The sequence below is a fragment of the Osmerus mordax genome, chromosome 15 (assembly GCF_038355195.1).
Source record: "Osmerus mordax isolate fOsmMor3 chromosome 15, fOsmMor3.pri, whole genome shotgun sequence".
In the NCBI taxonomy this organism is placed as follows: Eukaryota; Metazoa; Chordata; class Actinopteri; order Osmeriformes; family Osmeridae; genus Osmerus; species Osmerus mordax.
Window position 1 is genome coordinate 9,148,804 of NC_090064.1, and position 121,896 is coordinate 9,270,699.

The window sequence follows — 121,896 nt, forward strand, 5'->3', positions numbered from 1 at the left end:
ACTGTCATGGAGGTGACTGTGTTCCACAGTTGTGACAAGTGCAGGGGGGGGCTATTTATATTGACTAAAGACTTCGACCTTGAGACAGTCTGCTTCTGCCACATCCATTCAAATTTTTCTTCCCTGCCTTTTCAACTGAGACCATGTAGAATAAGTTTGAATGGCTGAATTAGGCCTACTGTTGCTGAGTTGTTTGAAAGATTACGTAGTGGTGCCCATTCCCAAACAGACAGAATCAAGTCAACCTCATGTATTATCAAGACGGCACAACGTTTTGGTGTGACTTAATTTCCATAATTTCTATTTCAGGCAAAATCAACTTTTTTTAATGATTGCCAATTATTCTATGTAAGATCCTGTGTTAACACCTGTTCAGCAGGCATGCGATAAAAAATTAAAATCAGTCAGCTTGCAAAGGAAAATAAATCTAAACAAAATGTTTGATGTGAAGAAACATCACACTCTATCAAACCTTCACACCTGAGGTCGTGCCTAGGAACAGACGCTGCTGGGAAAACAATGTCTATGTCGGTCACATTGTCATGGATGGAGGAATTGGAGAAGAGGGGGAGGTTTGAGACAGGGAACGGGAAAAGGGACGGTGTGGGGAGACATATGTTTCCTCGGTTTACACCAGCCTCTGGCCTGGGGTGTGTGTGGGTTGGTGTGTGTCTGTGTGAGATATCCGTTGTCAGTAGGAGATGGCATCTGATGCCACAAGCATTTGTGTGTGTTGTATGTGTGTACTTATCCTTACATATGTCAAGAACTCTGCCATTGAGGCCCTGCTTCATACAGTAGGTCTATATGCAGTTTTCAACACGTTTAATATTTGCATTGAGACACCTATCGATTCAGTGTGTAACTTATCCATTCCCTGCCGACAGACAGTGCCTAGATGCCAACTGCTAAAAACCTGGTGGAGCTGAACACCTGTTCAGATGGCAACCATGGGTGACTCCATCCCCTGGGATTGCACGCAGGTGAGAGCATTGCTAATCATGCCAGCTTGGCAAAGCTGCTGAGGACCGATAGAACTCAACACAGCAAACACTGTTGCTGTTGTTCTTGTGATGATCAATGGTGTTGCGTTATTTTGTCTTGAATAAGTGTGGGTCTAAACAGTATATTGAATATGTGCGTTAGTAACGTGCACCTGTGGTACCAATCTTATAGAGATGTTACAGAGATCTTGGTTAGAGAGTAGAATGAATCGATATTAAAGCAATACTAGTGAATAGGTTATACTTTGGTTCTAACTTTTAGATTATTAGCCTGAACAGCCTCTTGTTTGCATTGTTGTATTTTGTGACTGTAACATCTGAAAGTTGTGAGGTGTGTTTTACAAGGTGAAGGTTCTAGTCTCTTGTTTGCAGCACACCAGTGCTTCTGACAGGACTTGGCCATCCAGGCCTGTTAGAAGGTTAGACATATTCTTTTGACAGCTTTCTCACAGATCAAAGTGGTTTTATTTCTGGAGGTTTATCTCTTTTGATAGCTTGCCTGGGGCTGGTGATTGAAGTGGAGAGCGTTGGGGAGTCTGTGTGTGTGTGTGGGGGGGGGGCATTGGAAAAAAGGAAAGGACGAGGGGACAGGGCAGCAGAGGAGGGTACAGGACAGGGCAGGGAAGGAAAGGAGGGTACAGTGCAAGGCAGAGCAGGACAGGACAGGACAAGGCAGGGCAGGGCAAGGTAGTCAAGTGGGATGAGACACTTCTTGCCAATCGTTTTTTAATAAAAAAAACCTTCTTTGAAGATTCCAGTGATTTAGCCAGTGAAGGAAGGGTTTACATTTTCAGGAATATATTGCCCTCTTCCTCTCATCGTTGTTCGTCCCGTTTTCATCAGCTTTGGTAATCTGCTCGGTTTAAACCAGTATTATTGGTCACAAAGACTTATTTGCGACATCGGGGACGCTTTAATTCCATGGGGAACAACAAAATGGGTAACAGATCCAGCATGAAAGTCACACCCTCGTTCTGGTGCGAGTGCTAGAGTAAACAGAGTCCCAAAACAGAGAGCTTGTTAGTCACGGCACTTAATTATTAAACAGTGCATGTAGGAGTCAAACAGGACACTGGGTTATTCTCCCACACAGTCTCTCAGACAGTGGACTTGCAGGAAACACAGGACTCCAGTTTGGTTTTCAGTTGAGAGGATAGGCACTCTACCCTTCCTTTCCATGTTTCATAAGACTGGATCAATGAGAGAAGGAGAATGAAAAGGTGGCATCAGAGGACAGGAAGTGGAGGAACTTATTCATCCGTCGAGGAGAGGCGTACTTGATTGCAAGATTAACTTTATATACATCCACACAGCACTCATTCGTCTATTTTGGCTCTTCGGCAGATGAAATTATACTGACCACTTTCTAAAAAGGCCAGTTTACCTCAGGTGTCAGACAGAAAGCACACTGTGCATGGGTCACTGTGGTGGTCACCATAGCAACAATGGCCATAAAAGTCCTTGTAGGGATGGCAATCCAGAACATTCTTTGTGGTCTTTAAGAATGATCTAAATCAAAAATCTCCAAACTTGTTGAAATACTGTTTTGGATGGTTTATCTCAGCCAATTTACAATTTTCTCTCTAAACGAGTGGTTCCCATCCTCCGTTATTCACACATTGAGAGATATGTGTTGCAGAGGGGGAGGATGAAGTCGTCTGCGATTCATTTGTTGATCAGACAAATAACATTTGTAAGACAAATATTGTTGTTAATTATATAACTAAGTGATAACGTCAAAATCCTTTTTGACAAGCAGTATCTCTTCCATTCAGGGCTTTTGTAGTACATGATTCACACAGTAAAGACTAAGTGGATGGGCTGTAATGGTTGTCATCACAAGGATCCATCCTAATATGAGTGATCAAAGGGGGCATGTAGTAATTGGATATGAATTCCTTCATTAATTGATGAGCAACCAGCAAATTGTGCCTTGTCCTCTGCCTGTGTCCTTTAGATCAAACAGATTTGACAAATAACTTTTACAGAACCAGACAGAATTGTCTGCAAAGCTCCCTATCAGAATGATGCTTGAGAACGTACAGTGCATGAAATACCTTAAAGGTCTAATTTTGCTACATAAACGAATAAACGAATAAATACTACAAAAACGCTTTGAGGTTTTTGAAATTGAGGTTCAAAAATGTTCTTTTTTTTCTTCCTAGTTTTTATTAGGCTCTCCCACCCACTCCGAAACTACCAGATGACCTCTGCATGATGGTAGAGATGTGTGTGCCATACTTTCATGTGTCTGAGCGCCTTCATGCTTGTGCCAATATGCGTGTGTTTGACAAGCTGTCAAGAACACTGGAAAAATAAACTTGCATGTTTACATTCTAAATACAAGACAGTACTGTATGATGTGTAAGAATTAACAAACAAAAAAAGAATATATAATATTTAATCTTGAGAAACAAGGGATTATTTGAAATTAGGGATTTATTTATAATTAATTTTGTAATTGTTCACGCAGAGTAAATATATTTGAATAGGCATTCAGTCTCTCCTCATTCTGACACACAATATAGTTTATTTTTCTAGTATTGCACAAGTCACTGGTGACACTGTGTGGTAGAAAGTTATATTGCATGCACATAGACCATGATATGTTCAACATTATCATCTTATTGAACTAAGACACCTTGTAGACCCACTAAATCCAGTATATTAGCTTGATAAAAACCTAAATATTCTTAAAATTCCTATAATTCAAATAAACAAGTCATGGGGCATCATAATAGGTCAAATTGAATTAACTACTGAGTTAATGTTCTAAATTAACTTTTGAGCAGGATAAATCGGGGAAACACTTCCTGATAAACTGTCGAAGCAAGCACTGGGGCCCACATTACAGGGTCATAAAGATTGTGGAGCTGATCCACATGCCATTTTGTCAGATTTGACACTGTGTGAAACCACTCGAGGACAACATATTCACACACTGAAATACACAACTATTGTGACACAATCAACAAGGTAAGATCCAATAATGCAACAGTCAGGAGCTTGTTTTCTCCATATTAATGAGGATCAAACGTGTTTAATGTGGATGTTTTCTGACATATTATGGTGATGTGTTGGTGGCTCTTACTGAAACACTGGTGACTTTTACCCTTAGTGAGCTATCATGGCAGACCACAACCCAGCACGAGTCATGTTCATGCTTACTGCATTCATCATCTTCTTAGTTGTGATGACACTCAACATTATGGCTGAATTTGGGGGGAAATCTGGTGACATATGAACCAGTTCAAATCGTTCTATATGTAAATATATACAATATATGTACACCCTTGTGTAAAAGTCTGTACCATACACATGTATGGTACATGTATGTATTCATGTCTGTGTAAATTGGTTTGTGTGTGTGTGTGTCTGTGTGTGTGTGTGCTCGCAGGTGTTTTCAGACAAACCACAGAGGATGTTGCTATAAAGTATGCCACAGACATGACTCCTGCACCATGGTGTATGTTTCTGTGGGATTTAATCTATATCTGGTTGTCGTGCATGTTCATGTACTTTGTTACAGGATTCTGTCGAAGGTAGGTTCACTTTTATATTTATTGGGTGTGCTCAAGCCTTCGGCGAGAGCACAACCTTTGTTCTCTCTCATATATATTTATTTATTGGGTGTGCTCAAGCCTTTGGCGAGCACATACACTTGGACGTTTAATTCAACTATGAGGCTGCTATATAGCCGATCACATTCCCTCTTGCAGGGGACATGAGAAGACAACTGTTTCATTCTACACTTCACTCTTAGTATTTTGAGTTGTAAATGAGCAGCAACAACTGTATGCTTTTAAATCTATGTAATCTTTATAAATAATAAGTATGCATTTTTACATAAAATATACAGAAATATCAGCTGTAAAAATGTCATTAAAAAACTGACCCCTTTGCAACCGACGCAAGCAATTTCCCCAGAAATTGAACCCTAGGTTATATTTTTTGAATTATGTCAAAATGCCAGCCCAAACAGGAATTCCACCACATGTATGGACTCCAGTATGTATCATACAGCATAGTCACTAACCTATGTTTTTTTCTGACAATATTTTACTTTAATGACACCACAAAAACACTACTTAATATTTTCCCATGTAGAAGATGTACAGGACATTGCTGCAATGTTACTGACTTTTGTGAGTGTGACTCAAGGGTCCTTGAGTTGAAAGTCTGCTATTCTATAGTAGACTGTCTCTTAAAAGTTGTCATTCTTCCCAGGAATGCCTATGACTTTCTGTACACCACCCCTTCAGTTCTGCCCTATGGATTTAACATCGCCTTGATCATGAACCTCTGCTTAATTATTGCATAGCTCTTCTTGTTTGATAGAGAGTAAGTGATCACAAATACAGTACATGCACTGCAATAACACATCTCAATTTAGGACAGAGTGCAATTACTAATACTATTACTAATGTGATAATTGGTTTGGAGTTCGTTGTATCGATTGCATGTTTTGCAGAAAAAGAATGTCTAGTTTGTACAGGCAGCTCATGAACATCTTTTTCCTCTCTGTGTTGTAGGATGTTCTGGCCAGCTCTGGTAGTCTCATAATACTGGCCATCGTTAGCCAGCTATTTTCTGAGACCTTTCACGTACTAGGATTAGGACTTAAAACATCTGATGGTGAGTATTATCATTTACACTCTAGTGTAACTTTTTTATATCTTTAGTTGATCATTCTTAATCTTGACTTGTAGGAAATTAAGTAGACAGGGATAATGTGTAATTTGAACCCCAAAATATGGTCTTAGCTTTTCGATTGTTTTTGGTGTTATTAGTTGTGTTCATCTGATTAGATGCATCTTTTCATGGATACATATTCTGAGGATGCATCATTCAAGCAGAAAAGCTATTTTCATAATTATCTTTCCTTTGAAATGTCTTTTACTGCAGACGTCTACATCTAAATAACATTTCAAAGTCAACATTTCATCATGAACTCTGGCACCAAAGGCGTTTCTCATAGTCGTTGATAAGAGAGCTACTCACAGAACCCTATTTGAAGTTCACTTCAAGCTTTATAAGAGCTTTGGAGATGGAACTGTCTGCACTCAAGTTTGTACAGATTGTGTGTGCTTTGTCTCTCATTTGTCAATCCTGTGTACTCTCACAGCAAACTACCAGGTCTTCACATTTTCTTTTATGCCTGCAATACAATGTGGGGAAAATAATATAAATTTCTCAAATGTATAATATATATTCCTTGAGACTTTGATTATAATTGTACAGGCATAGGCACTGTCTTTTGACAGCTATCAAAATGGATTTCCTTGACAGGTTTGTACGGGAACACATCAGCCATAGTTTCTGAGCTGTTCCCTCTGGACGTGGCCATGGACAGGTGGGCACAGTACACCTGGATCCTGGTCCAGGCCTGGAATGCTGCCTGGCTCCTGCACTCTGCCTTCACAGTGCTCAGAAGGTATCCCATCCAAAACGACCTACAGAATAGTGGGAGTGATGTTGGACAGCATTGCAATCCTAGACTTCTTTTGGTAGAAGTGTTTTAAAATCTCATACCTTAATAATAGGGATCTTAAGTTCACCTAGCATGCTAATGAACTGATCTGTATTAAGGTCAGTTGTCATGTGAATGAGCTTGAGGCATAGGAACAAAGTAATATAGCTTCTATTGTGGTTGTCAAATCTCTGTTATGGTCAAATGTGTCTGTGAGGAACACTTTCAGCCCCTTGTGCTACAACCTTGAGATCCATCCCCCAGCATTCTTCTTCATGTGGGTTGTGATCAACGCTGCAAGGATTGGTGGGATGTTTCTATGGGCCAAGCAGTAAGTGGCGTTCATATTTGGTCCACTTTACAATAATACAATAGGGCAGTAGGCACAGACTACAGAGTAAAACAATTCAGCTCGTAGTCATCGAAGAAAAATGTGTGTTTTCTTTCACACATCCAGGGATCTTCTGGGAACTCTGTTTTTCAAGTTGATGGTGCCGTTCCAGAGCTTCTTCATGCTGTATATGTCCTACTGCAACCTGTACCGTCACAGAGCATGGCTGGCCATCAACAACCCTAAGGAGGTCTGGTGTATACGCTATTTGGTGAGCTCACATCCTGTCCCTCTCTCCTGAGGATCTCACAGCAATGGTTCCAAACCTGAGATTATATTCGAATTAATGCAAATGTTGACATTGGTTAATCACGTTTGCTATGTAAAAGTTAAAATAAATTACATGTATCCAAGGTTGAAAATCCAAAACAGGAATCCAAAATTGGGATTCATGAAATCTGAGAAGGATGACCTAAGGGGAAGTCTGCACATGTAGAGAATGTAAAATTACATGGAATGTGTTGCCCTCACAACATTGACAAATCGTTGTCAAAACCCCCCCCCCCCCCCCCCCCGCATATTTCCACTTTTGTCCACGTAACACTCCTCAAAGTCCTGCAATTACATGATGAATCATGTCCTTTGATAAGATATCTCAATCAACTCCATATGGTAGCAATATGAAATACCATATCATTTCTATGGTATCTTCTAACCACACTAGCTAACCTTTGCACTTTACCTGTCACAGACATGTCTGAAAGTTCATTTTATACCACAGTAAAAAGCTGATACATATATGGCATTTGCTCCTGCAACCACGCATGCATATACCTGCATGAGCACCTGTGCCTTTTCACAAAGGTCCACTTACAACAATTAATCTACTCAAATCTACTCATTATCCTAGCAAAATTACTGTACACCTCTAAACACCTTTAAAAATATTTTGCCACCTTGCATCCATAAACTCTGTGCTGTTTTGTCCCGGGTGATGGGGGACAGACCCAGAACGGGCTGGCGATGTTTGCCTGGTGGACCCTGCTGGAGACCCTGGTGTGTTTGGGGGTGGTCTTGAAGCACAAGGCTGGCCTGCAGGATCCCATGGCCAGTTCTGTGGTCCTGTCATTGCTCCTACTGGGGATGCTGCTCTGGTAGGTTTTGTAACAGGAAAGCTGTTACCATCGTGCTGGCAGAAAGAGAAATATAAGTTGTTAGAAAATGCTTGATTCAGACTGTATTTGAAATTGTGACCATGAGGTCCACATTGTTGTTGCGAAAATCTACAAATGTTTATTGTTTGAAGCTATTGATGAGAACAACACATTTTTTAATGTTCTTTTGTTTGGAATAACAATAATTATTTAACAAATGTTTTTTTTCTCTTGCCTGAGAGGCAAAATGTCTTTTGCCTCTCAGGTTTGCTATTCAAAAAGTGCTCTCCAAGTATATCCGCTACACCTTCACCGTCTACCCAGTGCTGGTTTTGGGCTTGGGGGCCATGTTCACCAGGGGCTACCATGTCCACAACATAGCCCCCAATACTGTCTACTGTGGTAAGATATACGATCTAAAACAATGTTACAGTGGGACTACACAGTATATTGTAGATTTAATTTGCTATCTATTTTGTTTCTACTGTATAACTATTTTGTAGTGACAGTACTGTACTGACACATTTGCAGTGCAATACAAGTGCAACACTATATTATAAATGAAAGTAATGTGCGCAGCTTCCAGTAATCTATTTCAAGACAGGTGAAATGTGGACTGATCCTCTTGTGAGCTGCGGTTGTAACTGTTCCTGTCTCAGGTGTCCTCATGCTCATAGCGACCGTCCTGAACAGTGTGCTCCTGATTGCTGCTTGCTTCTACACTGATGAGGCCTCCGATTCCTCTGACACACATCCCCACCCCCCACCTGACGGGTGTAAGACTGTGTGCCAGCAAGTTGGCGCGAACAGCAAGAAATTTGCCATTGCCAATCCAGTTTACTGCCAGAACTAAGGAAAAAGTTACCTTGGATTAAATGATGTGCAATGTGAAACCTTGTACCAAGTTGTAATGTGTGATGCACCTCACAGAAACTACCAACAGGGGGCAGTATATCAATGAAACAATTTTGCTGAATGGAAAAAGCATTTACTGTGTGTAGACATGGACCCCTCCATTTGACAGGTGCTTAACATTCAGAACCATGCAGCTGTATCTACTCTGATTCCATATAGTTAGGACTCTCTGAGCTCCTCCATCCCATCATGCTGAGGACCAGCATGTTGTATTACTGAAACGTTTGTCTGCATTTAAGTCAGCTTCCAAGAGAAGAGCTTAACCTTTGTTGAGGACACACATGAATGACAGTCTGACAGAGTGTAAACATCATGCTTTGAGATGGAAGCTGTTTGCTACACTCCACACATACGGTACTTCTGTTTGTCGATGCGAAAAACGATTTGTTCTGACAGCTGCTGGCAGTGTTAGCTTTATGAGCTGCGTGAGCTCATGCTAATTTACGCAATCAAAGTCATGCAATGGTTGCACTTGAATCCTTACATATATGTATTCATAAGAAATACTCTTATTACGCTGTTAATATGATGTTGATGTAGAAAAGAGGGGTGGTAGTTTATTCCACCTGATTATATTTTACAGATATCCCTCCAGCTATATTGGAATACATAAAAGTCCTATGTGCTTTATGCTTTTATCATTCCAGCATGTGTGAAGATTGCTTAGATTTTGGATGGTTGATCATGCCTAACATTGTTTATGTAAGTAGTAATAGTATGATGCCACAGAAATACAGGCATCAGTCCAACTATCTATAGAACACAGCTGTTTGTGCCATACTGTGTAGAGTGTTAACTGTACCATTACAAGTTTCACCTTGAAGATTTAAGTCAACCATGCAGAAAATGAATTATTTTATGATAGGACGTATGATAGGCCTTGGATGTACTAGGTTCCTCATCAATTGGATGTCAACTTTAGCATCAATCTATAAATACGTTGACACGGTTATGAAGTCAGACATAAAATGTGGTTGTCTACTTGATAGATGTCAGTTGAGAGAATTTTTTTTGTAGACACAAGCATTTGAGGGACACACATTTGGAGAATGATTAAAAGCATGCTTACACCAGGCTTTTAATCTGTATGCCTCAAACTTGTGTCTTTTACCAAATAGATCTGAGTTTGTGTAGCCACCACATTCTCACATAATTTCATGATAGATGTTATGAACCACTTAGTAATGACATGTGTCTAGCATAGGTGCCCCCTGTTTGAGCAGCACGCCTAGTGGCAAAGTTGTTGTGGTCAAGTGCCTTACTGAAGGGTACTACAGTAGGCAATAACTGTTGTGAACAACCTTTTATCCTGTTTCGGTTATGTAAGTAGTCCAGCTAGTGCTGACTCAAATCGACCTTTTGGCAACTGGTCTAATTTCCAAACCATTGGGTTAGTAAGTGGTTATTCAACAAATAATTTGAGATACAATGCTCTGAATATGCTGTTCAGTAAATATAATAATAATAAAAAAGAATAAGAATACAACTATTGAGTATATTTGAAGTACTAGTGTCCAGACAAGATCCATCTCTCTGAAGTATTTTCAAATGAGCCTGCATTGGAAACATGGACTATTCTATGATTAAAATACTAAGATTTTCCATCCAATGTAAACATGATTTAATGAGTTGACAGAATTCTGATTGCACAATGAACTTGTTGTTACAGTGTGATTATTTGAGAAACGCAACAGTCTAGATGCAAATCAAGATTGCTGTCCTAGGGCCCAAAAAATCATTCAATTTGAATCTTTGCCAAAATTCCGGGCCTTTTCATTAATCCAGGTTAACAAGACTTGTTAACCTGTTTAAGTATTGTACAATAAATTAAACTGTCTAAGGACTAAAATTAGGTTACCATGCATGACATTTTTAAGCGTTTTTCTACAATATGTCAGCACTGCAACCTCCTGGTCATTGAACTGTCACAGTGCTACAGCAAAATTATTAAAAGTTTGTCTTAGTCCAAGGACTTAAGGAGCTGAGTTTATATTAAGTACCATGCCTTTTTATTGAAAAAAGTATTCCTAAAAACTGCAATTTAGTGTGAGGTAGCAGAGTTAGCCAATTAGTGAGCTATGTCTTTTATATGAAAGGAGGAATACTCCAAAAACCATTGACATAAAGTTTTTACATTTACATTTATTCATTTAGCAGACGCTTTTATCCAAAGCGACTTACAAGAAAGAGCTTTACAAAAAGTACATAGGTCAATGATCATAAACAACAAGATAGCCCCAAAAACATTGCGGGTAGCCAAAACATGAAGCATACATTGTGAAAAGCAAACAAGTGCCAATGGGTAGAACCAGAAGAGCATGTAGTTAAACAAATTACAATTAAACAACATGATCCTCAAAATCATGATCCTTTGGTTTGCAAGGAAAAGATGAACTCCTGTAGTTAGATCACCAAGCTGAGCAGCGTGGGTTCCCAGTCCACATTAGCATAACCACATCATCTAGAAGTACATAATGTACTGTATATTGCCAGGCAGACAGTATATCAATAGTGCCTGGCTCCAACCCTATATATCCTCCAGACACACAATAGATAGGATAGTTGGTATAAAGAAATAAACAACACAGAAGCTGAAATATAACGTAGATATTGCTTCAAATGCGTTTGAGTCCCCAACAATAGCAGTGTTCTTAAAATAATTTGTTATACTAGAAACAAGCCCAACTAGATTTGAAATCCCAAAACATAACTATCACACTCAGTTGTTGCAGTGTGTGAAGCATTTGATCTACTACATTCTCAAAGAGTATGACTGATGTTAAAGACTTCATTTTTTCTTGCTTAATTGGAAGTGGTGCCTTGTAGTGCTTGTCAGAAGACAGGAATGTTTACTCGTTGGTTCATGTCAGTCAGTATGAATTAACATTTAAAAACATGTTAAATTATAGATATTTTGATATATAAGTCGCAACTGACTATAAGTCGCAGGAAAATACGGTAAATGGAACAATAATTTTGTCAGCATCTCTCTGACAGCTCAAACAAAAGCTGTGATAGCCTACACTGTATTTTCCAGCTTACTTGAAGTTGGCTTTTCATTTTTCTTCCTCCAAGTAAGTCGGAGACCAGAAAAGTGTGTAAGAAATGTCACTGTGACCTTCCACTTATAAATTCCACACAGTAGGTAGGATACTGCAGCTCTAAATGGAGAGAACACATTAGTCCTGTCCTAGCTACTTTACACTGGCTCCCTGTTACCTTCAGAATTGACTTTAAGGTCCTTTTCCTCACATACAAAGCTCTACACGGACAAGGACCTAGCTACATTGCTAACTCCTTTATAAACTACACACCAGCTAGAACACTGCGATCATCAAATGCAGGCCTATTAGAGGTCACCAGAAGCAGTCATAAGAACATTGGTGATTCGGCCTTTGTCAATTACGCCCCAAAACTATGGAACAAATTACCCATAAATATTAGGGAAGCAAACACTCTAGACATTTTTAAAAGACAGCTTAAAACCTACCTTTTTACCGAAGCACTTAAGTAATTTTATCTCAAAAGGGTTTTCCTACTTTTAAAGTTGTTTTCTCTCTTGAACAGAGATCTTATTGGGATTTTTATTTTTGTTTGAATTGTTTATCACTTGTATTATTGTTTTTATTGATATTATGTAAAGCACCTTGAGCTACAATTCTTGTATGAAATGTGCTATATAAATAAAGTCTTACTTACTTACTTACTTACTAAATGTCATCCAAATGTGAATAACATTGGAATTGATGTGGTGCATTATGTAATGCACAGTGCCATATACTTTATAAATGTATGTGTAATTGTTTTTCATATTCTGCTGAGGCAAAATATCTCTATTAGCAAAGTAATCAGGTATTGAGGTATCTCCTTAATAGTACAGCCCATACAGCTATACAGTTTGTGGAATATTTTGATAATATTGCATGCTGAGATTTCCTGACTGAACTTCCAGGTTTACAGATTAAAAAACACATAGAAGTTCTTCCTGCAAGAGGATTTAATCTAGGGCTATTTCAGCAAACATTATACAGTATTTTTACATTTTATTCATTTAGCAAATGCTTGCAATAACAGGAACTCAAAAAGTAATGTATTGCTAAGTGCAGTCTTCAGTGCTCTTAACCCAGGGGGAAAGTAATCAGTCCAGGTGGGTTTTGAAGAGGTGTAGTTAAATGGTGACATCATTCCATCACCATGGAGCATGGAAGGAGTAGCCTTCAACAAACCTTTCACCCTCGTATCACACACTGTAATGCTGACACGTAAAATATATCAAAGTGCAGGAAAACCTGCTGGAAAAGGGCCAGAGTACAGTATGGGGCAATAAATATGTTAATGTAGCATTAAATATGGCCTACAATAGTAAAGATTATCAGCAACAGTCACATACTGTATATGGTACAGTGATACATGACAAAAGAAACAAAACATTAGTACCTTAAAATATATGACAATAGCATTTTTTAAACCATTACTCTGATGATAACACACTACTTAAGTCTCAACAGTATCCTAGACTCCATTAGGCAGCACATTCAGAGCTGTTGAATTTACCATGATGAATCTATTCTGTTTTAGGTCCCATTACCATTAATGGCTAGACAGAAAAGGTTCAGTTGGGGACAAGAAAACAGCACATGGCTTTTATGAAAAAGGGACCACAAAAGTCTGGCCCATCCTCTTTCATCACCCTTACCCAAAGCACAGAACCCTCACATTTAAATATCTGAAGGAGAGAGCGAGAGAGGCAGTCGCATGCATGATTTCTTCTCTGATGCATAATAACAGGCCAGCCGTCTCTGACTGTCCTGGATGTATGGAGGCCACCTCATCAGGAGGGGTCTGTCGAGGGGTCAGCCTCCAGAGCCTGGCACATTGTTCCCCCACAGTGCTCTTTGATTGCAGCACATTAGAGAAGATCAGGCCCTTCACACACACTCACACACACTCACCCCCGACGTCCAAGAGGCAGCCCCGATTGGAGCCTGAGATGATGGTGACACATTGCACGGAAAATGCCAGAAAAGGAATTTCTGGCTAGAGTGCTTCCCAGCGACATTCTATTTGTTTTGTGTTGAACTGAGAGATGGGGTTTGAAGGAGGGTTATCGGGAAGTAGTCCTAGTCAAGTCAAACACTCCAAATGTTTCTGAAGAGGTTAAAGATGCCTCTCCATCCTCAATATATACAATAGACAGATTGTCACTGAAAACAACATTACAATGGTATAGATAGTCTTTGTCAGTTGTCTGTGATGTATCAAATTCATGCTGAAGTGGTCACACAGTGCTCTTAAGATTATGAATGTGATTTGAGACTGAGATGGGAAGTGTAACCTACTTTACCTGGGCAGGTCTCTCGCTAAGCAGGGCCAGATTGATATCTCCCATCCATATTTTCTGGCACATGACCTTCCTAGGGTACTCATATACATTTTTCATTTGTTGAAGGCATTACATCAGGAAATTCACCCAAAGGCTGAGTCGGGGGATCTTTACAGCCAGAACAGACTAAATTAACCAATTTCCTCAAGTTCTAAAGTCCTTCAAAAATTAATTAAAAAATTGAATTAAAAGTTCTCTGTGAGGAAGAATTCAATTTTAAAATGGGTTTCTCCGTTTTCTATTTAAGTAAACCTTTTTAATTATTTAACATACCAAATAAGAGCAGGCATACATTTTCAGAGATCCATCAGTGGCCATATTTAGCCATGGGTTACTGCAATACATTCCATGAGTCATCACTGTGGAATGAGTTACATTACACAAGCTTTTCAATTAGCTCTTTGATATACAGTATAGGATACTGCATTTTAATGAAATGCTATACATAACACTCAAGGAGGTTCAATTCCAACCTGGCACATTCTGAAAAAGTGCAATTGGAAGTGAGATTGTGCCCTGTTAAATTAGGTTATGCAACAAGCACTCAAAGCTTTAAAGGCCTTCTGACCGTTTAATGATATCTAATTCATAAACATGAAAAACTCACCAGGGACACTTAGGGTTCTAGACAAGCGTAATATGCCTTAGAATATTAATTGTAATTCGATTTGGACTGAATGTGAAAGCCACTTGGAGTTTCATTTGCTGGAGTTACTAGGCAGATGCCAACGTGGGGACTCATCCACTAAAGAAAAGTGGGAGACCCAAGATATGAAGTGGTACGTAGCTACTGCAAATACAGTCATTATTTGTTAGGCAAACAAGTCAGACAGGTCAGACAAAATCATGGCTATGACAAAACAAACACATCATTGAGATAAGTTAGAAGCCATAAGTTAGACTGAGACATGTTTTATTTTAAGCACACAATCTAAGACATTTTGTGTTTTCATGACACAAAATGTTTGATTAACAGAATCAAACTAGTCATCAAAATCTTGATCACACAATTTCTTTGGAAACAGAACCTCCACATGATTGTGTATGCTCTAGCAGAAATGGATTAGAAGCCAAATGAGACATGGGGAAACATCCTAATACAATTCTCCTAATTGATATGCATCATGTTGGGCCCACTAAGTTGGGCCCAAAATTAGCAATTTTCTCAGAATATAAAGACATTTGCTTGTATGTTTTGTACTTGCAGGAAACTCATGGAGATATTCGCCCTGTCGAGGTCCCTGCTTTCCTCTCATTACAGAGCCATTATCTTGATCTCAGAGCCAGTGCAATAACGGAGGTCTCTCTTCCTACATTGTTTACATACAGGACAAATAGCACCTGACACCAGGGGGGTATTCCAGGAAGCGGATTCAACAAACTGTGAACATAACCTTGAACTCTGAGTTGATTTACCCTAAAATGGGAGACTGACTTTTCGGTTCTAGAAAAGCTGATTTGAATGAGTTAAATCAACTCGGAGTACGTCCACTCTGAGTTAAGCGCGGGCATGAGAACTATTAAAAGCGAACATAAATGGAACGCCGATACTAAAATCCACCATGGCACCCAGCGACACAAAACGTTGTCCTACTTCATCACACTTCAGACAGAAGTGTTAATACGTGTTTATGTTGAATCTGACCTCATATTCCACAAAAAAGCAACACGGCTGTAGCAGCATAGGAAAGACAATTGGCGTGGGAGACAATTGCTGGCCGAGTCAATGCATACATTTGAATGCAGTAGCCAGTCCATACATTGAACATTTAACCACACTGTCCGTTAATATTACAGGTGAAATAGTGGTGGACTTAATAAAATAGCATGTTAAATGTTATATTAAATATAAAAACATACTACGAACAGGTAAGGCATTTTTTGGCTAGGCCTATAAGCTTGTGATTGTAGCCTATACGTCACCTTGGTTTTAATCATATTTGACATGATACAAAGGAAATATCAGTTGGTGCCTATCTTGTAGTAGCAGTAACCCCCAACAGAATGCTTTTCATCAAAGGATGATGATGATGATGATTAGGATGATGAAGAGATGACTACTGCCACAGAGATGGATGCAGAGAGGCCTATGTATGGTAGATACTGATAGTTCTCTCCCCATGTAGCCTACTTTTATTTACAGGTTTGTGTGGAATTTTCAGTGACACTGAAATGACGAGAATAATGAATAGAAAAAGATTTGCACATTCTGATCCTGTTAAACAGAGCATGAATGCTGTACACAGTGAGATGTTCATTTAATGGCAGGTGAATTCTGCATAAGGAATTCTGTATCCTTCAAACCATAGGGGAATTAGTTTCGGTTGTTTGGACAATATTATCCCCTACAATCTTTAAATTGATTTGCTGGGAAATTTGCTGGGATTTCCCAGTTACAGGAGGGTACATGGTCACAGGTGAATAATGTTTATTGTAGGAACAATAGCATATATATAAATACTCATTGTTGGATTTCTATTTGTAGGCAATGAAGAAGACCAAATTAAAAGTCAATGATTTGTCTTTATTTCAGTGCCAAAAAGCATTTGGTCGGTTCTGAGTGCACGTCCACGGTGTGTAACATTAGCGATGTAAGGGCTGAGAATGTTGCTAAAATAGTGTAGTGTCACAGGAAACGGTAACGTTAACTTAAGTGTTCATCAGGGAATTAAAGCACATCAAATCACAGTCTTAAAATCCTCTCCCGGCATATAACTAAACAAATTCAATTTTGTTCGAGATTGGTCGGCTGAACCAGGAAAGGACACCCCATGTCTGCCAACTGTATCAGGCTCAGAAAGTGGGAGGGGATAGGTAGAAATGCAGTTTGTCATGGAAAACTTGCTAGTGAGTAGGTTAGGTTCACAGAGTAAGTTACCATGGACACTGACCAAAATATTTCAGTCACATAACATCCATGCTGAACCTAGAGTCAAAGTTCTTTGGACTACACATTGTCATAGCAGGGAAGAAAACGCTCTGGAGTTTAGGTGTCCCACATTACCCTCTGTCCAAGATTACTCTTTCGCTAGGAGCAGGGGAAGCTGAAAAAGTGATGACCAGAGAGAGACAAAAGGAGCATAACAAAAATGAATTATGTAACAAGCCTCTGACCGCAAGTTTGACCTTGGAAAAATGGAGATTCAATGGAAGTGCCACATATCACTATAGCAGGGTCTGATGCAGTGGAATGTAAATGTGGTCGCACTTCTACATTCAAAGAAAAACTCATCGGAAGCTAGTTGGATTCTTCATAATTGTGCACCCTGTTGGAAATGGGCCATTAAATATTTATTTAGTTAGAAGTGCTCTTGTGAATTATAATGAAGCCACAAGGTGTGCAAACATACATAGTTGTGGACATGCTGTGGCAAAGACATGCTCAGTTAACTAAATAAGGTAGTGCCAGCTTCCTGCAAGGATAACCTTTGAAATGGTGCAGTTTCATGAACCCGCATGGTTTCTTGACATGGAAAAGGGTTTTACCTTGAACCTTTTAATGAATCCTTTTTGGCCACCAGGTCAACGCTTATTTTCCAGCACTGATTTGGACTATCCAAGGGCAGTCATAAGGCTTGACAGGAACTTTTGCCAGGAAATTGTGACTGTGGTGCTCGAATGCTGGAGGAAAAGGAGAGTAAACATGATTCTATCTACTGGGCTCCATGTACTGAACCATGGCGTGTCTATAGGAGGTCTGTATTCTGTCAAATGGTTTTTCTGTTGGAGATGGGTTTCTGCAGTGCAGACACCTTTTGTACTCTCTTGAAAAAAAAAAAAATTAAATAGCCTGCCTGGAATAAACATGAAGCACCACACTCTTGTCACCTATTTGGAGACTCACATCGACCATCGCTGATTTGATTTGTTCTCTAGATGTTCCTATTTGTCTGAAGGTTCCATTTTGTTGTGACTTGTAAACACTATCAGATTGTTCAGACACAATCTAGTGATTTACTGTGTCTGAACCTATTGTGCAAGATTGCACAGGCAATTTCGATTAAACTCCATTTTATATGTATTCCAGTCGTTCATTCCAAGCAGTCACCAACAGAGAACTGATTCTCTCCTGAGGTCCTTTTAGATCTGTGGCACATGTCAGACAGTGGTTACAACCTACAGAGGTCAGATCTCTTGAGTCATTGCAGAGGACATGACGCTTTACCAGAAGCTCACATGAGTTCAAGGAGGGATTCAGTGTGGTTATGGTTGAATGCCATGCTTAGTGTCTGCAGAGAATGTGGAGGGAAATCCAAGTAATGGTCAGATGGCACACTATATATAAATAGACATTCTGACCTTGGGTGGGTAGACAGTACATTATGGGTTCATTATTTGAGGTTTTTCTGTCTTGCTCTTGATGGGTTAATCCTTGCAACCCATGGAACAGAATGGCAATGCTATATACTACATTTACATTTAGTCATTTATCCAGAGCGACTTACAGTAAGTACAGGGACATTCCCCCGAGGTAAGTAGGGTGAAGTGCCTTGCCCAAGGACACAACGTCAGTCGGACGGCCGGGAATTGAACCAGCGACCTTCTGATTACTAGCCTGATTCTCTAACCACTCAGCCACCTGACTCCCTATATACTAGACAGCACAGAGCTCAAAATGGCTTTTCAATTTTACATTGCATAAATGTTTCTGTTTTTCTTCCTAATATTTCCTAATATTCTCTGTTATTTTGGCATTTCATCATGGACATTTCTTTGTGGGGGAACCTGCAACAATGAACACATTTGCAGGAAATTGCGTGACATAATGCATAAAACGTTGACTCACCAATGGGACATATATCATATGGTACATGATTAATATAGACAATGATTTACATAACACTAATGGAAAAACCTTAAGTGCTTTGCATTAATACCTCCACAGCTACACGCAATTATCTTGCATGATTATTCATCGAGTATGGCCCATCCCAGAGCAGCGTTGAGTATGATGCAGGGCTTCAGTTGCACAGTACAAATCAGAATGTGGAAGCTGTCCATGGTGCTGAAACAGTAGTTTCGCTGTCCATGGTTCCAAACCTAAGCTGTCGCGGCAGTACATCCAACATGACCTCAAATGTAATCCCCCCTCAAAAAATCTAACCATACAAAATAACATTCTGTATTCAAAAATAAGTTCCGGAAAGCATTAGCTTTTAATGAAACTGCATCGTAGCCATGAGTTGATTTTAGAGAAGGTGCTGGTAATGAATTGTGTGAATTTAATTAAGCAATGCACCGAGGGAGAATGAACCATTTTCAGGACTAAGGCAAGAATTCCCGCTGGGGATCCCTCATTGCGTTCAGTCAAAATAAACTTGATTACCAAAACTTGATTTAAATACCAGTCACGTGCATGGATACGAAATTGAGTAAGCGCAAAAATGAAACTGTATTCCAGATGGGAGTGGCATAGGTTGGTGTATTGGCAAACTTTCATTAACGAATAGGTCACTTTCATACATGAACCTATTTCTGTTATGCCAGATACCAGCCCACAAGGCAGGTTTAATGTAGTGCTTAGTTATTGACATAACTGTACAGAAATGTTTTACGGTAGTCAAAATGTTTGTCCTTCTCATGTTCAAAAAGTTCCTGCTGAATGTTTTTATGGATAACATCTCGACCATACATATGTTTCATGCAGAAAAGCAAGCGTAGGGAAATTGTATTTCCCCCTTCTGTCTGCCTTGGTTCATTCCGACACCGCTGTGTCTCTGTCGCGAGGTGCTGGTATAACAAACACACCGAGTTTCACAAGCGGGGTATAGCGAGTAAAAGCAACGGACTGGAAAGCAAGGACGGAGAGGTCCAGTATTTTTCTACGAAGGACTTACTTCCTTTAAAATGTGAAGAGGGGTAAGTTACTGTTTGGAAACATTTATGAGACGAGATTTAAGTTCTGGCACAAACTATAAATGACAACTTGATTCAAATGTACGACGACTTTGTCTCCAACATCACTGGCAAAGCCTGGTTCGGTAGCCTACAGTAGTTTGTTCTGACAAGGGTGATAATGTCTTAAACGGGTCACGGGGGTTGATTTAAGCGTGACTCAAGTGTGAAAGAGTACCTTATGGGTAGAAATGGATCTCCTTAACAGTGGTTACAAAGATTATTTATATATTAACTCTATGATAGTATGCTCTATGCTATTGTTTGCTACATAGTAAGACTTGAATTAGTTATTAAAAAGAAATGCCCTACATGCAATCCATAACTAGCTGTGACTAAAGAACAACTAGTTGATTACTGTCAGCTGTAAGCATGTAATCAAATCAAGCTTATGAGATAAAACAGATGTTCCCAATCTGACAGGTTTCTTCCGGGAGTTTTGACTGACCAAAAAACAAATTGCTCCTCTTAATGAAAACGGCGTCACACACACACATATTCAGAGAGTTAACATACTTGTTTTTAAACTTGTATGTCCGTTATTTCATTGCACTTTGTGTCATAATACTTCTATGTGTGTCCTTCAAAATCCTTAGTTTTTCATCTAATTTGAGCTTCTAACTGATTTAGTCATAATTCCATGCACGTTCAAGGTTATCTATTCTTGGCATCGACATGACTGTAATTTACCACTGATGGCTTCACACCAAATGGATTGCCCTCTTCAGTTAGTATAATCCTCATTCAGCTGTAACAGGACAGTATTTCCTTAGTTTGATTTTGTACATTGTACTGATTCTTATGACAACTGGTCTTTGAAGTCCTGTGTAAATTTTCACACTATACATTAGAGGGTTCTCATCTATGGTCCAATTCAAAGGGAGCGTAAAAGCCTGAGGAAATGACTCATGTATGTTAATAAAGGAAATAGCACTAGGTGTATCTTGTAACTCTGAGAAAAACAAAGGGGGACACAAAGTCCTGTCCATTTCCATGAATAGACATCATGTGACAGCTGTCTGTCGCTACAAGGCACCTGTTAGATGTGTGTGTTTGTGTGTGAAAGATGAGAGAGGGAGAGATAAAGAAAGAAAAGGAAAGAGAGAGACAGAGAGATAGGATTGTCACTTGTGATTAGCGGGCGGCTCTTGGATCCCAGTCTTTGGTGAACACCGAATGTTTGATTGCCTGTTTTATTCTGTATGCGTTTGTGCAATTTCATGGCTCTCAGGACTTGATAATAGAAGAGGGGTGAGGGGAAGTTGTCAGTAGGCCAGCGAGAGCGGTCTGGCTCTGTGATTAGAAGACATGCCCGCAGCGCTACATTGGCTGACGGAAGTAGCCCTAAGGTTACTGACAAGGCCCAGCTGGTATAATCAGATCACATCATAGGTAATGACATCACATGCATACAAATATTGTATTACACCCTTATCAGTGTCAGAATAGTCACAGTATTCTACAGAAGTGTCCTACTATTCTACTGTATGTAGGTGCCGTCGATCTGTTCATGTTTTCCCACGCTACTAGTGGCAGTGTTTATTTTCTATCCAAATGATTTATCACATGCCTGTTTGGAGTGACATGCTGTAGTGAGAATTTGTAGTGTTGTGTGCACTCTGCAGTCACCTCACAAAGCAATGGTTTTATGAAATGTCAAAAACTTGGCTGGTTCCCAAAGTCCTCCTAGATTGTTATGCCCTGTGCCAAAGAGGGAATTATAATTATTTATTTGTTGTATATCAAGTCACTAGGGACATGGTGTATGGTAAAATGACCATCCCACTTAATTTATCTGCTTCTGATCTTCCACAGTCTATTTTTACATTATTAATTAAAGGTGGATCTATTTTACATTTAGTCATTTAGCAGACGCTCTTATCCAGAGCGACTTACAGTAAGTACAGGGACATTCCCCCGAGGCAAGTAGGGTGAAGTGCCTTGCCCAAGGACACAACGTCAGTTGGCATGACCGGGAATCGAACTGGCAACCTTCAGATTACTAGCCCGATTCCCTCACCGCTCAGCCACCTGACTCCATTTTATACAAAGCACATTTCTGATGCAACAAAGGCTTCTCTAAATTTTGCTTGCAACTAACAATGTTGTTAGCGAGAGTACAGACATAAGAATAGTATCATATTGATTCATTTTTCTAATACAACGCTCACTCAATTAGGGTTTCATATGGCAATGAAATCATAGCCTGCCATTGCTTTTTTTGTGATATTATGGACCAGATGTGTCAAAGTCACTCAGGCCTCCTGCTTAGCAACCGGTTGCCGTGGTCTTGCATGTTCATTAAGCACTAACTATACTTTCGGTTTTAAAGAACATTGTACATCTCAGTAGAACATGTTGTTGCTGATTTTGATGAAAGTGGAGTCTTTCCCGAAAGCATTGTTAAAAATACTAACACTCTTCTGCCACAGGTTTCTTGAGAATGGTTGTATGGATGAATCAACAAAGATCTACATCTAAAATAGAAAGCGACTACAAAACCAATACCTATAAAACCAATACCTATCAAACAATTTTTCTTTAAGTGTAACACGCCAGTCAATGAGAAGTAGATATGATAAAAGTCTGCTCATGGAAGTCAGTAGTGGTCTAATGTTCATGGGGTGCATGTGCGTCATAAAAGATAAACATCTTAATAATCCTTGAAAGTATATTGAGACTCGCAGGGAAGCAGATGCGAGGTAATTACACCAGATCTGTCTGGACATGATTTGTGTATTGTCACTCATTTTCTTTCCCCCCAAAATTGAATTGAATACAACAATGTTTGTACAGTTTGCTCCACACTAACCAGCCAACATATTTACTTTCATGTCCAAATAGGCTTGGACGATTTTTCATTGTTTGCATGAACTGATATAGAAAAGTTAAATTGGCACAGTCAGCAGTAATTTCTGTCTTTGACTTTGAATTGAGTTTCATTCAAGCTTTTCTCATTGTCTGCTCATTCTCTGCTCTGCTCTTCCTTGGAGTCTTATTAACAGTGAGTGAAATCACTCATAAAAGTTGTAGGTCGGTTACGTGACTGTTGAAAGGAGACACTGAACGGCTTCTGCTCAGTGATCTACTCCACAATCCATGTCCTGTTTTCTTGTGGGGCCTGTTTTGTCTAAACAAATAACTCTTATGCTTAGTTTCTTCTTTCTCTCTCATTCTGTCATATCCTTTTCCCCTCTGCCTATCCTTTCTCCCTCCTCTACCCCTCTTTCACTCTCTCCTTCACCCCCTGCCTTCCGCAGCAGAATGTGCCTGTCGGAAGTGTCCCTTGTGGCAGTGCTACCGGACTGCACTCCGCAAGCACCAGAGCCGTGAGTGACCAGGAGGTGCCGACCATGACACACCCCAACGCCAGCGGCGTGAGCTCCAACATCAGCGACACCTTGGACGGCCTGGGCTCTGGCAACTTCTACCGTCCCTTCTCCGTGTTCAGCGTGTTGACGCTCACGCTGCTCGCCATGCTGGTGGTGGCCACGTTCGTGTGGAACCTCCTGGTGCTGTTGACCATCTTGAGGGTACGAACCTTCCACCGCGTGCCCCACAACCTGGTGGCGTCCATGGCAATCTCTGATGTGATGGTGGCGGCGTTGGTGATGCCCCTCAGCCTGGTCCACGAGCTGAACGGGCGTCTGTGGAAACTGGGCAGGGTCCTCTGCCAGGTGTGGATCTCCTTCGACGTCCTCTGCTGCACGGCAAGCATCTGGAACGTCACCGCCATCGCCCTGGACCGCTATTGGTCGATCACCAGGCACCTGGAATACACTCTGAAAACCAGGAAGAGGATCTCCAACGTGATGATCGCCCTCACCTGGCTTCTGTCCTCGGTCATCTCCCTGTCGCCGCTCTTTGGCTGGGGGGAGACTTACTCTGAGGACGCGTTGGAATGCCAGGTGAGCCAGGATCCCTCCTATACCATCTTCTCCACCTTCGGAGCTTTCTACCTGCCGCTGTGTGTGGTGCTGTTTGTCTACTGGAAGATCTACAAGGCTGCCAAGTTTCGCATCGGCTCGCGCAAGAACAACACCATCACGCCCATGGCTGAGGTGATTGAGATTCACATTGTATCTCGGTAGATCTTGCCTGTGTGGATTCTTGGTTTTTGTTGATCATTTTTTGAAAACATGTAGGCCGATATCAGTACTGAAAACACAACAGTAAGTTAACTGTCGGCTGTGTACTTCTCCCATTATCTATCTGTAAACGTTGATGTTGTTTGTCCGGTAGGATGTCAGGAACTCATTAGATCACCCATCGTTGTTTTAGATTGTATTGCCTTATCGCACAGACCAAGTGACAGAAAACATATTGCGGACTAAGCTACAGATCTTAGTTATGTTTATGCCGTTCAGACTCCCAATTCATTGTGTTGTGTGAATGGTGCTTTACTCTCTCTCTCTCTTACCTGCCATATTCTATATGGAATAACTCATTATTATTGACCTTCTGAAACCTACATAAGCAGAAGCCCACAGACACGAGCACATAAACAGACAGAGAAACCATTTTATAGCTTTAGGGAGGGAAGAAAAAAAGTAATGAAGACAGACATAAGTAAAACCACCCCCACCGCCGGAACCAACACGGCCACCTTGTTAATGCCTGCTGGCAAGCGCAGGTCTATAAATACCATCGTCTTTAACGATGCCTGGGACCGCAGCACCTTGTTCACTGTGGAGCTTCCTTCTAATCATCTGACGCCCTGCCTCCGACCACCCTTGATAAGACCAAGCAAACACTTCCAATCAGGCCATTTCATCCTGTGCACAGACTGTGCAGGAACTTCCTGCCTGCCTTGCACCCTCTCTTGTTGACATTCTTCGTGGCTGTAATATCCTGTAGCATTCTGATGCAACATCCTCGGTGAGGAGGGTGGGTTTGGATGCAGCCAGCTTGAAAAAGATGAAGGAAAGAATGTCTAAATACAAAATGCTGAGAAGCTACTGTGGGCATTTTGTTTATGCACTTGTTGAACTACAGAGAATACTGTAGTTACGGATTGGAGGTTTCGAATTAGGCTTGGATGTTTATTTGTAGAATCCCTTTGGATTGCATTTAGAAGCGAATGAATAACTAAATAAAGGAATGAATAAAAGGAGTAATAAATATGCTACTGTATACCAATGAAGTTACATCACCACAGCTCATCAAATACCCTGTCAGGTTATTTATATAAATAACTTATCGAAGAGGGATAAACAAAAAAAAAGCCTGCATGCTTTCAGTCCAGTTAAAAGCCCAGACAGCAGGGTTGTGACTTGAAGAGTCTACAAATCCCCGGACAAAACGATTCATCAGACCATGAATAGAGGCAGTATGGTGAAACACTCTGAACTTCTGCCCTGCAGAAACATTATAGGTGCCGTGCTGATGCCAGGGGAGTCTTGCCTCCTCAGGATTTCATATTTGGGTGACATGGAAATGCTTTCAAGACAGGTTAAGACATTCTGACGTCTTTGAATGTCTGACATTTCAACTAAAAAGACTCAGGACTCAGACAAATCCCCAGTTCTTGTCCTTTGGGTGTACCTTCAACAGTATAAAACACGTTCTCTCCTGCCAAAAATGTATGGTTTGGTTCTCTCCATACTCTTTCTTTGAGGATCATCCTTCTTGACTTGTCCACCCCGTTCTGCAAGATCAACTGATCTGCGATGATTTGACTGAGCATTCCCTCAACTCCCACTCCTAACCAGCGCCGTCTCACGCACACATACTGGCCACACAGTTTGTTGTGTTCACATGGTGTGCACGCAAACACACATGAATGTACTCACTGAATTTTAAGACGAGCAGCTCAGCAAATCGGTTACGTTTTTGTTTTCCCGTGGCAGGGGAGTGTGGTTCAGAAGACATATTGCAGGTCTGAAAGAGCTACCACGGTCGCTTGAAGGAGACATGACTTAGAAACCGATGTGTGGGTGGGTGACTGAGGAGCTTCACGAGAGGCAGAAGGTTTTACATTTGAAGGCATTTATTTATGTATTTGTTCATTTTGTGCTACAGTTTTGCCCTCTGTGAGGGCGGTCAAAAATGCGGTCGATGCCAAGAGTGCTCGCTATGGTGTTTATTTTTCGCTTGCCAGATTTCCATCGTGCAGATGCTTTTAATTGATTGATCGGTTGGTTCTTTTATACCAATGTACATCCCTTGTAATGTTCCTTGACTGACAGATAGGCGGAATGATTTCCTGACAGGCTGATGGTGTGATTGACAGGTGAAGGAGGCCTCCCGGCAGCCCCAGATGGTGTTCACCGTCCGCCACGCTACCGTGACATTCCAGACGGACGGCGACACATGGCGCGAGCAGAAGGAGAAGAAGGCGGCTCTCATGGTGGGCATCCTCATCGGGGTCTTCGTCCTCTGCTGGATCCCCTTCTTCATCACGGAGCTCATCGTGCCCCTCTGCTCCTGCAACATCCCGCCCATTTGGAAGAGCATCTTCCTCTGGCTGGGCTACTCCAACTCTTTCTTCAACCCGCTTATCTACACGGCCTTCAACAAGAACTACAACAACGCTCTGAGGAACCTGTTCTCTCGCCAGCGATGAGCCCCCCCCCCCCCCTCACGGACACCTGGAGATGGGCTTAAGATGTAATGTCGCAGGCCTCCACTAACGCCACACGCGTTCGATATTTGTTGCTTTTTAGCTTTACATCTCCAAAACACGAGCGCATTCTGGGGGATCTGAGCGTCAAAGGAAATCGGCAAGTAGCATGTGCAAAGACGTACCTGGACGTACTAGGTGCTACGTTTCTGAAGTGTTTGAAAACTTCGGACTCACAGACAAAGATGTGAGCACCAAGCAGGAACAATACGTTTTTCAAAAAGGACCGAAGGACATCTGACAACAGCCTTTCTCACTGGATGCTTGTATGGAGACTAAACGAAATGCTCATTCTATCTCTCACAACAACACTTTAATCTTGTGATTTAATGGATGCAACAGAAATAGCAGTGAGTGGGAGGTGCTGGGTAACTCTTCTTTGATCCAATAATTAGGACCACATGGGGATTAAACTGTCATTTGTGGGCTGCATTCTCCCTTAGAAATATACATTATCTGTCTCACTGACCAGGGATAGTATGATTTGTGACTCAAAAAGTAATTTAAAAAGTAGTGGTGAAACGTGTTTGGAAACAGAAATCCCATATCATTGTGATTACTTTGAAAAGGATTCAAAATAACTGATAAAGCACGATTGCTGTATTTCACCATCAGAAAATTAATATCATGTAGTGGAATTACCTGAAATAAAGACATAAGCTTGAGTTATACAGTGGATGGTCTAATTTAATTCTTGTCTGAGTGAGACTGAGAGCAGAAATCAAGGAAAGTTCCAACTCATAAAATGTGGTTAATCCGGCGTGTAATAACGTGTGAGTATAAAGAAATTGCAATCAAAAAGGATGCATATGGTTGTCCTCTGTTCTGCTATTATCATGTGGCTACTAGGTAAATAATTTCAACCAGCTAGAGTATGAGGATGATGATGGTGATGATACGCATGACAATGGCAATGAAGGGAGAACCCATGAGCTCTCTTGTGGACTCATTTAAATAGCCTCTAATCTCTTTTCCCCTTCTCACGTTGCCTGGGGCCAGCTGATTAGTCACTTATCACACCAAGATAGCTTCACATGGCACAGGAAATGCAAAACAGCCACTACCCTTCCAGAAAACGAATCCCCTGAAGATGCCTTTCCCTCTTGAAGGTAATGGTTGTGTGTGTGTGTGTGTGTGTGTGTGTGTGTGTGTGTGTGTGTGTGTGTGTGTGTGTGTGTGTGTGTGTGTGTGTGTGTGTGTGTGTGTGTGTGTGTGTGTGTGTGTGTGTTTGTGTGTGTGTGTGTGTGTGTGCACGTGTGTGCACGTGTGTGTGTGTGTGTGCACGTGTTTACATAGATGTGTGAGTGCAAAACATGTCTGCTGTGTGTGTGTACTGACAGGTGTGTGTTCGTCTGAGTCCATTATATGAGTGCATGCATGGCTTTGGACTTGGGTGTGTATGCATGTGTTGGAGCACATTGGTGGGTGTGTAAATGTTAGTGTATGTGTAAAGTCAGCATGTGTGTGTGGGGGGGGGTGTGCGTGAGCAAGTCAGCGTGTGTGTGTTAACAAGTCGGTGTGTGTGTGTGTGTATGTGTGAGCAAGTCAGTCAACTACAGAAAAGTCGGGGCAGGACGCAGTGCAACCCTTGGCTGCCCTTCTCTCAGGCAGACACTCACATCTCCACATCAAAGATGCACTGTGAGTTCTCACCCCAGTGAGGAACGGAAGAAGGGAAGGGAAACTCCGGGGTCGGGTTGTCCAGTCAGGTGCACAAGATTGTTGGATCTGAGCCAATGCCCCACTCTGTACAGTCATCCTTGACTGGTTTTTCATTTTTATATTTCAAAGCAATGAAGACGAAAGAGAGAGAGAAAAACTAGAGAGAAGGAGAGCAGTATGAACAACAACAACACAGAGTAAAGGGAAGCTATTTGTTCTCAATCTGCAAGGAAAATGTGCCTCTTCACTTCACTCTGAGGAAACACACTGTTCTGCTTTTGTGAGATGCTACGACGCTCCCACCACAAATGGACTGTGTCTTCGTGCATGGGTGAAATAGTGTGTGCGTGTGTTTTGTTTGACCCTACATGTTCTTTTATGTATGTGTTAAACTCTCATGAACTATAATTGTCTTCGAGACCAGCAATTTACATGAATACTGAATGTTTGTAGAGCATCTTAGATGCTTCTTGTGCTGAACCTTCCAATGACATTTCAAGAAAGCCTTCATGGTGTCTCTAGCCACTTGGGCATTACGGTTCCCCCACACGTGTGAACTGAGAAAAACAACAAAGAGATATGCATGCAAAGCTCGTAGGAGAAATATTCCCCTGGTACGGGAGAAATAGAGTGCTTCTCTCTTGTCTTCAGATCATTTTCATTTACATTTTATACCTCAGTAATTTGTGGTAAATCGACATGAGAAAATCACAGTGCAGGGACCTTTACAAAGCTGAAAAACACATTTTATGCACAGACCAGTGAGTATTTTTTTATTTTGGCTCCGGAGAGCATAGGCGCATGGCCAGGATTGGCAGGTGTTTGGTTACTTCAAGATATGTAAAAAATGATGTAATCAGACTGGTCATTACTTCAACTGCCCAATTAAGAAACTGGAGGACGGAGAGTTCTTCTGACACCTGCTTGCACTTTAGTTTCCTTCTGAGGACTTTCATCTACCGCGGTCACACACTGTGTGTGTGTGTGTGTGTGTGTGTGTGTGTGTGTGTGTGTGTGTGTGTGTGTGTGTGTGTGTGTGTGTGTGTGTGTGTGTGTGTGTGTGTGTGTGTGTGTGTGTGTGTGTGTGTGTGTGTGTGTGTGTGTGTGTGTGTGTGTGTGTGTGTGTGTGTGTGTGCATGCATGCGCGTGAGTGAGCACTACCATTATAAAGCATTCATCAGATGCTTTGATCCTAAGTGATGTACAGGGGAGAATTTGATTGTGGTTAAATGCTTGAATGACCACAGTATGTCTGGCAAAGCGCCTCTTCCTTTTTTACATTTAAACTATCCTTGTTTCCACCTTCAACAGGTCAGCCATCTTTCACGTGCAGCTTACCAGTTACACTTTGTATGCCTTTAGGACATATCTGCTTTGTCCATTAAATCACAGATGTTACTATTGGCAAGGTCAACTGGGTACCTCTTTTCATCATAGATTTAGGAAGAGATTTATTTAGTTGAAGACGGAATGTGCTATTGCAAGAAATGATTAAGCTTTGATTTTCCACTACCAATGGTTGAAATAGGTGACATTGAATGTGAGCACCTTGGATAGAGGCAGATTTATCTACTAGTCTTTGCTCACCACCTTTACACCTCCAACTCTCTTCAAACCTGTTTTACATTCTAGTCACACAAACAATGAAAAATAGATTCACCATCTGACATATGATTTATTGAGCATAATTTGCATATTCTGTCATGAATAAATTCATATCAGGTACATTTTAAAAATGTTGCATAAAGTATTTGTGTAGGTTATACAATATTTTTGTGTATTCATTTGTTTTTTTGTCCCAGCCACATAGGAGCAACGTAAAGTGTGGGGGGGAAGGAAGGTATCTCTGTCTGGACTGGTATGCTCTTGTGTACAAGTAGAATATTTAGCAGTATGCAAGCCAATTTGCTTTCTGACTATTCTGACCAACAATCCACATCACTGGAAGAGACATCAACAGCAGAGGCAACTGTACGTGGAGGGCAGGTACTTAACAGTATGCACCGGTTCAAGCCACTAAAATGTCCCAAACAGGTCACATTTCTTCCATACCCACTAACTGGGAGAAGTGTTTGACTGTGCTGCACTCCCAAAAATGCTACTTTGTGGGCATGAGTATTTTGGCTGCCCAAAATTCAGCAGTTACCTAAATGGTTGGCTTTTGCATAGAGGTCAGTACTGCCAAACTTGGTATTTTCCTGTCTGCTTAAAGGGCTTCCACTGCTCACCACCTTGAGATTCTTCACCACATTTCTATTTGAGCCTACTGTACATTGACATTTAATTGGGAAAACTTGCAAATCCCTTGCAGCGAGAACCCACAGTTAGCAGAGTTCAGCCGTAAGGCTTCTGACATTTCAATCAACTTCCGTCAACACGAGAGCTTTTTATTGAGTGAACCACTTTAAACTCTGATGATGTGTGCAGACCATGCCATCTTATCATGAAATAAATGATAGGCCCGTTGAAGTGTGAATGCTTTTTAGTTTGAATTCCCCTGAAGATCCGAAAGCATTAGAATATGAATAAGATGTACTGAATGTGATTAAACCCCTGAGCTGATTGCCGTGACTTTTGATTTGTACGATGCTAAGACGAGGTGCTTACGCAGATAATACAGACCAAGGATGTCCTGATGGGTTAGGGTTAGCAGAACTGGATGAATCTACTGAACCATCTCAACAACCAAACAGTCCAATCTAAAGAACATGACCTCTTGTGTCATGTTGAATGTATGAGTTTGGCACATTTTGAATGTTCTAGAAATGTGCCTACTGGAAACCTGTAATGTATGTATGTTGTACTGTATTTCCTTGTGTTGCATGTGCATAACTTGGATCCAGTGGCAAGCAGGGACTGAACTGTATTGTTTTCACCAATCCAGTCATGTCAGATCCATTTACTCTGTGAGGCATCGATTTAACGGTATTGAACTGCTGAGCCAAAAGACAGGTGAAGAAAACATAACTACTAGCAAACAGCACAACATCCTGAGTACCAAACCTGTAACCACAGGCACCATAACCCGCTGCTTAACACCTGTGCAAAGTTGGTGGCCAAATCCATGACTTGCAATGGGAGCTTTTGGAAGGCAATGGTTGCAAATTGCAAGTTGACGAAATTCAATTCGTCAATAAGTAGCCTAACTAGTAAATGGGCCATCTGGCATATGTGTAGAACGTGCGATTTTACCTGTCCCTCTACTTGGAGTTCAGAAATATAAGGTCCAGATCAGCGAGCGGTATATGATATGTGTAGCAGGTGGCTGCGTTCAACAAGGTCAAAACTGCATTTGGCGCCAATTATTGCTGCCCACCGCCTCCTGCTATAGTACAGGCAACGTTCTTGTTCTTTCCATTTCCTTTCCATAGTAGGCCTATATTCTTGCATTTTTCTGCACATCGGCCTATTTAAAACAGTGAAGGAATACGTAGTCCATGAAATGGGAAAGCGACCGTTAACAACGTTTGCACGTTTTATCTCAAGCTATTCTGTAAATTAGTTTCAAAAAATGGTTCTATTGAATTCAGATTGAGGACTCACGCGGCGAACTGTGCCTGCAGAGTATCTGTCAAGCAGAGAGCATCGATGACACTTTGACAGCTTTCAATTTCATGCATTTCATCTATACTCAGACAGCTATCCAGCAGCGCATTCACACTGGGCGATGCAACCTGAAAACACCTCATGAATCTGTAGAATGCAGCATTGTAAGAGCCCAGAGAATGTGTTAGTGTCTCTAGCCTACATTTAATTTGATTAAAGTTGATCATTGCCCTGAAAGGCCTTCAACAATTTAAATCAATAAGAAGTATGTGGGAGAACATTTGTTTAAATATGCATATTGTACAATATTGGATGTCGATCAAATAAAATGTCATATTAATTTGAGACAGAAGCATGAACTTAAATCAGCTTTAACTTTTGCTCAGGCCCACTTTCCGGCTCTCAGTGTGTGCATGGGGACTTTCCGCTTCATACATTCCTCCTGGCACTGTTGACTGTGATGAAAATAATAATCTGTCAAAACTCAGAAAAGCTGCATCTTTTCTTCATGGTTCTCATCCGTCGTAACAAGATGAGTGAGCTAAATGATTCCGCTAATCTCCGTAAAGCACCGGGGATTGGAACGGCACTTGCACCGTTGCTGGCAGCTCCTTTGTTGTTTATCCGAAGCTACCAATCCTTGAAAAGCTAGCTTCACTGGCTGCAGGTTTTACTGGCTGCAGGTACTTGTTATGGTCTGTACACATGCACGCGCAGGAACACACGCGCGCACACAGAATATATATTTGGAAACGCAGACAATCTCTCGCCCACCATAATCCTTCGTGACTCCCCGTCTCACAACTGCTGTTTGCTGTTGGTGGATGATTTTATTTTGTGCTCAGTTTCAGTTAGAATAACAGTGGTTGAACACCACCATCTTTATGACAGACCTCCTTTCTCTGGTCTATATTCTGTGTGCTGCATAACCAAGCCTAACCGATACAGACCCAGGGCCTGGAACTTACATGAGGCTCTTAAAGCTGGTCTGGGATGCTCAATTGAATTCCCATAATCTGAATTACGTTGTTTCCCTAACATCTTCCAGCGATGGACACTCTCTCCCTACATCTCTGTGTCTTTGTGAGTGTGTTCGTATATTGTCCTCTTTTTCTCAGTTTTTCAGCTGTGTTGGTGTGAGTGCTTGTGCCTACTGTGTGTACTCTGTATGCATGGACGTGTGTTCGAGGGTCTGTGTGTTGTGAATGGTTTGGCAGTTTTCCGTGTCTATCTGCTGTTGATCTGAGACTTTTTAAGGTGGTTGGCCAAATTAGATTTCACACTGAGCTCTGGGAAATGCAAACAAATGCAGACCAGATGATGGCTAGCCTGACTGACAAATGTAGCCAGGATATTGTTGTGTCCAATTTGGGGGGTCAGATGGCTGAGCGTTGTTGTGTCCACAAATGCACCCCCGCCTAGAAAAGCACCCCCTCGCGTGTAGTATAAGTAACCAGAATAAGTTTCATGCATGTGGCACTTTTCTAGTCAAAGTTATCAGGGGGTGCATCGCATTTACATCAAATGGAAAATGAGACCTGCCCTGAAATGCACCTCCATGTAATTTATGTTCTGTATATCCTACCATCAAATGTTTGTTACTGTACATTGAGGGGAGTAGTATGAGTACTCAGAGTAAGTTTCATGCATGTGGCACTTTCCTAGTCAGAGTTAGCAGGGGGTGCATTTCTTGGCAAGACACAATACAGCCCTGCCCTGAAATGCAGGAGATATGACAAGAGGAAGAAACCTTAGCCACAATATCTGGACTTGTCTATATATAACAATGTGTTAGTGTGTTAGTGATGTTTGTAATATTTCAAAATGCCAAAAGCTTCTGGGGGGGGGGGACCCCCAATGTTGACTCCTTGGCTACAGCCTTGGTGTGTGTGTGTGTGTGTGTGTGTGTGTGTGTGTGTGTGTGTGTGTGTGTGTGTGTGTGTGTGTGTGTGTGTGTGTGTGTGTGTGTGTGTGTGTGTGTGTGGAGTGGTAGAGGGGTATGTGTGTCGGTATGTGCCTGCCGCAAGTTGTTTACTTCAAACTTGTTGGCTTGCACAACACATGTTGTGTTCCCCACCTAAACACCCCCAGCTGTTCAGGTGGGGAACAACACAAGGGGAATTGATGTCACTGACTCCATTTCCTGCTGGCAGAACAGTCTATCAAACTTGATTCCCCAGAGGCAGATGGCTTGTTGTAATGACATGCTGGATGTACGGCAGGGTTTTAAACAGCCGGCACCCCAATTAGATGTAAATATGGTTTAGGGAGAGTACGTTAACAGAAGTGTACTGCCATTTCTATCATTTGTGGAACTCATTAAATCTCAAATTATTTTCCAGCCAAATTCTTACATCACAACACAAAATTATTTACTCAGCCAATGCCATTAAATGCCAACTATCACCTGAAAAGATGTAAATTATTTCCTCTCATTACTGAGACTATTATCCTCAGAAAACAAACACATACATATTTGCAACAAAAGTAAATCAAAGACAGCATAACGGTGTAAAGGAACACATGATTGAAAGATGCAAGAAGAACAGCACTTCAAACAGCCATGCCACTCTTACTGTCTCCAAAGCACACTCGTGGAACCGATAATGTGGGAAAATTGACACTGGAAGAAAAAGAAACATTTAGGATGGAAAGCCATGCATAGTCTGCTGTTTGCCAAACAGGCCAATTGTGTGATTATTGGATGGGACTAACAACTGTGGGCTCCAACATTGTTGATGGTTACATGGCTTGTGGGGTCAGAAATGATGCGGCTACATTCAGACACAACACATACTCTGTTCCATTCTGTCCTTCTACCTTTGTCTTTTTCTTTCACAAGCTTTCTGACACATCTTTCACATACGCACACAAACTCGTACATACCTACAAAATATCAAAGGCAAATGTTAGGATAGCAGACGAGACCAAGAGCATGTGTGTGATATTTGATCTCACACAGTGAGCAGTTGTGCTCACTTTGATAAACTACATCAGAACTCATTGAGAAATAGGAGGCATTCGTGATCACTCACCTTTTGTGAGATTTAAATACTATTACTTACAGTACCATGTCATCAGAAAAACTAGAAAGATTATAGAATCTAAGTGGTGTGTGGAAAAATGTAGGAAAACTGATAATTATACAGGAAAAGAGAATAAAATGGCAGCATAAATGTACCCAGTGTAACCACAGCAACCACCATGCCGGAAGGAGAGAGGTGTGTGGTGAGGAGTGACAGTTGATAAAGGTAAATCTAAAAGTACACATAGAAGAAGAAAGAAGAAATTAATTGCAGGACAATTTGAGACCAAGCTGTGAACTAGAGTGCCAGACTATCGTTCAACAATCATAAACAAAACAAAGCACAGCGGAATAGGGTTAGGTTAGATTCATTTCTGAATGTGACGACTACAGTTGGGGATTACATGAAAGAGCTCTCAGCATGTTTGTCTGATGAGGGTACTAGCCAAATGTCTCACCTTTCAGACCTGACAAACTATATTCTGCTGTGTTCTTGTAAACCCAGTTACACCCAGGAGACAGACTCTAGCCAAAGGTCAGTGCTGATTAAGTATCATTATATACATTTAAGCATCAGTTTTCGTGCAACTGTACACAACTTTGAAGCAACTAAGCAGCTATGAAGGTGTGTTGATTCAGGCTCACAATAACATGACATTTGTTGACTTGGTCGACTGTGGTTTACTAATGTTAAATATGTATTTTACTTTTTCGTTAAAATAATCATGATGGTCCTACTTTTGTCTATCTTGTAAATACCCTACAACAATAACTAACAGACAGATGCTTGTTTAAAATTCAAGATAAAAGTCTATTGTGTTGGCTCTGAGATGCATGGTGGATCCATCTGGTTCTCAGTGTGACTAACATAGTTTATGACTCTGGAGTGACACACAAACCGACACACACTCCTTTCCTTTCACACACGCACATACATACACACTGGCAGACTGGTGTCTGTTCAAACAGGCAGAGAAGCATCTTGTAAGAAATGCTTTTTTTGGCTCCTGTTACCATGGTAGGCCAAAGCCTTCCACCAAACGTGTTCATGCTAATCGTAACAGCTGAATTATTATTTATTTTGTGTGTGTACAGGAGGAATACCATAGTTAATAATAGTAGTAACTCAAAACAATGTGTCAACACCATTCAAACTGGATCCTTAGAGAATAATAAGATATGTTTCGTGATGTCATGGTCACAATGCAGTTCTGCGCTGGTGTGTGTTTCCTGGTTGACGTCATTTGCTCGTGTACAGAGTGTCCCAGCCAGCAATGGTTCAAAACAACAGAAGAAAGAAAAGCACTAAAGGATTTGAATGGGTCACAAAGACAGCACAGAGGCAAATGGCTCAAAGCCTACGAGTGTGAGATAATCCTAGTGTCACATGACTGCCCCCTGAGGAGAGATCAAAAGTATCAAATCCCTGCACCTGTTGATGATGTTTCATGCGCTGCCTGGTTGCCTGGCTCGATTTCTGGCTGGCTGGATAGACAGACAGAGAAATGGACGCATGGACACACTGATGGACGAGACAATGGAAAAATAGCAGTCTAACTGGTTAACAGGTAAAGGCACATTGACTCAGACTTTCAATCCTCACAAATTAAAAGGGGTGGAGATTGATGTGGCCATGAAGTTACTGTTATGGAGAGTGACAGGCTACCTGACTAAATTGGGTCTACAGCCTCCAGGAGTTGTAATAAAGGATCAAAGAACATAACATATGCACTTGCTTGGGGAGCTAAAGGCTGCTCATGTGTGGATTGGCTGTGTATCATACATTTATGATTTGCGGACACATTTTCAAGTTTCTACTTGCTACTACAGTAGTTCCCTTTTAGGATACTCTGAAGGCATGCTGATGTCATAATTTATATAAGAGTCTGACACATTCACAGCATGATCATCTTGACTAGCATAAACATTTGATGGAATATGGTATGTAGCTACATGATGTGGATAGATGATGTCCTGGTAAACTTTTTTTTTAAATCACATCTAGGGAATGCAAAGTAGTGCTTATTAGACATTTAGACAGAGCATATAATTCCTATAAATTAAACTAATTTGATCATTTTGTTGATTACTGTTCTTTTGCTTGTAAAATCTAGATTTTCTGATGACCACTAATTCATTAATAAGAACAATCATCTTAATTTAGCAATAATCTATGAAGAAACTTAATTTATTACAATCTACACTTTCTCCTTCAAGGACAATTGCTCATCCTTTGCGTCTTTGCAATCATTTTATGACAATGTGCACAATCAAGGTTACTTTACTGTGTCATTCTGAATTTCAAAGATATGTGAAGATGATGTATAGGCTTTATTCTTTTGTAGTCTTTTTCCACCTAACTGCATGTGTCACCAGGCCTTTCTGTCCCTTACATTCTTTTAAATTGTGTTTTTCCACATCAATCCCAACATCTGAGAAATAAATGTATTTATAGATGAACACTAATTAAAATTGACTTCCAAACCGCCTCTGTTACAGAACTCTGCTCGTCTATTCAAGAAAGATCTTTACATTTACATTACATTTACATTTACATTTATGCATTTAGCAGACACTTTTATCCAAAGCGACTTCCAAGAGAGTTTTACAAAAGTGCATAGGTCACTGATCATAACAACGAGATAGCCCCAAACATTGCGGGTAGCCAAACATGATGCATACATTGTGAAAACAAAATAAATAACCAAATCTTTAGATTCTAGTTGTGAAATGATATGCATGGATTTTTCCTCAAAGTCTTTTGTTCATGTGAGGAACATCTAACATGTTGACAATTCAATTGAAAAAGATTTCACATAACAGGTTTATAACCTCAGGAGAAGATTCTTCTCGGCTCTGTTGGTTCACACTGGGCGGTCAATGACTCCTCTCATGGACAGACGGGTAAATCTGTCAAACAATATGCCATTAAACCAACAGCTCAAAAGAAAAAGTACTGAATTTAAAAAAATTATTATTACACCAGTATATTTGGTAAATAATTTAGATGTACTCCTGCAGCATTTGATAGACGTAAATTATGTTTTTTTTTTTTATGCCTATAATCTTCTAGCCTTTTCTCTCTTGACAGAGCTCAATATGATAAAGGTCACAAGACTGGGATTATTTCAACGTGTTTATCTGACTAAAATTACATTTACGGAGTTCTTCTAATCACACCCATTTTTAAGTGAAAATGTGAAAAAAATTAGAAAACAATGTTTACTTTGCTAAAAATCTAGGTTACTTGAAGCCAGGTGACGTCAAAGAGAATGATTCACCAGACAGCCAGGCAAAGAGAGGGTTATTGATATGGATATTCCCTGAAATTATCCTCTTTGTATAACAGCGTCGTGATTTCATTAGATAGCAATTACGAAACAAGAGAACTTCTGAAATAATTGCCCTCAATTATTACCTAGGCTGGATCCATTACCATCTCTGTTGTTTCATCACTCACAAGGGGCCTGTAAACCACCAAATAGATCTGGGAGGAACAATCGGAAGGATAATGATACCTAGTAGCACACTGTTTATATTGTGGTATGATTGCCATTGTAAACGCGCCCCCCAAAAGATACTGTATCCATTTGCAGACAATAACAAGTAGCAGCACAGTTGATAGGTTTGTGTGTAACTACTGTATACAGCCCACAGAAGGCATAGAAGATGAACCCACACTGTCAACAAAGTTGGTAATAGGACCCAAATTGAGGTAATTGGGGTTAATCGGAGGATGTATCTGTCTTTACAGAATTGTTGTCTCTGTCATCCTGCCATATCCTATAGTGACTGTATGTATCACACTGAGATGGAACTATAAGATGGAACCCTCACAGACAAACAACAGGCACAAGGCATAACAAAGGAAAGTCAAAAGTGATTACTCTCTAGAACAATTGAGCCAACCTCCTGAAATGTCATTAATAATTTTTCAAGGAGATTAGAAATGCACAGTCATTTTTATTTTATTTTACTGATTAAGTTCAGAAAGTCAAGAATAAAGCTCCCTTTCAGTAGCACACCAGCTTAATTTGTTCTATAGACTGGATGTGTTTTAACACTGTTATCAAATGTTTGAGATTTCTTTCATGAGTGGCAGCTGAAGGCCAAGTGTCTTTGTTCTGGTACCATGGCAACACGTCTGTGTCTGTTGAGAGATAATCTACCTAGAGTAGACCTGTCCTAACTTGCTGGATTCACAAATCATATTAGAAAACACAAGACTGGTTCAAAATGTACTGCCTCTGAAATATCAATGTTATTATATATATACAGTGCAGTTTATGCATGAACTCATAAATATTACATTCAAACTGAAAAGCCTGTGCATGTTGAGTCTGTCTACATATTATCGCTTTTTCTGAAATGACACTGCCCTCTGCTGTTCATCCCTCGAACTGTAGGCCAATTACACGTCTCTTTTGTTCAATTGCTCATATTACTATTACAACGTAGTTTTCTTAAGACAATAATGTCTGGTTCAAAGTAACGGTTGACAAATGGATTCCCCCACTGAACTCCCCCTTCCATAGCACATAGAGTTGAGCATTTCAGCAGTTAAAATGCAGTCCCCATCTAACCGAAGAATGTATATCTTGCACGATACAGTGTCTATAATTTCCCCAAGCAATTACTTTAAACAAGTGCTATGACTTGATATTTACATGTAAAAAATGCTTTAAAATCAGATTTGTCAATAGGCCTACATAAATATGCCTGCGTCTTATCATGTTCACATAAACTTTGATGTTGTCGTAAACAGGTCAATATTTTGATTCGATCGATAAAAAATTATAACACTTTCAAATTATAGCAAATGGTTTGAGAATTAAATAAGCCTACTTATCCCTATTACTACCATGTCGTAAGAGGCCATAGTAGACTTAATGTCAAAAACGAGTGCAGTTATCAATCTCTACCACTGGGGACAGACTTGCCCTTGTTTTGAGTGACGAAAAAATTAATACAGTCCAGCAGCACGTTATAAAAATGTGAACAATAACGACACAGTAAAACTTAGATCCTAAGTTTTGTGACGTCAGAAATAACATGCTGTAAACTATCTGATCCATCAGGGTGTACGTTCATCCTACACTTCGTAGATTAGGACTTGTTTTCGTATTTTATCTTCCTCCCAGGGCCATGCACACACCTATCGTTCCCGCTAATCACTCTCATGATAAACCGCAGATACGTCTATTTGTTGTTAATTAATAACCGTCTCCTCGTGAGAGCAAAAAAAGAAAAAAACATCAAACAACATCACCTTTTGACACCTTTGAAAAGGGCAGCAAGATAACGTTTGTTTATTTTATTCCTGGTCTGCACCTGTTTTCTTCATGGTGAATACATTTTCTCACCCTTCACTAAATTTCACAGAAAAGTTTGAAACCTATAGGACTATTGACTTAGATTATTACAAATATATTACAATGAGTCTTTCATTTCAAAATTATTAATCTATTTAGTCAAACAAATATATCCCACACCCAAGGCGATTGCATCCCATTAATAAACCACTGAAATCCTCCCAACCATTATCAGGAAAAGGTTTGTTGAACTCTTCCCCACTGTTAACACAGTCAAATCGAAACTTCCATGAGACCACTTGAAAGCAGGTCAAGTTATGTTTCTCTGTGAAACACTTGTAAAATAACTGCCAAATGCCAAACACTTGCCTCATAACTGTGAGGAGTTATGAGTTAACATGTTAAAGATTAACATAGATATAAAGGTGGACGTGGGCTGCCTCACATTGCCTCATGAGTGGTGTGATGTTTGTGGTGCCACAGGTAGGAAGTTCTAATCTGTGCTACTGGTAACAGACAGTTGCCAGACTTCTTGCTAGTGGTTGTTTTTAGAGTTGGGGTGAGAAGGTTTGAACACTGACTTATTTACAAGCACACAATGTGCACACATATAGTGGACATGGTGACTGTGACGGTCAGACCTTAACAGTCACTTGGGCTCACAAGTATCTAATTGTCTAAGCCAGTACTTCCTCAGGACTTTCATCATGTTTTTCCAAATATACAACTTTCGTTACATTTAAACTTAGCTCTTAGGAAACGTTAAGTATTTGGTGTGTTGTAGAGGTATATTTATACATCAATAGATCCTGAGGTACTGACAAAACCAACTTGACTATGGGAGTAGGAGTGCAGTTCAAGCAGATCATGGAAAACAAGCTTTGTTGATAAGAGTAGCAGTTATCAGTCTGGATAGCCTAAATGTCTATAAATAACAGTGTTCTAACACTCAGCACAGGGAGTCCTGTCTGCAATAACTCGATGAATAGACAAAGCTCAAAGGCGAGTGAATGGAGAGAAGCGACTGCGAATCTTTTTTCTTTTGACCTTTTTCTGAGTCCCAACAGTGAAACAGATAGGGAGTTGCCATTCAGTCCTTTACAATTGTGTCTGATTCTTGGCTAGAATGGTTCCGTACATAGCCCCGAATGCAAAGTGTGGAACTGCATCAGTCTGCTATGGGGCTCGGAGGTGTTCTGTTTTGCTCTTTTGGAGAGATCCCTCTGCTGAACGGTTGTGGAGAACAAAAGGGTGGAGGATTGAGTCCCTGTGCCACACCCTCAGGCTGTGGAGCTGCAGCCTCGTTGGCGAGCCTTTGTTCATCTGGGTGATACCCCTCTGCACCCCCCAGAATCCTCATGGCTCTTTCATCTCACAGGGCTCAATCATAGAGGACCAATGATTAAGTCAAAGAGAGACAGCAAGGGTGTGTAGAGGTGGTGTGAGGGGTGGAGTGGAGGAGGGATAGGGGAGACGGGTAGCGACAAGGGAGCTTTGAAATGATTGGGGATCTGTGATTGGTGAACCAGTGGTGGGGGATGAATGGAAGTATAATGAGAAAGGCAGGTACTTAATATTAGCAATATGTCTTCATAAGACAACGCACAGTATTGCTATATTTCTAATTCATAGTATTACAGTTTTGCAGATGATAAAAAAGTAACTTACGGTATCTACAGAAAATGTGTCCAACCACATGATACTTCTTATTCTATAATTTTTTTAAATCTTGTGAATAGATTTTATTTATAACACAACCCTGCTCCACAGAAATGCAATGCAATGAAATGCAAAATACAATCTTGGTTGGGTTGGAAAAAAAACAGCCAATGAAGTTGAAACCTTTTTAAAGTCTTCATCTCTTGTCTGTGAAGATGAATTAGGATGTCTCCCTTCGTAATTTTGAACAGGGTAGAGGGGAGAAAATTGTCAAACATTACAGTTTGATAGATCAATTTAACATCTGCTCTTCCAGGCTCTCTCTTTTCATATGGTGGGTTCTCACCACAGTCTAACAGCATAATCTATGGTGTGCTTGATCTGGTATTCATTTGAAGTGTTGTAACATCCTACTTTATCTCGTGATGAGGCAGAAGCCTCCTCGACACATGCAGAGCGTGTTGCTCGGAGCTATTTGCTGATATGCTGAATCATTTTCATGGTTATTAAAAGGGCAGTAGCTAGCGTAGGGGTCATGATTTCAGCTTGTTTTAATATATTTGTTAATGTCAATTCCTTGCACTCAATTTCTGCTCGCTAGTGGTGTGATATTGCTATATTTTCTAGTTCCAACCTGGTTAAAGTTTGTTTGGCTCATTTGATCATGATGTTGTATTCTGTCAGCCCAGGTCCTCCACTTCACATGCTTACACATGCATAAACTGCTAAAAGCTCTTATCCTCTAACACCAGGATTTCCTGGTGTTCATTTGGGAGTAAACAAAAATGCACTGCTTGCCTGTGACGGGAGTTTAAACGTACTCAGCTTGTCCACAGGGAGAGAAAATGACATTGTTGGGCAAACAGCAGGTTGAGCTTTATGACTTTGTATTTGTCACCTTCTTTTTCTGGCCTCAGAGCTTCGTCCCGTTGGAAAACAAGATAAGGTTGTCTGTTTATCTGCTTAAACCACATTGCCTGAGGAAAATGAGGATGAGGTAAGATGTTGTTTTCTTCATGTCAAAAGTGCAAGACAATGTGTCTGACAGTCTGTTGAAAACATTTACAACGTGTGTAAAGGGGCTATGGGTCTGTGCACAGTCTCTCAAACATAGCTTTAGTGCCGCTGAGGAGATAAGAGATGGGAGAAGGAGAAATATTAACATTTCCATTTGTGAAAGAGAACACAACTCTTATCCTGTAAGACGTGCAGTATTTGTTCCCAACATAACCCCCAAGCATTTAGTGAAGAGAGATAAGGGACACATACAAACTTTTCAAACCCTCAAAATACTTTCATGCTTGATTTATTTGGTACACAAATTGTAAAGGGGCTCCCCTGAAATGAAACTCTGACATATTTATTTGACCATGCACTTATTAACACAGTCAGAAAGTGATTATGTTTCTTTCAAAAGCAAAGCAAATCTAAAGTTGACCCAGTTATTTTGCCAAGCCTTTATATAAATACACAAACAGATGCCTTAAAACCCCACAGAAATGTCTAAACAGTCACAAATGAGTCACTTTATCTGACCTTGCCACATGTCTTGTGAGAAATACTCGGGTAAAAAAGTAATTGCTTATAATAAACCATTAATCTCAAATGTATTTATTTTTATATTTGGGATTCAATCTATTTTGTGGAAATAATAGGGATCTAATCATGCTGTTTAGTTTGTTCAAAATGTTCAGCAAAACAAAACCCAAAAAATTCTAAGAGGAACTTTTTATAGTTTTTTTATATCTAAAAATGTAGAAGGCAACCAGAATGTAATTGCCTCAACACCGCCTCAGTGCAAATGAGCATCCTGACTAAGTTCTTTCTACTCTGTGTACCCACAGCAAAACAAAACACAACAACATGCGTTTTTACCCTGAGACATTTGCTGCGAAAACAATTACTTAAAAAACGATTTTTATTTAACTTAATTGAAACAAAATCTTATGTGATTTACGTGCCTTCTAATGTGCCTTACTCGCTCTAGGTCAAGTTGCAGCACTTAATTTTGGTTGCCAATTTGGCACATTTGGTTCACCCATGGTATTACTTTCAAGTGCCTGGAGCGGATGTTGAATAAACCTGCCTATATTTTTGAACTCACATTTAGATTGCTGTTAATCCCTTGGCTAAACAACTAAATATAATCCAATCAATTCTTCTTTGCTTTGCATAGAAACTTTGCATAAATTTGCCTGTGTGATGACAGTTTGATTCAATTGAAATAGCATAGGGCAATTTTAATTTGTATGTGTGATGAGTATGCATGTGAATAATACTGCAAGTGTGTATGACTACATGTTGCCATTCACACAATAGCAAGGGTTGCAGCTGATGGTTAGGCCAAGAAAGTTGATAGAAAATGAGTGGAGAGCAAGCGAATTCATCAGAAACAGTATGATGACAATAGAGAATCACCATCTTTTAGATAAGTAGGTTCAAAAGGGGCACCAAATACATTCAACACTTGCAACATGATGTTTAAAGGCAGGGTATGTTAGTCTCACCAAACTTGATTTTAAAAGTATCCAACCCAAAATACCCCACCCCCTCCCTTCTAAACCACTCCCCCAAAACACATGAGACGAATCTGTGAGCTCATGTTTTTTTGTTGCTCCGGCTGAAACATATGGTCACCCTCCCATTCAGACAGATTTCCATCTGGCCTGAATAGTGCTTGGTTGATTACAACAGTTGATCTAACATAGGGCAGGTTTGATATGATGACAGAGGCCTACAGAGGAGTGCGGTTGAGGCATTTTTGGTAATAACAAGGATTATGTTTTGGTCTGATTGGTTGGATCTATTCAATTCTTTCCAGTTGTTTCCAGAGGAATTTTGGTCTGCATCCTTTGATAACACCCCTTAAAAGGAACTTAGAGGTTCCAGACACTTTTGTGAATTGGTCTGGTGATGCCAAGCTAATACAATGTTAACATGTTAGTCCATGTAGGGTCCAGTTTAAAACTAGTTACAATGTAGATCATCCAGGGGATAGGTTTCTTCATTCCAAACTAGACATAATCTGTGTCTGGGAAACCAGTCATGTTTGTGTTTGTCTCCTACAGGGAAGTGTCTGTCCTGAATGGACATTGGATCATAGTGGTGCGTTGGAAAATTGTTGCAAAACATACTTTCTGTTGTTCCGTGTAATATCAGTCCTTGAAATACTAGGGCATTCGGGCAATGACCCCTTCTGCTGTTGACATTATCCCAGGAGACTTAAGCAAAGGGGTAGTGGACTGGTGGACTAACACACCCTTGTTACACTCCCTCCATAGTATGACCTACAGGATATCTGTGCTACTGAACTTATTTCACCTTACGTACTTCGGAAGTGACTGTATTTACGATTTATACATGTATGTGGTGTATCTGAAACTGAGTACTGACAATATGCACAAATAAAGCCTACAGTGTCCTGTCTTTGACACAAATAAGTCTTTTATTATTTCTAACAAGGCAATACTGGCTACTTCTGAATAGCTTTTTCCAGTTATTCATATCAGTTATTCATATGACTGGTTTGTAAGTTTATTTAACTTGAGTCATTTCTGCTGTGCTCCACCCTCTCATGCATAGGCTATCGTGCGAGACAGCATGACTGCATAAGCACAGGCGGCAGGCTCGTGTATCTGTCCCGAGCACAGGGGAGTGGGGTGGCGTCGCGTCATATCGCCCGCCTCGTTCTTATTGGCTGACTCAGCTCACCCGACACAGCTGTGATTGTTTTCTGCAGAGGAAGCTTGTGTCTGGAATTAGGTCTGCGGCCAGGAATGAAATAGCAGGTTTTTTTGCTTACCACTCAAACGATGATGTGACCAAACAACGTGAGATTTATAGGGCAAAGAAGAGCTCACACCATAATCATTTCCGAAGGTGCGAATAAGGAGGGTCGACCATCGCTGAATCAGACAGTGAAGACGTCTGAAGACCAAGGTAACAAACGGTTCTATTATTTTTGTCATCTAGCCTACTCCAATATCATCAAGTTGAAATGTTTGTGGTAAATATGCCTGATAAAACTGTCTTTACTTTAATATAGCCTATTATTGCGGCTTTGTCTGTATGTTGTGTGTTTAGGAATATCGTATGTATTTCTAACGTTGTTGCCATACAGCTCACAACTCGACGTGAGTGCCGCCGTGGCAGGATATGGTGATCTACAATGCAGTTTAACCGATATCATGTTTTTCAGTTCAAAAGTGCCAAATGCCAAGACTCGAAGACCACTGTTGGAGCTGCTCCTGTGCATCAAGGCTAGAATCTACCAATAATTTATCAGGAGCAAACTGGGTCGCATCAAAGGCCGAAGAAATGATGTCCATAATAACGTCAGTACTCAGCAATGCCTACGGGTCTCTACATAACGTCAGAACAACAAACTTGATTCGGCGGGGTCTCGTCCTTTTCACCGTTGGAGTATTTCTTGCATTGGTGTTGAACTTGCTGCAAGTACAAAGAAATGTCACGTTGTTTCCTGAAGAGGTGATGACAACTTTGTTCTCATCTGCCTGGTGGATCCCCCCTTGCTGTGGCACAGCGGCTGGTAAGTAGCTTGACACATCACATCAGATGTCACCATAAGCATTTATAGTTATTTTGTATGCATGAGAATGAATGAGTTAGACGTTGATCATAAGTTGTCTACTTATTTGGCAATGGAATGTCGGGGGAGGGGGATGGGCGCGACCAGCAGCTTGCCAGATATGGTGGTCTTTGTGGCCATTCACAGTTTCATACTGATTAGCTAAACAAAAGTCAGCTAGGGAAATCGTCTATGTTTGTTGTTATCGGTTATGTAAGTGTTCTCGCAAGCCATATTGATGTGTGTTTTTGTTTGGGAACGTACAGTAGTGTTTCAATAGTCAACCAATAGGCTTCCATAGAAACAGCCGGACATGGTGGGCTGTGCTGCTCTTTGAATGGCTGTTCTCATAACGGGTGAGCTTTACAGGCCAATCCGGCTGCAGATTGCGTCTATTGCCTCAGAGCGGCTATGCAGTGCACACAGACCTGCAGCCCAGAGGACACAACTTTGTCTTTTAAAAAAGGGTTAAGAATAATAATTAAAAGTACGTTGTAAGATAATTATTCAACATTACATAAGTGTTGCTCCTTATCAAAGGTGTTGAATTAATTTGGGTTGTCTAAATGTTTTTTACTTGCGATGTTTTGGTTTAGCTGCAGACTTTTGTAAACAAGATATTTATTTGTTTTTCTGTGGAGGAAATTCCTTGGGAGTCTTGTTTGCTACTTTAATTTAGGATTTATGTAGTGTAAGGCAAAATACAATAGGGTTAGAATTAGTTCTGTTCTATAATGTGATATGGTGTCCCCTCGGGGGCTCAACGCTGCACCTCCCAGGCCTGTGACGCAGTCTGCAGACACACTTCCCCCACAACTTGTGATTGGCTGCTGCCTGAAACATGCCACTGCTTAGAAAGAGAAACAAGGAAGTCATGTGCGGTAGAAATTAAATAAATAACTGTTGTCCAACCCCTCCCCCACATTGTCGTGCTCTCATCCACCAAGGTTGAACCTGCAAAATAGCAAACTATTTAACCCTTGTGTTATCTTTGGGTCATTCTGACCCATCAGTCATTGTGACCCACCGTTGTATTGCGACAACTTCACTGCATACAAAAACAAAGTGAAGCATTTTCTTTTAACCGGTGGCCTGTCTCAGACCCCCCACATTGCGAAGGTTAAAAGAAAATTATTTTTATTTGTTTTTGTATTGGGTAAAATTGGGTAAACACAACGATGGTTCGTTATGAACCTTTGGGTCATGTGACCCGAAGGCAACACAATCGTTAAGAAATGAACGTCTGAGAATAGTTAAAAGATATTTGTATTTTTTTATTTTATGTCATTGAATGTGAATGCCCAGCATGTGCAAATAATTAGTTATGGTATCAAAGTAATGAAACAACAATATTGTGCATTCATTTAAAACATGTTTTTAAAGCCATGTTCATTTCCTTTCACAGCTGTTGTTGGCCTGTTGTATCCCTGCATAGACAGCCATCTTGGAGAGCCTCACAAGTTCAAAAGGGAGTGGGCCAGCGTCATGAGGTGCATCGCAGTGTTTGTCGGCATCAACCACGCCAGTGCTGTATCCTTACCTTCCACGAATTGGAAATGTTGAAAGCGTGCATACCATATACTCATTGTTTGGTCACAACAAAGTAGCAGCAGGTATCCTGATATGTAGCATATCCTTTTTAGGATGCCCAAACCTAGTGGCCATGTGAACTCTACAAATACAGTTGGGTTGATATTTTACGTGTCAGTAATGTTCCCCAAATCAGGTCTGTGATTATGAGCTCTTAGACAAACAAATGATCAACCCACGGCAATACCAGACTTATCTATGTCCCTTAACTGACGGTCATCACAGAAACTTGACTTTGCCAATAACGTGCAGCTGTCTCTCACCCTTGCGGCCCTGTCCCTGGGCCTGTGGTGGACGTTTGACCGCTCGAGGAGCGGCTTTGGCCTGGGCATCACCACTGCCTTCCTGGCCACTGTCATCACCCAGCTGCTGGTCTACAATGGTGTTTATCAGTAAGTCAGCAGAAGAAGACTTTGTTTTATTTTGTTCTCGTCTTCCTCGATTGAAGCATATTCCACTGGTGTGGTCAATGTTACACGCGTATGCCCTGTATGTTCACAAGGATTTACCGATGCCCACTATAAAATGAACAGAGAAACATGGGAGGGGGACAGCAAAGGGAGAAGGTGGGAGTAAACTGACAGAATGCCCACTACTTCATGCTAGAGTACACTGCTGTGTGCTAAATCATCTGCTAGCTGCACTATAGCAAGTGGGACATCTGTTTGGTTAGTTTATAGATACTGAGGTAATCATTGTGAAGCAACCAGTAAAGAAGCGAGTCAGTCTGAGATGAGGATACGCACCCTTGACGATGAGGTAGGTATCCCGTTGTGAATAAGCCTCCCTCAGCCCCACCACCTCCTCTCACCTTGATTGCATCAAGGAGAGCTGACAGCTGAGACATGAAAATGAACGCAATTATTTCCCCCTGATCCCGAGTCCCATGTGTCTTGAGGACCCAATTATCAGCCCCCGTACCTGCCTGAGTGGCACGTCTTCAGTAACATCCTGCCGAGAGGCAGCGCTCTGTTGCTCCAGAGAGGGCCTCACAAAGAACTGTTCAAAAGGCTGCTGCTGCTCATGTTGACTGAAGGAGTGTAGGAAGGCAGAAGGATTTAGGAATTAAGAGACACACACACACATGAGCGCACAAGCAAAGATCAGTCTTTTAAAATGCCTACGTTCCCATGCTTTCTGTAAGGGGTTGTCTTTGCGTATATCTAATTTGAAAGGATGTTTGACTATTGGAACAGGCAATCTAACTCAACCTGCTGGTGGATCTCTTCTCTTGCAGGTACACATCCCCAGATTTCCTGTATGTACGGTCCTGGCTCCCATGCATATTCTTCTCTGGGGGAGTGACTATTGGTAACATTGGACGGCAGCTAGCAATGGTAAGACCTGAAACCACGACTTCAGGGACAAGTCCATCTTGTGCCAGTAGTGCAAATTCAGAGTTCATGTACATCAAATTGTCCTACAGGGAGAAAATAAGGGTGTGCTAAACATTTTGGTTGAAATCAAAATGACTTTTTGCAAGGAAGCCAAGGCTAATAGTCCAAAACACATTCTCCGCTTTTTTCTCTTCTCCATGTTCGTTTCTCTACTTGAAGCCGCCTTGTGTTCATATAAACTCCATTCAGAACATGCCTCAATCTCTTTTAAAGTTCCTGTCTGAATCGCACCAGTTCTTCCTTTGGACTCCAGGAGAGCGTGAAAGCAGATTAGGCGTGTTGTTTTCCCATACTGGCGAGCCAGTCACTTGAGCTGACCAGAGGGTCGCCTGTTGTTGTTGTTGTTATTGTTTGTGAAGAAGTTGGGAATGCTGGCACAAGTCCTTGTTTGCTCTCCCTGAATAAATATTTTCTCCCTCCCCAGCTCATTCTTTCTGTATGGGGGATTAAGACGTGGTTACATTTTACCAATGTGTCGTTGTCCTTTTAGTTCAGCATCAGCGATTTCCTGGATAGTTCTTGGCCTAGTGGCTTTTAAGTTAAACATTTAAAGAAGATCTTTGTCGTCTTTCAGCCTTTCCTCATCGGTCTGATGATGAAGAGTTGGTACTGTGGTTGACTACAAAGGCATGGACAGAAAAGGAACTGAAAGATCCCACTTCCTCTTATGAATGCACACCCATGAGGGGGGGGATTATTTTTTTTAAACCTTATTAATATTATTATGAGTTCATGGCAGCAGAAAGGACAGAGAGGACTATGATGAAGTGACCTCCTATATTGTCCGACAGGACTATTTCGAGAGCTGTCTCCAAAGTCTGTCCATAACTGTAGGCCGATCCCTTGCTCTGTCTCTCATTTCAGTGTGAATTGTTAGTGCAATGTATAGCATTAAGGATGTCATTCACTAACGTCACGATCATCCCCTTTTCTTGGCCAGGGCGGTGGTGAGAAGCCCCACATGGACTGAGGAAGTGGAGCTAAACAGTGGAACGCCAAGAACATGCAGATGGTCAGGAGGAAGAGAGATTTCTGAGGAGAAGACAAGAAACAGCAGCCCACGTCATACTGTTGGCTACTTCGCAACAAACAAACACTGTCCAGAAAACCTCCAAGTGACTCTGATGTGCCATTACTTCTGGACCCCCTTGTGGCCAAAAGATGTTCTCCTGCCACTCCTCTACAAAGCATTAGCTATTACACCCTTACATTATGATAGCAGGCCGGTATTGTCCTGCCCTCCCCAGTCATTTGAACTTTTGAAGTGAAACGTTGAATGGTTTCAGTTTTACAGTGTGAGAGTGAGCCATGTAGCTTTTCTTTTTTTGCATGGTGATAGAGAGAGAGAGAGAGAGAGAGAGTGTGTGTGTGTGTGTGTGTGTGTGGATGTGTGTCGGTCTTAACTGATAAAAGTAAGAAAAATAGTGGTGCTACAATGTTGGCTTTTTTGTTGTTTTTGCCTGGATTTTAAAGCAATCATAAAAAGGGAAATGTTAGAGTGGTGAGCAAAAATATCAAGGAAGTGTTTGTATATATTGTGTATGGAGACTGTAGGGCTGAATTGGAGTTTTGTATGTTCCCATTTGTAACGAACCAAAATAAGTATTTATTTATTGAAATGAGAAATAGAATGAGCCAACACCTGTGACCCAAAACCAAATGCACATGCCATCACTGATGACAGAACCATGTTTTGAATGTATCAGAATGATATTACGCCCTGAAGATATTGGTCCTACTGCTGTGTTCCAGCAAAATCTGGTCCTAATGGATCCTAGTCCCACAGCAGTGAAATCTATCATTTAAAAAATGCATACAGTTGATTAGGTGTAAAAGTGTACTTAATTATTTACTTGGATTAATATCCCCCCCTCCACACACATGCACACCCTCAAGTGATTGTTAGAAGTCTCAAGCAAAATCATACTTTTGAATGGGATGTTTAAAAGTATAATGATTGGGAACATGCGTCCTTCGAGAGAGACAGGATGGGATATTTTTACTTCAGCCTCAAAGATTTGCAATCTGTGATTGCCTTTGTATTATAGAAATGAGTGCGTTTGTCACTATACCATTTTAGTTTTACTACCTGTACATATTTAATTATATATTGCTCACAAGTATAATTGCTTTCTCTATATAATCAGACAGGTGTTACCGTAGATATCCAGTTTGGGGTTCTGTAGAGGAATAAAGTGCAATCCGATCTATACAAGAGCTGACTATTTTTCTTATTTATTATTTCTGGCTATGTTTAGAGATAGTTTCATGGAACCATAATGCAGTGTGTGTATTTGAAATGAGCAATAACATCAATGTTTTTGTATACCAAGTCAACAGATGACTTGCCTTTCAAGACTGTACACCAATGACTACTCTCGCTAGAGGGAGAATACAAAAAACCCACATTGTGTCAAACTGTTTGTAAAATATTATGTATCTTAGATACATGACCAAGTGATTAAAATGGATATTTAAAGAACTTAGTTGTTCAAATGATCTTTCAGATCGGGTAACACCTGAGTCTTGGGATTTGGAGGATTTCAGACATGCTAGAAAACAAGAGAACATATTATCAAAGCTGGTGAAGCACCTATTGTCTCATTGTGTCAAGAAGTGTGTGTATATTTCAACTGTGTATTATTTTTACGACCTTAAAGTGAAAATAAAAAACTGAAAACACGTGAGGATGTGTCTCACCTTAAAGCCCACTTATGGGCCCCTGCATGATTTGTAGAAAACTTAACAGAAACATTTGACATGTATTAACCCCAGGCCCTCATGTCTTCTCAAGGACAGGATTACCGGTATTCAGAAAACAGTAACACATTTTAATCAACCATCCAATCTCTTGTGTCTAATTTTAAGTGTTGTGCAATGATCTTGGGGGAAACATTCTGTTCTAAGAACAGATAAAAGAAAGACTAGTTTACAAAGTGTAAAATGTATTGTACAAATGATAAGATTTGAGTTGAAATGTGTCATACCGTAGATAATAGGACTTCCTAACCATGGTTGTATAAGCACAGTGGTTCACAGGACTAAAATTAAACTGTTACGACTTACGAGACAAATATGTAATGCTATGTGCCCATATTGCTATTTAAGAACCTGCCTGGTCATTTCTATTTGATAACTAGCCAGATCGCTAGTTAGTCATGATCTGGCAGATTTGGGGTTCGGAATTTAGACACCCTTCTCTCATTATATTGCAATTATAAGAGAATAAACAGGCCTTTAATTACTCATAGCAGCACTGTTGGACCCAAGATAGCTGGCCTGTATGTTGTTGTTGTGTCTGGCAGGAGAGGGAGATGAATAGAGAGGGACTCTCCTTTGTCTTGAGGCCTTCGGTCAGCCTCTAGTCCCATTATACTGTCCTTCACTCCCACTGTCTACCCCCCCCCCCCCCCCCCTTTCAACAACCATCCCTACCCCCTTCCTTCCCCTGAACCTGCATCCCTGCTGGTCACTCAGACACTATCATACCCCCCATACCCCACACACATACACACACACACAGCCACTACACCTCCGCCAGTGCCACCCTGCTTGTCCTTATTCTGCCTCCTGACACACCTTTCTGGAGAGCAGTCTATTTTTACCTAGTGGGGGACTGACAGTTAACCTTTTGCACTGGGAGAATTTCTGGGAGAGCAGCCAATTTTATCTGGTTCATTTCGGCTGCGGCCTTGTGTCTCGCTGAGAGCATCTCCCTCTCTCTCGCCTCTGTTTCTCTCTCTTTCCCCCAACAGGGCAGCCATCCAGCGCCACACGCTGCTCCCCTCCCCTCACTCTATCTACACATCTCCTCCCCTGCTCAGGCAGAATAATTGGCCAGGCCTCAACTGCCTTTCATTTCCACCCAGAGCTGACTAAAGGACTCCATTAGACTACCCCTACTCTGCCAAAGAAATCTCTCCCTTACACACACACATATATACAGATGCGTCTGCTCTACATGTTGCTTGAATCCATGCTCCATTATTGCAGTGTACAGTCCCCAAACACTAACCTTTCTCAGGCTCGATGACAGTGTGGAAGTGTATGGCACCTCCTTTTGCCTCAGGTGAACGGGTATGTGTGGTTGTGTGTATGTGTGAGCATGTGGGTGAGTTTGGTAGTTTGTGAATGTGTGCCTGTGTGTGTGTGTTCCCTACCACCAACCAGCCAACCCCACTGGCCTGGCTGTTTCTGTAGTCTCTCACCTGGGGCAAACTCAGCAGGGATGGGTCCTGATGGTGAGGCCTGTCTGTCTGCACCCCTGCAGGGGCCTCTGTAGAACACAGCCTGGCCGAGGGACTGCTGTCAGCCCGCCATGCACATTTAGAAACCCTCGCGGGCTCTGTCACACATACTGACAAGCGCCTCTGCTTTGATATGTTCCCTATCTCTCTCTCTCTCTCTCTCTCTCTCTCTCTCTCTTAGTGTCTACAGCTGATAGTATCGGTCCCACTAGATGTGTTTAGATAGGATTGGGTCTAAATGACATGTTTTGATGTTTTATATGAAAATCCATGTTGATGGGTGGATGTTCTACAAGCTGATGAAGATACATTTCACTTTTGTTTCTGAGAGAGAAAGAGAGAGAGAGAGAGAGAGAGAGAGAGAGAGAGAGAGAGAGAGAGAGAGCTAGTGCAAAAAAGGGAGAGGAAAAGAGAGGAAAGGGAGAAAACAAAATAAATATCATAGGAAGATTTTATATACACATTTCCCAGTGATACATTTCAAAGCTGAACAAGGTGAGCACCTGTCATGGAGACAAAGCGTCCTTATTCAGCGGCGATGGCTTTTGTAACCACCAGATGACAGTATTTATCCTCTTAGAAGGTCTGGACATCATTGGCTTGACAGCTGTGGACCCCTAGTGGTGAGAATGATAATGGCAGCTCCACTGTGTGTGGACACAGAAGGGGAAAACCGCGAGGACCTCAAGTTAAAGTTGGTGGACCAGCAGGCAGACAATACAAACATAAAAGGTTTTCTGGGAAAATTCTGGGACATACTTCATCATTCGTACACATCATTCAATACTTTTTCTTTGTTTTTCACTCTATTGCTTAGCCTACATAAAAAAAATGGTGTCAGGATTTCCAAAATTTGTATTTTTTTTCTCACTACAAATGGAAGTCGAACAGCCTTAAATATCCCTGGCTCTTCGTGATGCCTTTGATAAAGGAGGCTGAAGGTCCGTTCAGGTCCACCGAGTCTTCATTACACTGAGTCCACTCCTGTCTTCTTTCTCACCCCCCCCCCCCCCCCCCTCTCTCTCTCTCTCTCTCTCTCTCTCGGGGACAGCCTGGAATAATGAATTACAGTAAATGCCACGGAGGACTGAAAGTGAGTGGGCCACAAGCAAGGCCCCAGCGCAGTTCAAATTACCCACTCAGTTCCCATTCAAATGGTAGTCTTTAATTGAGGCTGCTCCGCTTTCTCTCTGTATTCATGTCATAGTGATACCAGATCCATTCAGATGTTCTCTGTATTTATGCAATCGTTTATTCCTAGGATTCCTGTTGAAATGACTCCTGGATTTTGGTGTTCAATATTTTTATTAAAGAAATAGTAGGTTGACAAAAAAAGAGCAGTAACATTCGCATTGTTTTATAGTAGGCCTAGCTTCAGTCGTCTTTATTCTACTGACTTAACAAATATCCCCGTTATTGAAGAGTAAACATGTAGCCTACTGTCATACATGGAGATTACGGGGCTTTAACGGCTCGGCTGGTGTTTGTACCTTTGTGTGTCATTTGAGTCGTTCTCTTTTTCTTTTCTCTCAGTGACAATCGTGTGTTGACACGTTAAATCTCAGGTAATGGCGTATTATGCATGCTACCAAAACAAATCCGTTCCCGTGCAAATTAAACACGGCGACTCATACAGACCGGATTACAGTATAGTAGACCTGATATATTGCACCCTAATAAAGTACAGGCGTGTCTCCCCATGGATAGGAAGAATTCATAAAAGTGCGGTATTTTGTTTTGTCAAGTTCTGAATCATCAGACAATGGGAATTCGATGAATCGAGGTTCATGGTGCCAGAGAAAAGGCAAAAAGTGCTTGTGCGCACAGCATCTGGTGGTACACAGCATCTGAGTACCACCTGTTGTCTGGGCCTGGTGAGTGAGCACCTAGCACGTAGCCCAATCTAACACGTTGTGGAAGGACCCTAACCCGTGAAAACAAAAATAATAGTCTAAACATTATTTAAGTTAACACTAATTTAAAACTGATTGATCCATCGAGTTAATTCAATATGCTATGTGACATGAACTTTATTGTTATTCAGACACTAGGCCTGGGCCTATATCTAAATGTGGGAAACGTATTTCAATCAAGAACAAAGATAGAAGTTCAAGATTAGGCTAACTAACCCTTTTTATTGGACATTCATGTAGGTTTTAGCATAATATTATTTTATAAGACGCAACTTGCACAGCAACAAGTGAATAGCAATGTCAAATGTAGCAGTATGAACGAACAACATTCAATCGGAGTCATGTTTAAACAATAAATTAAATAGATCCCTAGATCACAAAATATATTTTATAAGAAAATAATTGACGCCCTTTGTGGACAATATCCTATGGCATGGGCTTCAGGAAACTAGAACCCATCGACAAAGGCTTCAAGACTGAAACACTATCACATTCCAAGTGTTAGGGGTAAAAACAACTCCTGCTAGAAGGGTGAAAGGTGCTCCTTCGTGAACATGTGCTTTCATGAGATTCCAGCAAGTTAAATGGGACAGTGGAGGGCAGGATGCCACACAAGAAGAGGTCAAGTACTCTTATAATTTGACTGACCTTTTCCCCTAAAATTAAAGTAGCAAACGGGACCAAAGACCTAACGCAAATGGCTTTCACATCGTGACCGGAGAGACCATTTTTGTGTCCAGCAATTTGCAGTCCCACCCACGCACCCTTTATATAGGCTGTTTATGAATTTCAATTCGATCGTATTCTTCCTTCTTCTTTCATTCTTAGGCTATTTCTTTCACTTTATGAAACAGAAAATGTTAACGAGTTTATTTAATTTTTGATGATTACATTTATGATGATGTTTTCTTTTAAATAACACAAAACACAAAGGAAACCACATTAATTACATTAGTCAGTCTACTTCAAGTAGCCTACTTGGGAGTCACTGAGAAGAGTTTCCTTTTTCTCTTAACTTAGTTAACTCGGATATATCATAGCCTACCAGCTGCATATTTTAGGCTAACTCTAAGTATGAGCAACTAAGGGGTAAGCTATGCAGGCTTGCAGGTGGAAAGAAAAGCGTATTACGTTTTATTTTTGAGACTTGAAGCAAGTGCTTCCTCCCACCTGTCTCGCTTCACTTGTCGTTTACGCTCATAAATGATTTCGGACGTCTCCGACAGGTGCCTGAGGTATGTAGACCATCCAAACCCCGCGAAATAGCATCCCTTGCCCTACCACAGACTCTGCTGTGGGCCCGGAACGGCAGTTTTGAACAGGTACCCTAACTTTATTGTTCAGCTTTTGTGTGGTCAACCTTCCAAAATGTTTACATTGCATGGGTATATGCCTTTTTGTTACAAGACAGGGGGTTTATTAATGAACAGATTTTCTGTGCCAATAGTTATTCATTGGGGTGCCCCCTCCCCTAGCATGGTATTTGTTCTGTATGACTGAGAATCTAAACCCATTAACCCTACGGAAATAGCCACCACGTGGCGTCCATTCTTTACTGTCACGAGTAGGAGTGAAACGTCCAGCTAACCTATAGCCTATGCGGGTTTCAGTGTTCATCAGTGTTGCCATCCTGTTACTATGATCAAATACCAAATTCCCTTTTATGAATTGTTTATTCATGATTAGGCCAACGCCAAAGGGGCGGAAAGTAAATTAAAGTTATTACATAAGCTATTTTTACATTATGAATGTATACTTATATAATTGTTTGAGTTGGAAAGTTTAGGTTTAGTTATTGTAAACTCCAACTAGCCTATACTTTGTAAATTGTTTTCTACATGTTTAGATAGATAAATAGGTAAATATTTAGATTATTTCATACAGTATAATACCCTTTTGCTATTGACACAAAAAAAAGCTTTGTGTAGGCCTACTTATAATAGCTCCTATGGAAACACACTGTATCTAAGGGCATTTGGGAACAAATTTGTCGTACTGTGAAAGTTACTTGAACGGCAGACATAATTTGATCTTGAAGGGTTTCATATGGTCATATGGCGCATTAGGCATAAGGTGGATTTCTGTAGAGTTTCACATGCAGGCTATGTCCACGTGCAGAGTCATACGTCATTAGTTTGCCATCATCTTTCACGTTTGATGAAGTACATCAAAGTTTTCGTTTGCTTTAAATATATTTTTAAACGTTTTACATAATTGAATATATTTATTTTGTTGTTGTTAGAATAAGTCGGAACTTGCACATACAGTGCTGTTCTCCATGTTGGTCAACAGGCCTATACAACTTAAACTAATATGAGTCAGCAATAATAGTCAGAACATATTGTAATATATTTCTCGTACATTTCAAAGACAGACCATCTGTATGAATATGCCTAGGCATATAGGCTATATACAGACATTTGTCTTTTTTACTTTATAAATGTCTAAAAGCCTATAGCCTATACTGCACATGGCCTATTCCTTTCTATATACTTGACCTTGAACGTGAACGTTGACCTAATCCAGGCGGATGTCAAACATCCAATTTGATGGTTTTAAATCGACTACATCACAGACGTGGCTTTGTAATGTCTATACTTAAATGGCCCATAGTAATATGTGTGGCTAAAATCTAATTTCATACACATCTCAGAAAGCAGTCTGTGCCTTCATTCATTTAGATCCAAGCAAGCATTTATTTCGGTGGTAGTTTGTAGGACTGTGGTAAACATGCATTGCTGCTTTCACAGGACGACATCCAAACATTCCTTTATAAACATTCCCATATTCTAATCTGATGTAGCTACAACTGATTGATCATATGATTAAGAAATTTGAAAACTTGAATTGTTCCAATAAATTAAAAAATGTGCGTGTCAATCAGCAATAAACCACTGTATGCGTTGTTCTACCAACTCTTAATGATATCATTTCCCGCCATCAGAATCAGAGTAAAGATTAGGCCTGTTATCTGTCACGTAGGCTACTGGTATCGAACTTTCAACTTTGCTAAGTGGGAAACAACCGGGGTTTGAATCCCCTTTCCCAGCTCAATAGCCTATTGGATGTCGAGAGTGGAGCAGGGCAGTGCTGGTGCAGTGAAGCGTGGGGACACGCTCCGTCGTTCTGTGGGGGTAGTGTAGCCATATAGCCCTTCACAGGCTTCTGTGATGCCCTAACTGGGATAGCAATACAATATTTGTCTTGGCGCTAGTTAGGCCCCAGCTTGAGCTATAGATCCACAAACGTGTGGTGTTTGGGGTCATGATATCTGTGTTGTTGTGGACCTATCGGACCATTGACTTTCAAGCTGTGCTCGAATGATATACAATATAGGCCTATCATAACAGGCCATTTTCACTGGGACACAACCACAAAAAAGTACAAATGGCGAGATGCTTTCACGTTTTGAAAGGCACAGGAAGCTGAAGCCGACGGATTTGGGCCGACCCCTGGTGACATAGCCGATATCTCAGCAATCCCATTCATCGGGAGAGACGGTGTCCGGAGTTGGGGGAAGGGGGGGTGGGGGGTGGGGGGGTGCGGATAGGGCACATCTGCAACAGTCTCACAGTCGTATGTTGTGATCTGTGAGCTGGCACAGACCATAGCGTCCATTCACAAATCCTTCTCTGCATCACCTTTTGTAATGGAGGTTGATTCCATGGTATCCTCATGACGTCTGAGACAACCCTACCAAGACAAAAATAAATGGGAAAAGATTGGTTAGGACACGGACATGCGCACAATAGGCCTATGCGATTTATCATTACGCAGTGAAGGTGTTTGTTTGAATACAGTGTTGGTAAATAACAATAGAGTTGAGACTTTCTGCTCAATATGTTCAGTTGTCCGAAGCTAATAGATAATATTTCAATAGTGGAGTTTAATATTGATCAGAATACGGAGAGTCAAGGCTTTTTACGAACGTGCATGGGATAGATAAATAAATGAAATAGGCTAAAATATTTGACGTGTGCACACTTCAAAGTTCATCTAAACAGTTGTCTTGTAAACTTCTTAAACATTCACGAATGTAAAATATTAATGACTGGTCTCACCCATATGATGTCTAGATTAAAATAAACAATTAAAAACATTCGAATTATTTTGCAGACACGTCGCATCGATCCAGGAACTTTAATTGTCGACTTCGTTGGAATATTTGTGTTTTTTTTGCATGCATGGCATTAAGGATGATGAAACTTTCAGGCTTTCCTGAAGGAGCACAGAAAATCCTAATGCTAAATACGAACCATTGCAGCATTTAGTTAAGCACATGTAGCAGACAATGGTCATTTGATAGGCTATTTCGTTGCGTGTAACACCTCTTAGGCCTGCATTACTTCCACTTTAGGAGTGCTTACGGGACCTTATTAACCATTCTTGGCTATCCACTCCTCTGTTTGCGTATAGCCCATCGTGGCATAGAAAACCCACAGGTTAGCCTTTTTAAAATATTGTCTTGCAGAATCACCTCTGTGTTGACTAAATCTTGAGGAATTCGTTGAAAACCGACTGCTCCTGAGTGACTATCTAATTTCCCTTGCTAAGGCAGTGTCCATTCAGGACGAAGTGTTGGGTAGCTGTCAGATCGTAGTGTTTTGTCTAGAGGATTACAGGTGCGGATATGCGAATTAACTCGTACTGCTCGAGACATCGTTAAATTGAGTCGGACTAATAAGGGTAGGTCATGCAAAGCATAGCAGGTGTGACCATATCATTTACGTTCTCTGTACAACTATTATGGCCACTGTGCATGGTATCAGCTCAGTAGAAGATATTAAATAACGGAATTATGGATCATGTCAAATATGGCAGCAAAATACAATCTTGCTGCACTCCCTTTACGCAATTTATTACGTTTTGGGGGGCGTAACTGCCAGGCTACCAATAGAAAACTGCATGACGCCTACGAGAGATTTTTTGCATAGATTACCCATTACAGCATACCACTTTACCCATCCATATATTCAAATTAAAGAATTGCGCACACTCCATGTTGTTGTATACTGAGCAAATTCATGTCGTTCCGATACATTCATATTGATTTAAAAGGGTTCCATTACCGTTGTCCAAAATTGTTTTGATCCCAAATAACCAACACCGAGAATGTCCAGATTATATGATTGTAGAAAATATGTTTTGGGAATTCACACTGGCCCATCGTTTCTTGACACATTTCCAACCCAGACATGGCTATAATAACTATATGGATATGGGCACATATGGATACAAATGGAAGTGTGTCATTTCCTCACTCCACCCGTTTTGCCACGTCTCACAGTGAGAGGGAGAAGGGGGCAGAGGCCAACCATAGTCGGTAGCGGCCTGTCTGCAACGCCATTGTCTACTGCCCATTCGGAGATCAAGATAATCTGGGCATCTCTCACAAGTGAGAAACAATCACAGCATGAGACTGGCCCTATCTAATTACATCCTTTACTTCTAACTTTCACCTCATCAGAGAAAGAGATAAGATATAGCCGAAAAGTGTCTGTCGAGCAAACCATCGAGAATTATGATGTTACGACATTTCTAGGTGGGAATTTGTGAACGTGCTATCTTTTCCAGACAGAGAAGACATATTAGCACATGTTTGGAAGGCTGATCCCAGCCTACTGCTCTGTGTATGGTGTATATCATTAAAACATAAAACCAACATGTATAGTAAAACCAACACAAACAGTCATTGTTGACCAAACAACCATATACAATATGGAAAATTAAGAGCACGCAATAAAGATGCATCGTATTTATAAGAAATGTCTCAGACGAATGATCATAATACATTTTCTTTGAAGCATAAAAAAGACCATTTCCGCAGGACAATACATTGTTGAGAATGACCATACAATTTTTTGATTACAGTTTTGGCGTTCCAGAGCAATGCAAAGGGGTTCATCTCAAAGTATTAAATCAAGATAGAATCCTCGACATTTACGCACAGCCAACAATAATCAGACCCACGTTTGCATAAAACACTTCCCTATATAATTTCACACATTGATGCCCACTTGTTTAAAATAGGCTATCTATTTTTTAACATTTTAAAACCTATCCACAATGATCTGTTTAATTCATTCCAATACAGCCTATTTTGATTAGCCCATAAACATATAAAATGCTACTTAAGTGTGCAAAGTATAATCCAAGGACTAAAAACAATACATTTCACAACGGTCCTCACTCACTGCTCGCTTAGTGCTTCGCTTATGCACTTTTACGCATTGCGCTTCAGATGAAAAACCAGGGACTGTTGACGCACGCCTAATATCCACATTTCAGAGAAAACGCACAGTGAGTTGGTCAGCAAAGTTATACAAAGTTTTGTCTTTGGCGCGACTCTATATCATGTGCACAGTGAACACAACAGTTTGTTTGCATCACAGATTCATTTTAAAGGGATATGGACCCATTTTTGCTCGCCCTCGGCATCACGACTCACTTGCGACTATTTAATCACTATACAGTTGAAATTATTCATAAAGTTGTTGATACTGGTTTTTTAGATACATGTATTTCAATCTATACACTTCTGCAAAGCTACGGTCTGGGAACTACCTTGTGAGTTGTGTGACCAAAAGCGCAAAGAGTCCGTGAGCCCCTAGATATTTTGAATGTCAAAAACCTGTCAAAAATGTAGAAAGCTTTGTTGAATCAAAATCGTAAGAGAAAAAACGCAGTTCTTTAATTTGGAGAGGGTATTCGGTGCAGGCTGATTCTACTCTCGAAGCACACCCTGCCAATTATGGGGTGCTGCGTTGGACAGCCTATAGCCTAGCTCACAATAAAACAGTTGAGGGACTGCTCAGCAAACTATGGATCTAGCTGTCAAAAACCTATTAATAGACTGTAATTCTGACTCAATTTCCACATTATAATTACTCTCCTAGTTAACAAGTTATGCGCTATTGAGCACCTGCTTCGATTGTCATTTAGTAATGTAGGCCTACTTTTGTGGATAGGAGTGATGGTTCATCGTCAAGTCGTTCGATTTATGGGAAAAAAATGCAATATTGAAACCAGATTGTTAATCTAATAGTTACAGCACATTTAGGTTACTGGCAAGTTATGTTTCTAAATATCAGAGTCCTTTCCCTTTAAAAAGGCGAGGTTGGACGTTTGTCGATTACTCGCTAGTCAGTGTCATGTGGGGAGATTTCTTGAAGTCTATTGGTCGAAGGCACGTGTCTAGGATAACGGTCCCAACGTCACTCGAGGGCTCGTATTGAAAATAAGAACAAAACTCCAGAGTGAGTGTATTTCAGGACCAGTCAGAAGCCTTTTTATTTACTCTTAGTTTAGTCATAGAAGTACTTTTATTGAAAAGTCTGAAAACGGATGGCACCAAATTGGATGCGCAAATGACAAATTGTGTCTCGCTCCAATATATATGATAGTCACATTTGGGAATATATTAGAAAAACTATGCTTTTCTTTGAGGGCACTGTCGCAGGGGTATGCATGGTGTCCAAGGCATTTTCCAAAATTTGATTTTTTTTCTTAATTTTGTTGACACATTTTTATAAGTTTCTTTCCATTGAGTGGATTGTGTGCATTTCGTTGCGGGAAAGTAATAAAGTGGTTAAGGAAGGTAAAGTGGAAAGTGTATCAGTATGGAAGAAAATGATCATAGCAACAGAGATGCAGAGCGCCAAGGGTCGGCGGATGAGTCAAACAGAGCTATCCTACCCCTTTTACAAGCGCCTGGCAACCTACAGATCCCGCATCGAGTCACCAATTTCTTCATAGATAACATCTTACGACCGGACTTCGGGCGAAAGAAAGAGGGAAACTCTAACCGTGAAGATAATAGCCTCGCTACTAGAGAGAACCACAGCCCCGCCGCTCCGCGAACGGAGCAAGTAGGGAGTACTGTACCAGCGGAGGGGACTTCTACCCCTCATGCAGTCGGCGGGGCAAAGAAGGCTGCAATAGAGACAGAAGAGTCCCTGAAACCCCGCAGAGAGAATGGAGATCAGTGCCTAAGCTCGGACTCGGATAGTTCTCAAGCCAGCTCAAATCCACCAACCAATCAGCCAATGCTCTGGCCAGCTTGGGTTTACTGCACCAGATACTCTGACAGGCCATCGTCAGGTAGGCTACGTACGGAACCTTTCTATTACTTGGTAACCTGAAATACCCCAATGTAACACTGACCTCATATGCCTTGACCGACATCTCAAAGCTAGATATAAAGAAGCAGAAACGTCGTCACATTTTGAAACGTTAACCACATAAAGGGGAGCTTATAATAAGACGCCAGTAGCCTATTATAAATCGAAAGGTAGACATACTACCGAATTGCTTTTTAAGATGAACGGAGAAAGAATATTTTGTGGGCGTATTTCTGTGTTTGCTGTAGCTGTGCGGGTAGAATACTTATGAAGGATATGCAACCCTGTGACATTTTTGTAATCTTTGGGCTATTACAACCAACAAATAAATCGCATGAGATTTTTCCTAAAGAACATTTGGCGTACAAAGCGTTGACTTTATTCAAAACATATTGCACTATCAACATAACTCGTTTGCTTACGGATGGCTTGTGCAACAAAACGCTGACATTGACAAACATTGGCGCGCAGATACAATGTATTTTGGTGAGATTTCATGGGCTCCAATTTTGTATTTTCATTGGAGTGTAGGCCTTTGCAATACACAATATTTGGCCCACGTAGTTTGCTAGATCATTTTTTCTTCCAAATCCTGTTTTTGTTGCGGCCAGATTGAATATGCATAGATTTTAACAATGGGAGTACCCACAGTGTTGTGAACAGATCAGACACAGAAGACTACCAGGTTTTTTTTTTTTACATAGCTTGACCTTTTACTGAAAATACTTTCTCATTAAGGAAGTTAAAGTTGGGTTATATATTACTTAACGCCTAAAGATTTTAGAGTACAAAATGTTCTCATGCATTATGTAACGTTGGACTGGATTCATTGTAAGTAGTTTTTGGTAGCCTATCCAAGAAGCAGTAGGAAAGCGGATAGTCCTGCAGAAGTATTTATTACTTTAACATTGAAAAAACAAAACAAACATTGAATGGTATCTTTTTACCAATTGTCCACTCCACTTCCAAAACGATATAGCATCTGTAACTTTTACATCGAATAGTTTGTTGTCACGGTCTTCTAGTAGTAGGCCTACTAGGCAACTCGTGGAAGCGCCTGATTCATGATCAGTCTAAAATGGATTAACATTCTGCACTGTTTCAAGACAGAACCTACAGTTAAAACCAAAAATCAATATAGCGGCAAACAACAAAGACTATTCTTCGTAATTACTAGGTCTAGACTAAATAGATCGACATATGAAAAGCTACAAAATTAATATGACTGTTTAGGGTACCGGTATATTTGTTAATGCTACTACATGTTGGAGTAGCGTGAAATGGTGGGCTGTTTGCGTGATATATAGGCGATTAATCAAAGTGTGTAATTGCCTAAATAAAGCTCTTGGCTTGCAGAAACACGCGCTCAGTCCCACTACTGGAAGGCATATAGGCCTATCTTCCAACTTCCAGCGTTTTTAGCACATGAATGAATCCTATATTTAATCGTCTGTCTTCTTAACTATTGCTTAGGAGTCGCTCTAAATGATTGGATAGGCGACGCAACGGCATGACATTCACATCTTTACTTTGCATTACGCAAGACTGCCTTGGTGGTAGGCCCTTGGTGTGTCGTCAAACAGGCTATGAATCAGTACATCGTTGGGTTTCAGTTTATCATCTTTTATTAATCCACGTTAAATTTGATGTGATTAGATTTGTAAAATGCCTTCTTTCCCAAAACAGGACCGAGATCTCGAAAACCAAAGAAGAAAACTGCCAGCAAAGAGGACAAGCGACCAAGGACGGCCTTTACAGCTGAACAGCTACAGAGACTAAAAACCGAGTTTCAAACAAACCGGTATCTCACCGAGCAGAGGCGGCAGAGCCTGGCGCAAGAACTCGGCCTTAATGAATCTCAAATCAAAATCTGGTTCCAGAACAAAAGGGCCAAAATCAAGAAAGCCAGTGGCACAAAAAACAGTCTGGCCTTGCACCTGATGGCACAAGGACTGTACAATCACGCTACCACTTCAAAAGACGACAAATCAGACAGCGATTGATTTCGAGATGGGATAAATCAGTTTATTAAGCCTACAATGCAATAATTTCATCGAATCAAGGGCCAGTGTATAGAGTATACCAGCATACATTGATAAAATATATATAGATATCTCTGCAATATCATATAAAAAGATGTTGTATAAAAGTACGTTTTCAATATACTGTAGACGTTGTCTTCTCCCAGGAAGTACAAATGCTTATACTTCATTTTATACTGCTATTCATTTTCATTTCTACATAACGCTTTTAACTGGCATTTGACGTTTAGATCTGTCAGTAAGGTAAAAAAGAAAAAACGAAGAAAAAACTACTTGCTTAAGTCCAAAGAATATTTTCTGCTGCATCCAGGCAACTGTGAATCCTAATAAATGCTGACAAGATTTTATTTCCATAGTCGTTGGTTTTATTGGAGTTGTGTTTGGTGTAAAATGGACATAGCAAGGGTTTTGAGAGTCAGGTGTGAGCAGGCTTAATTAGACAGAACATGGATTTTGATACTATATTTTGGAAATTTCCCACACAGAAAGTTTGTAATAACATTTGATTGAGAGGAGTAGCGCAATTTTGGTTAACATGCGACTCAGCCTGCTTAAAATGCTAATATGTAGGCCATACACGTGATTGTGCCTCATAGTTACATCTAAACCAAGTTGATTTCCATTCAAAACTTTCGTATACTGTGTAATACCAATGTATCGATGCCTCTATAGGCCTACATAGTTTTTTTGAAAAGCAATATGATCATCTTTTGTAGCAAAGTGTTTTGAACGATGTAATGCTGTAACGTGAGGGAGACAACTTTGTAGCATAATGACAATGAAGGCAAAACGTTTAGCGCACTCTTGGTGGACTATACTTTGTGTCAGAGTAGACATGGGGCGTTCTTCAGATTTCTTTCTCTATATACATTTTATTACATATTCATATATCAGAAAAGAAGGCAAACGTCAGTGACTGTATAACAATTGTTGAAAATCTCTTATTGTTGTTGAAAGGACTTCATGTGTATTTATATAGATTATATTGAGAAAAAAATCTATCCAATGACCAGTGTTGCTTTAGACTAGATTTCTGAGGTGTTTACACTGCTTGTTTATCTTGCAATAACTTCTTTTTGTGAATGAAAATAGTTTATTGGGGCCTTTGCATGAAAGCTGCAATTTGTTGTACTTGGGCAAATTACTGTGTTTATAAACTTTGGTCTTCGTTGACGAAAGTATGATCGAGCTAGGTTTTAGACTGTATCCATACCAAATTGTGGACTTTTGCCTTTCGAATTGTTTTGTTGTGTATCTGCAAAAAGTGTGTGTGAATTAAAATCCACCAAACCGAACACACTTTGCCTTAAAGTTCAATTGCGAACTTTTTATTAAACAGAACTGTGCCGAATCAGAGAAGCAGTATTACTTCAAATGCATACTATTTGATTCAAGTTTATTGCCTTTATGAAAACTGCTGGTACGACATAATGAATTTATTCATCAGCGTATATCTATCTATATGAACATGTTTAAAGGAAATTACAACAGAGTTGTAGAATACAATGCTATTTTTATTTTATGTTTGAATTATTCTTTGGTATAAATGTAAATAATTTGTATCATGTATGTATTAATTGCGTAATTAACTGCCTCCTGGAAAACTGGAAAAGAAAAGTAAATAAACTTTGAAGATTATACACTTAACGTGCCTGGAATCATTTTCTGGGACACGACGTTCCAGACCAATGATATGACAATATCCTTAATATGTAAACACAAGCGTAACCCTTAATACAAGGCCTCAATGGCCTGTATCCATGCTGATGACGTCACGACTGGCAAGCATCCCTGGGTCATGATTGTCACCAGTACCCTAACTTAAATGTGTAACCTACAGGTACTATATATGGTACCTGCTGATATAGCTAGGACAGTATATAAGAATATGCATTCAACACAGTAACGTATCAAACGGTGGCCCCGAGTGATTGCGCTTGCTTGATTGGTCTAGCCAGTGCTGTACGAGCAGATAGCGGGATTGAGGTTCCTTAACACCTGCAGCTAAGGCAACCACTTCTACGTAGGCCAGCAACCCACACGACAGTGAGTGTTCAAACTAATCACGCCACTTCACCAAATCAACATGCCTCCCCGAAAGCCACCTTTATTCATTCTTTACCGCAAGTGTCTGGAGCATCAAATAGTTTAGCAAAGGATGACCATTCTCGCCTCAGGGCGGATTGTGGCCTTCTATAGGCTAGTGCGCAATTACACTAGCTGTGTTGATTAAGAAGATCCAAGATGGGTTAAAGGGAGGCCTTAATAGCCTATGTATCATAGTTTCGTAGACAAAAAGCTAGCATACTTTCTTTTCTGGAAGACATAGCCCGTCTTTGTAGTCAAACCAATCTACATGGCCGACGTGAATGTCTGCTGAAAATGTATTGAATAGCGGGGAAAACTGGCTCCGCATATTTCTGCACTTAAAAATGCGAGTTTCTGCTCTGCTAGAGATTGTGTGTCCCATACCTTTAACAGACGTGTTGGTACCATTGTATTTCAACTGGCATAGTTATGTTGGCTAACGGATTAGCAACAGTTTGGTCCAGACAACATTTAAATATAATTACTTTTATTAAGCAAGAACAAACAACTTAAGACAAAAGCAATAATAAATGCACCTATGTAACACATTGTCAATTACATTTGCACTATTTATCAACATTCCTAGGCCTTATTCTTATAAGACTCCCTGATATCTTGTAATAACAATTCTAGTATAATATCCAGCAATTAATAATAAAAAAAAGATTTTAGAATGTTATAGTTGCTGTGAAAGGGTTTGTATTAAATTAAGTTAATTTGAATTGTTTGTTGTCAGTTTTGATGGAGGTTTCTAACAAAGAACTAACTCACAAACAAAAAAGAACCACATGATTAACATAAGATGCACAGCCCACAACAAATTGGTCAATAGGCTGGAAGAAGGCCAAGCTTACTGGCACACACTGTAGACAACAGGGTACACAGTTCTGTTGTGATAGGTTCCTCATAAACATTATAGGATCGTGGTCAGATTCTTCTCAAATCGTAGAAATGGTATTGAATCTAGAAGAACATATGAATATAACACAAACAATACTTTATTTCTATCATAAACAGAATATGTATTTACTAAAGGTATAAAATAAGTAATTTCAGTGATGGCATCTTGACACAGTAATTTGACAAAAGATGTTTTGGTAAATCATAAAGTTTATAGCACTATAACATTGTAGCCTAGTACTTGTAGTCTTGTAGTACTTCAGGTTCATGTAAACGTCAAAATCATGTATCACAACAAATGTTTCAAACTAATATGCCATAAAGAGTACATATTAATCCATGGTTACACAGATATCTTTAAAAGTGTTGCTAAAATTATGTATAGATTCCTATTTGTGTGGTAGTTTTGAAATGCAACATTAACAGTCAGTGACTGGTGCCATGAAGGAAAGGCCACTGTCTTGCAGACAGTCAATCCTTACTGTTTCTGAAAAGACTCTGTAGCCAGGGCGGGAAAGGGAAAGAAGGTATATATATACATATGAGAGAGAATGAGAGAGAGACAGAGAGAGAGAGAGAGAGAGAGAGAGAGAGAGAGAGAGAGAGAGAGAGAGAGAGAGAGAGAGAGAGAGAGAGAGAGAGAGAGAGAGAGCAATGAAGGTCAAAGCCTGCTGTCATGGCTGCAGGTGGCTGGTTCCCCCCACCCGACAGTAACCCATTCTCCACACAGAGCTTTCTCACCCACAATCTCATACTCACCGCCCCGCCCCTCCCTTCTTCTTTTCCCCTGTCTCAAAAACACCCACAGACACATATTCGCACATGCCTGCCCTCCCTCCCTCCCTCCCTCCCTCCCTCACTCACTCACTCACTCACTCACTCACTCACTCACTCACTCACTCACTCACTCCACTGATCTACCTGAACAAGCACATGAACTAAATCACAGATGCACACATCTACTCTTTACCTTTCACATTTCCGCTTCAAAATCAAACCACATCAGATCTAAAAAAAACAACAGGTGTTGATTGTGTAAACTGATATTAAACCTACCCACCAACCTAACACCATGGTTTCAGTATAGAAAGTACACAGAAACAAGTTAAGGATACTTTACAACTCACTACATAGTAACTAGTAACTACTAAATAATGATCGAGTCATGATAGATATTGAGTCATGTTAACTCAAGATCTGTATTAAACTCTGACAACTTTCAGAGAAAAATTTCATATGTTTATTCTGATATACATGTGTTTAACTTGAAGACTAAAATAACAAAAATTATGCATGCATTCGACCCCCACCCTCCACCGAAGAAAGCTACAATTTGGAAAAGAAGTTGTTCACAAAACATATCAAAAGTTCAAGGCTTGCAGAATGTTAGGTGGACTTTGAGACTGGAGAGAGAGAGAAAAAGTAGAGGTAGAAATATCAGAAAGGGCATTGATCCTGTCTGCATCACACAATAGGAACCCATCCTGCTCTGACCCCCTCCCCTCCCCTACTGTGTCATTTACCCATAGTTTTCCAAATGCTTCCTATAGCCAGAGAAAAATCTTCTTTGAGTTGCCCGCTCTTTGTGGCGGAAACATAATTAAAGTGGTGAAAGATGTAAAAAGTGGAGAATGGGGATGACATCAGGCCAATTTCACACTTGGCACTCCGATGGCCTGGCCAAGCCAGGACCCTTGCTTCGCAACACAGATCAAAGCCCCACTGTTGCCGCACTAGTGCGAAGAAAGAAACTGCAAAAGGACACCTAACTATGCTAATCCCCAGGACAAATATATTTTAATCTTGTTAGAATACAAGTTAATGCTGAGGCTCAGTGGCCAGACTTTGTGGGGAGAGCGAGAGTGGACAGAGCCACCTTTTACCTTCCTAAATGAGGTACTGCTGTTTGGCACTGCCTGGACATAGTCAGATCACAGTTTCCTTTGGGCAATCTCAAGGCATTACCAAATTACAAACACCACACTCACCCGCTCCTTGCGCAGAGGAGAGCCACAGTTTTCATTAATAACAATGACGAGACAAACATCCACTCTGGCACTAAGTGTCAGTGACCCTGCCTGAATCCCAACTGGGGGTACGTAACATGCAAAGGAAATGAGTATTTGGTGGTCTGGGTTGTCCCCATTCTCCCCGAGCGCCCTCTTTCTCAATAGCACCTTGGTAACCCTTGATCTCTCAAGGATGGAAGTCAGGCCAGTGGGGCCTGCAGAAGTCGACCGGCCAGACAATGGGATAGGGGATACATTCTAGAGAAGTCACACACAGGCAACTCTCATTTCACACACTGTGTTTGAGTGACCTCTTGAAAGAAAAAGATTCAAGACATTTTCTAACACAAGTTTCTTTCCTGTTCTTTGGGGGGAATTTTCCCTTGACTGTTTTTCTCATCCAGGTTATCTAATGCCGATATTTGGAGTGAATGTTTTGTTTTTAGAGAGGATTTTGTCAGTAAGAAAATGCACTATTCAGCAAATACTGATACCTCAAAGTTGTTTGAAACGCTTTCTTGGAAGATTTATTTTCGAGCAACTTGAGAAATTATGATTTGTAATTTGATAGATGTATGGCAAAGGGACTGAAGGGCACATCATAAATTTGGCCTTTGGTGTACTTGAAACATTGTGTCACCACGGCAAGAATCTTAGTAGACTGACTGGTTAATGCATTAAAGAGGCATAGTTGAGCTTTGTCTACATTTTCATCCAATTTGTAACCAGATCCAGATTTAGAGTCAACTAAATCAGTATCACAGTGGATGTATCATTGATTGGAGCTGTATTAAAACGATACAGATTCTATTAAACAAACTGTTTTACATCCATGTGTAGACATAAGTATTCTCTTATATAGCATAAGTATATCAATAATAGACATCTTGAAAAAATTATGGTAATATTTTTATTTAATGTTTATTCTTTTTGTTTACCGTTAGTGAAGACTAATTTGAATGACCGCACTTAACAGAAAGTCACCCATTACAAAGAATTGTACTTGTGTTTATGTTGATATGCACCTTGATTAACATGATTTAAACATAGTTAACTTCTATTTTCAATGTTCCACCAGTTATATGCCCAAATAAGTATCACAACCAACTTTACGGTGCATCATTTCGATGATCCAAATACAACCGTGATGCACTTATTTATAAATTAAATGTTTGTATTAAGTCACTGAAAAATATTTATGCAGTTACAAACTGAAGTTTCGTCTAGGATCTATAAACATGTGATGATTGCCAACATATTACCTTCACTAGAAATATTTTTGGTCCACCTAATGACGAATAGAATGAACTCCAAACCATATGGCAAGCAAAAGGTTCTGTACCGACACATTATTATGAGCCCAAAAAATCTGAGCGAGACTGGTGTTCCATCAAATTCACCTTAGCACTGTTATGTGTTCACATGCAATCTGTGTCCCATGTACACCAAAACCCTGGAGAGTCACCCTCAGTGCAGAGCCTACAGTGTAACCATGTTGGGATTTTATTAGATATTTTTCGTCCGGTATGTAAATTCTACTATGCAGATTATATGAAATCCTAGCCCCAGCTAGAATCCCCAAAAGTTGATCTGTAGTCTGGTTATGCAGAGAACCTCTTGGACATGTGCATCTCATTACAGTTTACAGATCTGAAACTGTAAACAATAAGAAAAGTGACGAGCCAGACCTAACATGACACATGGGCCGTTTCCTTGTTAAACGTAATTTACCAAAACAATTAGTGATATGGCTACTCTCTAATGTACGTAGAGAAAACGAGGTGTCACTTTCCACATGGGGTTTCACATCCTTTTCTAGAGAAATGAAAAGTTTTCTTGACCATGCCCTTTTGTGAATTGTGAATTCCCCAAAACATGGTGCCAAGCACATTCATGTAATATGTCTTTTTTTTACCATGTGTGTTTGTGTGTTTTTGTTGCCAGGCGACACAAAGCCAGACAGGGTCAAGGCCACATCCGACTCACCTCAGACCCCCTGTTCTCTCTGGGGACTGGCCTGTCACTCACTCTCTATGGTAACGCGTCATGGTCGAGAGAGGCACATAGAGAGAACCCCCGATGCCGCGCTGACACTCGCAACATCATCGTACGGACCCGTCTTCGGCGTGACATCTTCCTTGTGGAGAACCGCCGCTATCTCTTCTCACTGTGGAAAGAAAGACACACATACATATGCTGGGTGAGCCAATGGGTGGATGTCAGACCTACAGCATAGGCAGAAAAGCCTAAAAATAGATGGTTTTGTTTCAATGCCTCTATCTACTGTTCTAGTCTGTTTTATGGCTATATATCACAATTATTGGCTTTGTCGTCATTACTGAACTCAGTTCTGAATGAAAAAAGAAGAGAGATCACATTGTCAAAAATTACGATTTTTAAAGGGCGTTTGCCTTTTGTTTTGCCATGACATGACTACTATTTATCAGTTCTGGAAAAGCTTGAGAGTCCACACTGTCCAAAATTATGATTTCCAAACAGCACTCATCTTTGGTGTTGCATGCTACAGAATTATTGGAAAATAGTTAAGTTAAAGTAACTGGGTCTTGTTGTTCTGTTGGATATAATTTGGTATACATGCCAACAAGTAAACATATTCAGCTGTTTTACAGCGTGCTTAATATTTATGTAATCAGTTCATATTGCACATTACTCAGAATGCCCTTCATGTATCAAAAAGGTATACTTTCTCTGAGGGATTCTACAAAGCATATTGGAATACAAATCATGCAGCCTTCATTGTGAACCAATGGGAGAAGAGATGGTTGGATGCATGATACTGCAGAATAAAATGGCCACGCAATCTCACACATGATAAATGTGGAGCCATTACTAAATGTTAGTTTGTGATACAGCACAAATCTACTCTAACACTCCACTAAACGTAAAATGAGTGGAGATAAATCTGTCACATAGAACTTTGTGAGGCAAATCATCACAGTAATGTCTTATTTGAGAGTGCTGATTGCAAAAACAAGATATACAGATAAACCTTTTTCCAATGATACAGCATCGTATGCATTCTTGGTTACACATGCAAGTCGAAACATCCATTATTGAGCTGTATTTGTTGAATTACACCCATATTAACCAATCCTGAGGCTTTATTTGGTCTACTACCGCCCATCTTGTATATACATCTATACTACTCTAATCCCATGAAGAAGCCCCTGTGCTTTCAACCACTCATTGTGCCTTCAGTTTAATGGAGAAAATGGTGGCACACACTAAAAGGGAACTACCCATTACCTATGTCAGAACCTTCAACCTGTGCTATCCTCACAATAGTTTTCATCAATGACGAAAATACAGAGTGATTGGACCTGGTGTTAGGAGGGAAGGGTATGGTTCAGTGGAGTATGCCATACCACACAGCAGTGGTCGGCGCCTCCCCTACACCCCCATCCCCCCCTCACTCATTCACTTTGCTGCATGCTGCCATTTTAACTTCTGAGTGGCAGGCAAGAGGGTGGGGTGGCAGCGGCGGCCATGTTGGTGGAACCACTACACCCTCTCCACAGGAACATCAACATCTGCCGTTTCCTGCTTCTGTCTGCATGATGATGCGGGTGTCCTAGCACCATCAAAGACTGTACAAACATATTGCTGTTTGAGACTCTAAGGGTCTTTCATATCGAGTTTTATTCAATACTTGATACTAATTCACTGAATCTGGAAAATATACGACATGTCGAAAAAAACCCTTGTCATGTTTTGTGGAGATTTATTGATAGTTGTATATAATGCAGTAATTTTTTTAAAAAATGTAATTGCATGAAGGATGAAATACCTAGATATCATTCTCAAATCAGTATACCATTAATATAACAAATTTCAACATTCCTAAAATGTGATCTCTTAATTAATATTTAGTCACAGCAGTTCTTATCTCTAAAATACATGATTTTCAATCTATCGATTGGATCATTACCATTATTGCTCAAAAGAAGCCTTTGCAAGGAATTGAAGTCTCTCAACATAAACCTATTTTAAAGTAAGAATCTATACTTTTCAACAAATTGATTTGATCAGATAAACAATTCCTCAAGAATACAGAATACATAAATCTTGTATAATCCAAAATGTTAACTAATATCACATGACTACCATTTTTCTGAGGTATGTAAAATATACAACTGCGCAAAACTGTTCAACAGATTTTCCTGAGCATATTTACAGTTTTAAGATCAAAAGGCCACACTAATATCAAGCATTTATATTAATGCAGTAATTACTTACTGACTTAATGATTTGATGTCAGAGGATGATCCAATTCTAAAATGTAAAAAAAGAAATCCAGCCAAAAACCGTTTATAACGTTTTTCTGTATGTATCACTATCTTTTTAACAAAACGTAATTCCTTCCAAATATATTGCCAAGCAAGCACTTAATCTGTAAACAAATATGTATTTCCATGTCCTAACACAAATGAGCTATGTGTGTACAACCAGGCCCTAAATGTATGTATATATATATATACATATACATATATATACACACACACATACATACATACATACATACATACAGTATATCATATAGATGTAATGATCTAAGTTACATACATTCCTGAAGTTTGTTGAAAAAAATAAATAAAATAAAAAAATATTAACTTTAAAAAAACTTTTGTCAATAGATTCATCGTAGTTGTCCTTTCCAGGAGGCAGTGTATTATGTGGGTAACATCCATACCCCCGCCTGTTCTCCCCACTGCCGAACTCCTCCAAAATGAAAAAAAAAACAAAATAAAAATCCCCTTGGATGACCAGAGTGACTCTTAACCAACTACATTTAAGGTCAGAGTTCATCATGTCTCCTTGGCAACACCATAGAAACGGGCAACGGTGTCTAGACAGGTCATGGTACCCCCCCCCCCCATCTATCCCCTTAGAACCCCCCCCCCCCACACACACACATATCACTACCAGCCCCCCCCCCCCCCCAACCGCCCCCCAGTGCTCTTTCCGGAAGGGAGGTGTCAACAGCAGCCAAGTACAGGGTAAACAGGGCAGGGGGGCGGCCTTTAGCCCAGAGAGGTCGGATCACCGCCTCCACCCTCTGCTGATCAAAGCTGATGGTCCTCTGTGCCAGGGCCTTGGTCAGAGGGGGCAGGGCCGGGAAGATGAACTCTGCGTTTCTATAATCTGGACGTGTCCAGACCCAATTGTCTCCTTTCACAGCCCAGAATGGACCCTTCCGGTGCCACTGATTACATTAGGGAGGAGTGCCTCTTTCACAGGGGGGTTCAGACAAAAGAAGAGCTTCCGTGCCCCTCCGCCATCTGGTCCCAGAAGAAGGAAAAAAGGTCCCAGGAAGAGAATAAGCCAGGCGAGCAGCCTCGCTGCGCTGTAATTAAAGGGATGCTATTTGAATAGATGGGATGGCGGGACAGATAAGCAAACATACAGTAAGCCTCGCACATTCACGCAGAGATTGGGATCCAATCTGCATTGGCAAATAAAGCTAGTTTGCAGGGTATCTGCATCAGAGCCTGCAATCAAGCCGGATGTTTTATGCTAATATGGATTTTTTATTGTGCATTACTATTGAAAACCACTGGCAAAATGTAAATGTTGGTTCTTAAGCACCACTTCTCCCATTGGTTAACAATGAATTCATTATTAATCAAGAATTTTGTAACATTTCTTACTTTTCCTACATAACTTGTGCATGTGACAATTTTTTTAATGAAATAGTATGTATCGGGGCCATTATTAAAATTCAGTTGTAAGACTATCAAAGTCCTTTTTTCCCATTCTTTTTTGAATGAGTCATGGTTATGTGCAGAAAAGAGAGTGCCCACCCTACCTTACACTAAATGTGGACATCTCATTAGTATTTTGTATTGTGTTTCCTTTATGGCACCTTCATTTTTTTAAAGCTATACACAAAGTTGGAAAAAGTGACCTTTTGGATGTAAAATACAGTATTTGGGTCATGATAGACAGGTTACAAGGTTCAGACACAACCCTATCAAGGTACAGTTCACACTACTTTAGTTTAGCCTTACTTTTACTGTTGTTAAAATCTGATTTTAGCTATGATTTTGTTACCCTTCATTCTGGAGTTGTCATTAACCACAGTAAGGGTACATTTAACTGGTTTCTTTATTTGATTGGACTATCCCACTGTATTAAAACAACAAGTAAACACAGACATCAGCATAAACATATAAATGAATTTCATCATCCAAATAATCCTTCAGGGTCCACTGCACAATTCTGAGGTTTGAGGAATTGTCTAAACTTAAGTCTTTAAATCCAAGATAATCAGTTCATTCCCAGACTTCTGGTGACTTTTTCTGAAAACGACATCTTAATACCAAACGGTATTGTGACCATTCCAACCCATTTGTGTATGTGTCTAAATGCGTGTATTTGTTTATGAGTTAAATAAGAGGTTGACTGGCAGAGACCAACTCAGTGTGTCTGTTCTGGGACAAGTTTGGGGAGTGTGGCGTGAAGAGGGCAGGTGTCGTCAGTCAAGTGGGGTACATGAGCGAAGTCCCATTCTGCAGTTTCTAAGGATCCCTAATTAGTGTTTGTTCCATCCCAATCTCCTCTGAGCAGCAAATGATGTTACCAGGTCTTCTGGTTCACTCATTACTCATGGTAACAAACAAGCTGGAAATAACTTTCAATCCTAAGGAGACCTGAGAATGGTGTTCCAGGGAGGGTCTCAAGTCACTGTGTGAAGCGAACAAGAACAGACACGACACCTGGCATTTCCCAGCCAAAGTGTGTTGTTTCACACTACTGAGCACACTAGCGAAACAACATGCTTCTTAATTGTGATACTGATGTGCTGCTGAGGAGACAGGGGCAAAAAAAGCAGCTTATTCAAACATTTGTTCCTCCCAACTACAGTATTCTTTCAACTTTATTTCGACAAAGCGTGTAAGCATTTCGACGGCCATTCTTTTATTGGGCAATTCTTGATAAAAGTGACAGTAAAAAGCTTAGTAGTAATCCAAAAATGTTAAGCTGTCTGGATTGATGAAGCCTGGCCTTGCATAACGCCTATCCTGAGACATAGCCTGTGGTTTCCTTGGCATCTGTGTTTGCCTACAGTCCTGAAGTTAATGAAAGTGCCCATAGTCTTTAACAATAGGCACACCAAACAACAAGGAACTACATTAAGGGGGAGAGAAAGGGTAAAAAGAAAAAGAATATGTGGAATAAATGCAGTCTACCATAAACATGTGGAAAATGAATAAAACTGAAACTAAGGATAGAAAAGCAATGAGGCCAAGCACATGCAGGTCATCCAACGTTCTCGGTTACAGATCCTAGCACAAACAAACTATATGAAGACACATTTTTACTAATAAATGTATTTCCTAAGAGGAAGCATGTGTAAAGATCACTCAAGAAAAGTGACCATCTTGGAGGCATGCATACAGAATGTATGTCACCCTTGGTTTGTGGTCCTTCCTTTCCTCCCATCCAAGACAGCAACTTGTTAGATAGTTTAAGTGGGTGATTAGCCAATAGTATAATTACCTTTAAGATAGCGATGAAGATGAAAGAGTTTCAACACAAAAACTTAACTTGGCCTTTCACTGGTCAGTTCACAGTAGGATTCTGGGGGTCATAAGCTAAGTCTTGTAAAGAGCCTCAAACGGTAAGCAGTGCATACTGAGGTCTTTCTTGCGGGTGTAACAAAAACAGTAAGGTTTAAGTGAACAAACATGAGAAATATCAATTTCACATTTGGTTTAACGCTTTCACACCTAGTGTCACTGACACTCCATGAGAGGGTTGCGGAAGACAAAACAAAGCTGCTGGATAAGGATCATGTTATTGCCTATCAATTAGGATCAAAAGAGGATTAACTGGCATGGTTCCTTGGCTGGGGTGGAAGCCCATGCAAAGTCACTGAATACTAAGGGTCACCCCTCTGACTTCATTAGGCCTGACCTTTCCACACCATTGTGTGACAGGAAAGACATGGTACGGTTAGCATTTTTCCTTTCAATGATCATATTTTTCTGTTTGAAATTGGTCTGAAAAATATTAGTGAGATGTGATATATACACTCTAATGGTCTTGGGAGACTTGTTAGGGTACTGCAGTTTGGAAAAGGTGGGAATTTACTCATCAACCCACATATTCCCTGTTTACAAAATAATTTCTTCCACCTTGGAGAGAGGTAAGATTTACCAATTAGTTATGGTGCATGTTTCTCTAGCAAAGAGGTTCCGCTGGGTCGACTGGTTCTAACGCTGCCTTTGAGTCTTATTTCACTAAAGGTCACATTGTGCAAAGAAGGCAGGTATACCTGGGGAGGTCAAATTTGAAGAAAAACTGTTTATGAAAAACATGTCTGCAAGACTAGGGCATTCACATATGGAGTGGCGCGGCATGTGGATTCCTTACTTTGTAACGCTATGCTGATACCAATTCAACGCTCTGTGTGGGTGTTGACAAAGTAGGAAGGTACACACAGCTAGCTAGCTAGTGGATTGGTTGAAATGTCCCAGCGTCACAAAAAAAGTGGAACATTTCTATACTTTTTTTTAATGCCCCTCAACGCATGAATTAGGCGTGCCGCGATGCTCCTCACCTCCCCTTGGCTCCTCCCCCAAACCTGAATTTCATTGATAATGTATTGCAACTCGCCATGCCGCTCCATATGTGAATGCCCTATAATGTTATATCAAATGATGAAGAACTTAATGGTACTCCTTTGCTCAACATTAGACCTGTCTCAAGTGTTCACTTTAAGACCTGTTAAAACTACAACAGTGGAATGGAGGGGTAAAAAAATATAGGAAAATATAAGATGGCAGGTATTCAAGTTTATTTGGCCAAGTTGCTCAACAGGTTAACGCCCTCCCATCAAGTATTTCCACTCGGTTTTATCTAAAAGGTTTTGCAAGATTTAGTTTAACCATCACTGGCAGCTTTTTCCATACACTAGTTAGGGTTTCATAGATGAATACCTCATTTGAAAGGCACTGGCTGAAAATATTTTCATTGAAATACAGGAGAATAGGCTGGAAGCTGTCAGTATTACACAGCTGGGTGAGACGGGCAGGATATGTGTGAACATCTTAAAACCAACCACATTACAACAACACTTCAACACAAGAAACAATTGAACAATCATCAAAAACAAAGCATACATGCTTTTACCACTGAGCTAAAAAAGTAAATACCATGAGCTGTCCATCAAACATTCACAATTTCATACTTGTCTGCAAAACTATACCCTGTTTTGGTCGAAGCAACCTCTAAGTGAAATGTAATAAAAACTACCAGATTTTAGTGTTGCTTTCGAAATCATGATTGTTTTTCCATTGTTCTACAGGGGCTGAAGGTGTACCTTACTGTAACCAGACTATCTGGTCCCAGACACTAGAAATCTTACATGCGACCTAGATGGTATGATGCTGAGGTCCAAACATATGGGCCAAAAATGTTCTGGTTGATGAGGAAATTGTACTGGAAGTTATCAAAGATCTGTACACCAAAGTGCTATTATCACTGATTTCATGGTTGGATAACAATGATTGAATACAATATTCTATTTTTTTTTTACAGATTATGAGAGAAATCTAACTGTAACATATGTAACATATAATATATTTGGCATGGATGTGCTTTTTTGTATGACACACAAACGCCAGACTTACAGCCTCAGTTTACTGTGAAAGTTACTGAAACAGTTACTGAAAGTCATTTGTCAGCAGAGTTTTTATGTATTCTCTAGCCCAAATCTGCAAACACATTGATATTATTTAGCATTTCTAAATTCATTAGGCAAAAGCGCATCAATCATTTTGAGATCATGGGACATATCCCCCATAACCAAAGATGGAGGTCATGTGTTATACAGTGCCTGATTTGGTCGTAACATTATACTTGGGGATTAATCTTATCAACTCAAATTCAAACGTAAACATATTTGAGCAACCTCGTTGGTGAACCAATCTCAAGTTTGCTGGATTGCTACATTGATTTGTTGCAGTAGAAAGGTCAAGAAGTTTCGATGAACAAAAAAAGTCTACTCAAGTGCAAGCAATCTGACCTAAGATGAGGCAGGTTTCTTCCTCAGCCTCTCCTCACCCATCACCACCACCACCCCCAAGCACACACATACACACAAACACACTGCCTTCACTCTCTCGCTTGCTCCCTCTCCCTACTGTTGTGGCAAGAAAGAAGCTGCTTAACATGTTTCTGACAGCCATTCTTGTGTTGGGAGTCAGAGAGACACAGTTTGGCCTTCATGAACTTATTAACATTCGACCCAACACCAGTATTCAGAGAGGGAAGGTCATTGGCAAAATCTCCCACATTGTAACCTCAGAATGATAAAGGAACTCATTACACACAAAGCTTGCAGCTAGTCTGGACCTCATATACTTTCAGGAAAATAGACTGAAAGTGATGCATGTGTGAAGACAGTTGAGAGTTGTATTTGGTTTTCAGAAGAAAACAAGTTGGCAAAACACTAATTTTTATTGTGCATAAGCAAAACAATCTATCTATTCGTCTTAAGGATAAGTAAATACTGTATATTCAAGCATAACTCTGAAAACTATTAAAGTTATACATTTTGATTTACTTCAAAAATGCTTCTCATGCTTAACCTTCAATTACTTCTAAATGCAAGGATTGTCCTTTTGCATAATGACCAATTATTATTTGTCTTTAGTTTTTCACAAAGCATATAAAAAAAAATATAAAAACATATTTAAAACAATGTCAGTCGACTGCGATGATAGTCGTAGTCGGTATGGTGGTTACCATAAAAAGAGCAGACCTAAATAACAAAAAAGAAGACGAAATTAAAAGTATATCGACGTTACGAAATAGTTTAACCCAAAAACAATAATAGGGAATTGGAATGCTGTAATTAGGGGATGAAATACTATTGTGCATAGTTGTCCATAAAAAACTTAAATGATGATTAATACACAAATGCACATTGAAACAAAGCACACTGCATATGCAAATACACATTTGTTTTAAATTATTAGATAAAAAAGATATTAGGACGTAATTGTCATGCCACAAACATATACTTTATTATTATACTTTAATACTTTATACTTCTAAACAAAAACATTAACATTTTCCAATTTAATTCAGTACACTTTAGTTTGTCGTGTGTAATTATTTTTGGTTAGGACTATAACAACGTTAAACAATGCATAACGGTGATGATGATAAAACATGCTTTTGAATATTGATAAATTTGAATACAATTTGCACAAGATGCATTTAAATGTTTTCTTCATATTTTGAATTAGTGGCCAATGTGGTGGACTTTCTTAAACTGCGGCGATAACAGATTTAAAAACATTACTTCTGCCCGAGGTTCATTCAAAAATGAATAGTTGCCCTCTTTAATCTCTATAAGCGTAAGGGACAATCTATAAAAAATTATATTAGATCACTGGCAAAATATTTTACAGAACTAACATTCAATATTTCCAGTTCTGGTTCCTACTGGTTTGCACACAACACAGTTTGCCTATCCCAGTAGCTTTCCTAGAGCGTTGCTACCGCCTACCACATAAAATGGAGGCTGCTGGTCTTGAGTTATCGATAGCCAAGCCTAGCGAAAGGACACAGCTGTACAAAAAGACCTAATCTTATGTTGCCATGAGGGAAACAAGCAACTGGGCCCTGTATGGCAAACTGCCAGAAAATCCCTTAAAATACAGCAAAAGGCTTTGATTCAAATGATATCACACCAATGTAGAAAGGAGACGCCCAGTTTCCTCAGAGAACTGCGTCATTACGTAGTCAGTACAGAAAACAGCAGCCATTAAAGAAGCAGTCTTGGTGTCGCTATTGTGCACATCTCTGCTTTCAATCCAAATTCCTAAACCATATAGGGTGATATCAATGAGCACCGAGATACTCTCAGAATGTTAAATAATATATCAAGCAGCTGTATGACTAAGACCGTAAGCATTCTGTCTTGATGTATCTTTGCGCCACAGCCTGTGAGCGTTACAACAACAGCATGGAGAACACAGAGCCAGTAGTTGAGAGACACAACAATCCTGTGACACCACTTGCCTCATCACTTTCTAGCAAGGCCTCCAGTGGTCTTTATCAGATCCACATATGTAATTATCTTGTAAAGAGATCAAGAATCATGGTTTATTAAAAGGCAGATCTGAATAGTGTCAAGCCACATCTCAGCATCCTATCAATCAAATTTGACGATGCAAGCTGCTGCTCAGTTTCTGTTAATATCAATATCTGCTGCACAAAGCCACACCAACCCTCTCCCCACGCCCCCTCTCCCCCCGAGGCAATAACACTTGCTCACTTTCCCCAACACTTTCGCAAATTCCAAGCATTTCTTTACTTGACTTAAAACATGCCCAAATGTGCTTAAACGAACAGGTCAACACAAATCTTACCGTGAACATACATTGGGAACACATTGCCAGAGAAAAGGAGTATTTCTAGCTGTCATGGGATCCTGCATCTTCTCTGCCTCCTGAAATTGGAAAAGATAGACATAGTTTAAAACACAACTTATGGATTTCAAGCCAACAAAAATCAACATCTCAAAAGCTTAGACTAAACGCTACAAAGGGGGTTTTCAATGTCACATATTGCATGATATTTTATTATATATGGATATAAACAATATTGTACTCTACAGAAAATCAATGGCACCGAATATGTGAAAAAATAAAAATATACTATCAGGTTGACCTCACTATAATAGCTGTCATCTCTTCTCAAATAAGTTTCGTAATTTTCAATCTAGATTGTGAATTTGACCTTGACCAAAACAAATAAAGTTTCCCCAAAAAACATTTTCTTTTTCTTCTTCTAAATAACAATGTTTTCCTTTCTCATTGTGCTTTGAAATATCTACATTTGTGTCAAAATATTTTGTTAAGTTTAACATGGATGTCTGGACCACAAAAGATCAAATGCGACGATGTTAAGGCGTGCATACAGTGCTCAGATTTAGGCTACATAGAAAATTATCATTCTGAAAAACCTCAAAAACCATTACGGAACATCACAAGGTGAGCTGGAAGGAGGAATCTGACAGAAAGTGAAGATGCACTAAGCAGGTGATAATGAAGAGATCTGTCCTGGCTGGTCACTGATAAGATCAACAGATAAACTTCACAGTCAGAGACTGAAAATAACTTGTACTGTCAGGCTTCTCCCCTAAGGGGCTGTAAAAGCACCCAAAAAGCCTTAAGTCTCAGAAGATTTATCTAATTATCTAAATAAGTGGTCTGCTCTGAACTAATACCTAGACTCATTATGTCTGCGTTTGATGAATGTTATGTACACTCTGTTTAGTACTCTGCAAGGCTGATGTGTTCATATATCACATTGGTTAGTATTATATGATAAGACAGGCTCAGCTGCATGCGTGTACACAAGCTTCTACCACAACAGACAGATTTCAGCACTATGGACAAAATGGTAATGGATGTGGTATCTGAGCATGCAATATGGTGACTACATTTTTCATATAAAATTTGTATTTTCTAAGTTCTATATCACTCCTTAATTGTGGCAATGATCGTGTAACTACACTACACTTTCATGGATATCAGCATGTAATGAAATACTGGCTTGTGATGGGGAATGAGCACACAAGGGTCCAACACTGTTTTATAACAGACAATCAGGCTGCAGACCAAAGCAGGGATTTTAATACGATGCTTGCAGCGAATGTTCACTTTTGGATTTCACCGAATACGTCTTGGCGGATCTGTCCCGGATTGTTATATTACGTTTCAGTACTCTAAGATCTGTTTCACTAGCTTCTTTAAATTACACCTGTATGATTGAATCAGAAATGGTATACAACAATGCTATGGCGTGCAGGGGCCATCTTGCCTAACAGAGAGGAGAGAGGGTGTGTGGGTGGTTCCCTAGTCATGTGACTATGGAGCCAGTAGACAACTGCAGTGACAAAGCAAAGGTGTCTAGTTCACTGGCAACAGTATGTGTCTCTGAGGCAGCAAAAAAACGTACAGCGACACACAGGCATTACCCTTTAATAGAACCCTTAACCCCTTCATTTAACATTTTTATATCTGCTGGTAAAAGAAAACGGATAGGTTGGTTGATGGTTAATATTGGGTTATTGCATAATAATCATAAAGCCCTACTATTAGTTTCTAATTCCACTAGATAAGTTAATCATAGTGATATGATCTGTGTGGGTGAGGTCAGTCTATCTCGACTAACCTGACTTTTTTACTTACTTGTTTTACAATAGAGCTTTTAGTAGAGCTTGGGATATATAAGATGTTTGAACACTGAATTCCATTCAATAGCCTATGTCTTCATGTCTTGACTAGTTGTACTACTCTTTGTGTTATCTTTTTGATATAGTATCACAGCTTTGAGTGCCAACAGACAGTTATCTTTTAACCTTATAGTTCTGTATCGACTAGTCTACATTTTTTTGCCAACCTTTTGAACTGCTCCACTCGAACAATCTTTGGCTCATTCTTAGATGTTGTTAAAAAGACATCTGACCAGCTGGAATAAATACCTGAGGAGTAACCAAACATTGAACAAACAATGACTACAGGCAATTATATAGCCTAACACAGCCTAATAATAACAATACCATACGAAACCGTTCTCACAGTCCTCAAAATATGTCGGTGCATTTCCTAAATCGGCTACATGGACACTAAATCAGAGAACTTGTCCTTATTTGGCAGTTCATTGAGCTCTAAAAACGCTTTCAAGCGATAATCTATTATTCATGAACAACAGGTTAGCATGAATGTCCAGGTGACGTTTAAAGGGTTAAACGTCATCAACGCAAGGAACTGTGCGTCATGTTCTACTCTTGACAAAGTCAGTTAGGCAACTGAACTAGCACAAAATATTTTCTGAGAGGAAACAATGCCGTCTTCACAGTCGACCTTCATTCACAATGCTGAATGCGAGGTACCTTGAAATACAATTGATTAATTTACATGACGTACGTCATGTAATGATGTTTGCATAGCCTACTTGGACTTTGTATATTTATACATTCTATCTCGTTTATAACAGTCAATTTACTACCCTACATTTAACCGTTTTATGAGGTTCTGTACTTTAAAGTCTCGCGCTGGAGAGATGGTTGTCTTACCTGTGCAATAATGAACTGTCTGGTGATAAACATTGGAAAAAAAACTTTCAAAGCGTGTCCCTAAACATCACTTTGTTATGCGTGGTTATTCAGTCGTGGCTCTGGCGATTTAAAGTGATTGTAGATTCCCATTTCGAATTCACGATTTCGTATGCATGTGGCCAGAGAATTAAAACTCCATCTCCAATTTTATCAGTTTCAGACAGACTCCAGACAGTCTCTGGGAGGTTACGTGCCTGGCTGATTTGCGCGTGCACAATCCGCATGGTACCCAGACAGAAACATTTCAGACTGACAGCCAGCGAGCCAATGGCATTTACAATATAAAACTGAACATCCAATGACAATAAGCTATAACCTCTGGTGCCCGTATGCAGAGAGGGCAAATAATCATTGCAGTTCATTGCAAGGAAAATGGTTCATTGTATTCAGGCTGTCATGATTCAGTAGAATATGCAAACAAAGTAGTAGAGCTGACCAGAACCCTGTGTAGATTTCTCAGTGCATTCATATTGAGCTACATGTCAGGACACTGAAACATAGTAGCCTAATTCACCAGAACATGAGACAGTAATTAAATAAATAAATAATGCTGAGACTATACCTTGTCTGGTTTGTGAGTGAAATACTTTTATAAAAATATAGACTTTTATAAATATGTTTATGTCTATGCTTTTCCTTCCGATGGTCAGAATTTAAGATTTCCAAATTTGTTATGTATGTTTTCCACTATAAACTTGTACTCGGATTTGACAAAGTGCAAAAAGGTCGTTGTACATTTGATATATGCCATTCATGTTCCAGCTTCATCTTGCTCCTCTACTTTCTCAAAGACGGTTTAAAGTTACAGAATAGTTGTCAGCACTAAACTCATTGTCTCATATGAAATATATTTTATGTTACAGGTTAGATTTTGTCAAGTGCTTGCAACCAAGCCAGACTGACAGGTTTGTTGTCAAAGAACTTTTGTGCTTTAACTGAAGAGGAAAAATTCTTGTCGCCTTTGGCTTTCCACCCTCTAAATTGCATTGTTATGGAAAACCGCTGGATCGGGAACAGGGCAGAGAATCATTGAGGTCACCGTAATAGAATGTGACAGCTCTCTTCTTCAGTTGTTATTGGAAATAAACCCAAAATTCTTGGGAAAGAGTCCCGATGTAGAGCTTACAGAAATTCACTTCTACAGTTGGTTGTTTGGAAAAATGATTTTCATTTTAACCCTGCATAAATTGTTTCTTCTTGTTTGTGGTTGCCTCGAAGGCTAAGAAGTGGTTTCATCATTGTTGCTCACTGACAAGTTTAGTGGGTAACAAAAATGTAGTTTGCATTAAAAAAAATATTGTTTGTATGGATAAAGGAGACAATAGTATGCAATCTTGGTTATTTTGAAACATAACTATTTTGATTATGTACATGGATGCTTTCCACAGTATCACAACTTGTGAAATTATGAATCATCACTCAACCAAAATGTTTCAACCGGTAACATTTTATTTTTTATTAAATTAAATGCCACCAACTTTTCTTTGAAAAGGTTTTGAAACAATATACAGTACCATACATATACCATGTTTGTGTAAAATACATTTGTTAAATAAATATACTCTAGTTCAAGTAATGCTACCACTATGTTAGAACTAAGGACAACATTTGCCAGCTCGACATCTTATCCTCCCAATCCCTATAGTCCATTAGAATTCACAGACTGTCTTTCACTAAAAAAGTCCCTCTACGCTTTCCCAAATTAAAAATCTCATGGCTGATCCTTCCCATCGCTCTGGCTTTCAGGTTCATATTGACCTTGTTGTGCTACAAAATGGCTTCTTCCTCACTGCAGGACCCCATAATGAGCCAATACAATGAGGCTTCAGTTCACTGCTCACCTCCCTTTGGTGTCTCTAGGGTTCTTTGTTGACGCTTGTCAGCCCTGGAGGAATTTGTGGGGTTCGACTTCTGCACGAGTCTAGCTAGAGTCAGACGACTGCCTGGTTTTCTCACTATGAGCTTAATGGACTCCAGACTTAAGAACCAAGAACATAGAAAACAACTGTAATGCCAAAACCTTTGTGAAAACGAGAACATCTTTGTCCCTGAAAGAATAATATAAAATGTGTGACTTGAATAAGATTGGCTTAACTGCGCTCTTGAGACTGACACTAAAACAGCTACTTGTATAGACTACACGTGATCCCAAGATATCATTAAAGCATATCAAAATCAGCAACAACTAAACGTTACAGCTGTCTACTGACGCCAGAATATTATGTCCAAACCTATGTGTATGCCAAATCATGTGTGTGAATGATACAATTGGATTATTACATAACTAAGAGTTTGGCAGACTTGTATGGATCATTCATTCTTTTCATGATGATGGTGATCATCTGTTATGCACAAAGGTTGGCAACATTTCTCCTAACTTTACTCCTTTTAAGCTGGTTGATGGGCTGATCCCACTTACAAGCCCAGACAATGGTAATTAAGAAATCAAATCTACAATGTTTATCCATGTTTAAGCACCGCATCAGGCATAAGACAGTGAGTGCAGATATATTCTGATGTCATAAACATTATCAGTAAAAATGTCATAATTGTTCTGAAGTTTAAATGCAGAAATATAAAATGTTGGTTCTCAAAAATGTTGTTATTGTCCATTAAGATCAGTTATATTAAGGGCCAAAAAAGTTATATTGATTTAACACCAAAATATTGTAACCAGTTCTGGGGATACCAGTGCACATCATTGCAGTGTCTTGATACACACAATCAGGTCAAATGAAAAATCTAATAAAGAGTGAAGGAAAAATTCTGCAGATGAAGGGGTCAGAGTAGGTCACAAAAGAAGCCATTCAAAGTAAATTATATTAATGTATAATGTAATTCTGGAATCCAAATAATGTCTTACTGTTGCGGCTATACTACCTTGACTGACAAAACACAGCATTTTAGGCTAAACAAACAGCGAAAACATCCTTCTACAGTCATCATCAATAGGCCTGTGTCACCTATCCAAATACTCCAACCAAAACTCCAGATCTAAAAGCTACTCAACTTAAGTGCTTTTTGACACCAAGAACTGACTTCTGATCGGTGTTAAGGACCACTCATTGTAGGTTACCCAGAATGCACCAGGGCTTTTACCATTCTGCCATGTTTATGCTCTGATTGTGGTGCAAAGCCCTGACGGTTCTACTACTAGCAAGCTGGTTGTTTGAAACCCAAATCGTAAAAATCTCAATGCATTTCTCAATCATATAGCCTACTATAACCCCTATACATCGTGGAAACGGTATTGCGTAATGGCGGCAAGTGCCCAAGGTAGGATTTTTCTATTTTTACGTCAGCTAAATTATTAGTAAACATGCTAGCCTAGCTAGCGTAAGAAAGCCTGAACACAAGGCCTTGTAGCTTTAGCGTAACTGGCGAGAGCAGTGTTTGATAGCTAACAATGTTTTTTCTTGCTAGTTAACATATACGTTCTGATGTAAAATTGTGCCAAACAAAGCTAAATTTGTATTTATCAACGAACATTGTTAATTCTGCCTTCATAAACGAATACATGTGTGACTTATTTTTGCGCAGCACAACGTCAACAGCACGGCATATTATCGTCGTAGTTGAGCAAGATCTACTCTAGTAAGCAAGCTAGCTAGTAGTAGCTACCGACCGTCTGTCTGGCTAGCTAACAATAATCAATCTTCCTATTGTGCTGATTGCACTATTGCAAGTTGCTGCATTTTGCACAAGGTAGTTTTATCTGTGTTCGGCAGCGCGAGCCAACGTAGTGTATACTGTACTATCTAGCTGGCTTTCTCTGCTGGCTCCTACTGAGCTGCTGCTGGCTAGCAAGTGAGGCCTTCTGGTATTGTGTACTATTGTCAGCCGCGCACGTATCAGTTAGGCTAGAAAGTTAATTGTGTAATTGGCTTAAGCGTCACCGATCAAAATGTGTCCCAACCCAATGGTTATAGCCGTTGTATAGGGTTATTATAGCTAGTTTTGAAAGCACACGATTTCTGCGAGTTTGTGTAATTGGTGCTATTTTCGGCTCGTTGCCTTGATCAATATGGTTTAGTATTCTGGTCCGCTTAAGCACTTAAAACATTGCCTTAGTAACTAGCAAGCGAAAAAACAACTATAAACGAATATGATGGACCCGATTGTTTTCTATATTTTTCCAGTATGTCCAAAATTTAGAACGAATTTATTTGATGGATTATATTAGTTATGTAAAGGCAATTGAACTACTCAAATTCACTATAATAGGTCTTGTCTTCTTGATAGCAGATGATGGCTTTGATGAGTATGACAAACCAGGTGCCGAGAGGTCCCGCAGAAGAAGAGGAGAGGAGGATGACGATTTAGAGAGGTAAGTGTAGAGTTTGGGGTCCTAACAAATGTGGGATGCAAATATTTTGCGGGCCATAGTCTTGAGGCAGGCCGGGGAAGGGAAATCTGCTGGATATTGGACCCCCTAATTCTTTAAATGTTCAGGATTGTTAAAATTGTGTAACTGACAAGGCAATATCCCTTGAGTTGCATGCAGTACTTACTATCGTAAGTCTCTCTGAGTTAGTTTACTTACTTGTAACCTATATTTTGCTTTCTCTCCCTTTAAAAGTGACTTTGAGGGTGATTTGTTGGCAGAAGATTGGCTGACATCTAAAAAAGTAAGACAAAACCATAAGCACACAATTTACCTTAACTGACAATGCAATATGACAAGGTTTAAGTGAGTTATTTGGTAATTGATGCATCCTATGTATCTGAGTAAACGGTGTAGAATGGAACAGCAGGCTGGTAGCAGGTGTCTCCTCCACAGGAGCATGTGTTGCTGTGAACTCGGGAGGAAGTAGAGTGGTTAAAAAAATGTCCTTAACCTGGGCAGATTTTCTTCACCACATGGAAATTTAGTTTCCATTGGAGTTGATCACACACAAATACATCTGATGAAAAATTCATTTAAGGATGATTTGGCAAATGTGTCTATACTTAAAACCTATGGCTCATAGAAACAAATATGATAAACAACAGAGCAAGTGGGCTTGCGAGAGATTGAATACAATCTGGTAATTTGATTTCAGAATCCTTCAGAGGCATCAGATGAAGAGCTGAACGATGACCTTCTGCAGAGCGACGACGAAGATCAAAACATAAGGTTTGTTGACAGCATCTGCACCGACGTGGCCGATTCCTCGTCCGCATGATCTCCTCCATTGTGACACTCACGTTTGTTGCTATGCTAGCACCCAGGTTTGCCATTCACTGTTCTGTTTTTTGTAATGCTTTTCAGCGGGCATGGCGTGAGCCTCAATGTCACTCTGGGTGGATCCCTTGACCAGCAGGTCAACACAGATGAGGCGGTCAACCTGGGGCAGGAAGGCTACGAGGAGGCGGAGCTGGGTGGCTATCTGCAGGAGGGGGGCGATTACACCGGTGAGGAGGAGCAGGAGGAGTACATCGGCATGGCCGATGACGCAGGACTGGCCGAAGACCAGATGGAGTACTCTGGAGAGCAGGAAGAGGTGGACCAGCTCTACCAGGACGAAGTGCTTGACATTCAAATCAATGAGCCCATAGATGACGAATTTCAAGTGAGTCCTCCTTTCTCAGGGCCACATTTCAGATATATTCAGGGGGATTTGCCCTAGGGGATGTGGTTTGGTTGGGGGGGTGGGGGGAGGGCTGGGGGGGATTAGATCCATTATCACCCTCCTGCAGTTTATTTATCTGCCCGCTGACAAAGTTTGCACTGACAGCTTGTTTGGCGCGGTGTAATGGCGCTCGGTCGCTTGCTGAAAGGCCTGTGCCATTGTGACCTTGGGTCCTGTATTTTTGTCAGAGTTAGAGGCTGCTTTGTGCATGGAGAGATGTGCTGCCAATTGGACTGAGGTTAATGTGCCGGGGCTTTTATCTGGGGCTCTGACTTGATCTGATAAAGTCTCACATAGGTGAAAAGATTATTGACCCTCCTAAGGACATCACATCCAGTTTCGTAATGATTGATGCGATTTCCCCCCCATTTTATTCTTTTCCATTTCTCCCTTTTTCACCGCGGAATGGGAGGATGAGAGATAAGGTCGGATCCGTGTGCGATGTCTGTTACCGTCCACTTGCTGATGCAATGGCGTTTGACACCTGACAAAGATGTATCGAGCCCATTTTTTAAAACTTCTTCTCAAACAGATAAGCCGTTGACCTTTTTACCGTGGATGTGCAGCACTGTGCAGCAGTTGAAACACATTGCGAGGGAATGCACATTTATATCTCCTGTCCATAATAACGAAGTGTTTACAAGGTCACTTAACTGGCAAGGCTTAGCATTTCTGTGTGCTGTGGTATTCAGAGGTAATATGTGGAACAGTTTAAGGGATTATGGCATTCTGTTCCCTTGGGGAAATCTGCCCATCTATATCAGCAGTGTGGAGCGGCGTTTTTCCTCCAGTAGGTTGGGGGGGGGCGATGGCAGGTTAATGGTGCAGAACACCAAACACTGTCCCCCTGACCTCCAGCCTGACCTTGTTTAGTCATTTGACTCCTGTTATGAAGCATCACGACATGCCATCAAATGATTTCTACATGCATTACCAGATGGTTGTGTGCTTTTGGTAAACATCTAGACCCTTATCACGCTGTAGAATCTTCAGAGTTGTACCCGTGATGTGTGCAGTTGGGGAAGGCGGTTGGCAGAGAGCCTAAATCAAGATAGTTGAATTCTGAACTGCGTTGGGATTCAAACATTGGAGCGAAGTAATCGAAACTGTCGTGTCATACCTCGGTGTGTGTGTTTTAGTGGGATGTTCCTGGTGCCGACTCATGAATTTGCAGCCAGGCCCAACAAAGCAGTGATTTGTGTAGGAGTCAGTAGCTGATATTTTCACCATCACTGAAGCAGAGAGTATGTTTTTATCTCTCTTCCCCCCCCCCCCCCCCTGCATTTCTGTATATCATGTCAAACATTTACATCTCATTGAATTTCAAATGCTGTCAGGAATAGTAATGAAGGCTTGCTCCCACTGTTATGGTAATTCCAAGGGGCTCAATGAACCCCCCCCCCCCCCCCCCCTTAGCCCCCATACACTTACAACCCCCCATCATAACATTTCAATGTTTTCTTTATCTGTGCTCATTTTAAATTTATTGATACACTTGATTTATATGTAATCTATTTTTATTTTTTTACATTTGTGTATAGCTTTTTTTTTTTTTTTGCTGAGACATGAGCCCTCATTTAAATAATGCTAATTAAAATGTTTGCATAGTGCAAAACCTAAACTGTTAATGACTAGGGATATGCCCATGGTAAAACAGGATGTACAGCTGAAACTTACAAGATACCCTGCTGTTCTATAGTGATTTACTATAATGAGATAAGACTCATCCTTTGAATCAAATGTCCAATAAGCTCTGCTTAGCTGTCTCACTGCTTAACCCCCAGCATGTACACCAAGGCTTTAGCACTCCGTTGTTTGTTCATTTGGGCGAACAATATTTTGAGATATACACTCAGAACTATACGACACAGCATTGACATCGGGGCCCTGTATGTGTGTTTAGGTTGACGATTACTCGACCAGCTTCGGCGATGAGCGACTGGAGGAGCAGGTAGAGGAGCAGCAGCAGGAGCAGGAGGAGGAGGAGGCACCTGAGGGGGAGGAAGAGGAGGCTGCCGACGGCTCCCAGTTCCCCGACACAGACGAGGTAGGACACCAGGTCTCCATGCCCCCTCCCCACAGTCTAATCAAGTCTCCCTAACTCCCAAGCCCCTAGTAACATTACTGCACACTCATTTGTCGTTGTGTTTGAACACATTTTCTGCTAAATAGGGCAGACCGTGGTGTGAGTTTGTGGAGAGACTGCAAAAAACGACAAATTAAGAAAATAAAAGGTCTGATTGGAAGTTCCTGACAAAGGTGAATCTCCTCCCCTTTCAGGCTGAGAAGGAACAGGAGGCTGAGGAGGACATGAAGGAAGAGTCTGACGAAGAGGAGGAAGATGACGAAGAGTCTGGCCGGCTGCGCTTCAAGACCGAGCGAAAGGACGTCAGCGTTGTGCGGCTGGCCGACGCAGCGAGCAAACGAAGAAACATACCTGAAACACTAGGTACATTTACTTTATTTTCCAGTCCGTTCATTGTTTCTAGACATATTTCAGAAACCTTGAAATGGCTTTAGTGTAGCACCTACAGTGGCAATACACTAGCACAGTGGTTCTCAACCCTGGTCCTCAGGGACCCCCTGTCCTGCATGTTATAGATGTTTCTTGGCTCCAACACACCTGATTCAAATGCATTTTCGTTACCAAGCTTCTACAGAGCTAAATAACGAGCCATTTATTTGAATCAGGTGTGTTGGAGCAGGGAAACATGTCAAACATGCAGGACGGGGTCCTTGAGGACCAGGGTTAGGAACCACTGCACTAGCACATGCTCATTTAGTCATTTAGCAGACGCACATGCTAGACAGAACATACGGTATACTTTTAGCTTGTATATAACAAAGCCCTTAAGTCATTCCAGGGGTTCATTAAGTGTGTTGGTGTCTTCTCTCTGATGGGTTCTCCTGCCCCACCAGAACTCTCCGAGGAGGCCAAAGCCGACCTGATGGAGTTCGAGGAGCAAGAACGCCAACGGAGGCAGGGTCGCTTCGGTGGTCGAGGAGGACGAGGAGGCAGGGGAGGGAGAGGGATGTTTCCTGGGTTCGGGATGGGGGACTTCCGGGGTGGAGGAAGAGGAAGAATGAATGACCAGAGGATTCCAATGATGCCTCTACACATGGGCATGCAGGTACTGACTCAACCCTTTTCCAACCCTGACCTGCAGTAGCCTGTCGGTATTGTGGCACATGGACACATTTTTCCTTCAATCAATAGTTTTACAATGGAAAAGCTTAAGATGTGCAAGTTGTTCACCCTTGTGTTGGATAGTTTACCTGTGTGTGGCACATTGCTCTTTTCCTATTGGCTTTTGAGATTGCTTGCTAGTGAACTAAGTCATCCAAAACCTCACTTCTCTTATCAGTGTTGATATATGGATTATGCTCAATCGTTTGGCGAGGGTCCATTTAGTTGGCATTACACAGAATTTAATTTGTTCTTTGCATAGGATTTAGTTGCTTGCCCCTGCTTTTTGTTAGATATCTTGCCAAGCTCATAATCCGTTCGTTTAAGTTGCTCATCCATTCATGCAAAGCCTTTGATATCATTTCTGTCAAATGGAAAGTCAATTTATAACATAAAAAAAGAAAAGAAAAGTGTAATTCTCCAAATGGTGGTGCTTTGCAAGATGATGAGGTATTGGACCCCAATTAGTTACCCATAACAAGTGTAGTAAGGGCTGATGTGAATGAAGAAGGGTCCAATGGAAGTTGTCTTACTAAAGCAGTCCTACTGCATATATTGATGCATAAGTCTTAGTTGAGTTGTATTTATTGATTGGAGATTTGAAAAGTTAATGAAGTTATGTTGGGTGATTGGCTTGTCAAGAATAGGTTGTTCAGCTTATTAACTGAAAGTCAGGACCTCCAAGACACAACCCTTTCTGACTTGTGCTCTTTCTATCCTTATCCCTCCGTTTCTCCACATTTCTCCCTGCCTCTATCCATCTGTCCATTTACACTTCCAATTAGCAGTCTCTCTCTAGAATGCCCCCTCCTCACCACCACCATCACCCTCATCATCACCAGCACCACCACAACCCTCCAAACTCTCTCCTGGAACATGGAGGTCCTCTGGCCCAGCAGCCCCTGCAGCCCCTCATCCCCCCCCACATGGCCCACCGCTCGACCCCCACACAGGGCTCGCCGGCCCGGCCGCAGATGGTTCCGCAGGCACGCGTGATGAGCTCCCCGCCATCCAGCAACCCCCACCCACAGCACCAGAGCCAGCAGCACCAGAACCAGCAGCAGGCTCCACAGCAGCCCAAAAACATCCACATCAACCCCCATTTCAGGGGCCCGTCCTCATCCCCTGCCCAAGGTAAGCCTGGAACCCCTAGTAGGTCTCAGTCCCTCTCAGTGCTGTGAGTTGGAGGTTGTTTTGCTGGCTTAGGATATTAAGGTAGACATTATATAACGTGTGTATTATTATTATTTACTTTTTTCATTGGTTACTTGGACTGTGGCTTGTGCAAGTTGTTGGGTTAAGGGCCCTACGCTGCCATTTTGGTTGGCAGTTATCCTTGAACTGCTATGAAAGGTGTCTGGATTAGAGTGTCATGTTGTTGTTTGCCTGAATGACAAGTGAATAGGTCTGCCCGCCAGTAATGGGTTTATCCTCTCCTCCTTTTGGCGGCATCGCCATTTCATTCCCCCAGATGGGTTTATCTTGGCCTGTCTGTCGAGGCTGCAATTGAAATTTGTTAGCAAGGTGTGTGTGTGTGTGTGTGTTTGTGTGTGTGTCAGTGTCAGGGTAGGGAGGCGGCTGTTTCCTCCTCCTGTGACGAAGAGTCCCACTGAAAGATCAGGGATTGCCTCCAGTCATGATTAATTGTATGTGTGGAGAGACAGACATCCAGCCGGTGTGTTTTGTTCGGGGGGAGGGCAGGATAACGGGATACTTATTTCCTCCAGTTGGCACGTTTCCCAAACCTGATTTAGCAAATAAACCATCCCTGAAATGTCTCCCATTTATTCCCCCAAATATTATTGATGCCAAAAAAATCACATTTTATATATTATGAATAGACGATAATGCACATAGAATTGAGTCAAGTCTTAACCATTATGGATGAGGAAAGAATTTTTGTGGCATGTCTTAACCTTTGTGCCTACTATGTGTATTCCATCATTGGGCTAAATCACATGCTTTTACCATTTCCGATGGCTGCTGGCTGCTTCCCAGCAGTGTGTAAATGTGAGCACTTCTTGGAGGGGGAAATTTAAGACGCGTGCCTGTGTAACAGTGTTTAGCAGCGAGGTGTCTAATGGACTCCCCTCCTCCCTCTTTCTCCCCTCGCTTGTCCTGCTCCCTACCCCCCTGCCCCTCCCCCTCTCATCTCTACCCACCATGCTCCTCCAACCTTCCCCCCTCTCTCCACCCATCTCTCGCTCTTTCTCTCATTGCAGTGCCCTTGATGCCGCCTGCTCAGAGCCAGCCCAGACCTGCTGTGGGTCCTCAGAGGTTCCCCGTGAGTAGCAGCTGTCCCTCTCTCTTCCTCTCCCCCTCTTTCTCTCTCTTGCCTCCCATCACACGGTTAGCGTGCCTCTTTGTGAGAGCAATATCATTACGCCATTTAGGCCGGCCGCCCTAGCCAAATACTGTTAGAGCAAATCTGTAAACACACCGATATCGGGCTCCTGCTGCACAACTGGGCGGCGTTGATAGGGGCTCCAGGAAGCGGCTGCTCCTGGAGGGGGCACTGGCGCCGGCAGGGGCTTAGAGAGTCACTCTTCATGGATGCACGAGGGCTAAGGCTACCACAGCCTGGCACATAATGGAATCCTGAAGCCCCAAATCCAGGATGTGCTTCCAGTGGAAAAACAGCACTTTCCCCCCAAAAAAATGTGTGTCCCCAAAGCGGACAAAATCTGAATAAAGACTGAAATACTGTATGAATTATTGAAGTACTGGGGCCTTTTTCAATGGAACTCAAGGCTAAATTTGAAAAAATATGGAATCGGTAGATAATATAAGGTACTTTTAGTATGTGAGTAACAAAGTAGCTATTCCAAAGATTACAGAAAGGCCTGCAAAGTGATTACTGAGTTTAGACTGGGCATGGGGGAACAAAATGCACTGCCAGCCAGTCATCCAGTTAGCCAAATGTGCCTCAAGTTCTTTGGTCCTTCCAGCTAATGATGCTCTGGCATCAGGTGGCCTCATTTCTGACTGACACTCCTGCTAAGAGCTCTTTATATGGATTTATGCAAATTGATAATTGGGAAAATGGCTGCATCCAATTGCATTTTATGTGGTTTTTAACAAACCCGTTGACAAATGAGCCAGGGCCTTCTGTTGGCAAGTCTATATATATATTAGAAAAGAATCTCAGTCTGTGTCCTTTCAATGTCAATTTAGTGATTCCTGTGTTGTCTCACGTGATGATGTGCAGAGATTGATGGTATGGGGTCTGACTGGGAATGGAAGGACTGTTCGTCCTCATCAGGTGGAGGGGGGTTGGAGGGGGTCAACTGGCTGATGCCTCGCACAGTGTCACATTCCCCTGGTGTCAGTCTTGTTTAAGACGGCGGTTGCCAAGAACACCATTTGAAAAATGCGGGTGATGAAACATCAACTTCCTGTTTACCACCGGGCACCCAGTCATCCACCATCATCCATGATATCATTATCATCTAGTTCACTTGTTTAAGGTGAGAGGGATGAGTGTGGGACTCTGAGGCTACATTTCGCAAAGATTAATACTTTTGTTTGCTGTGTCTAAAGACAAATCTCCCCAAATTAATATCACTGCCAGTCCTAATCCTTGAAATTCCATTTCTCAATGAATAATTTCACATTCGGCCCCCTCCCCCGGTCCATTGTTTGACATTTGTCTTAGCTAGCTTGATCTTTATCGCTGGATCAGTTACATATTGAGCACCTTTGACAGTTGAAAAAAAAATATCATCAAGGATTACCAGTCTAGGGTAGGGGAGAAGGAGGGGGGGGCAGTGGGGAGCCAGGCCTTATCAAATGTGTAAATATCCTAATAAAGTACTATGTAGAGAGATACAACCCCAGCCTCCATTGTGCAAACAGGCGCCTGACCTTTCAGAAGCAGAGCGATAACGTCCGCAATAACAATGTGATCCTCTCCCATTCCTTCACCTCGGATTAAAGCCCCCATGATTAACTTTCCGTTAAGCAACTTTGCAGACTCCTCTCCCTCTCCCCCCCCCTCTAAACACTGTCAGTCTGCAGTAGAATAAAGGTGGATTAAAGCCTCGATAGCATCTTAAGTCATTTACTGGGGGGCTCGGTGGAGGTAAAGCACCCCATTTTGTGGAAGTGCCACGTGTTGAATGGAAGGTTAATTTTTCAACAGAGACGGATGTTTAAGAGAATAAAGGAGACAGCTATGAGGGGGTATTCTTATACCGAAGAGGGATTAAAGGATCGTTATCTAGTTTTCCTTGGAAGGTAGCTAGGCGGACGGACGGGGGGGATGGGGTGATGGGGGTAGAACATACAAAAGCGGGGGGTGGGCGGATGAAACAAAGAAGTTAGCGAGCGCTGATCCTTGACTGAAGCGCGGGCGTCCTTGTACCTGACACATTAGCTGTCCGTATCAACAAAGTGGCACTCAGGATTAATGCAGGTTTTAGCCTTCCTTCATTCTCAGGGATTTCTGTCCTCTTCATATCGTCTTGCATATTGATGTACGCAAGTCCAAATCCTGCATAATACAGATGACCCCAGCCATTCAGTTACACCAGCCAACCACACACACACACACACACACACACACACACAGTCAAATGAAATGGTGCGCTGCAAATGCCCACTTTTAATTCGTTTAATTTGTTTGTGAATGCTATATTCCCCACACCATGGGCTCTAATTCCTGAGTGTGTGTGCCTCCTGCCAGGGACCTGGGGACTTCCAGCAGCACATGCCTGGCAGCTTTGGCCAGCCCCAGCGGCCGCCCCATCACATGGAGCCCTGGAGGAACCAGCCCCCTCCGCCCCTCCAGGATAGAGAGCCTTTCTTCATTGGCGGTAGGATACATCCCTGCTGCTCACGCGCACACACACATCCTGTCTCCCCACCCTGCACATTAAGATGTTAACATATTTATCCTACCAGGCCTCACCACCTGTGCTTCACCATTAATGACACTTCATGTTATATGTATGTGTAGATGCATACATTTCAATGAGCCACTATACATATCAATGCATATTTAGTCCTTTTCCTCTGCCGTTTCATGTCAAATGGCGGACGTTTAGTAGGCTAGCGAGGTTACTCCACGATGATAGAGTATGTATGGCTGTTTGTCTCCTGCCATACAACCCCCACTTCTGAGGCGACAACTGATGCATCTTAACCGTCCGTCCAGCAACCAAACACCCTGACGTCTCTGTTCCCTGTTGTCCTCCCTTCTGACAGAGCCGCGGTTCCCAGGGCAACACATGTTCGACCACCCCAACTCCTCTCCTCTGATGAACAGCAACAACAGCCACCACCAGCAGGTACCCAGCCAGGGTCACCCTCCGTTCGGCCAGCCGGCCTTCAACCAGGCGGGCCAGGGCCCGGGTCCTCTGGGCCTGTTCCAGAGGGAGCCCCCCAGACCCAACCTCCCTCCCCAGGGCCACCAGGGCATGGGCGGGCTGGGCCAGCACGGTGGACCCCCCAACAACCGCCAGTTCATGGGGGGCCCTGGCCTCCGCCAGTCGTTCCCCCCGCAGCAGAACCCCTTTACCGCTCAGCAACTTCCGTTTGGGATGCAGGTACGGATGAGAGTAAGTGACCTATACAACCTGTATACAACCTCTATACAGTGAGTGTTTGGTGTCCCGCATGCCGTAGCCTCCCAGGTCTGTGTGACGTGTGGATCGGGTGAAACTTTTTAATCCGTGTTTATCCCCGTGATATGAACTGGCGTGAATATGTTTTTGTTTTATTTGCTCACCATCCTATCGCATTCCCCAGGCGTCCTTGCAATCCTACTCGAGCGCGCGTGGCGTTTATTGTTCTATTCATGAATGTCTCCAGGTTGGAGTCGGACTCGATTATTAAAATGTCTGAGACCCCTAATAATGAACACATAAATAAATTAGGCTAGTTTAATATTGGTGGCCACTGAAGCATTCAGATGAAAGACTAATATTTATTATTGGAGTGAGACCCACAATCCCTTCCCAAAATGGGCTCCACGTGTAGACACAGGCAACAGTGCCCTCTAGTGTAGCGCACTGGGCTGTATCCAGCAGGCTATATGAGGACACAGATTGGAGGTTAATCAGATGCAGAGTGCTGGAAAAACAAGAAATGTGTGCATCAGCTCCTAACCATTAGAGTTGGTCAACTAGAAAAGGGGAATAGAACCCGTGTACACGTCTTCATGCATACTCGCTCCGCTCTCCATTTCCTCCGTTTCTATTTTGTCATTTTTGTTTATTTTCTTTGTTTCGTGGTCCGCAGGGCTTGATGCACGGCCCTCCTCACTCGCAGCTCTCGCGCCACGACCCGCCGCTATCCCATCAGGCCATGCACCAGCAGCACCAGCAGCATCACAGGCAGGACCTGTCCCAGCCGCCGCCCCACCTGCTGCCTCTGCAGCAGCAGCACCACCCCAGCGAGCAGCAGCAGCGGCCCATGATGCACCACTCCCAGGGCCCCTTCCAGCAGCAGCTACTCGGGGGCAGCCCCCGCCAGATGCCCCCGCAGTCCCAGAACCCCCAGCAGCAGCAGCGCAGCGCCCCCATCAGGCCCCGCATGGTGAGGCACAAGCCACTCACGCTTTCCTCACTGACAGAATAGCGGTGGGGATTCTCTGGCAGCGTTTATTATGTTTTTTTAAAGTTTTTTTTTGTATTTACATTTATTCATTTAGCAGACGCTTTTATCCAAAACGACTTTAACCACAAAACGAAAGCTGTTTATTTTTTTTTTGTATGTTTGTCTGCCTTTACTTGAATGGTCCAAATAACTAAATCCAACTATTTGACTTCACTCAAATAACTTTTTTTTTCTTCTCTCTCTCCCGGCAGAGTAATCCCAAACAGATGCAGCTTCTTCCCCAGCGCAACAGCAACCTCCGCGAGCTTCCCGTCGCCACCGGCAACCCCGGCATGAACAGTGCCCGCCCCGCCTCCACACCCACCTCCAACGTCAGACCCGTTGCCAGGGCGGCGCCGGGGATGCGTCCGGGGCAGAACCTCCGGCCCGTGCCCGGTGGGGGCAGAGGCAGAGCCCAGCCCCCCACCAAGTCTCAGGCACCACCCGGGGCCCCAGAGAGAACGGTGGTGAGGAAGGAGATCCCGAGCGCTCCTCCCAGCGCCACGCCAGTCGTGAGTCCCTTCCCTATTTCATTTGGGGTATTCACTTTTCGCAGATGGACAGAACGTGCAGGATAATGGAGTTTAGTACGTTATAAAATATATATTTTTTTTATTGATAGACCTGTGGTAATGTCGCAGCTAGTAGTTGGTAATTTGTAGCTAGTTTTAACATTGTCTTGATGGTAGTGACATTTAGGTGACTGCCGACTTTCTCTATTGAAAGAAGGACACATTGTCCAGGTACTGTAAAGATTTAGCGTCGTTCAGTCAGTGACTCTGTAAAATGGAGCAGCCTGACACACTAGTCTGGACTAAGCCTGTAATTAGTGCAATGGGGGGTGACCAGCGTCCATTAATGACCCAATCAGAAGATTATTAATGGGGAGCAGCCTTGCATGAAGTCCATCAAAAAAGAGAGAGAGAGATGGGGAAAAAAAGAGATCAATACTGTCACATATTTCTCCGGGGTGTATCGACCCTCCTGTATGACTGCAGCAGCGACGCTGCAGTTTGTCGGCTCAAAACGGCGCTCGGCAGCGCCTTTACCGACAGGCTGGAGGAGGAGGAGAATGTTGACCCGTGTGGCGTTTTTGATTTGGTCGTAAAGGACCCCGACGAGGACGAGGAGACGAGGCTGTACCGCCTGAAGATCGAGGAGCAGAAGAGGCTGAGGGAGGAGATCCTGAGGAAGAAGGAGATGAGGAGGCAGATGCAGGCCGGCGTCAGGAAGAAGGAGCTGCTCGATCGCATCACCAGCCAGGGAGCCAATCAGGGCCCAGGACAAGGTCCATTTTCCAATCAGAATGCAGCAGCACCGTATCCACCCCAACAACAACAACAGCAGCAGCAACCGCAACAGCAGAGGCAACAGGCCCCTTTCCCCCCTAAACCCCAGCAACCCCAGGTCCCCCACCAGCAGGGTTCCCCCTTCCCCCCTAACGGCACCCCACAGACCATCCAGTCCCGTCAAAACGTTAAGACCCGTTTGCAGATGGCCAAGGGCGGCCCGCAGCTGCAGCAGCTGCAGCAGCGTCCAGGGCCTGGCGGAAACCAGCAGGAACAGTGGCAGCAGCAGAGGAGGAACGCCCCCTTGCAGAACCCAGTCAGACCAGGCCCTCAGTTCCAGAGTCCCCAGGCCCCGCCGGGGAACATGCCCCTGCTGGAGGGCCCCGGGGTGGGCCAGGGCCCGGACCAGGCCCAGTTTCAGGGGAATAAATCGATCATGAAAAGGACAGTGATGCAGCGGTCCAACAGCGGCGGTAGAGAGACTTTACAGCCGCCACAGAAAGTCCGTGTGGTCAAGCTTCTAGGCGGGGTAAGATTTTCTTCCATGTCTGTTAATCTCACAATGGTTTTTGGTGTGTTTTTTAAATTTGGTATTTTATTTTTTCATCACTTGCTCTGGAAAGGGTTAATGATATTTGAAATATGCTATTTCATTTTGTTCTCATGTCCTGCCTTACACTTGATATTCCCATATGCTACGTCCAGTTCTCCCAAGTTTTACAACTCAACCAAACAAGTTGAACTTAACCAAAGAATTCACATATACTTTTTAAATGCCACTCAGTCCCTTCGGAGGGTCCCTTCTCGCGTCTCCAAACGCGTGGAACCTGTTACGACGTGACACCCAGACACGTCCGTGTCGTTTTGGCTTGAATTGATCTGTAAAAGGGTCCCGTTTCCTCGCATGTTTTGTCCCGGCGTTGAAACTGACTTAACTACCGGGAAAGGCGCCAGTCATTAAAGTGAGCTGTGTGACATTTATCATAGTTCACTGCTCTTAAAGGTTGACGTCCTTGTTTTATAAGACAAGGACAGGTATTCTCTTACGGAAGATAAAGACAAAGGGAAGTGTAAAACCTAATAGATGCCTGAACCCCCCCCCCCCCCCCCCCCCCAATCCCTTCTGCTCCTTTGTCCAAAGCTGATGATTTTGTTCTCATTTGATAAGTTGCTGCTGCTGCGATTGTTAATTAATCTCCATTTGCAGAATCACAAAAGGGGCCCCCGTGTTTGAAACACACAGATTTGCGGTCGGATGTGGAAAGTGTGTGTTTGGGGGGGGGGGGGTGTTAGGAGATGTGATAGTATTTGGATTAAGCTTTCCTCCCCACCGCCCACCCCCGTCCCAGAGAGTAACCCTGCACAGCCGGGATGTGCAGGCTGTCTGCAGATAAAGATAACCGAGTGTCAGGAACATTAATAGAAACCTGTGCCGAGCTATCTGAAGTGCGGCATCTTTCTGAGGGAGCGAGCGAGCGAGCGAGGAAGGAGTGGAGAGGGAGAGGGGGGGGGCCTGAAGGCCCGTGGCTGTGCTGAAAAGCGGTATCTACTGATGCACCCTCTTGCACATTGTTGGGCTGTCATCGACGGCAGCCCCTGACAATGTTATCTCTCTCTGTCTCTCTCTCCATCAGCCTCCCATCTCTCAGGTGCGAGTGCCAGCCTAAAGAATTGTCAATCCATCCAAACGGGCGGCGTAATTAATCTCTCTCCTAACAGGGGGCGAGGCACCATAATACCTGTGTAATAAAAGAGACGCCACTTTTGAGGATTTGGATTTGTATAGCTTAGTCACACAGATGAGAAGTGGGGGGGGAGGGGGCAAATTACATTTTCATCCGGCATAACAACACGCAACACAAAAGCTGGCGGGGGTGGGGCGAGGAGGGGGCGAGGAGGCTGGTTACCGAAGGCTGTGAGGAGGAGGAGGGGGAGGGGGGGGGGGGGGGGGGCTGAACATCAAGCCAATGTCACTCCAGTGTAATACAGCTTAGCATCTGATGGGCGCTATCAGGAGCGGTGAGTTCTATAGGGACGATTAATCCATTTGTGGGCGGGGGTAGGTGTGGGGCGGACAGGTTCCACAGATAGCGGCGCTTCTTTATTTATTCACCCCCGCCGCCGCCCCCTCCCCACCTCCCTCGACTCAGTATTGATCTGTCACATCTCCGTGCGAGAAGGAGAACGCGACCTTCAATTCCTTTTCCTGCGCTCCCCCGCCGCCGCCGCTGCCTCAGCGCAGCCTCGACTGTGACTTTGTTCCGTAATGAGACCACCTCACCTTGTGGAGGCCTGGCAGCCTCTACCAGGCGGCCTTCTTTTTAGCTGCTTGTTGGAGATGGCCAGAGCCTCCCTGAACCCCGCTTGCGCCATGTTGGAAGTGGACAGAGGGGTTAGAATGGCTGTCGGTCGAGCAAACAGTCACTTGCATATGCTGACCCCCCCCATTTCCCTCCCTCCCCCTTATCCAGGGAGGAGACGGGCCGGACGCCTGCGACCCCCTGCAGCAGCAGCCCCTCAGGCCGGGCCCCCCTCTCCGCCAGGGGCCCCTGAGGAAGATCACCCTGGCCAGCCCTCCCGGGGAGCAGCTCCAGAGCCTTGCCACGGCCCTGGAGGCCAGAGGGGGCATAGGCAGCCCGCAGCCAAACAGGGTAGGATAACTCTCCTCCCAAGTGTTGTTTTAACATCAAGCGTACGGTAAATGGGTTGCATGAGGAAGGTACTCGGAGAGTGAAGGCAGAACGGTGCCTTGAATCAGTCCTGCTCTTAGTTCCCGGGTGCCGTTGGGTCCGGCGGCGTCGGGGGCAGACCCAGCCGTAGAGCGGACAGCGTCATCAGACAGGACGGTTTACCAGGTGCTGTGATATTGACCTGCAGAGAGCGGGGTGCCACACGGGGTCTCTCCTGGTCTCTCCTGCACGCCTGTCACAGCCAGGCACACGGTGTCCCATCGGACAGGGAGAGCAGCCACCATGACTCTCTCTCTCTCTCTCCCCCTGTCTAACTTGCTCATCCTCCCCACCTCTCCTTTTTCTGTCGCTCTCTCTGCCTCCTCAACGTATGTTCTGCTTCTTTGCCTCTCTCATATCCTCCCCCTCTTTCCTGAGGTCTCTCTCTGGGTTACTCCTTCTTCTCCTCCTCCTCCTTTCAGGTTGAGGAATGCCACCATTCACTCCCAAGCTCCTGTAAAGATGCAACAGATGCCTGCCCCGAGATCTCACTGTGTTTTGACGTCGATGCTCAATTTAGAAATAAGTTAACCAGAAAATGCATCTCCCCTTCCCTATTTTCTCCAAAACCTTGATTGTGGAGGGGTAAAGACAAACCCACAAGTTTGTGGAACGGTTGTCCATTGGGATGTGTCACAAGTTGACTTCAAGGCTGAATATGTCATTAGAACGTCGAGCTATTTCCCTTAAGCAGGGCTCTAAACAATTGTTGTCTTTTCCCCTCTATTCCCTCTTTCCCTCTCCGCCTTTAAATGCAGGTGGTGGTTCCGGGCCGTGGCCGGGGCAGAGCCAGAGGCAGAGGGGCAGCGAGCCCCAGTCCGATTGGCCGGGGCAGAGTAATGCCCACAAGGCCGAACCAGAAGTCCCCAGAGGGCCAGTCCAGCACTGTATCCATCGAGGGGCTCTCCTCCTCCACCACCGACACACAGCTCAGGAACCTTCTCCAGTCTATCGGACCCATCCAGGTAAGACTGCTCAACCACTGCTCTGAGTTCTTCCGGTAGAACCGGTTCCACCTGCACACAGCCCTGCTTGGTGAAAACGAAGAAAATGGAGGCACGGAGATTCTTGTTTGAACAGTGGTGTATACTGTTGATTTCTTGCATCTCTCGGCACGCTAGTCGATGTGTCTCACTTGTGGTCCTCTAGCGCCCTCTGTCTTTTCCTTTGAACGTTCACCCACGTTTCCTTATCGGCACCCCCCACCCTCACTCCCTCTTGTGGACAAAAATGGCCTTCAGTAGTAGTAGCTGACTCCCCATGCCCCCCCCCCCCCATCAACGTCAAAATATCGACTGTCCCTTAAAAAAAGCCCCTTTAAATCTCTGCAGATGTTCAAAATGCTGCCCCAGCAGAGGAAAGCCATCGCCAAATTTGTCAGTCCCCAGCACGCTCACAGCTTCCAAGTCAGCTTCAACAGGTAAACTCAGTCTGCTTCCTTCTGCCCTTTATCCCAGTATTCTGTTCTACAGTCAGTCAGGCGGTGATAATGTGTTTTCCAAACACAATTATTTTATTTTTTTACAATATCATGTCATCAACAAGAAAATCAGTTATGAACATATATTTATATTATAACCCCATCTGTGATTTTATTTAACAAAAATAATAATATTCACTGATTCAATACCAAGTCTGTCTATTGAAGGCAGCAACTCAATTATGAGTTAGCTTTAAACCTTCTGAGATTTGTCAGTGGATATATGGGCATCCATATCACAGTGATTTGGAGGATGATCCGATTCATTCATGAACGTGAAAACAGTCGATGCACACTTCCAGTCATTCCATTGCCTGTCATCGCTGCAGCTCACTTAAGACTCCTCCTTTTGGTCACCACAGGCACATGATAGATTTGTCCCATATTGACGTGTCGCTGATTGACGGCTAAGGCGCGAGGGATCCGCTGATCAGGACGCGCCGCACACGCCCAGCCCCGCCCGGCAGGAACACTCCCTACGTGTACGAGCAGGTCGTTAGCACACGGCCCTCTGGCACACTACACCAGCTGGCCCTTCCTCAGACAAGCACCTCGTCCCCCCTCGTACAAGCACCACTCATCCACAGTCTGCGGAACTAGGAAGAAGACGCCAGCAGCATGTTTTCCTACCCGACAGGACTGTAACTGTTTATGAACACACTGGAACAATATCTGCTAGATAGACACTCAGCTCTGCTGATGCAGGTTGTGGAAGAAGGTTTGATGAAATCTCTTGCATCCTGCAGAGACGATAATTAGCCGTGCCTATCAACACTAGATAATGGTTGCTCCCTCTCTGTGCCACGCGTCAATAACGACTGACTTGATCAAAGTAGGTTTCCAGAAAGTAATTTGGGTGTGGCCGTTTTGTGTGGGTCGTTGAGATGAGGCTCCTGTTGTCATGTTGCGTACAGGCGTAGTTGCGAGAGGAGTGCTGTCTGCCTGCTGGCATGTTTTCCCCCACCCCCTGCAAGTGTTACCTCCCTCCTGTAGGTGGCAGCATCTTATAGTGAATCTGGTCTTCCCGTTTGGCATCGACAGAATGCTTTCAAGGCAGAGAACATCTTCAAGATGTCCAGAGAGAGGGCGGGGGGGTGGGGTGTAATTGAACAGCCTAGTGGAGAACATTTGAGATGTTAATGGCGACTTATAGTTATGGTTAATTACTTCTTGCTGACTGTATCTCTCCTAGCTTTTTTTTCAACTGGTATTCACAGAGTTAAGACAGCAATTCTGTCTCACTTCCCAGCAACCTTTACCCAAATTACCTAATAGACATTTATGGTAGATATCTCTAGTTTGTTATTCACTCACGTTCAGTGGTAGGACTACACTGGCTACCCAGTGCCTTTGGCTGTAGCATTCCATAATAGCGGATCCTGGATCTTTGATAATTGAATTAGGACTTTTAGCTGGTTGAAATGGAGAACATTTGTACAAAATCTAGAGTTCTTTTTTTTTTTTAAGACAATTTTATTTTTCAGAATCATTGTCTACCTTTGATTAGTGGGCATTTTGACTTCAAGCACGCATGTTGGAGTAGGCTCTGTTCTGTAGACAGGTTTTAAAGGTTACATATTGAGAAGTGGTGCTTAGGTCTAGATAGCATGTATGGCAGAATAAGTTTAAAGAACAGGGATTTCCCAATATAAGTTGCAACTCGTTTGTAATGATTTCTGTTGAAATATGATTTTGGCGATTTGTTATGGAGTAAGGGTTCTATGAATGGTTCTACTTCTATTTAGGGTTGGTGATTTGTGTTGATCCATTCAGGAAACAGTTTAAATTGTTTTGGAGTTAATTGTTTAAGCAGGATGGTGTTTTGAATAGCTCATATATAGACAAAACATGCCCATCTCAAATAGGAAACAGATTTTAATTTGTGACATAGTAGAAAGCAGAAAAGCAACTGGTACGGATAACAGAACATATTTCACTTCAACTTCAGGCATTTGTAATGACAGTCATGAGCTAACAGCACTTTCCAACCTCAGAAAATGTTAATTTAATCAGAATCGATTTAGATTTTTATATTTGACCAGAAGTAGGGTCTAATGTCAGTATCCAACCAGTCAGACAAGGCCATTTCCTTATACAATTCAATTTAATATACTCAAGTTCAGCTTGGACCCACACTTAATTTTTCTAACCAACGTTTTTTTTGCTAACTAAAGATAAGTCACAGAGCTCTTAACATCAGAGTCTGATCGTTATAAAAGTCATAAAATTGAGCAACTTTACATCCAGTGGCAACAGTTTATCATGCATTTAATAGTGCGGGGGCAACCATTATCCATATATTAGTGATCATGTATATAAAACCATAACTTTCACTGTGTTTATCAGTGTTCTCATGTGTATACAGTATGTGCTTTGATGTATGTATCGAGTTAACTTTTTATATATATGAAGAAGTGTCCAGACGTTAATCATTTTACAAACATTTAATTTGTATGTAGAACCAAAAAGCTAAGACTGGACCACATTTCTGTTAATAGGCGTTTGAAGACATTTTAAAGGTAAAAGGAAAAAAAAAATAAACAACTGGCATATATACCATGAAACTACAGGTATGTGAAGCCGAATAACTTCTAGCCCACAATGTTTGTGTGTTTTAATGTCCTCGTTTCTGGTTGCTTTAAGGCAAATGGCATAGTACTTGTGCCTGGCTTGTTTTTGGTGTGATATTTTTGAATAAGGTCCTCACTGTTTGCTTTCACTACCCCTTGGTAATGTGTCCTGCACTTATTCCCGGTGTTTTGTGTTTTTACAAAGACCTATTTTCCACATACTACTTTCAGATACTGAGTCTGAATAAGATTAGAGCTCTTATCTGGTGACGTGCATTTCACTCCAAAACATACACAATTTTGGGCGACTTATCTATGTTGCAGTACAGTCTTTTAAGAATTCTCGTTTTTAGCGCAATGAGGATTTTATCCTTTGTAGGGATTTGCAAGTGGATTTGATTACTTGTTTGGACTAAATTTATGTCCTCAATATTCCTAATTTCTCCAAAGAAATGCATGCAAACACATACTCAGATTTGCCTATTTTCTTTACATCTCACCTTAAATAAGTCATCTTGAATTTGTAAGTTAGAGCAATGCATTATATTAAATACAGTTAAATGGTTTGGTTTGTCACTTGATCACATGGTTTAACTTAAACTTTTGACTTGGACGTTGTTTTATTGTTTTGTTTTTTGTTCCTTTTGTGTTGATATTTTAAATTTGTGAGGTCAACCTGCACTTACTGTAACAATATCAAGCACTTAAATGTTTGCATTTTGAATAGGTTTAAATATAAATGGCAATCCTATGGATTTTCTAAGTATCGGCAATGCCACTTAAGTCAAGTCATGTTATAAGACTAGTTGTCTTACAACGGCGAAAACAGGTTCATATTGGATCTATTTGTACTCTGTTTTAAGGGATTTATTATTGTGTACCAGTTTCACTGGGCATCCCATCTCCAGTAGTGCAAGTTCTGAATCTTAATAATTAAGTTGGATCAAGACTATGCTTCAAGTTACAAATTCATATGCTAATAGTTGTGGATATCCTCATAATTGCTGTCTTTGTTACTTGATAAGAGATTTCTTTTAATTATTTTCTCTACAGTATTTTAAATGTTTCCACTAGGTACCTCGGAGGGGATACAACGTTGGAGGGTGTTTTGTACTTTTTTTTACAGGGCCGTGGAATAGTAACCATACGTCTTTTCTTCATAGGTTGGATCGTTTCACACTTAAAATGTATCAAAGCAGGATCAACATTTTATAGTAAAAAAAATGATGTACATATATTTTCTTATTCAAATATTAAATCAAACATTTGGCATTATGAAGAACACCGACCACAGTTGAACTAACTGATAACCTTTAAAATTACTAGGAATTTTGCATTTTCATATAGCAGATACTGTATTTTTTATTCCAAGCTTTGATCCTGCTTTGATATCCACAGCTCCCATCTCTGATGTGTATAACTTCTTTCATTGCAGGTGAAACAATCCAACGAGAACACCACTGACTTGTTTTTCCTCCCTCAGTATGTGACCAACACAGAAGCATGGCCAATAGGCTGGATTCTGGTGGGGTTCCCAACAACCACTATCCCCCGCTTCCTTCCATTTCCCACCTCTAACTTTTAACCAATGTCTTTTTTTCTTGTTGCTGCTTCTGTTTCGCCAACTCCAGCCCTCTGTACCAAGCTGGGTGGGGGGGTGTATGCCAAGGGGAACTTGCCAGGATTGCCCATTGTGTGTTAGCTCTATGGATGGAAGTCATTCCATCATAGTGACGACACCAGGGGGGAAGGGGGGGGGGGGGGGATGTCACCTGTCTGACACTGTAAGCCACAGGCTTCTTCTCAGCCCCAAGTCACGTCAACTCTGCTTGGCGCTCACTGTTTGGTCGGATTTCGAGAGACAAGATTCCTAGAAAGTATTTCCATTCTCCCGATAATGCTAATCAATGACTTGAGCCTGTTGTGTACCACGACCAGTGTAGCCACAAGGCTCTGTTTACTACTGTGATGTAAGCAAATGTTAATGTTGTACTGTTTCAACACCAAATGTGCAATAACTTCAATGAACCACAATGTACTACACTGTTAATGTTTGATGGCATGGTCGACTTTTGAAACAATAAACTTAATATTTAGAAATGTTTTCCATCTTGCTTTTATTAATAGATTACATTAGATACTTAGATACTATCAGAAAAGACGAGCTTGTTTGTATAATGTTTTTAATTCAGTGGAATAAAAAGTCACTGCCTTTCAAAGAGTTTCATTCTATACAGATGTGTTTCAGAGTAGAAAGGAGATCTACAATTTACCATCACACAGAGTTACAACCTGCTGGTCAATTATGGTGAATCGGAGATGCCTGGTGGTGGTCACCACCAAAAACCTCAGTCTGTTATGATTTGGAAGTAGTACAGAAAGTGCCTATATTCACCCAGCTGGTATTTATCCAAGACTCCTGACTACTCAGTTAGCTTGGAAACAAAGTTTAGGGTTTTCCCACCATGCCAGACTTCTCACGTTTGCAAAATGTCAACGTGTAGAAGCTGTTCTTCCACCTCTCCCAGGGCAGACGTGAGGCCCTCGGAGGAGGGATTAGAAGAAGGCTTCTATTTACCTGCTCTGTGGAATGCTTTCGCCTTGCAGCTTTTGTATCTCTCCCCCCAGAGACCCAAGGTCACAGCTCTGGAGGAGATGCTTTGTCTCCCTGCCAGTTTCCACCCTCACAATATCAACAACAACACACAATGTGGAGGAGACTTGAGAGAAGGAAGTGGAATTCCTGATCATGTTGCAACAGTGTTCAGAAACTGGCCCGTCTCTTTAACTTTAGTGCAGGGGTTGTGCGACCCCCCCCCCCCCCTCGCAGTCTGTTTTCACTGTGATTTCAGTCTGTGCAGACACCAAGTGTCTCATAGAATTTGATGTATCTTTTAATACTAAAAGTTTAGACTCCAGTTCAATGCACAGTAATGCTATTCAAACCAGTTTGCATTTTTATTGGTATCTGCTAAATCATCAAGGTCCATTCAAAGTAATTTTCTCACAATATTGTAAGTATCATGCAATTTAATGTGAGATACAATATGTCATCCAAAAAAGTAACATTTAACGGATTTTGTTTTAAATATATAACAGCTAAATGGCCTTTCCACATATTGCTGTTTTACCTAATTTAAGGAGCTAGTCTGATTGGATAATAGCCAGTAATAAACACTCTTGCCACAAGATGTCGCACTTGCACAATTTATCAGCGACTATCTCATCATTGACAGACTGTACAAAGCTTATGAGTACTAGATGTAATGAGGAGAATGGGTTTGATAGACCTTGGTTGTTAGTGATTGTATTTTAAAGTCTAGGCTCGTTTTGTTCTTGTAAGAATTATTGGCTTGCTTTGGTAAGACTATGTGTCCCTGTAGGTCTGGATTTTAAGTCACTGCACTCCAGCCAAATACTTGCAATAATGTTACACAAACTGTCCATGCCTTTTCAATTCAAATGGCAGTGAAATGTGTCAATGAACTGTAGCAGTAAATGTATGATTTAAGGACGTTTCCTGTAAATTGAATTGCCACTGTCCTCTGTCTGCAAGCAGATTTATGACTAACAAGTACGGTTCTGTTTAATCTGTCTATAGATTTTTCAGAAGTTATTTGCGAAAGGCTAAGCTCGTTAAATTTAACATGGGGTCTCTACATTTCGCAAGCAGACACCAAGAAGTTCAAAGCGAAGCAGAATCCTAATATTTCTTATAGCCTGCTATGAAACCTCGTGGTTTGCCAAAATCATAGTTAGCAAAAATCCAATAATTAACAACTCATCTGTGTTGTAGGTAGGTCGGTCTATATTGCGTGGAACAAATCCTTAATAGAGTTGAGTATAATTCGAATCTAATGGATATTTAGGCTACGAAATGCAATTCAAATTGAACAATTAAACCAAAGAATCAGTTTTGATTCTGGCAGGTTTATCACATGTGGGTTATTTGGAGACAAAGACATGTAACAACTGCAGTTTTGAACGTTTTCTTTATCTCATTTTGTAATAAACATATAAATAATAAACTCTAGACATTTTTGACACATCGCCGTTATGAAAGGTAACTGGTATGGTCACGCTGTTATACACTATCCAAACTGTGCATCTGCCGCATGTAATTTCTATAAAACTATTTCCCTATTACAAAATATGAAAAGAAAAATACATTTTAGTAAATTTACAGGAGTTACTTATTAATTTATTCAACAAAACGTTTGTTCTGTACTACTTATAATGTTACTGAATTGTCAGAATGTGCATTTCATATTTTCTCAAAGAAAAATAGAAAAAAGAAACACAAGCAGAGGGAGCAGACATGAGGCAGAATATCTGTCCCACTCTGACAACATAAATGAAACGTCTTCAAAATAATATAATTCTTAATAAACAAAGCAGTACACGATTTCCAATACTTTCCCAACTACTGTATTTAAATTAAAATATATTCTCGTATCTTACACTATTTCAAATAACGAAATGTGATTCGGTAACGATCTGTCAAAATCTAATTTACAATTCTGTGTATAAAAAATATAATTTATGGACCCCCACGAAGTTTGTTCTCCCCAAAATATAACAGTCAGTTGCACATATATGCACAGAACATTACAAACTGTCAAGAAAGTTTAATTCTTTCTACATGTTCTTCTTTCTCTTTGCAGTTTACTTGAGATATACAAAAATAGATTCTGCGCAATTTGCTGGTCACACCGTTTTAGAATCCATTTGTGTGGTACCAGCGAGTTCAAATGAGAATAAATTATTAAAAGAAAACGTTTAAGGCTCCATTCATTCTTTGAAAGGGACACACCATGTAAAAGTCACTGAAATAAATATCCCAACTCCGCTGGGGCCTTTGTCTTTTTATTCTACTATTGTTTATTGTCCTACATTAGTCTCAGTTTGCTCTTGCCATAGGCTATGACGTTTCAACTGGAGATTATTGACATCCCAAGTGGATGGATCGAGTGAGTGTCCAAGAGCCACGTTCCTAATTGATATAGAATCTTAGAATACCAGTGCACTCCGTCCTTGTGCACGGTGGCGTTGGGCTCGGTGTAGTCTTTAGCGAAAAGCAAAGAAGAAAGCCAGTAGCTGAACCGAACTGGCGCGAGGGCCCAGTGCGCCAAGTTGTGGTCTTCAATTACTGCGTAACACGACGCAAGCACTTGGTCCACCACGACGGTTCCTTGTACAGTAACTGGAGCAAATGACCCTTCGTACTCTTTCATGTAAATCCGTTCCACTGTCACAGACTTGAGTTGGTTATGTGAATCATCAAATACCACCAACTTCTGCCCAGGTTTGACTTTGCTGGCATATACTGCTGACATCGTGTGCAGGTCAGTCGTTGAGTTGCTGACAACAAAGAGGAGATGCGCAGCAGTGAGGGTAATTTTCTGAGTCGCTTCTTTAGTCTCTATCACGTAAAACATTCTTCTGGTTGTCGAATCTTGGTCAATGAACATGATGAAATCGGTGTAAACGAGCTCCCCCTCGGTGTTGGCAGCCAGCACTTTGTCGCCAACTTTGAGATCTTTAACAGACTTCCTACTTCCATCTTGAAGGGTAACTGATGCAGAACCTGGGAAGCAGCCTCCCGATTTCGCAGCTACAGAGTTTTCTGTTGAAATAAAATATTGTTGTTATTAGTACATTAATAAATAAATTCAATAAAGTCAATAAGATGAATGTAGGTATTTATCATGGATGATGCGCAGCGCATAGGCCTTTTAGCACCTGTTTGCATGAACACAGTATACTGTATAGAGGCGGAAGCCTACAGCCTATATCCCATTTCTAACATTAGTTGTGTAGAGAATGATTTACCAGATGCGTTTATTCATATCTTTCAGAGCACATTCGCACTTGAAAACATAAAGGTTTCTATGTAGCCTATTATATCCAGCCTATACAATACGGTGGGCCATATTCATGTGCCATGTCCTAATGCCAGCTATGTGAACGTAGTAGGGACTCATTCAAACCGTGTTGGGCGCTTCTCGTTGTCTAAGACTAGAAAACTGAAAGCCTTTGGTCTTCTGGCCTTAATTAAAAACCAATAAAGAGCGGACATTGTCATTCTAAATCTGCTTTTGGGGCGAGCCACTCTTGGAAGAGAACACTTATGCCTTTCCCAGCGACTCTTCCCATATTTACTCAGGTGCAGAAACCTCTATGTGACAATTCACACACATAGCCTACTCAGAAAAAAAACAAGAGCGCCGCAAACACTATTTACCCAGTGGAGCCACTTTTCCAAGCCTCTCAAGATGTAGATTTGAATTTAAATGAGGACCCAGACTCTAAATGCCTGCTGCTGCTCAACATCAATGTCTCTCTTTTTAACACTTCTCCCAGCTTTGTTGTCAATCTTGATGACAATAATTCGGGCCTTGGGAGAACTCTTCACATTCCAATCTCCAGGATCACACTGTCAGTAAACACACATTTCAACAGAAAAGAATAGGCTTGCTGAATTTCGGGATTTAATCTTCTTTTAAGATTCGCGGGCATGAAATAAGGTGACAATTGAAAACCAGATTTGCCCCAAACGAATTCAACATTGCTTAGTCTAAATCCTTTTGGTAAAGTCACACGACCCCCAATGACACGTATATGATCTCAAAATGTGTGTCCTGAATCCCAACTAGAGGATTTGCCCACTCAAAATCTAATTCGGTATTTTAAGGAAATAGGCCCATAGTAGTGTCCATCTGTGTTGAATCATTAGAGCATGGATTTAAAACCAATTAGACCACTTGCCTAAATGTGTCATTTTTTGATCAGTGTGTTCTATTGACTATACATAGTCTATTGCTATGAAAGATAGGCCTGTTGTAGAATTCCAATCAAAAATATAGGCTATGCTATGACCATGTTTGTCTTCATTTTAGGATTTAGCTTAAAATGCATAGTCCAACATTAGCATTGAGAAGTATGCGATAACGTCTCCATGGTAAGAATAAAAGTGAGTATACCCACCTGCTAACCTATAGGTGTTATTCACCGTTTGGGTTGTAGATCATCAAATCATTTTAGTAGGTGATTTTGTTTGTGTGTATTTCGGGAGAATATTCACGTGAAAGGGTCGTGGTTCCCACATAGAAACGGTGTGGGGCGATGTAAGATCGGGAAATAAGCTGCATGGCATGCCAGCAAAGAACATGCAGCGGTGTGGTTCACACAGAATAGCCTACATAAAGCAGCAGGAAGGCATTATTTAATCGGATACGCTAGGCCTATTTAATGACGCACTAACAGTACGCCCATTGATAATTAGCATACTTATCAGTTGTTCGCGGAGTGTGTTGCTAATTCGTTGACAAAAAAAACATCTTCACTCTTGTTCAAAAAGAAGATGCATAACGTATAGCCTAATAGACCTGCTACCAACCCGTTAACCTGTTCTGAATTGAAGGGGGGAGGTAATTGGGAAGTCGGATTTAAAAACATGTTTTGCATTTGAGATTTTGTCGTTGGTTAAAACAATAAATATGCATTGGGATCCCACCTGCTTTGACGGAACAGTGAATATGGGCTTTGGACTCGTAGTGGACCCAGTCGAATCCGGCTTCCACCGCAAGTCTGGAGAGCGTGCCGTATTTGCTCTTGTCTCTGTCAGACGTGGTGATATCCACTGCCCTTCCCTCGTAGTGGAGCGACTCCATGGAATGGTGTCCGTCCTCGTCCCAACCCTCTGTCACGCGCAGCTTTATCCCGGGCCACTGGTTCATGACGGAGATGGCCAGCGAGTTCAGCTTGTCTTTACATCTCTATTGGAAAATAAAATGTCCCATTAGTCGAACACAAAAAGCCAAGTGAAAATGTATATTTCAGAAACAAGGTTTTTCAAACGGATTTCAGATTAACGGAATGCATCTGTGATAGATCAAGAAATGCAAGTTATCATGGGGTATCATGGGGGCATTTTTTGCTATTTTGGGTGTGGATAAGGTAACGGTGGCAATTCCACAAATTAACATCAAATGATGGTGGATTTATGAATCATTTAATGGCCTACACAAATAAGAAAGTATCATCTCCCCTTAAGCATCACGTGCTAACAATCTTTAATTGACACGTTTGAGTCATTCAGATCCACAATAATCTGATCTATAGTGCTCTCTATCGATATTGAGGCCTATATATGGACACATTGGAGACATACGTACACAAAATGTTATGGGTTATGTTTCAGGCTAGAACGTTCTTTGGGGGAGCAGCGTCGAGGGCATATCTCAGATTGAAAAGCTCGTGATGAAAAATTGATAAGCCATTGCATCCGCTTGACTGGCCTAAAACATATAGATAACTGGTCAAGGAAAGTAGTGACCGCTCACTATGAAAGATTCTATGTCAGAGATCATTAGCTCACAATTACTAATTCATTGAAATTATAAATCTGTGAAAAAGAGAGATGGATGTAACGTCGTAAATTGTTTTCTTTGCATTAATAATTTATGGGGATAATCTTGAAGAATAACCAAGTAATAGAATAGTTGGCCTTTAAAGTGTTGCACCCTAACCCTTTCTCTGGACCCTTAGAGAAGATGCTTAGCCTCCTTCTTCTTTCCTACACTGAATCGATATGTCAAATAACACATCCCAAAGAGTATTTTCACTGCGCAATCTCAGAAAGGCGGTTGAATTATTCTTGTAATGCAAGTTCTTGGGACGCGACAGGCCTACTTAAATGTGTCCGTTTTAGTTGTTGCTCCCATATGTTGTGCAAGATACCTAGTACATGCGAATATGGAGTAATGAGGCACACTTACACGCGTGCACGCACGCCTGATCATCCTCCCCATCTATCTTTTTCCATCACTCTCTCTCCCTTTCACACACTAGCTCAAACGCACGCGCAAGCACCCCCCCCTCCCTCACACACACACACACACACATAGCTAAACGCATGCATAAGCCTATCGTTTCACTTTTCATTCTGATTATGAGGATCATAACCTACAGTTCGTCTTACTTGGGCTCAAAGTGTTTCTGAAGCACATTGCCTGCAATGATTCATATCCAATATGTAAATGAGACGAGGGGTCATAATGGATATTTTTATAAGCCGTTGGCACTTGTAGAATGCCCCGGATGAAAAAACAACAAAACCATGCACATTCTGAGTGGGATTGTTGGAGTCAAGAGCCGTAAAGCCTAAACTATTTATTAATTCATTGGGTCGTGTGCCGCAAATCAAGCCAAATTCTGCTCAGCCACCGTGAAGCCCAGCAGGACTTCCTCGGCCGGCGCTTTGTGCTCAGGCTAAAGTTGTTCAACAAGCCTCGCCCGCTGCCTCCCTCTTAATCTTTTCACAAATGAATTAGAGGAAACACTTATCAGGTACCTGTCTGCGCAAACAACCCACCAATCCGCCTCAATTTTATCTCCTTTGCGGGGAATATACAAAAACCTTCCGCTGTGTTCACTGAAGTGTGTGTGAACTAAAATGTCAGTAAAATGACTACTTCGTTAATTTCATTGAAGCGAATTTGGCTTTCTAGTTTCAGCGCTCACACTGGCGCAACCTGAGGCTATATCGCGCTGTAAGAGATCTTCATAACCGGAGATTGATTTAGAGATTGATTTAAAGAAAACCACAATAGACGTATAACAATTACTTATACTTTATTTAAACAATATAGACTTCCAAGTGTCGGTTACAACCCAATTTGCACCAAAACAGGGAGGTAAGCAAACTTCTCTAATGTCATGCGCAACTGTTAAACGAACGTCGCACGCAAATGTTCCACGAAATATAACTAAAGGCTGTAGGCTACACGTCAAACTATGGTATTTCAATGTTAGGATAAATGCCGGATTTAAACTTTTTGTTCATGCTTTCATTTGGGGCCATGCAGTGCCATTTTACGTTCCTCCACTTTCCAATGAGGAAAAGGTCATAAGTTCAACAGCTACCGGCTAGACTCAACAGGGTAAAAGTGGCAAGGATTGGAGGGGGGTCTATTCCCAAGGGAATGTTTCAGCATGCTATGCATTCAAAATGGTAGTCTTCAACAGTCACTCCGTCACTGATCGATAAGAATATTGGCTACATTTTAATTGAGATGTTAGGATTGAAGGTTAGTCCATAAAATCTTAACATGACAGCGCCAAAGAAATAGTTAATGTTAGGTAAGCTCCGTATAGCTCTCAAGTGAGAGACGTACAGTTGGCTGTATAACGGAATACTGGAAGGGAGAGTCAAGAGAGATGAAGGGACTGCACGCAGGGTGAATATTTAATCTGAGCGCGTGCCCATGGCACGGTGTACGGTTCAGGGACTCCTGCGCGCGCCTCCATCTTTGCGCTACTTCAGGTTCAGTGGCATTTTAAGGTGGCCGGACTGATTAAGCAACCCACCCTGGCAATTTTTGTGGAGATAGGGCTAGAGCCAGTGCAAAACACACTTTTCATCGGTCAAGACAAGCCCTGAACACCACAAAGGTTTTCCAGTTACAGCCTACCTTAAAGTCCGTTTGTGCAAATAATCTGTGAAATGCAACATTTGCCAATATAATAGCCTGGATACAAAACGGCAAACGCAAGAAAAACATTCAGCGTGCAAATATGTCAAAGTATCCAATCCAATTCACCAAAAAGGATGCACATTTGAGAAACCAATAGACACCCAGGGCTGCGTCGGTGCGCCTCGCAACATAACCACTAATTGGTCGCGTCCCACCCATGTATGAAGTAGTGATAGTATTCAGAACATTCTCAAAGAAATGTCAATTTCTTCATGCACCGATAAGCATGACTGCGACAGGGTGAATTACAGTTGCCTGTACAAGACTGTTGAAATGAGTCAATCCATGCATAAAAGACCGACTGTTTATAGTCTATTCCGACTGCATTTAGTCTATATAGCACCGGTATTACGATATAAGGTTAGGCTATTTAAAATATGATGTAATCTTCATTTTATGGACAGAAACACGCATATCCAGAGACTGGTTAAATGAGCATCTTAGATGCGACTACCATAACATAGGCAAGGGCCTTAAGAATACAAATATAGATATGAGGACAGGACTACATAAATATTTCAAATAAACTGGCACAATCAGAAGGGCCGAGTGTCCTGCCTGTCCTCCAGCACGTCACGTCTCCTGGCGTGATTCATAAGCCAATACCTTTTGCAAGCCTCAATCAAAACTCCTATGCTTTGGTTATGAAGGTGCACCTCTTTATACATCGAAGTTTAAAAAGATAAAAGATGGAGTTCAATAGCTACCGGCAAAATTATGCTGGCTTCACTTCATGGTGCGCATTCGGTGCAATATAATTCACAACTGACAGTGCATTATGAAAGGTGCATCAAAAAGGTATTCTCCTTACCTGAGTCATAAGCCTGTCCGCACCTGTGTTCTCTTCATCCTTGAATATAATGTCGGTATTGTAATTTGGAGTCAGTTCTTTAAATCGCTCGGAGTTCCGTGTGATCTTGCCTTCGTATCTGCCACTTGCCCCTAGGGTCTTCTCCGCGACGTTTGGGATATACTGCTTGTACGTCAGAGGTAAAAGCTTCTTCGGATGTCTTCTCCTCCCGTAGCCTCTGCCTGGTCCACAGCCCATCACAGAGGACACCAAGGACAAGCAGATGAAACCCACAACGAATTTTGTCAGCAGCATTTCGCCAATTTGATCTAAATCACTCGGAGCCTCTGCGTTATCAACTGGCGGCCGTTTCTATAGCTCTCCCTGCTATTGCTCCGACGCTTCCACAATGTCCTTGCCTCCTCCTCTAGTTCGTTTGTACCGTGCCGCCCGAGCACTACCGTGGCAGGTGCGGAAATGATCGCTTCTGCGAAATGATAACGGGACACATCGAAGGAGGGTCGCGGTTACGTGGATAAAAAGTGGAAAAAATTAGCCACAGAATATCTACGTAGTCGAGCCACAGCAGCTTGTGCGAGCAGACGGCTTTTACTGCTATGTATTATAGCAGCGATCTATGGCAGGGGAGGGACCTGATTGGTTCGCCTATAAACCCGTCTGATGTTATCCCACAAAAGAGTAAAAAAACTTTAAAGATTTCTTCCACCTGAGGGGAAGGTTCGAGGGGAGGGTCTGCTTCACGTGAAAACATTTGGTACACATCTTTCTTCCCTTCCCTTATTCCTCAACCTTTCACAAAACTTGTCAGATATAAAAAAAAGTGCCACACGGGCTGAAATTTACTTATCTACTTAAGGTCATTTTAACGTTACTGGTTTGAATGAATAGAATACAGCGTTTTCCTCACGGGAAAGGGCGAGGAAATGGCACGGTGCGCGAATGACCTGCATTCCTCCTATAGGAGGCTGCAATGGAATAAACCACTCAATGTAACTATGAACTCGGCCTATTATTAACTATGCATGCTCTAATTTACATCTGTGCTCAT

The 121,896-nt window shown here is 41.5% G+C and overlaps 6 protein-coding genes across 10 annotated transcripts; 5 read left to right on the forward strand and 1 right to left on the reverse strand.

The window, feature by feature from the left end:
- The first annotated feature begins 950 nt into the window (after nt 1-950).
- Nucleotides 951-10,360, forward strand: LOC136957992 (uncharacterized). Its single transcript, XM_067252211.1, has 8 exons — nt 951-983; nt 5,537-5,639; nt 6,294-6,438; nt 6,704-6,805; nt 6,932-7,076; nt 7,811-7,959; nt 8,225-8,361; nt 8,619-10,360. Exons 1-8 carry the CDS (start codon nt 951-953, stop codon nt 8,810-8,812), a joined length of 1,008 nt encoding a protein of 335 aa, XP_067108312.1. The 3' UTR covers nt 8,813-10,360.
- Nucleotides 10,361-23,505: 13,145 nt separating this feature from the next.
- Nucleotides 23,506-26,717, forward strand: htr5ab (5-hydroxytryptamine (serotonin) receptor 5A, genome duplicate b). Its single transcript, XM_067252148.1, has 2 exons — nt 23,506-24,231; nt 26,385-26,717. The coding sequence occupies exons 1-2, from the start codon at nt 23,506-23,508 to the stop codon at nt 26,715-26,717; spliced, it is 1,059 nt and encodes a 352-aa protein (XP_067108249.1).
- Nucleotides 26,718-45,781: 19,064 nt separating this feature from the next.
- On the forward strand, nt 45,782-50,694 carry insig1 (insulin induced gene 1). The gene is made up of 6 exons (XM_067252141.1): nt 45,782-45,917; nt 46,177-46,527; nt 47,972-48,096; nt 48,382-48,548; nt 49,394-49,493; nt 50,494-50,694. Exons 2-6 carry the CDS (start codon nt 46,191-46,193, stop codon nt 50,521-50,523), a joined length of 759 nt encoding a protein of 252 aa, XP_067108242.1. The 5' UTR covers nt 45,782-45,917; nt 46,177-46,190; the 3' UTR covers nt 50,524-50,694.
- Nucleotides 50,695-63,332: 12,638 nt separating this feature from the next.
- On the forward strand, nt 63,333-65,836 carry en2a (engrailed homeobox 2a). The gene is made up of 2 exons (XM_067252068.1): nt 63,333-63,813; nt 65,520-65,836. Exons 1-2 carry the CDS (start codon nt 63,333-63,335, stop codon nt 65,834-65,836), a joined length of 798 nt encoding a protein of 265 aa, XP_067108169.1.
- A 23,336-nt stretch (nt 65,837-89,172) lies between these two features.
- Nucleotides 89,173-111,599, forward strand: rbm33a (RNA binding motif protein 33a). 5 transcript variants are annotated; one of them, XM_067251602.1, is made up of 19 exons: nt 89,173-89,311; nt 90,278-90,362; nt 90,615-90,663; nt 91,078-91,151; nt 91,287-91,587; nt 93,551-93,694; nt 93,928-94,096; nt 94,567-94,778; nt 95,620-95,968; nt 97,057-97,118; nt 99,519-99,648; nt 100,040-100,392; nt 101,075-101,371; nt 101,644-101,943; nt 102,542-103,249; nt 105,192-105,371; nt 106,208-106,414; nt 106,781-106,869; nt 107,292-111,599. In XM_067251602.1, the coding sequence occupies exons 1-19, from the start codon at nt 89,293-89,295 to the stop codon at nt 107,338-107,340; spliced, it is 3,777 nt and encodes a 1,258-aa protein (XP_067107703.1). In that variant the 5' UTR covers nt 89,173-89,292; the 3' UTR covers nt 107,341-111,599. The 5 variants fall into 5 exon arrangements, with proteins under 5 accessions (XP_067107703.1, XP_067107707.1, XP_067107704.1 ...); XM_067251606.1 differs by having other exon boundaries at nt 100,040-100,380; XM_067251603.1 differs by having other exon boundaries at nt 95,623-95,968.
- A 1,879-nt stretch (nt 111,600-113,478) lies between these two features.
- Nucleotides 113,479-121,315, reverse strand: shha (sonic hedgehog signaling molecule a). Its single transcript, XM_067251655.1, has 3 exons — nt 120,849-121,315; nt 117,016-117,277; nt 113,479-115,125 (listed from the first exon to the last, which is right to left on the reverse strand). The coding sequence occupies exons 1-3, from the start codon at nt 121,140-121,142 to the stop codon at nt 114,431-114,433; spliced, it is 1,251 nt and encodes a 416-aa protein (XP_067107756.1). The 5' UTR covers nt 121,143-121,315; the 3' UTR covers nt 113,479-114,430.
- Between the last annotated feature and the right edge of the window lie 581 nt (nt 121,316-121,896).

Coding starts and splice junctions, on each gene's coding strand:
- LOC136957992 (XM_067252211.1), top strand. CDS start 951: ATGGGTGACTCCATCCCCTGGGATTGCACGCAG. Junction 6,439..6,703: donor GCCTTCACAGTGCTCAGAAG/GTATCCCATCCA, acceptor GAACACTTTCAG/CCCCTTGTGCTACAACCTTG. Junction 8,362..8,618: donor CCCCAATACTGTCTACTGTG/GTAAGATATACG, acceptor TTCCTGTCTCAG/GTGTCCTCATGCTCATAGCG.
- htr5ab (XM_067252148.1), top strand. CDS start 23,506: ATGACACACCCCAACGCCAGCGGCGTGAGCTCCAACATCAGCGACACC. Junction 24,232..26,384: donor AGGTGATTGAGATTCACATT/GTATCTCGGTAG, acceptor TGTGATTGACAG/GTGAAGGAGGCCTCCCGGCA.
- insig1 (XM_067252141.1), top strand. CDS start 46,191: ATGCCAAGACTCGAAGACCACTGTTGGAGCTGCTCCTGTGCATCAAGG. Junction 46,528..47,971: donor TTGCTGTGGCACAGCGGCTG/GTAAGTAGCTTG, acceptor TTCCTTTCACAG/CTGTTGTTGGCCTGTTGTAT. Junction 48,097..48,381: donor GCATCAACCACGCCAGTGCT/GTATCCTTACCT, acceptor CGGTCATCACAG/AAACTTGACTTTGCCAATAA.
- en2a (XM_067252068.1), top strand. CDS start 63,333: ATGGAAGAAAATGATCATAGCAACAGAGATGCAGAGCGCCAAGGGTCG. Junction 63,814..65,519: donor CTCTGACAGGCCATCGTCAG/GTAGGCTACGTA, acceptor TTCCCAAAACAG/GACCGAGATCTCGAAAACCA.
- rbm33a (XM_067251602.1), top strand. Junction 91,588..93,550: donor CCATAGATGACGAATTTCAA/GTGAGTCCTCCT, acceptor ATGTGTGTTTAG/GTTGACGATTACTCGACCAG. Junction 94,779..95,619: donor CTCTACACATGGGCATGCAG/GTACTGACTCAA, acceptor ACTTCCAATTAG/CAGTCTCTCTCTAGAATGCC.
- shha (XM_067251655.1), bottom strand. CDS start 121,142: ATGCTGCTGACAAAATTCGTTGTGGGTTTCATCTGCTTGTCCTTGGTG. Junction 117,278..120,848: donor CGGACAGGCTTATGACTCAG/GTAAGGAGAATA, acceptor ATTTTCCAATAG/AGATGTAAAGACAAGCTGAA. Junction 115,126..117,015: donor TCACTGTTCCGTCAAAGCAG/GTGGGATCCCAA, acceptor TTATTTCAACAG/AAAACTCTGTAGCTGCGAAA.